The sequence below is a fragment of the Hevea brasiliensis genome, chromosome 15, assembly GCF_030052815.1.
Source record: "Hevea brasiliensis isolate MT/VB/25A 57/8 chromosome 15, ASM3005281v1, whole genome shotgun sequence".
NCBI classification, from domain to species: domain Eukaryota; kingdom Viridiplantae; phylum Streptophyta; class Magnoliopsida; order Malpighiales; family Euphorbiaceae; genus Hevea; species Hevea brasiliensis.
Window position 1 is genome coordinate 50,268,940 of NC_079507.1, and position 144,179 is coordinate 50,413,118.

At 34.0% G+C, this 144,179-nt stretch overlaps 5 protein-coding genes, 1 long non-coding RNA gene and 1 pseudogene across 17 annotated transcripts; 3 read left to right on the forward strand and 4 right to left on the reverse strand.

The window, feature by feature from the left end:
* Window positions 1-1,887: 1,887 nt before the first annotated feature.
* LOC110657446 (protein LOL1) lies at window positions 1,888-5,030 on the forward strand. Of its 8 annotated transcripts, none has more exons than XM_058136210.1 (6): window positions 1,888-1,905; window positions 2,406-2,564; window positions 3,012-3,125; window positions 3,496-3,609; window positions 3,796-3,905; window positions 4,689-5,030. In XM_058136210.1, the coding sequence occupies exons 2-6, from the start codon at window positions 2,504-2,506 to the stop codon at window positions 4,725-4,727; spliced, it is 438 nt and encodes a 145-aa protein (XP_057992193.1). In that variant the 5' UTR covers window positions 1,888-1,905; window positions 2,406-2,503; the 3' UTR covers window positions 4,728-5,030. The 8 variants fall into 8 exon arrangements, with proteins under 8 accessions (XP_057992193.1, XP_021670359.1, XP_021670351.1 ...); XM_021814667.2 differs by lacking the exon at window positions 1,888-1,905 and adding an exon at window positions 1,942-2,094; XM_021814659.2 differs by lacking the exon at window positions 1,888-1,905 and adding an exon at window positions 1,943-2,094 and having other exon boundaries at window positions 2,388-2,564.
* Window positions 5,031-35,992: 30,962 nt separating this feature from the next.
* On the reverse strand, window positions 35,993-41,070 carry LOC110657479 (ferredoxin C 2, chloroplastic). Its single transcript, XM_021814701.2, has 6 exons — window positions 40,729-41,070; window positions 40,183-40,246; window positions 37,806-37,894; window positions 36,746-36,814; window positions 36,422-36,466; window positions 35,993-36,245 (listed from the first exon to the last, which is right to left on the reverse strand). Exons 1-6 carry the CDS (start codon window positions 41,059-41,061, stop codon window positions 36,201-36,203), a joined length of 645 nt encoding a protein of 214 aa, XP_021670393.1. The 5' UTR covers window positions 41,062-41,070; the 3' UTR covers window positions 35,993-36,200.
* Window positions 41,071-42,401: 1,331 nt separating this feature from the next.
* On the forward strand, window positions 42,402-48,081 carry LOC110657497 (late embryogenesis abundant protein 6). 5 transcript variants are annotated; one of them, XR_009144138.1, is made up of 5 exons: window positions 42,403-42,660; window positions 42,770-42,853; window positions 43,806-45,886; window positions 45,983-46,052; window positions 46,161-46,472. XR_009144138.1 is itself a non-coding variant. In XM_058136211.1 (4 exons), the coding sequence occupies exons 3-4, from the start codon at window positions 47,378-47,380 to the stop codon at window positions 47,730-47,732; spliced, it is 255 nt and encodes an 84-aa protein (XP_057992194.1). In that variant the 5' UTR covers window positions 42,402-42,660; window positions 42,742-42,853; window positions 47,208-47,377; the 3' UTR covers window positions 47,733-48,081. The 5 variants fall into 5 exon arrangements, 1 of the variants encoding a protein (XP_057992194.1); XR_009144137.1 differs by having other exon boundaries at window positions 42,404-42,660; window positions 42,742-42,853; XM_058136211.1 differs by lacking the exons at window positions 43,806-45,886; window positions 45,983-46,052; window positions 46,161-46,472 and adding exons at window positions 47,208-47,460; window positions 47,561-48,081 and having other exon boundaries at window positions 42,402-42,660; window positions 42,742-42,853.
* Window positions 48,082-48,107: 26 nt separating this feature from the next.
* Window positions 48,108-59,673, reverse strand: LOC110657491 (uncharacterized). Its single transcript, XM_021814720.2, has 2 exons — window positions 59,214-59,673; window positions 48,108-48,589 (listed from the first exon to the last, which is right to left on the reverse strand). The coding sequence occupies exons 1-2, from the start codon at window positions 59,463-59,465 to the stop codon at window positions 48,353-48,355; spliced, it is 489 nt and encodes a 162-aa protein (XP_021670412.1). The 5' UTR covers window positions 59,466-59,673; the 3' UTR covers window positions 48,108-48,352.
* Window positions 55,230-59,207, reverse strand: LOC131173800 (uncharacterized). Its single transcript, XR_009144139.1, has 2 exons — window positions 55,947-59,207; window positions 55,230-55,641 (listed from the first exon to the last, which is right to left on the reverse strand). It is a non-coding gene; the product is annotated as an uncharacterized LOC131173800 (long non-coding RNA).
* Window positions 59,674-60,562: 889 nt separating the features above from the next.
* Window positions 60,563-73,637, forward strand: LOC110657517 (AP-2 complex subunit mu). The gene is made up of 13 exons (XM_021814760.2): window positions 60,563-60,938; window positions 63,904-64,081; window positions 64,479-64,569; window positions 65,179-65,273; window positions 65,466-65,555; window positions 65,633-65,681; window positions 65,775-65,913; window positions 66,915-67,031; window positions 68,574-68,664; window positions 68,743-68,885; window positions 72,065-72,179; window positions 73,007-73,051; window positions 73,131-73,637. Exons 1-13 carry the CDS (start codon window positions 60,856-60,858, stop codon window positions 73,209-73,211), a joined length of 1,317 nt encoding a protein of 438 aa, XP_021670452.2. The 5' UTR covers window positions 60,563-60,855; the 3' UTR covers window positions 73,212-73,637.
* A 294-nt stretch (window positions 73,638-73,931) lies between these two features.
* LOC110657922 (homoserine kinase-like) lies at window positions 73,932-101,220 on the reverse strand (annotated as a pseudogene).
* Between the last annotated feature and the right edge of the window lie 42,959 nt (window positions 101,221-144,179).

The window sequence follows — 144,179 nt, forward strand, 5'->3', positions numbered from 1 at the left end:
GAATTTATAAAAAAAGTGAGCTTAGATAATAAAATTTTCTTCAAATTACAATAATAACTTTTAAAATTGAAATTTCAAATATTAAACTTTTTTATCTTTTAATTGCTTATTTGCCCTACTAACTTTTAATCACTTACCACACACTATAATTGCTGAGCACAACAATTAAATTAAACAAATCTTTATATCATATTTAGTTTTTTTTATTAATAAATTTGTAATAAACACAAATGTAATTTAAAATTAATATTTATTTTACATTTAGACTTAATATATAATTTGGATTCTAAATTTTAATTAAAAATTTATTAGACACATATATAAATCCCTGTATTTTTATTTATGTAAGAATTACACCATTTTCAAAATATTAAAAATAAATTTTTTCAAATGGGCTTCTTGATTAAATCAAAAAAATCAAGAAATTTAGTTTCAAAATTAAGAAATTAAACTTATTAATTTTTTATTCAAATCAATAAATCAAAAAAATTATTCATAAATTTTAATTTTTAAGTTAAATTGAGCTTAAATTAAAATTTTTGGGCTAATTTAGACAAAATATTAAAAATAAATTAAATTGAACATCTAAAATAGGTACAAGGGCTAAATTAAATATTTTACCATATTTAAATTAAATGCGTCAAATTTTTTTTAGAAATTTAATAATTGGAAAATGATACAATTTTTATATAAGAAGAATTAAGAGTTTAATAAGTTGAAATAAAAATGTAAAGGTCAAATACATTTTTCAAATAAAATTTATGATCTAAATTATATATTAAACTATTTAAATTTTATATATGAAATTTTGACATAGTATTTTATAAATTAGTAGTCAAATATAATTAACGAACAAGTTTGAATGTGGTAAGATAATTTTGACATACTTTACCATTTACCATTCCAATAACTTATATCCTTTTCCTAAAATGTATTTTTCTAAATATTTTCTTTGAAATAAATCATATTTAAAAAATAATTCTTTTAATTTTAAAAAAATTATTTTAGTTTATTTTGAATAAATTATTTTTAATAAAAGTATTCAAATGAATTATTAAATAATTATGTTTAATTTATATTTCTTTTAAAATAATCTTTTTAAATTAAAAAGAATTAAATTCTTTGATTTCAAGTTTATCCCCTATTCGAAAATTATAATTTTGTAAAAATTTAATTTAATTAATTTTTTAATTTTATATTTAAAATGAAAAAAAATTAATTTTTCAATTTTAAAAATAATCAATTTTAAAAGAAATAAAATTTATGCATTATTATAAGAGAATTCTTTTAAATTTTTTTATAAATAATTTATTTTAAATTAGAAATTAGTTAGAAATTAATTAAAAAATAAAATAAATTAAATTTTTATAAAATTTTAAGTTCCAAACTGAGCTAAATATGAGAATTAAAAAAAAAAGATATTAATTACATTAAATTAAATTTTTATAAATTTATAATATTTAAACAGGCTGAAATTATACTTTTATAATTGCATAAGCTCAAAATTATAAAACTAAATCATAATTTTTATAATTTATTTAATTTAATTGAAAATTGAAATCTAAAACTTTATAATTTCAAACTAAGCTAATCTAAACGCAAATTATAATTTGTCAAAATAAAAGTACCGCTTATTATCAGTGAAGCACTAACCAAATTTTACAGACGGCCCTGATTGGTCTAAGCTGTGATGTGGCATAATCTGAACAGTCCACGTTCCTGTAAGAATGGAGCTCTGTGGGCTGGATGCAACGGTCACGTGCGTGCAATAGTTTGCTCCAGAAGTATAGAGAGAGAGAGAGAGAGAGAGAGAGAGACAGAGACAGAGAGTTTTGGGCGGGTTGATATTGATTTTGATATGGCAGCAGCAAATGGAAGTTAACCACCACATCTGTATATCAATCCGTAAGGAATCAGAAATGAAAGAAAAAATGAAAGATTTACTTTTATGTTTTGTACTGATAAGGAAAATTGTAAAAATCTTTTCTTTTCTCTTTTATTTTATTTTTTTTTTTAATATTTTGTCCATTGCCGACTTATATCCTCTCTCTCTCTCTCTCTCTCTCTCTCAACTTCATCTGCAAGCTGTTGAAGGTATGTGCTTGACCCACTCCGGAAATGTTCAGTTGGGTGTCATTGCTTGTCTTCAACTCTACAAGCTTTTCTGTTCCCAAATAGAGAAAAATGCAACTTAAAGTTACCTTCTTGAATGATTTTTCCAAATGTAAATTTAATTTTCTCAATTGGGTGGTTATTTAATTTGTTTGTTTTGGAAGAAATCTGTCACAGCCCTTTCTAGTTTTTGTAAAATTGTATTGTAATAGCATGGTTCAGATTTGCAGATTTTTTATGGAAGCCCCCTATTAACAAACTATTTTCTTGAGTAGTTTACTGCTCTCTTACAGGCATGGAGAGAACAGGAGAAAGGGTTGTACTCTCTATTTTTGAGACTGTAAGCTTGTAGGATATTCAGAAAGAAAAGTTGCCTTTGAAAGACATTACAATGCCAGTTCCTCTTGCTCCTTATCCAACGCCTCCAGCACCTTACACTCAACCTGCCAATGGTATTTTAATCAGTTCTCCACTGGTTAATTTTAGCCTCAAACTATGAGAATTATTTCTTTTCAATTTTGTTTTAGATTATTGCATAAGGAGCCGCACTTGTTTGCTGAAAGTACAAAATGAGATAGATTTGCTAAAAAAGCTAAAACAAGTAGAGGTTCTTAGTATTTCCAGATTTGCGTAATGAGGAAATTCTGCAAATAACAATGAAGGGTAGTGTTGCTTGCTGTAGTAATTTCTGATGTCGTTTCTCAATTTTAGCGAGTAATGAGATTCTAAGTTCAGTATCCAATCTACTGTATTTTCTAAATTATTTGTCTTGTCATCAAAGATTTATATCAACTGGGAAGTTTCTGAAACCATAACTATGCCATTAGCCCAAATTTCATTTTGTGTTCTTCTACTAGTTTATGCAAATTTATTCCATAAACTTATCACTTGGTTATCAGGTGCACAGAGCCAGCTTGTTTGTTCTGGATGTCGAAATCTTTTACTCTACCCAGTTGGAGCAACCTCTGTGTGCTGCGCCGTATGCAATGCAGTCACAGCTGTGCCACCTCCAGGTATAAATATTTCTCTACTTTCTTATGCTGGAAAATATCATTAATCACCTCATTAATCACAAGTTCAATTTGATTCTGAGCTTTGGGCTCAGAAACTCCTAAACAATGTCTTATCAAAACCTCTTTTCCTTTTCTTCTCGAGTAGACACATCTATAATTGAGAGACCAACATGAAAGGGGGCTCTTACCTTAGCATATGATGCAGAATCTTTCCTTTCCTGTTGATGCTTTTACCATTGTGGTAGGACGATATTAGTGGAATTGTTCAAGAATTAAGAGCTTCCTGAAAATTTAAAACAAAAATATAGCATCAACTGTCTGAAGACATCAATGCCAAAGCATAATCACTTGAGTGTTTAAATTTCAACAGGTACAGAAATGGCACAGTTGGTTTGTGGAGGCTGCCACACCTTACTCATGTACATTCGTGGAGCAACTAGTGTACAATGTTCTTGTTGTCACACCATCAATCTAGCGTTGGAAGGTACTTTTCCAAAAAATAAATAAATAAAATAGAAGATATGTAAGATGTTGAATTTATGATGGCATTAAGACAATTATAAGAACAATCGAGTTTCAACCATTGTAGTATATATCTATTACCTGCAAAATTTGGATAAATTGCATTACTGCCTGTTGGAAATAAGGTTCAATATGTATATTATGACAGCGAATCAAGTGGCACACGTCAATTGTGGGAACTGCAGAATGCTATTGATGTACCAATACGGGGCACGATCAGTGAAATGTGCTGTTTGCAATTTTGTGACATCAGTTGGGGCAAGTATATTATCACTTTAGCTTATGTTAATGATCTAGTGAATTTCTGTCTAGTTAGACCACACTGTCTCTCAAAGTGTAGATTTTTAGATAATAATAATAATGGGGGGTAAGCCTTAATTAGAAGTTCAAAGTTGTTGAAGATCTGGTTGTGGATAATGATCATAGATGTTTAGGCTCATAAAACCCCTGAACCACAGATGGATTAGAAGGCAACTGAAATATGGATTAGCAAGCTTGAAAACATGTAACATTTCACCCCTATTCTCCTCCATTTGTTTAACCCTATACACTCTTATCTTGTCCTGCTGTGGCAAAAATGTCTCCAAATTTCTTTGAAATCCCTATAAAGCTTTTGAAATTTAATGTATTGATATTCATAAAGCAATTATTTGAAGTGCATTTGTGAGTAGATGACTTCAGCTCCTCAATTCTGTTTTTCTCTTCTTATTTTTCAGGGGTAGGGCAAGATAGATCATGTCATATAAAACTTTTTTTCCCCTGTTTTGCATCCTTTTAAGCCTTTCAAGTTTCTGTATTGATTTTTGTTCATAATAAGTTATTGACTATAACATGAACAATACCTAGAGTTTAAATTGATAGTGTTCTCGAAATTTCCTGGCAACATATTAGTAAAAAGGATTGCAGAAATCTGCATATTTCTCTCTAATTTTCTTGGCTATCTTTTGCCATAAGATAAACATATATAACAACCGCTAGAGTCATTAGAACCATCCTTTCTGTGTTTCCATTGACGTAATGTGGTGTAACCCAATGACGCAGGCATCAACAAGCACTACTGAACAGAAGTTCAACATCTGATGTTAATTATTACAAGCCTAAGTTGGTGATTACCGATTCCACAACTTCAGTTTTGCATATTATTGCAGTATTTCCACCGACTGTATCTGTAGGCGAAGCAGAGGAAATTACCTACCTTAGTTCACATGTATAGAGTTAAATTTTCCCCCCTTTGCGTGATCCTTTTATCATCATGAATAAGAAGTTTTGCCATATTAAATGTATGTGAAGCATTATTCTGTGAAGAGACTTGCAGGTTGTGCTTGTGAGTGCATTATGGAAATTGTTTTTGGATAATGATGCTGATAATTCATTTTCTTTTTACTTTGGCATGTGTGTGAGGTAAGCATCAAGATTGAAGTACACGGGAAAAAGTTATTGAAGATGCTTTCTTGCTTTTTCTTAGAATTGACTTAAAATACAAACAGGGAACAACTGCTTGAAAGTCATTTGTACTAGATGAATTTGATGGATGAGTATAGCAATTAACATAGGGGACCAAGGAGATATTTTAGCAAGGAAACATGAATATGAGTATTCTGAAAAGCTCAATTTTGATTTGTGAATTTATAGCCGACAGGATTAGCATAGAGGTTTTTGGAACTGAGTGTGGAAAATAAAAATGGCTTAAAGCTCAATTTTGAGAAGTTCAATTTAATTTATTTTTAATTTTTTTTATCTAATTTAATCTATAAATTTTAATTTAAGATTAATTTAATCTAAAAATTAAAAACAAATCAAGAAATTGACTTTTTTGATTTCTATGCTTAAATAGTAAAAAATTAAGAAATTAAACTTGTTAAGTAAATAAATCAAGAAATTAAGTCCTTAAATTTTAATTTTTGAATTAAATTAAGCTTAAAAAAAAAATTCTGAGTTAATTTATAAAAAAAATTAAAATTTAATTAAATTAAACTTTTTTAATAAATATGAAGGCAAAATGGAATATTTTGCAAAATAAAAATTGCAAGGTTAGGTTAGGCTTTCATTCTCAAATCCCAGGTGAGGTGGAATATGACTCATTTTGTAATGAGAAATTTTTGGATAATCTTAATTTATCTTGTCATTTATAAACTAAATAATCAAATCATTTTATATTATCATAATTTAAAAATAAATTTAATAAATTATATATTTATTCCTGATTTCATCATTTAACATTATTCACAAATAAATCACATATTTATTCACGACGATGCTAATATAGAAGCATTTTATTGATTAATCTATGAATGATGTGATAAACTCAAACCATCTGAAAATTTTTTAAATAAAATTTTCTCTTTTATGATATCTATGAAAACTATAGGGACTTTCTAAATCACCCAATCAAAATTACTTGTAATGAAATTTAATTAATATATATTTTTTGATTTGGGGTATCTTTAATAATACTGACGCTTCTAGTAACTATTAATTGTTATAATAATTGTTAGCATTTTATTAATTGTTATTTGTTAGATATTATTTATTATTGATTAATTATTTATTAAGTTCTTATTCGGCAATAACTTTCAAAGTATGTTTAGAATTTTCACCATAGTCAAAACATTCCATCTCTTATTTATACTGTTCAGTGACTATACAATTAATATCTAATAGCTAACAATTAATAAAACAACTGACAACTGCTAAAACAGTTAACAATTACTAGAAGATATATATGCATATCCGATTTAACACAAAGTAAAACTCATAAAAATAAAGATTCATATAGTCCTAGCTAGCAGTCTAGTTGGATTCGAAACCGTTAATTTTAATTTAAGTGTGAGAGTTAATTGGATTGGATTAAATCAAAAGATTCACCTCAATCTTGGTTTCATTTTGATTCTAATTTAGTCCAATTTTGATCAAATGTAATTGTTTAAGTTTTTTAAATGAAAAGAATTGATTTTAACTTAAATCGAACTAATTGAGTTTAAAAATAGTTTTAGTCAATTTAATGTTGACTTTATTTTGATTTTAATTTTAGTCCAATTTTAATTTTAAATCGGACCATAACTGAATTTATATCCATACACTAAACATTAATCTTAATTTAAAAAGAAAAAAAAAATCATCATTATATTATTTGTGTGATTTCTTATATTTGTAAATCCGTATTAATTATATATTTTTAAAATATGAAAATTGATGAAATAGAAACCTATTTAATTCTAAGAATTTTTTTTCATTTGTTTATTCAAATAGAATTCCCGCATTTCTTTTTTTTTTTTTTAAGTTACTAAACACTTTTTTTTTTTTTGCCTTTTTCATAATATGAACATTGACAATTTTAATTTAGAGAACAATTTTAGAGAGTAAAGCTTCTTGTAATATTATTGTCATGTCTAGGATGAGCATCATTTGATTTAAATTAAAAAATTAAACTGAATTTAAACAATTTTATTTTTTTAATTTAATTATTCAATTAATTCGGTTGACTTCAATTTGAATTTCTGGAAATTTTTTTAATACCATGCTTTAATTTTTATAGTTAAAAATAAAATTTATCTAACCTATTAAAATTATTTACAAAGATAAATAAAAAAATTCTTGTTAAAAAAGTTTAGAGAGCAAGCTATCCAACTCAGGACGAGGACATACCATCAATCTATTTGAGAAATTAATGGTGAAGTTTATAAATTGTTCACTGGCAGAAATAATCGATAAGACTCGAACTCTTAATTTAATGAAAGTATTAAATGAGTTTAACGAATTGATTAATTCTCATTGACACATAAAAATTAAATTTAATTTTGATTTTATTTGATTTAATAATTAATTTAATTTAAATTATTTATTTAAAAAATTAATTATTTAATTTAATCTACTAAATTTGGAAATGAATACACAAAACTAAGGCAATGTTGACCCAATGTTATGTCATTTTCATAGCCATTAATAAGAATATGAAATCAAGAAGGAATATTCTTGTATGCTAATTTGAAATTATGTTATCCTATCCTTGCCACCAGAGGGTAACAACTTATGTTTTCTGTCTAACAAAAACACCAATGGACCCCAACTCTGCCAGAGAAGAATTCCTATGAAAGAAAATTTTTAAATTTGAAGGTTGGATATTAATTTTAAAATAATTTAATTAATAAATTATTTTTAATTGCATGTTACATGGCAATTATCATGCTTAAGCTAGGTGGTGTAATTTTACAAATATTAATACATTGTGAGATTACAAGAATTTCAATTCAAAGCATAATAAAAATAAAATTATACAGTCTTGAAAAAGACGTGCATCATGATAGATGCCCTTGATCATTGAAACATTAATAGCTTAGCCATACAGAAATTGTTTCCAAAATTATGAGATTATAAATGTGGATTTTTAATTTAAGTTCCTATTCGCTAAATATTAATTTGTAACAACCAGAAAAAAAAAGAAGAAGAAGAAGATGGGACTTTGGCGTGTGAGAGTGGATTTCCACCGTCACTGCTAGCTTTTTATAAAAAAAAAAAGTTTCAAAAAATCAGGAGGAGGACCCCCCCCCCCCAAATTTCTCTTCTCTCCTCTCCTCCCCTCTCTTCTTCTTCTTTCCTTCTCCGGTGACTGGCCGGCGACCTCCGAAGCGGCTCTCCACCCGGCCGGCGACCCTCCAGCGACAGCCAGAACCACCAGAAACGGCGGCAAGAGAGGGAGAAGAGAGAGAAAATGCGCGCACAGTAGGCAGTGGCTTTCCGGCGCGATTCCGGCTTCATCCGACGTCCTATCGAGGCGATTCAGGTGGCGTTGGAAAGCTTGTTCCGAGAGCTTTCTTTTGATACCAATTTTGTAGCAAATGGAGGTCGGATGAGTGAGGTATGGAGGAGAGAAGTTTCGGATTTTTCAAGCTTTTTCGTTAGATCTAGGGCGATCCGATCGTTGGATCGACGATCCGAGACCACCTATGGACTGAGTAAGAGGAGAGGAACATGGTGGTATGATCAGATCCGGCAAATGTTGCCGGCGACCGGCAGCCAGCTACCGTGCACAGTGGTTCCGGCGGTGGCTCCGGTGGGCTATGGAGATGATTCAACTTCCAGAGGCTTCCTCATAAATTTTTGAAATTTTTGAGACACAAATAAATTTTGGGTAAGACTATTTTCATTATTTCTCTGTCTGTGGAGCATAAATACAGTGTTTCTTAAACAGGAAAAATCGGAAAAAAATTCTAAGAAAAATATATTATAAAAGTAAAATTATTTGGAGATATTTTATGGTATTTGTTGAATTTTTGAGTGATTGTAGAATATTTTTAAAAAATATAGATGGATTTTAGTTAGATTTTTAGCATATGGGCATATAAGATTATTTGAAATTAAGATATTTAAATTTTATATGATTGGTTGAAGCTTGAGGATGGAGGTTTAAATATGTGAATATTGAATTGGGTTGAACTAAGAATATGTTAGTTATTGGAAACTTATGAAATTGAGTAAAATTCTTGAATAAAATATTCATGGGTGATTAGAAAATTACAATTCATTTTGCAATAGCCTTATAATATTATTAAGGACTGCGGGACAAAATTTTAAAATTTTTAGAGCATGTTTGAGTATTGCTTGGTTTGGAGGGCCTAAGAGGGGCCATATAATGATGATGAGATATGAGTTGAATTTAGAAGTGTTTTTTGAGCCTTTTTGCAGGTTGGGTAGGTCCCAGGTATAGGGGAAACTCTGCCGGATTTCCGGCATGAATTAGGCTGTCTGTTGCCTCTTTAGAGTTTTATCTTAACTTAGTACTAATAAATTTATAATTTAATTATTAGGTGATCGAGATCAGCCATTTTTCTGCATCCAGCAGCCACAATAGTCATCGGTGTACAGTGAGTAAAATATTAATTTTAATTATAATTTCGATATTATTATATGTTCAAGCATGCCTATGCATCACTTATATGCATATATCTACGTAGTTAAACTCTAGGCACGATTTATGTTGCATTCATAACTGTTAAAGTGCCATGGATGTTGTTGTGGTAATTTGGAGTAGTGTGCGTGCGTTGGCGTGCGTGTGATGTGGTGTTGGCTATGGATAGGACGGGTAGACACGGCTTGAGATCTTCGCTGGGACCCGGTCCTTCGGGGTAGACACGGTTTGAGTTCGTCGCTGGGACTCCGATTTGGTTATTAAGTGGAAGTCCGAGCTGAGTTCTTCGTTGGCACAGGTTGGATTTAAGAGAGCTGTATAGGGGATCAGCTCCAATATATTTATGATTTGACATTACTGGGTGCGTGAGTACTCCAAATTACCTTTTTGCTGTTATGATGTGAAAATATTGCTGATGTTGCATTTCACTCTACAGGGTGCATTAGCTTTAGATAGTTATAGAGATTATGGTTAAAATTGATATTTTACTCTCTGAGTCGAACGCTCACTCCTGTTCACCATATTTTTCCAGGCTACAGGAGGAGACATTTTTCAGAATAACCTGTCCCTTTCCTCTCAGGTTATGAAAAGATTTCTTAATTGTATTATTATTCTCCAAATTTGTAATTTAGGACTCCGCATGTACTAGGAGTAGTATTAATCCTGTCAGGGACTGCGTGAATTTAAGTTTTCATACTAATAAATGAAAATTTTTTTATGAGTTTTAAATGGTTGTAAATGAGGTTACAGGGTTGAGCTGGGCTCCCCTAATTTTAGTTTCTGATAATTATTATGTTAAGTTGGCCCAAAATATAATTATAACAGTTTAATTTAAATTATTTTATATGCATATTGGCCCTAAATTGTGGGCCTAATCATGGATTTGAGAACACTAAGGCTTACTACGGGCCTCGGGGGCTTTATGTTGGCCCAGGTCCTAGTGCCGGTCCGGCCCATAGGTTGGGTTGTGACAAATGTGGTATCAGAGCTTAGGCTCTAGATTCATGGGAAAGAATATACTTGGGAGTGTAAAAGGAGTCTTGTTAGGATGCTACATGCGGAGTATAGGATTCTGTTTTGTCCTTTCTGTAATTCTTTATTTCTAGATTCTACGTTATACCTCGGGAAATATAAAAGTGCCTCAGTTAGTGTCTTGATTTTCGTGGAGTACATAGAAATGTGAAATAGAGTTAGCAGACATGTTGAGGTCTATCATGAGGATACGTACTCCAAGAAATGCTATGTTTCTGTTTGTATGGGTTTAAATGGTGTGCCCATTTCGTGCAAGGCACGAGTACATAAAGGTGAGTCTTGAAAGTACAGTTGCCCTAGATAAGGATGAGGATACCACTGCTGGCAGTCATCAGTGGATGACCTATTCAGAATAAGTTTGTGATAATAGAAGATTCAAGAGAGATAAGAAATTAGGAGACTTAGTTTGTCAGGACGTATCATAGTAACTATATAATATTCTCGATGTCTGCTCTGTAAGCTGCAGATTACAGTACCGATATGAGATTATTGTGTAGAACTGTGTGCATCCCCGTGGTGCTCCATAATGAGGGTGTTTGAGATGGCTTCTGTTTTGGTACAGTTATGCCAGAACAGAGTTTTATATCTGCAGAGGAGTTGGGAACTCCTGGTTAGGGGTCTAGAGTAAGAATATTGAAAGGTCACAGTTGGGTGATAACTAGAGTCAGTGACTCAGTTACCCTAGCATGAGCTAGAGTTACATCAAGAGTTGCCATCAGACCAGAGGTTTCAGATTAGTTGCAAAGTAAAGGTGACACTTATAGAGTGAGAATAGTATAACTTGTGTGTATTAGTAAGGTGTAAAGTAAAACCCTACTGCCTAGAGAAAGTCGAAACTATGAATTGATAATTTATAGAGCTATGATATGATAAAAGAGTCATTAACTTGACATAGTTCTGGCAAGGTGGTAAATATAGTACCTTTGTTGCAGCAAGTTAGGGTATAGTCCTATCTTTTCAGAAGGGATCGAAGGTTATTATTGATAATGATGACTTATGGAATAGTGTCCTAGATGGGACTGTAGAGTGTGGTAGAGAGTAGTTGGCTTGGGTATCCTGGAGAGGATACAAGTTCTATTGTAGGAATCATATATAATCAAATCATGAGGGATGTAAATCCTTTGACTTGGATGACAGGTTTGGGTGCCCGGAATCTTAAGTTTTGGCGAATTGAGTAAACATAGAAAAAAAAAAGTAAAAAAAAAATAAATAAAAAATAAACAAAATAAAATAATAATAATAATAATGATAATAATAATAACAAATAAATAAAATTGCTGCAGAATCAGTTCTCGAGGTAGTAAGGGTATTAAGTAAGCTAAAAGATAAGAATAGAGATCATACAATAAAAGTATGACTGTAATTTGCTGAGTTCCTTTCTAACTTCATATTATTCAAAACAATAGTATAATCTAATTATAATAGTATTAAGAGTAATAAATTAGCGAAGATAAATCACAGAAGGCCAATGGATAGAGAAAGTGCAGAATGAAAGTTTGGACAATTGATTGCAGATGCAATATAATTTAAATGCTAGTGGAAGTACTAGCTAGAGTGGTCAAAGGACCAAATCTGAGTAGCACAGATATGTGATAACGCGGTAGAGACTTTGAAAGATATAGTTAGCAAGTACAGCTGTCGTGTTAGGAAGAAGAATGGAACCAGGGATAGAAGAGCCAAGTTCTATTTTGGGTAAGACAAAAGAAATAAATAAAAGGACAACATGAAGGGCGCATAATAAAAGGAACAAAGTTAAGATATAGGGTAGGCTAAGTGTTATTCTTGGCAAGGAGAATGACAATGATGGAAAACCCAAAATGGGACCACATTAGTGAGAACAGTGATGGAGGTATGGAATACAATAATAATAAGTATGTCACACCCTACCCCTCTGTAAGGCATAACATGATCCCGTAGTATACCTAATGAATTACCAACTCCGTCTACTGATAATCCATTAAATACACTACAAGGGATTTTAAAAACTTTTCTTACTTCTTTTACAGTGGTGAGCACTATTTACAGGTGTGAAAGACTTTGGTGAACTGAAGTGAAACAACTAACTCATTTGATTTATTTGGAATATCTGCAAAAATTTTGGCAAGGTGCCATTTGTATTTTGGACAAAACAGTTCTTCAGAAAACCTGTAAAAAGCACTTCAATATATTTTCAAATCTCAACTCCAACATTTTTATCAACACAACACATTTCTCAAGTCAAATCCACAGTGATTTTCAAAGACTAAGATACAAAGATATAACACAATTTTTACAAGCCAAATAACTCATAATTATTTTACAACTTTATCAGACAACTTAAATTTACAATCGCCAAAACCAAGAACAAAATATACATACAAAGGAATATACATTACAAGACAAAATGCCACATGTGGTATACTCACTATACCCAAAAATCTCTCTCATGGCGATACTAGCAATCTAGCTCACGCCTGTCTGTCTCTCTACCGCGACAAAGAATAAAGCTATCACGAGACAATGTCTCAGTGGTGCACAACATTTACCAAATACAAATTTTAAATCACAATTCATAAATCATATCAATAGTGGATACTTAAAACCATAGTTAAATTCAAGACAATAAATGTCAACAAGAATTTAAACTCCATTTGTTAATATCACAATAATTTTCAATAAGTCAGATCATGGTTGAATTCAATAGATGATATGTCAATAAGAGTTTAAATCAATTTCACAATCTCACAATACATAATAACACAATTCGATCAAATAATCAAGAATACAAAGGTTGCCAATCTATAACACAATTTAGGCCATGACACAATTTTTTCCATATATGCCGTGTTGTACACCACGACAAGACATGCTCACCCCAATAATCGAAATCAATGAGGAGGAAGCTAGCTATATAATGAGAACTCATCCATACTCACCTCGGTGGGAAGTCAAAGAGGGAGGAACATAATCATACTCACCCCAGACTAATAAGTCAAAGAGGGAGGAATAATCACACTCACCCCATTAATGGAGGAGGAACATATTATCAGTGTCATGCTAATTGTGAGTCAAAACAATTCCAAACATTTTATTCAAATGATCCGTAAGAATCCAATAAATTTCCAAAGTTATAATTTCATTCACAAAATGGCAACACAATTCGTAATTCACTTCAATTTCCACAAAACCATTTACGTGCTTTTCAATCAATAAGTATCCATCAAATACCATTCAAACAATTTTTCACAGTTTCAAACCATTCACAATGTTTTTCAATCAATAAGTGTCCACCAAACACATTTCCACAATTTAAAACAATGATATGCAAATAGTCAATATTTATTTCCATTGAAAATAATTCAAAAGAAAGCAGTTGTTGTGCACAAACCTCTGATGATCGTCCCTCGATATGGACTCAGTGTTTCCTTCCCTTTTCCTGAGTCTTTGGTAACTGAGAAACACAATTTAAAGTGTTTCAGTACTAATTTAAACTGTCTCTATCGATGGTGTTTGGTAAATAATGCACTGGACTCAATTATTCACTTAATCACCTAATATACCGACCCTCGCTATGCTTTTAGGTAAATTAGGTTTTGGTGTAGTTAATATGTCACATTTGATAGGGTTTTAGGTTTGGTATGTTTTACCAAAGTCATTTCCTTGCTTAGTGCATTTTAATGCAAATTGTGGATTCAGGACACCGGTTTGACCTAACCTGACGATCTAGTTCCTCGGTTTTCGGTCTCATCGAAACTACAAATTTGTAGATCTAGGTCTTATTGCACGCGGTGCAAAATTTCAGGTCAATCTGAGTTAAGTAGACCAAGTTATGGTCATTACACTATTGCTGGTCAAGTGGTACCATTTTAGGTCAATTTTAGGTCAAATTGGTCAATTCTGGTTCGGCCAGTTTTTGGACCCGAACTTGTGCAAGTTGTTTGACTTGCTTATGGTCATTTCTGGGCTTTGGTGTCTTCATAAGACTTGTAGGTATGGGTCTTAACTATTCTTGGTCAAAATTTCAGGTCAATTGGACCTGGTTTGAGTGAGTTATGGCCTAAACACTCACTGCTGCCCAATTGGTCATTTTTCAGGTCCTAATTGCACCTAATCCGAATTGGTCATTTTTTTAGGTCACCTTGCAAGCAGAATTTTGGCTTCTCAATGGAAGTTGGCACATTTTGTGCCTAGTTTCACCTCAAATTGGTCTCATACCAATTGAGGTTACACATTCAAGGTTATAGGCTAAAATATACACTGCCCTCAATATGCATTTCACACCCCAACTTCAAACACATACTCACCTTGCAAGGTTTACTTCCATACCCTACCAAACTGTTTTGGCACATTACCAAAAGCATTTTCTACATTACATTAGCATTATTTTGGGCAGATTCCAATCACCATCAACACACCAAATATCATTCACAATTACAATTTCTAAATACCATTACAACCACACCTAAACATTACAAACTTTACATACACTTTACAACATTCATTCACATACATATCATCAATCCTTCTAGGTCAATATTCTGCCCACTCTTCCTTCAATATACACCATCACTCAAGTGTCCACAAGCTGCCACAAACCATTCTTCAACATCCCATTGCCGTACCAATATACAATTTCCCATCCAAGTGCATAAATCACTATATAAACATGAAGTAAATCACTAGGTTACTAAATCACCATGATCAACATTATTTCTTATCAATTATGTGCATATTAAATCATCAAAAACGTGACCCCATGGCTGTCCAAAATGGAAACAATAATAACCCTTCAAACTCAAAATTTTCCTCCACCAAACTAACACCCATAACATAAACATAAACTTTAACAAAGAACTTCTCAAAAATACAAACTTACCTTTAATTGTAAATTGCTAAACCTTCACCAAACTTCTCAAAATTGGTATCAATATCTTCCTTGTGGTGTTTAGACCATTTTTCATGAAAGAACCTAAGTGAATGGAGTTGAAATGGAGAGAGGAAATCAAGCTCAAAGAAAACGTTCATGGAGATTTCAAGGATTCTTCAATTCGGCCATTTGAGAGGATTTGAGGGAGATGGAATTTCAGATGGCATTTTTGAGTTACACCTGCCCCATTACATGTTTAATTTATTCATTAGTGGACCACTCACCCATTTAACAATATAATAAGCCAAATTCCCATTTATTCCACATTTAACCCATTATTTCCACTATTTATTTTAGGTACCACCAATTTAATTTTTCATTTTATTTTCTAAGTGTAATACTATTTATTTTTAATGGACATTTAGGTTAAAAGATACTTCGGGATGTCAAATGACCATAATGCCCCTGTTCGGGTTGCATTCCCGATTTTTCGGTAAAACCGTATTTTGTCTGTTTTTCGATTTCTCACTTTTCTTTGTACTAATTATTTAATTTTTCTTTAATCTTTCTAATGAGATTTATACTTCAATAAGGTTCTATTTATGTCCTAAAAATGTTTTCCAAGGTTCCCCGCAGTCCAGGGCTAGTCAACGGTCCACGCCGTGACTTCCGTCTTGATCACCCATCGCTAGGTTTTTCTACGCTTAACTTGGTTACATTTCTTTGCTATGATTTTTTCCTTTGTTTTTCTTGTATTTCCTTTTCTTGTATTTCATTATTTTATGTCTCCTCACCCATTTTGAAGTACGGTTCTTGGCATCCTAGCTGTCCGGACAACACTAGTCACCGGAGCAGCAGAACGCACTACCGAACTTAGGGGTGTTACAATTCTCCCCCCCTTAAATAAATTTCGTCCACGAAATTTTACCCAGTAGTCATCTTACAATAGTCATACGTTTATTTTCTCCTTTCTATATGGTCGTAAGACTTTTAACAATCTAATACAATGTTTAATTTGCTTGGATAACCCCAATCTCCTCTTACTATTATGTTGTCTAATATTTCAGCTCACGTTCCTTCTTGAATGACCCTTGAGGTCATATTAGAATCATTCATCAGGCATTGGTCCTCTGACCATTCTAGTCCATAGTCTTCCTCACATTCGGAATATTTCTTTGTTACATATGAATCAACTGTTCAAGTCTCTACTTCCATAACTCTTTTTATCTGTCAATGTTCTATAACTTACTTCCTTTTGTACTGAACTATAACCTTTCGATATTTTAACTTTTGAGTTTTAGATCCCTAAGTAGGATTTTCAAACTTATTTCTAACAATTAAATTACATCACCGCATAACTATGCCAAAACAGATGCCGTTGGCAACTATTCTCATCTAGGTGTACTATCGGTTAGTACGTAGCTCTACACAATAATCTCAAGTTAGTACTGTAATCTGCAGCTTACAGTATAAACATCAAGAACATTGCATAGTTACTACGATACATCCCAATAGATCAAACTTTGTTATCTTTTATTCTTTTTGAATTCACTGATATTCGAATCTTATTCTGATTACAATATCCATTAGCAATTTCTAACAGTAACCTCCTTGCCCTTATCAAGAGCAATTCCATTCGCATCTTACTTTTACGTACTCTTGACTTACATTTAGTAGGCTCACTAATTATCTTTATAATTTATGGTGTGTTAGAAAATACTTTTCACAGATAAACTCTTCCAAAACTAATTTCACTTATTATCACAATCCTTATCTTAAGGGCTAATCACTAATGCGTCAAAATTTATTCCTCCAGAACGAATAACAACAGAACATATAGTTCTAACACTAATGTAAAAATATGAAAATTCCAGTCAAACAATACATATATATATCTCGGTTGCTAATTGAGAAAGTACCAGAATGATGTCAAAAGTCTCATCTCTTTTCTGTCAGATAGCGTATACTCGTTGAAGCATCACCTGCTTTGGCCGATTCACAAGTAGTCCGACTTCTAGGTGTACTACCCCTACCTCTACCTTTGCCTCTACTAACCGATGGTGAACTCTTTGGGGTAGAAACTTGGGTTGATCCCTTTGGTGTAGTAAATGATCCGTAACGACTGGATTTACACAATCCTTAGCAAAATGACCAGTCTCTCTACAATTAAAGCATGCTCCTACGGCTCTATAAAATACCCCACTATGTGTTTTACCACAATTTTCACAAAGTCGATCCGACAGCGCATTTGGTTTCTGTTGAGTTGGTGATCGGATCGAGGTGGTTTCGTCCAAAAGATCTATCTCTACCTGACTTCTTACTATCTCTGTCAGATCCCCAAAGTTTTTCCTCTTTCCAAGAGGGACCACTAGAACTCTGCTCACGACTTTCCTCTTTTTCGCCTTCTCGATTTCTTTTCTCAAGAGCCGCTTGATTCAATTCTTTCTAATTCTAGTGCTTGAGAAATAAGTTTAGTTAAGTTGTTATGTTTGCTTCGTACCAGTTGTATTCTGATACTATTCTTCTAGCCGTTTTCAAACCTCTTACATCTCTCCTCTGGTAGAAAGTAGACTTCTTGCATAATGGCTTAGGCGGGAGAATTCCTTTCATACTCACCACCGACCGCCCTGTTTGGACTTAGGAATTCTTGCGACTTCCGGTCTACATAAGCATCGGGACATATTTTTGCTGAATTCCCGAGGAAGTCATTCCATGTTAGCACCGCAGTTCTATCGATCGTGGGGATGGTTTTCCACTACCATAAGCATCCTCGTAGCAAAGATACCGAGTACTCAAATCTAAGCTCCTCTGTGCAATGCAGCTTTTTGAATACCCTATCCATCCTCTCTAACCATTGTTCGCCTCTAGAGGATCTATCGTCCCTTGAACTCAGTAGCCCCATACTTCATCAATTTGTCATATTGTCTAGCGTAAGATCGTGGTTGTACCACCGGTGTCCGTATTGGGACTTGAGTAGGCACATTACCATCCATTTGTTGGAACATTGCAGCCGCTCACGAGCTGAATCGAGCAGAGAATCGCGCAGATCGCAGGGGTGGTGCTCTTGAACCACCGACATTATGTAGGCATGGGGCATCCCTTGCACCTCACCTCAATAGATTGATCGATCGAACGATCACCCTCTTCCATAGTCAATGCGAGGATTTTAGATCTCCTAAACCAATAACACAAGGAGATTTCCTCCGTTAGTGCATATTTATAATGTAATGTACTGTATGTATCAAACAATGATATTGAGCGGTTATCTTGTGAAGAAAGAATATTCAAATGACAGTGAAAAGAATTTAAAAACTTTGCTCGATACCACTAAAACATGTCACACCCTACCCTCTGTAAGGCATAACATGATCCCAGTAGTATACCTAATGAATTACCAACTCCGTCACTGATAATCCATTAAATACACTACAAGGGATTTTAAAACTTTTCTTACTTCTTTTACAGCAGGTGAGCACTATTTACAGTGTGAAAGACTTTGGTGAATCAAGTGAAACAACTAACTCATTTGATTTATTTGGAATATCTGCAAAAATTTTGGCAAGGTGCCATTTGTATTTTGGACAAAACAGCTTCTTGAAAACCTGTAAAACGCACTTCAATATATTTTCAAATCTCAACTCCAACATTTTTATCAACACAACACATTTCTCAAGTCAAATCCACAGTGATTTTCAAAGACTAAGATACAAAGATATAACACAATTTTTACAAGCCAAATAACTCATAATTATTTTACAACTTTACTGTACAACTTAAATTTACAACTGCTCAAAACCAAGAACAAAATATACATACAGTGAATATACATTACAGTACAAAATGCCACATGTGATATACTCACTATACCCAAAAATCTCTCACTGGCGATACTAGCAGCCTAGCTTTCTTTTCTGCTGTCTCTCTACTGCGACAAGAATAAAGCTATCGCTGAGACAATGTCTCAGTGGTGCACAACATTTACCAAATACAAATTTTAAATCACAATTCATAAATCATATCAATAGTGGATACTTAAAACCATAGTTAAATTCAAGACAATAAATGTCAACAAGAATTTAAACTCCATTTGTTAATATCACAATAATTTTCAATAAGTCAGATCATGGTTGAATTCAATAGACATTATATGTCAATAAGAGTTTAAATCAATTTCACCATCTCACAATACAAAATAACACAAATCGATCAAATAACTGAAGAATACAGTGTGGCCAAACTCTAACACAATTTAGGCCATGACACAATTTTTTCCATATATGCCGTGGTTGTACACCACGACAAGACATGCTCACCCCAATAATCGAAATCAATGAGGAGGAAGCTAGCTATATAATGAGAACTCATCCATACTCACCTCGGTGGGAAGTCAAAGAGGGAGGAACATAATCATACTCACCCTGCACTAATAAGTCAAAGAGGAGGAATAATCACACTCACCCCATTAATGGAGGAGGAACATATTATCAGTGTCATGCCAATTGTGAGTCAAAACAATTCCAAACATTTTATTCAAATGATCCGTAAGAATCCAATAAATTTCCAAAGTTATAATTTCATTCACAAAATGGCAACACAATTCGTAATTCACTTCAATTTCCACAAAAACCATTTACAGTGCTTTTCAATCAATAAGTATCCATCAAATACCATTCAAACAATTTTTCACAGTTTCAAACCATTCACAATGTTTTTCAATCAATAAGTGTCCACCAAACACATTTCCACAATTTAAAACAATGATATGCAAATAGTCAATATTTATTTCCATTGAAAATAATTCAAAAGAAACAGTTGTTGTGCACAAACCTCTGATGACTGTCCCCCTGATCTGGACTCAGTGTTTCCTTCCCTTTTCCTGAGTCTTTGGTAACTGAGAAACACAATTTAAAGTGTTTCAGTACTAATTTAAACTGTCTCTATCGATGGTGTTTGGTAAATAATGCACTGGACTCAATTATTCACTTAATCACCTAATATACCGACCCTCGTTGCGTTTTAGGTAAATTAGGTTTTGGTGTCGTTAATATGTCACATTTGATAGGGTTTTAGGTTTGGTATGTTTTACCAAAGTCATTTCCTTGCTTAGTGCATTTTAATGCAAATTGCTGGATTCCGGGACACTGGTTTGACCTAACCGGACGATCTAGTTCCCTCGGTTTTCGGGTCTCGGTCGAAACTACAAATTTGTAGATCTAGGTCTTATTGCACGCGGTGCAAAATTTCAGGTCAATCTGAGTTAAGTAGACCAAGTTATGGTCATTACACTATTGCTGGTCAAGTGGTACCATTTTAGGTCAATTTTAGGTCAAATTGGTCAATTCTGGTTCGGCCAGTTTTTGGACCCGAACTTGTGCAAGTTGTTTGACTTGCTTATGGTCATTTCTGGGCTTTGGTGTCTTCATAAGACTTGTAGGTATGGGTCTTAACTATTCTTGGTCAAAATTTCAGGTCAATTGGACCTGGTTTGAGTGAGTTATGGCCTAAACACTCACTGCTGCCCAATTGGTCATTTTTCAGGTCCTAATTGCACCTAATCCGAATTGGTCATTTTTTTAGGTCACCTTGCAAGCAGAATTTTGGCTTCTCAATGGAAGTTGGCACATTTTGTGCCTAGTTTCACCTCAAATTGGTCTCATACCAATTGAGGTTACACATTCAAGGTTATAGGCTAAAATATACACTGCCCTCAATATGCATTTCACACCCCAACTTCAAACACATACTCACCTTGCAAGGTTTACTTCCATACCCTACCAAACTGTTTTGGCACATTACCAAAAGCATTTTCTACATTACATTAGCATTATTTTGGGCAGATTCCAATCACCATCAACACACCAAATATCATTCACAATTACAATTTCTAAATACCATTACAACCACACCTAAACATTACAAACTTTACATACACTTTACAACATTCATTCACATACATATCATCAATCCTTCTAGGTCAATATTCTGCCCACTCTTCCTTCAATATACACCATCACTCAAGTGTCCACAAGCTGCCACAAACCATTCTTCAACATCCCATTGCCTTACCAATATACAATTTAACATCCAAGTGCATAAATCACTATATAAACATGAAGTAAATCACTAGGTTACTAAATCACCATGATCAACATTATTTCTTATCAATTATGTGCATATTAAATCATCAAAAACGTGACCCCATGGCTGTCCAAAATGGAAACAATAATAACCCTTCAAACTCAAAATTTTCCTCCACCAAACTAACACCCATAACATAAACATAAACTTTAACAAAGAACTTCTCAAAAATGCAAACTTACCTTTAATTGTAAATTGCTAAACCTTCACCAAACTTCTCAAAATTGGTATCAATATCTTCCTTGTGGTGTTTAGACCATTTTTCATGAAAGAACCTAAGTGAATGGAGTTGAAATGGAGAGAGGAAATCAAGCTCAAAGAAAACGCTCATGGAGATTTCAAGGATTCTTCAATTCGCCATTTGAGAGGATTTGAGGGAGATGGAATTTCAGATGGCATTTTTGAGTTACACCTGCCCCATTACATGTTTAATTTATTCATTAGTGGACCACTCACCCATTTAACAATATAATAAGCCAAATTCCCATTTATTCCACATTTAACCCATTATTTCCACTATTTATTTTAGGTACCACCAATTTAATTTTTCATTTTATTTTCTAAGTGTAATACTATTTATTTTTAATGGACATTTAGGTCAAAAGATACTTCGATGTCAAATGACCATAATGCCCTGCTCGTTGCATTCCCGATTTTTCTAGAAACCGTATTTTGTCTGCTTTTCGATTTCTCACTTTTCTTTGTACTAATTATTTAATTTTTCTTTAATCTTTCTAATGAGATTTATACTTCAATAAGGTTCTATTTATGTCCTAAAAATGTTTTCCAAGGTTCCCGCAAATTCGTATTAGTCAACGGTCCACGCCGTGACTTCCTGCAAGGCCACCCATCGCTAGGTTTTTCGCCGCTTAACTTGGTTACATTTCTTTGCTATGATTTTTCCTTTGTTTTTCTTGTATTTCCTTTTCTTGTATTTCATTATTTTATGTCTCTCACCCATTTTGAAGTACGGTTCTTGGCATCCTAGCTGTCCTGACAACACTAGTCACCTGAGCAAACAGAACGCACTACCGAACTTAGGGTGTTACAATTCTCCCTTAAATAAATTTCGTCCACGAAATTTTACCCAAAGAGTCATCTTACAATAGTCATACGCTTATTTTCTCCTTTCTATATGGTCGTAAGACTTTTAACAATCTAATACAATGTTTAATTTGCTTGGATAACCCCAATCTCCTCTTACTATTATGTTGTCTAATATTTCACTCACGTTCCTTCTTGAATGACCCTTGAGGTCATATTAGAATCATTCATCGTGCATTGGTCCTCCGACCATTCTAGTCCATAGTCTTCCTCACATTCGAATATTTCTTTGTTACATATGAATCAACTGCTCAAGTCTCTACTTCCATAACTCTTTTATCTCACAATGTTCTATAACTTACTTCCTTTTAATCGAACTATAACCTTCGATATTTTAACTTTTGAGTTTTAGATCCCTAAGTAGGATTTTCAAACTTATTTCTAATAATTAAATTCATTCCCGCATAACTATGCTAAAACAGATGCCGTTGGCAACTATTCTCATCTAGGTGTACTATTTGCTAGTACGTAGCTCTACACAATAATCTCAAGTTAGTAATCAGAATCAGCACTTACAAAGATAAACATCAAGAACATTGCATAGTTACTACGATACATCCCAATAGATCAAACTTTGTTATCTTTTATTCTTTTTGAATTCACTGATATTCGAATCTTATTCTGATTACAATATCCATTAGCAATTTCTAACAGTAACCTCCTTGCCCTTATCAAGAGCAATTCCATTATCGCATCTTACTTTTACGCCCTCTTGCCTTACATTAAGTAGGCTCACTAATTAGCTTTATAATTTATGGTGTGTTAGAAAATACTTTTCACGATAAACTCTTTCAAAACTAATTTCACTTATTATCACAATCCTTATCTTAAGGGCTAATCACTAATGCGTTAAAATTTATTCCTCTGAAAACGAATAACAACAGAACATATAGTTCTAACACTACTGTAAAAATATGAAAATTCCATGTCAAACAATACATATATATATCTCAGTTGCTAATTGAGAAAGTACCAGCAATGATGTCAAAAGTCTCAGTCTCTTTTCTGTCGTATAGCGTATACTCGTTGAAGCATCACCTGCTTTGGCTGATTCACGTAGTCCGACTTCTAGGTGTACTACCCCTACCTCTACCTTTGCCTCTACTAACGATGGTGAACTCTTTGGGGTAGAAACTTGGGTTGATCCCTTTGGTGTAGTAAATGATCCGTAACGACTGGATTTACACAATCCTTAGCAAAATGACCAGCTCTCCACAATTAAAGCATGCTCCTACGGCTCTATAACATACCCCACTATGTGGTTTACCACAATTTTCACAAAGTCGATCCGACAACAGATTTCTGGTTTCGTTGAGTTGGCTGATCGGATCGAGGTGGTTTCTGTCCAAAAGATCTATCTCTACCTGACTTCTTACTATCTCCGTCAGATCCCCAAAGTTTTTCCTCTTCCAAGAGGGACCACTAGAACTGCTCACGACTTTCCTCTTTTTCTCGCTTTCTCCGATTTCTTTTCTCAAGAGCCGCTTGATTCAATTCTTTCTAATTCTAGTGCTTGAGAAATAAGTTCAGAGAAGTTGTTATGTTTGAATCCACCACTTGTAACTGATACTAGGCTTCAAGCGGTTTCAAACCTCTTACATCTCTCCTCGCTGGTAGAAAGTAGACTTATCGCATAATGGCTTAGGCGGAGAATTCCCTTTCATACTCACCACCGATCCGCCTGCTTTGCACTTAGGAATTCTTGCAGCTTCCGGTCTACATAAGCATCGTGGACATATTTTTGCCTCGAATTCTCGAGGAAGTCATTCCATGTTAGCACTGCAGTTCTATCGATCGTGGGGATGGTTTTCCACTACCATAAGCATCCCCTCGTAGCAAAGATACGAGTACTCAAATCTAAGCTCCTCTGCAATGCAGTTTTTGAATACCCTATCCATCCTCTCTAACCATTGTTCTCGCCTCTAGAGGATCTACTGTCCCCTTGAACTCAGAGCCCCATACTTCATCAATTTGTCATATTGTCTAGCGTAAGATCGTGGTTGTACCACCAGTGTCTGTATTGGGACTTGAGTAGGCACATTACCATCCATTTGTTGGAACATTGCGTCTGTCACGAGCGAATCGAGCAGAACTGCAGATGCAGCGGCAGGGTGCTCTTGAACCACCGACATTATGTAGGCATGGGGCATCCTTGCACCTCACCTCAATAGATTGATCGACTGAACGATCACCCTCTTCCATAGTCAATGCGAGGATTTTAGATCTCCTAAACCAATAACACAAGGAGATTTCCTCCCGTTAGTGCATATTTATAATGTAATGTACTGTATGTATCAAACAATGATATTGAGCAGTTGTACTGTGAAGAAAGAATATTCAAATGACAGGTGAAAACAGAATTTAAAAACTTTGCTCTGATACCACTAAAACATGTCACACCCTACCCCTCTGTAAGGCATAACATGATCCCAGTAGTATACCTAATGAATTACCAACTCCGCTTCATCGATAATCCATTAAATACACTACAAGGGATTTTAAAACTTTTCTTACTTCTTTTACAAAGGTGAGCACTATTTACAGTGTGTGAAAGACTTTGGTGAATCAAGTGAAACAACTAACTCATTTGATTTATTTGGAATATCTCAAAAATTTTGGCAAGGTGCCATTTGTATTTTGGACAAAACAGCTTCTTGAAAACTCAGAAAAGCACTTCAATATATTTTCAAATCTCAACTCCAACATTTTTATCAACACAACACATTTCTCAAGTCAAATCCACAGTGATTTTCAAAGACTAAGATACAAAGATATAACACAATTTTTACAAGCCAAATAACTCATAATTATTTTACAACTTTATCAGATAACTTAAATTTACAAATCGCTCAAAACCAAGAACAAAATATACATACAGTGAATATACATTACAAGACAAAATGCCACATGTGATATACTCACTATACCCAAAAATCTCTCATGGCGATACTAGCAAACTAGCTCGCCTGTCTGTCTCTCTACTGCGAAAGAATAAAGCTATCACGAGACAATGTCTCAGCAGTGCACAACATTTACCAAATACAAATTTTAAATCACAATTCATAAATCATATCAATAGTGGATACTTAAAACCATAGTTAAATTCAAGACAATAAATGTCAACAAGAATTTAAACTCCATTTGTTAATATCACAATAATTTTCAATAAGTCGATCATGGTTGAATTCAATAGACAAGATATGTCAATAAGAGTTTAAATCAATTTCACAATCTCACAATACATAATAACACAATTCGATCAAATAATCAAGAATACAAGTATTGCCAATCTATAACACAATTTAGGCCATGACACAATTTTTCCATATATGCCGTGTTGTACACCACGACAAGACATGCTCACCCCAATAATCGAAATCAATGAGGGAGGACGCTAGCTATATAATGAGAACTCATCCATACTCACCTCGGATCGAAGTCAAAGAGGGAGGAACATAATCATACTCACCCTGCACTAATAAGTCAAAGAGGGAGGAATAATCACACTCACCCCATTAATGGAGGAGGAACATATTATCAGTGTCATGCTAATTGTGAGTCAAAACAATTCCAAACATTTTATTCAAATGATCCGTAAGAATCCAATAAATTTCCAAAGTTATAATTTCATTCACAAAATGGCAACACAATTCGTAATTCACTTCAATTTCCACAAAACCATTTACGTTGCTTTTCAATCAATAAGTATCCATCAAATACCATTCAAACAATTTTTCACGCTTTCAAACCATTCACAATGTTTTTCAATCAATAAGTGTCCACCAAACACATTTCCACAATTTAAAACAATGATATGCAAATAGTCAATATTTATTTCCATTGAAAATAATTCAAAAGAAACAGCTTGTTGTGCACAAACCTCGATGACTCGCCCTCGATCCGACTCTGTTTCCTTCCTTTTCTCGAGTCTTTGGTAATCGAGAAACACAATTTAAAGTGTTTCAAGACTAATTTAAACCGTCTCTATCGATGGTGTTTGGTAAATAATGCACTGGACTCAATTATTCACTTAATCACCTAATATACCGACCCTCGCTATGCTTTAGGTAAATTAGGTTTTGGTGTCGTTAATATGTCACATTTGATAGGGTTTTAGGTTTGGTATGTTTTACCAAAGTCATTTCCTTGCTTAGTGCATTTTAATGCAAATTGTCGGATTCGGACATCGGTTTGACCTAACCTGACGATCTAGTTCCTCGGTTTTCGGTCTCGGTCGAAACTACAAATTTGTAGATCTAGGTCTTATTGCACGCGGTGCAAAATTTCAGGTCAATCTGAGTTAAGTAGACCAAGTTATGGTCATTACACTATTGCTGGTCAAGTGGTACCATTTTAGGTCAATTTTAGGTCAAATTGGTCAATTCTGGTTCGGCCAGTTTTTGGACCCGAACTTGTGCAAGTTGTTTGACTTGCTTATGGTCATTTCTGGGCTTTGGTGTCTTCATAAGACTTGTAGGTATGGGTCTTAACTATTCTTGGTCAAAATTTCAGGTCAATTGGACCTGGTTTGAGTGAGTTATGGCCTAAACACTCACTGCTGCCCAATTGGTCATTTTTCAGGTCCTAATTGCACCTAATCCGAATTGGTCATTTTTTTAGGTCACCTTGCAAGCAGAATTTTGGCATGGTTTCTCAATGGAAGTTGGCACATTTTGTGCCTAGTTTCACCTCAAATTGGTCTCATACCAATTGAGGTTACACATTCAAGGTTATAGGCTAAAATATACACTGCCCTCAATATGCATTTCACACCCCAACTTCAAACACATACTCACCTTGCAAGGTTTACTTCCATACCCTACCAAACTGTTTTGGCACATTACCAAAAGCATTTTCTACATTACATTAGCATTATTTTGGGCAGATTCCAATCACCATCAACACACCAAATATCATTCACAATTACAATTTCTAAATACCATTACAACCACACCTAAACATTACAAACTTTACATACACTTTACAACATTCATTCACATACATATCATCAATCCTTCTAGGTCAATATTCTGCCCACTCTTCCTTCAATATACACCATCACTCAAGTGTCCACAAGCTGCCACAAACCATTCTTCAACATCCCATTGCCGTACAAATATACAATTTCCCATCCAAGTGCATAAATCACTATATAAACATGAAGTAAATCACTAGGTTACTAAATCACCATGATCAACATTATTTCTCATCAATTATGTGCATATTAAATCATCAAAAACGTGACCCCATGGCTGTCCAAAATGGAAACAATAATAACCCTTCAAACTCAAAATTTTCCTCCACCAAACTAACACCCATAACATAAACATAAACTTTAACAAAGAACTTCTCAAAAATGCAAACTTACCTTTAATTGTAAATTGCTAAACCTTCACCAAACTTCTCAAAATTGGTATCAATATCTTCCTTGTGGTGTTTAGACCATTTTTCATGAAAGAACCTAAGTGAATGGAGTTGAAATGGAGAGAGGAAATCAAGCTCAAAGACAACGTTCATGGAGATTTCAATGATTCTTCAATTCTGCCATTTGAGAGGATTTGAGGGAGATGGAATTTCAGATGGCATTTTTGAGTTACACCTGCCCCATTACATGTTTAATTTATTCATTAGTGGACCACTCACCCATTTAACAATATAATAAGCCAAATTCCCATTTATTCCACATTTAACCCATTATTTCCACTATTTATTTTAGGTACCACCAATTTAATTTTTCATTTTATTTTCTAAGTGTAATACTATTTATTTTTAATGGACATTTAGGTCAAAAGATACTTCGGGATGTCAAATGACCATAATGCCCCTGTTCGGGTTGCATTCCCGATTTTTCGGTAAAACCGTATTTTGTCTGTTTTTCGATTTCTCACTTTTCTTTGTACTAATTATTTAATTTTTCTTTAATCTTTCTAATGAGATTTATACTTCAATAAGGTTCTATTTATGTCCTAAAAATGTTTTCCAAGGTTCCCGCATCAGTATTAGTCAACGGTCCACGCCGTGACTTCCTGCAAGCCACCCATCGCTAGGTTTTTCTACGCTTAACTTGGTTACATTTCTTTGCTATGATTTTTTCCTTTGTTTTTCTTGTATTTCTTTTTCTTGTATTTCATTATTTTATGTCTCCTCACCCATTTTGAAGTACGGTTCTTGGCATCCTAGCTGTCCGGACAACACTAGTCACCGGAGCAGCAGAACGCACTACCGAACTTAGGGGTGTTACAAAGTAAATGCTAGAAGGTGTGCGATGGTATTGCGGACTGTCTAATTAGGTAGAGAAAGAGAAGTTAGTAAGTAGTAAGTTGAATAAAAGTTAATCTAAGGGATCAAATAGGTATGATGAGTGGAAATAATTATAGATAATGACACATAGGCTTTAGGTTAGAACTTTGAGATAGTGAGAAGGTAGTTAGAGGTTCATTATGAAGTCAGACAAACATTTTTAGTGTAATCAACAGAATCATTTTATAGTGAAGCAATAACGACAGTACAACAGTAGGGGTAGAATGAAAAGTGACAAGTCTGGGTGGTTATAAATCACTAGAAAGTTCAAGGATCAAATTAATGACCATAGATAAGGGTGGAATTAGTGCTGAAAGAATCTATTAGTGAGAGAAATCTTTCAGGATTCAACAAGGGTTAAGGGCACAATATAAACGATGATAGATATGAATCATAGGTCGAGTATAAGTAAAGTTAATAAATTATAAAATATTATGTCAGGAACGATAAGGGTACGGTAAAGAGTTCATGCAGATGATACCTTATAGGTAGAGCACAATTGTGCTAGGAGCTAATGAAAGTTGGAGAGAAAAACCAAGAAACATAGGTCAAACATTATTATATGGACAATCGAGCGTAGTTGAATATAAGAGAATATTTTTCTTTCTTTTCAAGTTTAACTCGTGTTTTTGATTCTAAAGTGTTATATAAGGAACAGAGACTGAGGTAAGGAGACCTAGTTATTTGAGATTTTGATAGGCACCAATTCATATACAATTTTCTGATATGAGAATGACAATAAGTGCATACCTAGTGTTAAGTATGAAAGGACGATCAGAGTAATGACAGGTGTTAAATTGAGTTAGCTACTAAGGCTTGCGACTATTTTAAACTATGAGCTAGATGAAGTACTATTTATGGATGAGTTTCAATAGATGAAATTGTTGCTGATGGGTAATTTGAGGTTGAAGTTTAGAAAGCTATGGGCAGTATATGTGATTATATTAAGGAGAATGAACACGTGAAGTATCTTGTTTGGAATTAAGGCATGACACATATTTCCTACAGCCGTGTTAGTTCAGATGAAACTTATAGTTTATGGGGCTCCTATCCATCCAGGATGAGCAATTTCCTGCTAAGGCTGGTAGGGAATGATAATGTTCTGATAGTTAAGTTGGGAAATGGGATACAAAAAGAATTTTCTATGGTTAATTATAAGTGTTACAAAAGGTGAAGAATGTGCTGGTAGGAGTAAATCGTAAGGTTAGAATTCCCGAAGTAATAGAACTAGTAATCAAGATAAAACTAAGAAATAAAATGAAAGTTAAAGTTGATGATGGGATGGACATTCTTGAAGGAAAAGGTGTAAGGGTAAAATAGGATTAAGATTTAGGAATAAGTGCAGCATGTTGAAAAGATATCAACAATAGCAGAAATAGGAAAAGGTAGTGGATAAGATACAAAGGATAGGAAGGAAATCTTAGTAGAGCTAGTTATAATGATGAGGATAAGGAGGAATAGGTATGCTAGGAACACACTAAGAGATGTTTAAAACAAGTTATTATGAGATGATAGATTAAACGAGTAGTAGAGCCTCAATCTGAGTGCCAATGTGTCAGAAGTAGGCCACATACTAAGAAGTTATAGGAAGAAGTCTAGATATTTCCATTCCAGAGAAGGAATGAGAATTGATAAAGTCACATTAGATTGAGTTGTCAGGGAATATAAACACTTTTGTTACCTAGAAGGAGAGACCCAGTTTACTTTCCAATGTTGATAAATGATACACTTGGCCCTTAGAGGAGACTCTACCTGACTAGTTACATAAGATGGATAGAGGTTGGTCTAAGTACCTTAGTAATGACACAAAAGAGATTAAAAATTTGAAGTATCATGGGAGTGAGAAGATTTATAGGTATTGACCACTGAGGTCATAAGAAGAGTGAAGATCTCGAACAAGATGCCTAGATTAGGTGCTACAGGAAAGCTACTCATAGTATACCATGGAACAAGGAACATAAGTTATGTCATTGGAGAAAACAGAGATTATTGAAACAAAGGGATGAGGACTGAAATCACCAAGAGACATGTTGGGGCGTAATAAAAGTGAGGTAAGCACCAAAGTTGATTAAAGTTATGAGACATTAAGTCAAGAACAGTGAGGTATAGCGAATACTTGAAATGTCAGAAAAATGGTCAATGAATAGTTACAAGATAAAAGCCCTCTAGAAAGAGATGATGACAAATAGGACACTATAATAGAATCAGAGAGCAGTAAAATGTCATATATAATATACGAAGAGTTTGAAGAATAAATGTTTTACCAATCTCTGCATAGCTGGAGGAGTAATGATTGCACTTGTTCTAATAATCTTCTTTTCCTTATTTCTTTGTTTATTCGAAAATTCGAAGACAAATTTTTCTTAAGGGGGGAAGAATGTAACAACCAGAAAAAAAAAAAGAAGAAGAAGGTGGGACTTTGGCGTGTGACAGTGGATTTCCACTGTCATTGCCAGCTTTTTATAAACCCCCCCCCCCCCCCAATTTCTCTACTCTCCTCTCCTCCCCTCTCTTCTTCTTCTTTTCTTCTCCAGTGACCGGCCGGCGACCTCCCAAGCGGCTCCCCACCCGGCCGGCAACCCTCCAGCGACGGCCAAAACCACCAGAAACGGCGGCAAGAGAGGGAGAAAAGAGAGAAAACGTGCGCACAGTGGGCAATGGCTTTCCGGAGCGATTCCGGCTTCATCCGACGTTCGATCGAGGCGATTCAGGTGGCGTTGGAAAAGCTTGTTCCGAGAGCTTTCTTTTGATACCAATTTTGTAGCAAATGGAGGTCGGATGAGTGAGATATGGAGGAGAGAAGTTTCGAGTTTTTCAAGTTTTTTCGTCAGATCTAGGACGATCCGACCGTTGAATCGACAATCCGAGACCACCTATGGACTGAGGAAGAGGAGAGGAACATGGTGATATGATCAGATCTAGCAAATGTCGCCGACGACCGGCAGCCGGCCACCGTGCGCGGTGGTTCCGGCAGTGGCTCCGATGGGTTATGGAGATTATTCAACTTTCAGAGGTTTCCTCATAAATTTTTGGAATTTTTGAGATACAGATAAACTTCGGGTAAGACTATTTTCATTATTTCTCTATCTGTGGAGCATAAATACAGTGTTTCTTAAACAGGAAAAATCAGAAAAAAATTCTAAGAAAAATATATGATGAAAGTAAAATTATTTGGAGATATTTTATGGTGTTTGTTGAATTTTTGAGTGATTGTAGAATATTTTTAAAAAATATAGATGGATTTTAGTTAGATTTTTAGCATATGGACATATAAGATTATTTGAAATTAAGATATTTAAATTTTATATGATTGGTTGAAGCTTGAGGATGGAGGTTTAAATATGTAAATATTGAATTGGGTTGAATTAAGAATATGTTAGCTATTGGAAACTTATGGAATTGAGTAAAATTCTTAAATAAAATATTCATGGGTTATTAGAAAATTACAATTCTTTTTGCAATAGCCTTATAATATTATTAAGGACTGCGGGACAAAATTTTAGAATTTTTATAGCATGTTTGAGTATTGCTTGGTTTGGAGGGCCCAGGAGGGGCCATATAATGATGATGAGATATGAGTTGAATTCAGAAGTGTTATTTGAGCTTTTTTGCAGGTTGGGTAGGTCCTAGGTATAGGAGAAACTCTACCGGATTTCCGGCATGAATTAGCTGTCTGTTGCCTCTTTAGAGTTTTATCTTAACTTAGTATGAATAAATTTATAATTTAATTATTAGGTGATCGAGATCAGCCATTTTTTTGCATCCAGCAGCCACAATAGTCATCGGTGTACAATGAGTAAAATATTAATTTTAATTGTAATTTCGATATTATTATATGTTCAAGCATGCCCATGCATCACTTATATACATATATCTATGTAGTTAAACTCTAGGCACGATTTATGTTGCATTCATAACTGTTAAAGTGCCATGGATGTTGTTGTGGTAATTTGGAGCAGTGTGCGTGCATTGGCGTGCGTGTGATGTGGTGTTGGCTATGGATAGGACGAGTAGACACGGCTTGAGATCTTCGCTGGGACCCGGTCCTTCGGGGTAAACACGGCTTGAGTTCTTCGCTGGGACCCCGATTTGGTTATTAAGTGGAAGTCCGAGCTGAGTTCTTCGCTGGCATAGGTTGGATTTAAGAGAGCTGTATAGGGGATCAGCTCTCATATATTTATGATTTGACATTACTGGGTGCGTAAGTACTCCAAATTACCTTTTTGCTGTTATGATGTGAAAATATTGCTGATATTGCATTTCACTCTATAGGGTGCATTAGCTTTAGATAGTTATAGAGATTATGGTTAAAATTGATATTTTACTCTCTGAGTCGAACGCTCACTCCTGTTCACCATCTTTTTCCAAGCTACAGGAGGAGACATTTTTCAGAATAACCTGTCCATTTCCTCTCAGGTTATGAAAAGATTTCTTAATTGTATTATTATTCTCCAAATTTGTAATTTAGGACTCCGCATGTACTAGTAGTAGTATTAATCCTGTCAGGGACTGCATGAATTTAAGTTTTCGTATTAATAAATGAAAATTTTTTTATGAGTTTTAAATGGTTGTAAATGAGGTAACATGGTTGAGCTAGGCTCCCCTAATTTTAATTTCTGATAATTACTGTGTTAAGTTGGTCCAAAATATAATTATAACAGTTTAATTTAAATTATTTTATATGCATATTGACCCTAAATTGTGGGCCTAATCATGGGTTTGAGAACAGTAAGGCTTACTACGGGACTCGGGGGCTTTATGCTGGCCCAAGTCCTAGTGCCGGTCCGGCCCATAGGTTGGGTTGTGACATAATTATTCTAATAGTTATTAAATATTTTAATGTTTATCGATTGTTTTGTTAGCTATTAGTTGTTGGACATTAGTTGTTTATATAGTAATTTAAAACAGAAGTATTTTGGTAAAATAGTTATTAGATTAGTTGTTAAATATAAAAATAGTAGTATTATCTTATTGATTCTAATCAAAGTAATCATTCAACTTTTAAAAGCAGGAGTAATTTTTCATAAATCACTTGCTCAATCTCTATACACTAGTATAAATATTAGGCTACTAAATAATATAAATAAGAAATGCAATATTTTGATGCAGAACAGATTCCAAGTTACTTGCACTATAATATAGGATAATCTATAATTTAATATTAAAATATGATAAAAAAATAATTTAGTCCCACTATTTTTAATAAGTAATAAATAAGTCCATGGAATATGTTGGTGTTAATAAAATAGTCCTTTTGTTAAAAATTCACTATTAGTTAATTGAAAACTGTAATAATTTAGTCTATCACATAAATTTAAATTAACTTCTTCAGTTATGGTTGATTAATGGTGAATTTTAACACGACTATTTTATTAACAAAAATATATCTCAAGAACCAACTTATCTCATAAAAAAATAAAGAAATCAAACTATAATTTTTATCATACTTTAATGACTAAATTATAAAATACCTATAATATAAAATTTTAACTACTAGCATGTTAATTATTTTTCAAAATTATGAGATTTCAAATTCAAGGCTTCTATCAAAATCATTTGAATTATGATACAAATGGAATTCTACAACCTTATAATTACATCATGTTCCAACTAGGGCATGGGTAGAAATCTATGACATAAAGTTGAAAATGAATGAAAATATGCAATACAAAAATTTCTACATCATGAGTTGTTTTCTCAATTAATAACTCTTTGGACATAAAAAATAAAATCAAGCTGTTTCCGCTTTCCATTGAAATCTTTATTAGAAGAAGAGGACCATGTAGAAGGTAATGCTCAACTTTTACAACACATTGATAGAGATGGCAATGCTGACTTTGTGTTGTCTCTCTTTTAGTCCACATGAACAGTGCTGATATTTTTAATGGCTTAATAAATAAATTTAGCTTCAATTATTTGGAAAAAACAAAGTTTAGTATACTTTTGATTTTTTATTTTGATTCATTCCACCACTTACTTTTTATTTTTCACTTGTTACTCTCTTCAATTTTTTATTTTTTATTATTTAATAGATAACTATATTTTTTTATTTAATAACGAATTAAATTTGACAATTATTTGATTATTTATTGTTCACTTAAGAAAACTGTGCTTATTGGTTATAAAAGTAAAAAAATTTGAACCCAGGTAAAGTTCACTTGGAAATACAGTCCACTTCCGGTTATCCAACCGCTTATTAATGCCTGAATAATCATAACTCCATCTTTTACCTTCCATGATAATACATTATTTAATCTGTCTTACTAGTATAAATAATTTAATGAGATCAAAACAATTTTACACGTTATTTATCACAAAGGAAAGCGTAACCAAACTTATCTAAATATCTGAAAAGGCCTGGAAAGTTTGGAAAGTGAAACAAATAAGAATAACAAAAATACGATCATGGACATACCAGTTTCTGTTCGTTATTGACTGGGTTTCCTGCAACAGTTGCCCTCAAGTAACCTTTTTGTTTTCATAAGAACAGATTTTGCCAATCAGCAATGAAAGAGATAAATTGCAGAAGAGAATGTATCATCTTCTCACGCTACAAGTATGGAAGCAAAAATAAGTAGGGATACAACTACAAGATGAAATGCAAGAAGCAGAAACATTAGAAAGAGATTCATAGAAAGTTTGGTATTGGCTAGCATTGGTACAGTGATAGCTTATGTTCTCATTTGGGAAATGGACATATTACAGATTATTTTAGAATTGCACTGCTTTGTGAAATATATAAAGCTTGGAAATTCTGAGTCATATCCTTAATTTACTTCGAAGATACACAGAAAGGAAATTCACAACCATGGGATGCTTCATTCACTGGGTCACTTTTACACAGAAAGATGATAATCAGGTTTTTATTATGAAAGTTATCTAGATAAAAATTTCGACACCAAACACCTAATGCCTGTATTTTGAAAAATAACATATTTAGATACTCTGATCTTCTTGTTGTTGGAATGTTGAAGACAGAAATGCCCACAAGTAATGAACATCATTAATGCACACATAGAATGCACAATGGAAGGATACTGCATATCTTATAGCAACACTTGATTTTCAGATAAACCATTTATAATATACAGCCCATTCTGAGTGATAATCATTACACATAAAAGAAGGGTCAAAACTCAAAATGAAGAGTAAAGGGATGGAAAAAACAATCCGGATGCTAGACTAGCTGGATCCTAACTTTTTGGTTCCATTACTTGTGACAAATTGCCTATTCATCACCCATGGCCAACTCCAGTGCGTAGTCATCCCTTTCCTGTTAGATGAAGCACTCCGAGGTAAGATAAAACAATAACCAAACATTTGCTAGTCTCCTTTTTCCTTCTAGATCTATCTCCTTCATATATACGTATATAATGAAAGAAAAATATCCTTCTAACTTCATCTATTTATATTAAACTTAATAGCATAATTATAGAACTCAGCACTTACAATTGGTCCACGGGCAAAATATCTTCCAAACTGAAGCCAATACACCTGTGACGCACCAGAATTTAATCATGACCCATCATTCATGCAAGCAAATGTAAATTCCAGTATCTAATAAGTTTATAGTACTGCAACTCCTTTTTTAAGGAAAAAAAAACTCTCATGTGAGGGGATCATTTAGAAACACATGAAGATACATTCAAATGCTCATAATTTATTTTAAAATGATAAAATCACAATTCAATTTATACAAATATTGTATATCTATTTAAAATATCTAATGCACATAATAATCTCTCAGCATAAGGTTGAAACTTTTGAATTTACCTCATCCTCATCTTGTGTTTCTACTTCAAGATCAGAAGATGGGAAACCTACGCAAAGAAGCGCATAACCCTGCATCACAAATTTTCTAAGTATGGATTCCCAGGTATTCTAAAATAAGAGGATGAAAGTATCATCATTGAATTGCACATGTAACATCAAGTTAGAACTTTCACATAGTTCCAGCTAAGGGCTTGACTGGAAAATTATTGTCAAGAGAATAAGATAACTGTTGGATTAAATTTTTTTTCAGAAAAAAAAGAGCTAGAAATTTTAAAAAAGAGTTACTTCAAAGAGCAATTTTTTTTTTTCAAAAATAATAATGTAAAGATTAGGTTAGAATCTTTTATGGCTTTAGAAAAACTAAATCTTGGCCATATCCACCCACTTTCAAAATCTTATATCTTAAGCAAAAGGAATAGATATATTTCCATAATTTTAGAGATCCTGTATTATGAAATTAAATCTACATGGTATTTAGTGTATGTGATTGAGGAACACCAAGAATACGATGCCATCCATTTCATTTTGAATATGCTTACTTCAGGTTTAGCAGCAATGATAATGATGAAGGATATCAAGTGGCCAGTTAAACTAAAATCATATGCAAAATAAAGATAATCAGAAGCATCCTAAAAGAAAGTTGCCTTAAATTAGACACTACCTAATAAAGATATTTTTTTTTCCAAAATATGAGAACATATAGAATCAATTACCTTCTCCCTCCTTTTTTTACTGCTGAAATACAGGTGAACAGAAAGCCTAGAAAAAGAACTTTTAATTCCTGTGTTATATTGTGTGCTATCAGAAAATAGCATCATGTTCTATTGAGAGATGTCTACAGATCAACAAAATTCAAACTTGCCATTCTTTCTTTCCCAAACCATCATATCCATCAAACAGAACCTTAGGTCATTGCCTTGATAAATAAATGAGTATTCCATTTTTAGCCACGATTCACACAATTTACACAAAGTTCAGCATCAATAATAAAGAACTTTCAAATATCAGCCTCTTATGTATCTGACCAGTAAAATTCTAAAATAGGAGGTAAGCCTCATGCCTTTGATTTCAGTTCTGCAGATATCCCTAGTGCTTCTGGCTGTCTAATATGTCCAGATTTTACACGTACAGCACAGCTAGTGCAACAACCTGCAAGCACAGAGCTTTTCATCAAGGACAATTTTGAACAGTAAGGACAAGAACATTTTTTTTAGAAGTTAAACAGGGATGACTTTTCTTTCTAACATTCACAAAGAATTATTTCTCAGAAAGCCTATCATTAAAAAAAAAAAGTAATCTGTTCATAAAAATATAAGAAGTGGCAATATTGATATTCAAATGAAGGAAAGTTGCACTTGCACCTCATTGCGTGCACAAAGCATGTTCCAGTTTTAATTCATGCTAACACTACATGAACCTTATTTGTTATCAATGCATTCAAAATGATGCAATATGCAGAAAGAATTAAAAAAAAATACTAATAAAATGAGTAAAGAACAAAAAGTTAATTATTTCACCGGAGAAGATGACTGCTAGCACAGGAACATGAGATGGGAGTGTTTCCTCATCCGCCAACTCACTTGTCCTAGTAGTTCTGACTCAAAGTCTATGGCAGGGCTAGGTGGCACAATCCACACATCTGATTCTTATTCAAGCATGCATTTTTTAATCATTCTGTAGGCATCTCATCTCACCAAAAACTATTAGATTTATACTGAATACACTTATGTACCAAATGACAGAAGTCATAAAGAAACATGAGTGGGTGTGATCTCGCTGCTCTATGAGAAGGGCTTACTTTCCAAGTAGAAGACCTATAGCATGTGCCTCAGAGCCTATTGACCTCAGGAGTTTACTTCTCAAAGGTGAAGCACTCAGGTACCAAAATTGTCCAAGGAACACAAGTCCTTAGGAATTTGGATGCCTAAAGTGCTATGCCCTTAAAATAGACTTTGGCAGAGTTCATATTTGGGAAAATAGAAGCTCCATAAGAGTCTTCACTAAGTGGCTATAATGATGGATAGCATAAGTATCTAACCAAGAACATCACTTGCCTTTTAGCTAACCTGAAAGGGAGGAAAGCTGAATCTCAGACCTTGTCCCTTGCACCGCATTCTTATTTCATCCCTGTTAAGAACACCTCTCTCTCTATTAACAGGTAAAAGTCCATTTCAAAAGTCACATCACGATCTGGCATTTCCTTAAAGGAGACAACTTAATCCTCCAACCCTATTTTCTCAATTCATCACTTCAATCATTGATGAGAACATGAAACTTTAATACTTAACATGAAACTTTAATACTTGCTATATCTTTTCAAGGTAACAGTGCACATGATATGGCAAAATTATGCATAAATCTAAATTTTTTACGTTGAATTTTATCACTTATGAGTGTGTTCCTTGAAAAATAAACAATAAAGGTGGTGACAATTTATACCTTCCAATCACCTAAATTAATCTTCAATGCTGAGTTAAAGCTGAGATGGAAATATTTAGTCTACCTGTGTGCTTGAGGGTAGAAAAAAAACCTAACTCAAATAGACATGGCAAGTGAACCAACCATTAATAATGGGCTTCATAAAGGATTTTCCCAAAAACCACTTTTTATCAACTTGTTTAATTAGTTTTTATGGGACAACTCTTGTTAATTAGTCCATTACTATAATGGATATTAACTGGAGTCAAATTTTTGGATGTGTTTCTCAGTGATGATACATACCATGTCAGTATTTGTTTTTGACACTTCAGCACATATATACAGTAGCAGATGTACTACTACAAATGGGGGGGGGGGGGGGGGGAGGGGTCAATTGATCCCTCTTTTCTTTAAAAAAATTACTCATTTATATATGTGTGTGTGTCTAAATTGACCTCATAAATTTAATTATTGAACTCTTTTTTTTAATGACAACTGCATTTCTACAAATGGGAGGTCAATTGACACCAGAATCGATTTTTATATTCTGACTCCAAAAAAAAAAAACAATTTCTGAATCCGCCACTGCATATATAGACTAAATCTTTTGACCAGAACTTCCTTTAAGTGTCGAAAAGTAACTCATGATGCAACTGAAAGGGTATGAATTGTCAGAATTTTATTGTTCAAGTATCATATACTGAAAAAGTGTTAAAAAAAAAAAATGCTCATCATATTCCAAAAGTAAGTTAACGTTAATATCTCTAATTATGCTGACAAAATTATAAGTTGGAACTAAGGGATATTCATGGCCTTCTCACCATAATATTAATCCCAAAACGTTATTATGAATCCAGAATTCATTAAAGCTTTACTGATTGAACTGAGAATACCAACACTATTCAACAGGATGCAACAACCAAAAAAATTTGTGTGACAAAGAACATGATCAAGGTCAAGCATGTAGTGACACAGAATATTATCAAGGTCATCAAACTGAGTGAATTAGAGAACAATACCATGCCTGCAAGCAAATGGAAGTGAAATGTTCTGTGATTCAGCAGTATGCAATATATATTGATCCTGCATTTGCATATACCAGAAAAATAAGTCTATAAAACTAATTATAATCATTAGCAAAAACAGAATAAATTAATATAAAACTAACTCCACACACCCTAAACCAGAATGAAAAATTGTATCCACCCTTTAACTCAGCTTGATGCAATCTACGACCAACATCATGGTCATAAAGACGTTATCATTTTGAGGAACCCAAAATAAAAAATTCCCTATTCTTTTGAACCTGATAATATAGCATTTCAGTCCAAAATTTCAACGTTGGTTTCCTTTTTCGTTTTTGTATTAACACAGATTTGACTCTACAGAGAGATATGTTTGGTAGAGAATATTTAAACATAATGGAATGCAGTTACACAGATTTCTCATTTATTGCTCTACCACATTTTCAATCCATGATACTCAATTGCTATTCTTTATGATCTAAACTAGAGTTATCCTACATTTTCCCGAGAAACAAACAGATATAACAAAAACAGAATTACCTCAGGAACGAGAAATTCGTGAACGAGTCCTCGTTGCCTGTCACGAACAGTGACTTTATGGATGGGAATTGATGGAGAATGATAACCGTCTCGGCCGGTAACTCCCACCGGTGTTTGGAGCTCCGATGTCGTTTTGAGGCGGCATTTTGCGGAAGTAGAATTATAACTAGTACGATTAGTAGATAAAAATTGCCGGAGACTCGCCGATTTGGAGTGGAGAGTGGAGCAGAAGGAGCAAGAAATAAGGTCCATGGTTGGATGTTTAATTTCTTTCTCTTCGTTCAATTCGTTTGCTTTACGTTCAATGGATAAGGAAGGAGAGTGAGCGAACATACCCTCAAATTTATAATTAATATTTTTCTAAAGCCAAATCCTCAATTTGGCGGCTAATTTGGGTGTAAGTTTTTTTTTTTAATATAAATAAATACTTGAATTTTAATTTATAATCTTTAATTTTTAATTTAAATAATAAGAGCTATTTATAATTTAGTAATAATTTGAAAAAATTAAAAGATTTGAAAAACAATTAAAAAAATCTAAAAATCAATACTTTGGTAATTATTTTATTAAAATTTATTAATAATATTTTTATATAGATTTAATTATTTTTAGTAAGAATTAAAATAAAAATTATGAATATTTAAAATTGTTTTCATGTTTAAGAATATCTTCAAAAATATTTTCTTTAATCTCTTTTATAAAAATAATGAAAAAAAGTAAATATGAAAAATTAATAAATAGAATAATTAACGGTAAAAGTGTGAAAATTTTTTATAAAGTGACTTAATCATTGTTTTGAAAATGGATCAGATTGACCGATTAAACTGATTTAATCGGAAATCAAAATCTAATTCAATTCAATTTATTTACAAATCATGCTTTTAATCAAATCAATATAAATCGAAGCGACTTGGTCGGGTAACGGATGAACCGAACGAGTTTGGTCTGATTTTTCAGCACTTCAATTAAAAAAAGTATAAACTATGGGCGCTGAATTGTTTTCCGTGACCAAAGACTATCCTTCTATGCCGCCAATGTGCATTATTTAGCTTATATTTATATAAAATAATCAACTTAATTACTATATAATTATTTCTTTCATTAATTTAATTTATATTTAATTAATTTAAAATAATTAATGACTACTACAAGCTTAATTAAAATCAAAATTATTTTTAAAAAGTATTCACATATTAAGATTTAGCTAAATTTTATTTTAATAAATATTTATAAAATATATAAGACTATTAATTATAATAAAATATTATTATTATTATAATTATTATTATTATAATTACTATTATTATTATTATAATATTTATTTAATAGTACACCATTTAAATTTTGATTCAATATCAGTTGAACCTTAAACCTTTCACCCTTTGCCTTCAATGATTCAATTAGGCTTGAGCAGTTTTCAGTGTGAATCGAAAAACTGAACTAAGTTATCTCGGTTCAATTGATTCAGTTTTTTAGTTATATCAGTGCGGTTCAGTTTGAAACTTTTAGTATGTTCGGTTTTTAGTTCAGTTCAATTTTTTATCGGTTAAAATCGATAAAACCTATTAAACCGAATAGTAAAATGGCTTAAGTAATTTTTCAGGCCAAGATGCATAAGTCTCAAAGTCCTTATCCATTATCCAGTCCAATTATCTGTTTAAGCCCAGCCTAGAGAATAAAAATTAACCTTCCGTCTTCAATAGAGAACCCTAATTTGTTAAATCCCTAAAACATTCACTCTCCAATTGTTCTTGTGCTGTTGACTGTGAGTCTACGACTGCCATTGTGCCTCGCCTCCCTTCTTAGTTCTCTCCTCTCTTTTCTTTTCTTATTCCTCCCTAGTCTTTGCCTTGTGTTGCCGTCCTTATCAGTTGCCTTCGTCATGAGTTGCTGTTGTCCCTTAGAAGTCCATTCGATGCTAGCGCCACCCTGGTAAGCCTCCCTTTCTTCTCTAGTCTCCTCTATCTTGAGTGTCTTCTCTCTTGTTTGAACTTTAAATGTTGAGATTTGCAGTTGCTGAAGTGGGTATTGTTTTGAAAAGTTTATGGAGTGTGGATTAAAGATTTTTGGCCTCACCGAATCACCTTCACTTGCCTTCCAAAATTACCTATCTTGCCACCATTTAGTAAGTAGCCATGGCCTGTTGGATTTCTTGATATTTTAGTTTTAACTTTTGCCTTTTTGATGAATTTAAATGACTACGAAAGTGTTGCATGTGTGCTGGATTTTTGAGTTTGTGTGAAATGCTTTATGCGTTTAAATATATGTAAAACTTATAATACTATAAGTTTAATTGGTTAACTATTTATTTCTTAGTAACTATTTCTTTCTCCAAAATCATATGAAATTGGATATTCACATTCTCTTAAAATTCTATTTGTCTTTTTTTTTTATTCAATTTTTCTAGTTATAATATTGTCTTGTCTTATCTTAACATTCTGGTTGATTTTGAATTTTTGGCTTATGTAGTGCATAAATTTTGAATTTCAATGGAATCGTTTGTATACTAATACTATAAATGTCGGTGTTTTCTATTGTGTGTCATCTTGCCTAGATGTTGCTACAGTATATAAGATTAGGAAAATTGAAATTTATAAGGTGTTTCCATCTATCTAAAGGGTTTAATATGATATTGTATGCTAATTACCAAATTATTTATCATACAACATATGAAATAGATGGTAATTTTACTATCTAGTTTATTAAATTCATGGTATGCATCAGTTGAAAGAGCAATGGTGTTTTAGAAATAAGCATTAGTTATAGTTATCTTGTCAAAAAGTTAGCAACATTATATATACTAAAGCTGAATTCTTTGTCATTGTTCATGGGAACAGTGCCAATGCCAATGTTAAACTTATTCAATATTTACATAAAAAAGACAATATTAATCATCATAAAATTCACACATATATAATGCATTATGCAATCATTTTTACTTATATATAACAAAACTCAATTTGAGTTACTATTCTAATAATAATATTTTAAAAATTTGTTAGGTGTTTTATTTTACATATGAATTTACCATCCAGTGACTAGATTTTAATTTAATTCCTTCTTTACTTTGTTAACAGCTCCAAATGGATTCTTTTAGTGGGCAAGAAGATCCAAAAACTAAAAGTACTACTGATTCTAATCAAAGTGAAGCTGAGGCTGCAGATACATCTAATTCAAAATCAAAATAAAAAAGAAGTTGTGAAGCGAAAGCCAATTAGACCAAGGTCTCTAGTTTAGGATCACTTCACCAAGTTCACAAATACTAAGGGCGAAATTAAAGGCAAGTGTAATTATTGTAGCAAAGAATTTTGTTGTGATCCAAAGAAAAATGGAACAACTGCACTTAGGAATCACATGAATGCATGCAAAAAGCATCCACATGCCATTGAGACTAAGCAAACACAATTAGCTTTGCAACCAAATTCATTTGATGAAGTTTTAGGGGATGTAAGCACACTTTCTACTTAGAAATATGATGAAGATGCAATTAGGGAAGCTCTTGTTCAAATGATTATAATTGATGAATTTTCTTTTAGATTTGTTGATGATGAGGGATTTAGAAGATTCATGAGACCATATGTCCTAGGTTTAGGATTCCCTCTTGTTGGACTATTTCATGGGATTGTTATCAAATGTTTATTGAGGAGAGGACAAGATTGAAGTCTTTTTCAAGAGAAATTGTCAAAGAGTGAGTCTTACTATAGATACATGGACATCATTATAGAGAATAAATTATATGTGTGTCACTGCTCACTTTATTGACAAGGATTGGAAGTTGCATAAGAGAATTATTAATTTTTGTCCTATTTTTAGTCATAAAGGTGATGCCATTGTTAGGTCAATTCAAACTTGCTTGCTAGAATGGGATTTAGATAAGATATTCACTATTACATAGACAATGCAAGTTCAAATGATGAAGCAATCTCTTATTTGAAAAAGAAGCTTGCCAATTGGGGTGTTAGTGTTGCTAATTCTACTTACCTTCATATGAGGTGTATGGCACATATCATTAATTTGGTTGTCATGGATGGATTAAAAGTTGTTTGTGAGTCAGTGATGAAGGTTAGGGATGCAGTAAGATACATTAGGAGTTCTCCAGCTAGGTTGAAAAAGTTTAAGCAGTGTGTTGAATATGAAAAAATTGAAGGCAAGGCTTTTTTGTATTTAGATGTGCCTACTAGGTGGAATTCAACTTACTTAATGTTGAATACAACACAAAAATATGGAAGGGCATTTGAGAGGTATGAGTCACAAGAACCTATGTTCAAGCTTAACATTAGAGAGAATGGGATGCCTAATTTTTATGATTGGTCTCAAGTTAAGGAAATAACTGATATGTTGTCTCATTTTTATGAGTTAACTTTACGTATTTCGAGTTCTCGTTATGTCACATCCAACATGTTCTTTAGTGAGATGAGTGACCTAACTTTTATATTAAACTAATGGATGGGTAGTAATGATATTGAGATGAAATCTATGGGGGAAAGAATGAGGGTCAAATTTGACAAGTACTGGAGAGGTGTAGATAAAATGAATAAACTTATTTATTTTGCCATTATTCTTGACCCTCATGATAAACTTGAGTATATGGAGTATTTATTTTGCCAAATGTACGGTAAGGAAAATGGTGTAGAGTTGTTCCAGAAGGTGAAAACATTAATGAATGAATTGTTTAATGAGTACAAGAGAATGTACCAATCTGATGTCAAACACTCAAGTGATAATAGTTCATAGATCTCAATTGGTGGTACAGGCTCTTCTGTAAGTCTTAAGCTAATTTTTATTTTGAAATATCACTATAAGAAGCAAAAGTTGGAGGTTCTTGGTGGTGCAGATTCAAAAACAGAGTTAGAAGTGTATCTAAGTGAGGCTATCCAAGAGGACAAAGAAGATTTTGATATCCTTAAATGGTGGAAGATTAATTCTGAGAGATTTCCTATCCTAGGAAAAATGGCAAGAGACATATTGGATGTTTTAGTTTCAACAGTTGCTTCAGAGCGTGCTCTCAGTACTGGTGGGAGAGTGCTTGATGCCTTTAGGAGTTCTTTGATTCCGAAAATTGTGGAGGGCTTGATATGTGCATAAGATTAGCTTCGTTCATTAAATAGACCAATAAGTTTTGAGGAAGATTTAGAAGAACTTGAAAAGCTTGAAAAGGGTATGAAATTAATTTATTAAATATTTCAATTTTATTGTTTCATATTTTCTTTTGGATATAGAGTTTCCTTGTTGGCTAAAACACTTCAATTTTCAGTGTTGCTACTTATTGGAATTACACATGGTTTAGGAGGATCAAGTTCTACCCCTACTCCTAACTATTAAATGTAAGTTTAATTGTTGAATATTTAGTATTACTTTATGCTAGTTTTAGTTTGTGCTTTTTAAATTTTTTCTTAGATGATGACTAGGTCATTTTTATCTACTTTGTGCAGGTTTCAAATAGGCATGGAATTGTTAGACTGCTCTTGACCTCTTATGATTTTGTGTTTTGCATGGATTTTAATCCATTATAAACTTTTATTTTGCATTGCATTTTAATCTATTATGGCCTGCTCTTGACCTCTATGTAATGTGTGGTGTTTTAATGTGTGAATCTTAAATATAGAAATGTCAAATGTGTTATGTGTGTGGACTTTTATCACTTTATAAAGTGATGTTTGCTGTTTTTATGGACTTTTATGTATTTTGGATTATAATTTCATGGTACATTTTATTTAGAATGGATTGACAATTTTACGGACTTATGGATTTATATGTTATGTACTTTTGAATGGATTTTTATATATTATTGATATTTATAAATAGGTTTTTTGTGTAAATAGGTTTAGGATTGCTATTAATAAATTATTGTTTATTAAATGTAAATAGGTTCTTTTGTAAAATTCTAATATTTTCAATTTAATGCAATGAAATCGAACCGAACCGATATTTTTCAGTTTGGTTCTATTCGGTTATCCTTAGGTGATTGGTTCGGTTCGGTTTACTTTTTTAAGTGATTCGGTTTTTCAGTTTTTAGTGTTCGGTTTAGTTCGAAACCAAACTGACCTAATGCTCTCCCCTAGATTCAATGACCTGTCCGAGTTTGAAAACATTGAATTTAATATAAATGATTATAAATAAAGTGTCTAATTTTCTAAAAATAATTTTAAAATTTTCAATAATAAAAAAGGACATTGTAATTAAATTTGAAAATGAAAAGAAAAGTTAACTTGTGAAAAAAATTGAAATATTAATATTGTAAAAAAATTAGCAGAAAATAAATATGTAAGCTCAAAATTAAGGAAGAAGAATAATTTTTTAACCAAGACTGTTGAACAATAAAAATTAATTATAAAAACTTTTTCTCATTTAAGTTGAGTTTTAAAAATAACTAAAAATTAATTACAAAATATAATATTTTCATATATTATAAAAATTAATTTTAGAAATAATTAAAACAGTAAATTTAGAATTGGAAATAAGAAATGGTTACTTGTCAGCATAAAACAGGTATAGCAGCTGCATGCATGGCACGTGGAAATCAACCGCGGCTGCTTCTGCAACTTCTTTTTGGTTGCATTTATCGGTGTATATATACACACACGCAGCCACCTTCTCCTGGCAATTACAAAGCAAATCATATTGCATCCAAAGATATTGTCACTGAAGCATGCAAACAGCAAATGCAAAAATCAGCAATATGGCCAGTGCTGCTAGAGAGCACATGACCATCTGCAAAGCTAAAGTTGAAGAAAAAGGCAACTCATATTTTAATTCCTTCTCTTTATCTTCATTCTTTTTTATTTTCTTTACTGGTGTCAAGAATGAATTGAATGAAATTGCTGCAAAACTTGAAGGTAGAGAAAGCAGCCGCGAGGACACAGGAAGAGAAAGAGATGGCCAAGGAGCGCAGAAAGGCTAAAGAAGCTCAAGCCAAGATGGAGTTGCATCAGGCTAAAGCCAGACACGCTGCTGAGAAATCAAGTGCCAAGCGAACACATCATCACTGTTTCCTGAGCGAGTGAGGTTGAAAACAACAGTATGCTCCAGGCATCGAATTAGCAATTCAATTGTGGAGTATTTGTTTCATAGGGCAAGTATTTGAGTGGTTTTCCATATAGCACTCAATAGTCTCCCATATTCATAATCACTTGAATACAAGATGTACAAATAAACAATATGTCACAGCAGGAAATGAGAAAATATGCAGATCGGCCAGGAAAACTATACGAAAGATGATAGTAGTAACACGGGGGAGCTTGGTTCTTAGTACTTCTCACTGAACTTTGTATTTTTCAGTATACACTTTACAGAGACTAATTAACATTTTGGTTTTGTAAATTCTATTTGATAACCAATACATTGTTCCCAGAATCTGTAAATTCTAACTGCAACTGATATTCGGATTAAACAGTATAAATCAAAACCTTCCAGTAAAACCAATATTGTAAAAAGCCTTTGTAATACACATACTAATACAATGTGGGAGCAGGGTTTCCACAATTCATGCCATAATTTACGAACCACAAATCTGATAAAAAGGAATTAGCTTTGTATGAGCTAACAATGTATTAGTGCTACAGGATTAATAGTGAAACCCAACCCAACCCACAAAACTTAATTTTGATGTCAATTGTCAAGATACTCATACCCACTGCAATCTACCTTGATATTCTACACACTGTTGGATTTTCCCATCGTGGGAAATTACCTGGTTCTTGATTTTAGCAGGTGGGGCACTGTACTTAACTTCGAACCTCGGCAGTGGTTTCTGGTGGTCCTCAACACTGGATGACATCTCTGGTAAAACCTCTTCAAGGAATTCATCTGCCACATCTCCATCTTCATCTATCTTGAGGCGCTTTGCATGCCATTTCAGACCCTAGAACAAAGATCATACAAATTTTAACATACTTGAAAAAGGGATCCAACAATAAAGGGCAAATGACACATATGGCCAATCTTGGTTGCTCAAGCTTAAATATTCCTTTCAGAAAAGGCAAGAACTCCATAGCCAACTAGAATGTAATTCTTCGAATGGTATATAAAGTTAAGAAGTGTAATACACACAAATATTGCATCCCAGAAGCACATGGATAAACTTGAATTCCTGTTGTCCAAAAGTTGTTTACCCAAATACGATTTTCTAAAATTCTAGTGATACAGCAATTCTCCAAAAACGCAAGGCATGTATGCATGCACTATGCAGTGATGCATGCATAAATTTTAGTTAGAGGGGCACAATTAAAAGTAATATATCACCTCTAAGAAAAACGTTTATACGTAGATAAGATCATTTTTGAAAAATACAAAAAATTACTCAATTACATTACAGTGATCCTGATTTATTCTTCATCTTATAAAATAGTTACACAATAAATTTATTGCCAATACTTGTAAATACTCCCATTCAATGTAAATATAACGGCAAAATAAACAACACAGTTGAATCGAGAGTTGAGACCATAATATTGATAAATTTATTACTAGCTCAAACTTTCAAGTATCAAATATCAATTACTATTTTTAATTATCCAATTTTTGATATTAGATAAAAAAAAATAGAAATTAGATTAACTTTCATTAAAATTATATACTCAGAATCTCTAAATTTTGTATAAATTCTTTAGCTTAAATTATTATAAAAAAAACCCATCAAATTTATTAACATATAAGACTTGTTAAATAAGAGAGAGAGAGAGAGAAAGAGAGAAAGAGGGAGAAAGAACACCCTTGTTGAAAGATAGGTGTTGTGATAGGGAGAGTTAATAAATAGGAGTGAGAACTATTCGGTTTAAACTAAATAAATTGAATTGAACTGCCTTAATTCGATAATTCGATTCGATTTTTAAAATAATTTGGTTCGGATTGATTTTTCATTTTAAAAATTTCGATTATTTCGATTCGGTTCAGTTCGATTTTAGAGAGAAAAAATCAATTGAACCGAACCGAACAGAACTGCTTTATCGATTTTTAAATTAATTTATTTTTATAGAAAATTTATGAATTATATGTAATTATATATATATAAATTGTTTAATTTCATTGATTAATGATTATTAGATTCAAATCAAGGTCAAAATCATATCAAATAACTTAAAAATTAAATCTAAATTAAAAAATCCATCAAAACTAAAAAACTGATCTGTTCGAACCGAACCGAACCGAAATAAAGCGGTTCGGTTTGATTTAATTTTTCATTGATTTCAATTCGGTTTGGTTTCTAAAATATAATAATTTGATTAATTTGGTTTTGATGATATGATTCGATTCGGTTCGGTTTTAACTAAATGCTCAGCCTTATTAATAAATGTAAAATAAAGAGGGTTATTTTTGTCAAATAATTACATAAATATATAGTGGTTTTGAAATAACTCTAATTTTAGAGCTAATACAAGCTGATGTAGTTTGATATCCTATAAGCTATCAGCTAATATTTTAAAGATTCACAAACACCTAAGTTAAACTGTTTGAATGTCTATTAGTTATAAGCTATATCAAACAGTTGAATCAAACACTCCCTTAATGAAAGTTGTTTGAGCTTTCAATTCCATTTTCCTACATATTTCCTTTCTTCCATTTTCTTTCATAACAATAGGGCACTAAAATTAATCATTTCTTGTTAATTCACCGAACAAATTAGGGGATATTGCAGTTGTAAAATACGAAAATTCTAAAGGGGTGAAAGAAAGTGGTTGAAATTGTTGGGTTAGTAGGCTACTACTCAGATTTTCCCATTTTTTAAAGGTTTTGAGTAAAAATGACCAACATATCCCTGATTTCTAAAAATTCCAGGGGGCCGATGACCCCCTTGGCCAAAGTGTAAATAAGTCCCTGTATGCTTGTGCTCAACACACTAACATAACTTGATTAATAATAATGAATGAAAAAAATAATAATGCTTAGCTACTACAATGACAACCCCCATGCACCACATAAGGAAATTTGGATAAAGTAGAAGCGCCTTTTATCCAACAAAGGATATGGAGCATAGACATTTTGATTTTCATGGAGAGTTGCAACTACAGTTTGAATCAGCAAATTAAATAGATAATAGCAAGGGTCTGAGGAGACCAGCTATTACTGAAACATGAAAAGTCTAGAAGCAAACTTAGTTTACCGAGAAAGAGTTGTGTATGGTGGTGCACAACTTGTAACTAGAGAGTTTTTGTGAGAAACAAATGATTTACGCCAGAAGAGTCGCTTGGCATTGGGCTATGGTTTGGTAGTGGCTGCGTGATGGTTTGATGAGAAGAAAGTGGTAGCTTATAAGCTTAGGGATGACAACGGCAAAACTCTGTTTTGTGAGAAAGATGTCGCAAGAAAGAGGTTTGTGAGAGAGACCATCAGGCAAGGGCTTAGAAACGAGAAAAAAGTGATGGCAGTGGATTTGCAATGACAGCAGCTTGCTTTTTTTCAAACAGCGAGAAAGAACAGTAGCGAGGGACGCGAAAGAAGCAAAAAACTCAGATTAGGTTCTCTGGCTAATTGTTCACATCACAGGCAAACAAATCAAAGTGGCTTTGATATCAAATTGGTGTAGAACCACAAAGAAAACTAAAGAGGAAAAGAAACAAATCTCAAATTTTTTATTAATTCTCAAAATCCAATTGTCAATAATAAAAACTATACCAAAACACCTAAAGGACATAGGTATTTATAGTAATGTTAACTGGTCCTACTAGAAGTATGACTACAAATTCCAAAATAAAAAAAATACTAGATCAAACTAAGAATATAAAACCAACACTAGCTAAGAAATTCTAAACAGTAAAATTCCTAAATATCTAAAATGACACCTCCAAATTAAATTTCCTATATAATATAAATCTGAACTTCCTAATGGTATTAGAAAATCTAAATTAAAGATCTTAATTTCACAATAAACAATTAAATCAAAATAATTCCTAAATCTAGTCTTCCTTGACTGCATCACCTCTCTCTAACTAGACACACCAAATAAACACAACTATAGCATACCATAAAATCCTTTCACGGAATTAGTGACTGCTTAATTCACCGTATCTTTTTGGCACGCCAATATTTGCAAAATGCAACAAAAAGCCTATCCAAATGTGCAAAAAGCTAATTTAAAGAAAGAGGGGGAGGCAGGGAGCAAGAGATATAGAGAGAAAGAAAGAGGTCACCTACAACAAATTGTTGGTATTAATCCAGTTGAGTATTGCTAACCAAACGAAAACCTTGAGTTTGAAAAAATATTTACATTCAATTTGTTGTATTTTACAATATTTAGATGCCACATGCAGAAATTACAAGTCTCTTCTAATGATTTGGAGAAGCTGCTCAAGAATAGGTCATCTACAACTAAAAGATTTGGATTAAGCAGCAGGTGCATTACCAATAGGAATCTAAGGAGTTTTGACTTGGTGGGATAAAAAATTGCTCGTTAGGGAAAGTACATATCTCCAACCTTTCTAAGTATGCCTAAATGCCAATTGTGCATTCACTAGTGCACGCATGACATTTATTTTTGCTTTCTTAACCAAATTCCTCTTTCTTGCTATAAATATCCTCAATGCAATTCATTTGGAACTCTTAGTTAATCCTTGTTACTTTCATTCCATACAATTTTGACTCTCCTCAATGATGGAGGTGCCTGCTTCTTTCTAGCTTGCCATTTGACATTGAAGATTGCCCATTCCTCCTCTAATACCCTCTCAACTTCTTCCTTCTACATCACTCATGAGCAAAATTGTCTCCTGTTGAAGAACCTCCATCTATAATATATAGCTTGACAGTTGACACTACTTATTGAAACCATGGAGAACAAACATCAAAGTGTAACCATGTTTCTCATCACCTTAAAAAGTTTGCTATCTTTCTTCATGCATTATACCAAATCAAGCCTGCTAGGATTGGAGGTTTTCCAATACCTTAGGGTTACCCAACAGCCAAGCGACATTGTAGAAAGAGATGATTCTCCTTGATTTCAATTAATCTGTACATTGGTATATATATACAATTGATTCCTATAACTGTGTTCTACTAATTAGGAAGAAATCCTAAATAGGAATACAGAATACAGAATATACAGAGAAATAATATAGTGATTGACTTTCCATAACACTCACACTCAAGTTGGAGCATAGATGTTAATAATGCCCAACTTGTTACAAATGTAGTTAATCCTAGCTCCATTCAGAGCTTTTTTGAAAATATCTCCTAACTGCTCTCCAGCTTTGATGTGTCTTGTTAAGATGATCTATTGTTGAATATTTTCACGAACAAAGTGACAATCAATCTTAATATGTTTGGTCCGCTTATGAAACACCGAATTAGAAGCAATATGGAGAGCAGCTTGATTATCACACCACAATTTTGCAGGCAGGGAGGTCTTAAAACCTGTCTCATCTAGTAATTGAAGTGTCTACATTAATTCACATACTGATTGTGCCATGGCTCTGTATTCCGATTCAGCACTAGATCGAGAAAATACACTCTGCTTCTTGCTTTTCCAAGACACCAAATTTCCTCCAACAAAAACGCAATATCCAGTAGTTGACCTCCTGTCAACCTTAGATCCAGCCCAGTCGGTATCTGAAAAACATTCAAAATTGAAATGCCCATGATTACCATATAATAAACCTCTTCCTGGAGCGCCCTTCAGATAATACAAGATTTGTCCTAAGGCTTCCCAATGTGCAACAGTTGGGTAAGACATAAACTAACTTACCACACTAACGGCATAAGCAATTTCAGGATGAGTGACTGTAAGGTAGTTCAATTTTCCTACCAATCTCCTGTATCTCTCTCGATCTTCAAACAACTCACTATCCCTTGCTAACAGTTATAAATTTGGAGTCATTGGTATACTGCAAGGCTTAGCACCTAATTTTCCTATCTCTGTCAATAGATCGATGACATATTTTCTTTGAGAAAAGAAAATACCCTTCTTACTTTTCATAATTTCAATACCCAAGAAATACTTTAACAATCTCAAGTCTTTGGTCTAAAACTGAGTTTGGAGGAAGGTTTTAAGAGATGAAATACCTGCAGAGTCACTCCCAGTGATGACAATGTCATCCACATAGACTACCAGGAGAATTACACCAGCCTCAGATTGCCTATAAAATACTGAGTGATCACACTTACTCTTTCACATACCAAATTCCTGTACTGCTTCACTGAATCTCCCAAACCAGGCCCTAGGACATTGTTTCAAGCCATAAAGAGACTTTCGAAGCCTACAAATTTTACCCAACTCTCCCTAAGCAACAAACTCAGGTGGTTGCTCTGTATACACCTCCTGAAGATCACCATGAAGGAAAGCATTCTTGATATCCAATTGGTGCAGGGACCAATCAAATATAGCTGCTAAAGAAATAAACAAGCGAATAGAAGTAAGTTTAGCTACAGGAGAAAAAGTGTCAGAGTAATCAACCCCATATGTCTGAACATATCCTTTTGTCACAAGGCATGCTTTTAACCTAGCCACAAAACCATCAGGATTTACCTTTACTGTAAATACCCATTTGCAACCAATAGCTTTCTTACCAGTGGGCAAAGGCAACAGTTCTCATGTACTATTAGCATCTAAAGCCTCCATTTCCTCTTTCATAGCAGCACACCAGCCAGGATGAGACAGTGCCTCACCAATCGTATTAGGGATAGGAACAGAGTCTAAATAAGTAACAAAACACCGAGAACAAGACAATTGATTATAAGAAACAAAAGAAAAGATAGGGTAAGTGCATGAACGCTTACCTTTATGAAGAGCAATAGGTAAGTCTAGGTCAGAATCATGATCAGTATGAGGTACAGGATCTCTCAACGAAGTAGCTGGTGGACGATCTGAGTCAGGAATCTCCAATCTCCTGGAGTAAACATGAACAACGGGAGGTCGAGTAGGTCTATAGACAGAAGAAACAGGCTGTGGGAGAGGACTAGACATTGGTTGGACAGTATACATTAAGAGATCATCCTCCTTCCCCTGACTCTCATACACAGATGATTGAGGAAAGAATGGAGTGAAATAAAAAAAATGTGACATTTGCAGAAACAAGATAACGATTAAGAGTAGGAGAGAAATAGCGGTACCCTTTTTGGAGCCGGGAGTACCTAAGGAAGACACATTTGAAAGACTTCGAATCCAATTTAGTAACTTGTGGACGAACATCACGCACAAAACAGGTACAACAAAAAATACGGGATTCAACAGGGAACAAAGATTTTGTAAGAAACAAAGCAGTATAAAGAATATCCCCATTAAGGACAGAAGACGGCATACGATTGATAAAAAAACATGCCGTAGAAACTGCATCCACCCAAAAGTGTTTAGGAACTTTCATATGAAAAAGAAGAGCACGAGTTACCTCAAGAAGATATCGATTTTTTCTTTCGGCCACGCCATTTTGGGATGGGATATCAACACAAAAAGACTGATGTATAATGCCATTTTGTGTCATATAACACTGAAAAATATTCTTTGGCATTGTCACTTTTTAATATGCGTACAGAAATATTAAATTGAGTTTTGATTTCATTATAAAAGGCACAAAAGATAGAAAACAACTCAGAATGATTCTTCATTAAATATAACCAGGTAATACGAGAGTAATCATCAACAAAAGTAACAAAATAACGAAATCCAGTTTTAGAATTAACAGAACAAGGACTCCAAACATCAGAATGAACTAACTCAAAAGGGGATGAAACCCGTTTATTGACTCTAGACACAGAAAGCAAACGATGATATTTTGCAAACTGACACGACTCACATTCTAGTACTGATAAAGACTGAAATTGAGGACACAACTTCTTCATGGTAGACAAAGAAGAATGACCCAATCTACAATGAGCTTCAAGAGACGTTAAGGTACTGAAGCAAACAAGCGACTGCGGTACATGATTTTCCAGAATGTAGAGACCACCTGACTCACGTCCTCTACCAATAATTTGCTTCGTCGTAAGATCCTGAAATAAACATTGGTCAGGAAAAAAGAAAACAGAACAATTTAAGGCACGAGTAAGTTTACTAACAGAAAGTAGATTAAAAGAGAATTTTGGTAGACACAAAACAGATGACAAAGAAATTAACGGGTCGTTCGCAGCCTAACCCATGACACAAGAAGTAGAACCATCAGCTAAAGTAACCGTAGAGGAAGTGAGATTAGACTGAAAAGCAAATAGAAAACTAGAATTACCAGTCATGTGATCTGTCGCATCAGAATCAATAACCCATTTGGATGAGGAAGACACAAGGCATGTAGTGGATTTACCTGACTCAGCGATCGCAGTGACAGGGAAACTGGTGGAATTTAGAGATGCCTGATACTGGAAAAATTGTGCAAAATCCTCTGCAAATACCAAAACAGTTTTCTCAGATGAAGATACTGTAGAATCCTCTGCTGCCATATTTGCCATCTGTGATCGCTGATTTTTTTCTCTGAAGTTGCGGACAATTATATTTTGTATGGCCAGACTCATGGCAATAATAACAAACGGCTCATCTTGAGTCCTAATTAGAACTAGCCTCCCCATTACGCTGATTATCTCTGTTGCTTATAATTCCTCCTCTACTTCCTCTTCTATTACCCTGTTGTCCATTTAGATTACGGCTAATAAGAACACTACTGGCAGGCTGTGAAGATATAGTACTCTTTGTACAAAGGACCTGTGTAAACGTTTCATGCAAAGAGAAAATCTCAGAACTGAAGAGAATCTGAGATTTAGCAGTCTTATACTCTGTAGGAAGGCCTGCAAGAAAACTCATAACAGCCAGTTGCTCCCGTTGGGCCTGCTGAACTTTCACATCAGAACTAAAAGGCAACAATATATTAAGTTCCTCATATACCCGTTTAAAATCCATAAAATAAGCCGTGAGAGACTTATCCTCTTCTCAACACGGTAGAATGCCTTACAAACATCATAAAATACGGGAGATATTCCATTTACCAGAATACAGAAAATCTAAGTAATTCATCAATTCCTTAACAAATTCACAATGATTAATTAAACTAATTACCTCACTATGAATCGAGTTCCGAAACTGCAAAAACAACCGAGCATCCTCTCTTAGCCAAGTTTGCCGTGTATCATCAGTAGGTGGGTCTTTAGTAAGGTGATCATCCTTATCAATGCTACGCAAATAGACCCTAACAGTCTTACTCCACTCCAGGTAATTCGAACCATTAAGTTTGTGTTCCATGATCTTAGTCATCACCGGAATCACATCAGAAATAACATTCTTATTGTCTGCCATTTGTTGAGACAAAAAAAACTAACCGAAACTGGATCAGGCAAACAGCACACAGTGGTGGAATAAGGAGGTTGAGACGACGCTAGCAATGCTGATCGGAGTCGAAACGGTTGGCGAACGCGCCTCCACAAGCCGGCGAATGAAGAAACGGCGAGAACCTGAGTTGCGCGTGTGAGCCTCACGCGCTTGGATTCCGGCGACCGGATCAGAGGGGACCGCCGGTCGGCGGCAAAGGTCTCTTCTGAGTTGGATGGTAAGAACAAATAGTCATCCTAGATAGATGACCTGCTCTGATATCATGTAGAAAGAGATAATTCTCCTTGATTTCAATTAATCTGTACATGGGTATATATATACAATTGATTCCTATAATTGTGTTCTACTAATTAGGAAGAAATTCTAAATAAAAAATCCTAAATAGGAATATAGAATACAACATATACAGAGAAATAATATAGTGATTGACTTTCCATAACAGACATGTTATCAGTTGTCTCCTATAATTAATTCAAAGTCAAGAGCAACAAGCTATATAACACTATTAGATAAATTAATGTTTCCCCTCATCTCTCAACTTATACCAACAAAATACACAGAATCACATGCCCTTGAAGCATCGGTGCTTCTCAAATAACCGATACTCATCATGCCTGGTGCCTATTTGGACAAGGGCCATCATACCCCAAAAGCAGAAAACTAAGGACTATAAGTAACAAGCTAATAGCAGCAGTCCAATGCAATTGATAATGGAGTTATTGACTTTTCAGTCTTCTCTCATACCAAATGTGAACTCATAACAAGATAACTTCTCTTCCTCAAATATTTATAAATGGTAAATGCAACTTTGGATTGCTGTGCTGTCTGTGCAAAAAAAAGTTAATTGACTAAGGAAGCTCGCACATCAATGAACAAAATCTTCTCATACTCTGCTCTGTGCATGCTTATGCAGCATTTTCTCAAACAGAATGAATCTTATTCAGTAAAGAATTGGTGTTGCTTTGCAAGTAACTGCTCCAGTTTCAAATTTGTTCTATTAATCCACATCCTCTATGAGTCCAACAACTGATCATTGTGCAATTTATTGTTTTGTTTTACCTGTTGCATTTTTAATAATGAAAACCAATTGATTGTTTGCCCCAAATTCTTCCTTATATTTTACTGGGTGACACACAAAACTTTCATCTTGCAAATATAAAGATTCATTTAAATGATTTGGTGGTGTTAATAAAAGATATAGCATAATAACATCAAACAAACAAAACGGCTACCTGTTTCTGGTGAAATTATATGGAAAAGTGAATGCCCGCTTTCCTAAGGATAATTTATCAAAATCACCAGCAAAAGTAATCACTTAAACACTGTCATTAAAGTACAACTCCATTCAGTGTGCTAATTAGATGATAAAAAATTTAAGCATCATTGCATAAAAGCACCAACCAGACAGTCCAGACCAGAAACCAGTATAACATAGACCAATCCACTACCAATAAAGACTGATAACTTCAGCACATTAATACTACCAAAATGAAGTAAAAAGCCATTAAGTGTTGTAAGATGATTCAAAATTTATGCATCATTGTACACAAAGCAACAACCAGACCAGAAACCAGTATTATAAAGACCAATCCACTACAATCCGAAAAAAACAATGTAGCATCATACACTGCAGGTCACTCAGACACATCAAAGCCAATTTGTACAGTCATATTCGTAGTGACTAGCATGACATATGAACATAGCAGCACGTAACAAAGAAACTGTTAATTGGGAAGCAAAGTATGACCTACTTAGAAGCTAATTGGTCATATGATTATGACCCAAATGTCCAAAGATTATTTAATAAATTAGCAACTATTTCTCTCTTTTGCATTTGCTTTAGCACTCTAACGCTATTAATTCTTACTTCTTATTAATACTATTACCATCATTAGATCATAAACACGGAATTCATTCATTTCTTTCCGTTATTAATTTCTCAAGTCTCAACAACTATTCAATAAGGAAGGAAAAAATACAACTCGCTACTGAATATAGCCTTACTCTTTTCAAATGGAAGTAATGGAGATTCATAAATTGCCCTTAATAACGATTCAAACAGAGAAAAATAATCAATTAATAAAATTGCAATCTCACTCCGAATTAGTTCTGTTCTTAACATTCCTACATTTCTTTTCAGAGTCACTTACAAAGAATTGAAAGGCACCCAAAGAATTCGCAATAAGAACCATAAACAGAACAATCAAAAAGTAAACTTTAGACTTTACAGAGAAGAATGGAAGAGACAGACCTGGACGCCTCCATCGCCAGAGCTGGAAAGGACTAGAACTGGGCTGGGCGGGCGACGATCGACGGCTACCTTAACGGGGACGCTGAAGCCTTTACGGGGAAGCCCAGTTTCTTGATAATTGGAAGAAAAACGGGGTTGGTGGTGTTGGTTGTTGCGATGATCATCATCTTCTTCTTGTTGGTCTTTCACTTCGTGGGCACTCTCGTCTTTAACAAACCCAAGAAATCCCGCGATCCTCCTAAAGAATCGCATCGCATTCCCAAGCAGAAATGCTGAACCTGAGCGGAAAATCAAGAATTGAGAGATTATTGCTTGTGGGTTGCTTGGAGAAAATAGATTTATAGAATTATCGGAGGGAAAATGAGAGGAGAGAGGCTTTCTGTGATGGTCTCCGTTTGCTTTGCACAACTGCTATCATCTTTTCACTGAAAAGGAAGTTTTTTTTTTTAATTATTTTTATTTTAATTTTTTTTACAAAATTATTATATTTAATTATATATAAAATAAAATATATGCCTGTTGTCCCAACTTCATAAAAAAATATTTATCAATCCTCTTATTTTTAATTTATTAATAAAAATAATTTATACATTTAAATTTATTATAATTTATCATTAATTATAATTTAAATGATTAAAATAACTTCAATTATATTTTCAATTTGACAATTGCGTTATCAAGAAAATTATTTCTTCATCTAAATTTATTATAATTTATCATTAATTATAACTTAGATGACTAAAACAACTTTAACATATTTTCAATTTAAAATAATTATATTGTTTTATTAATAAATTATTTCTCTAATCAAAATTATTATAATCTATCATTAATTATAAATTAAATTACCAAAATAGCATTACCTTGGGTTTTAATAGGGAATCTAAAATTTGATATTTGAATTTGACAAAATTATAAATTTTTTCAATTGATTAGAATTATAAATTTATATTATACTCATAAAGTATATATTATTTGTGTGTTTAAAATGTTTTATAAATGATATTATTTAAAATCTACTTTAAATGAATTTTAGATATATTTAATATAAGTTAAATTTTATAAAAAATGAGTTTAATAATTATTAAATTAAATATTTATATTAAAATTTATATAAAATTAATTAAAAAATATATAATAAATATATTTATTAGAGTCATTTTTAATTTGATGGTAGTTCACCTCCCATGAATTGAGTTAAATTTAAAGGCATCAATGAATTGCAGACTTGAGAGCTCTTATAATTTTGTGGGTAAAAAAAGAAAATTAAATAATTAATTTTATTAAAATAAATGGAGAGTATAATAATTTTAAATAAAAATTTAAACCCAATTGTTGTGCAACGCTTAAGGCACGTGCCAGACATCCTCGCGTGCAAAGGGAAAGACCGAAAAGTGCCATTGCTGAATGCTGACTACAACTCTGCAACTCTCAACGAAGAAATTACTGTTTCTTGCATATCAGATCCTCTCATCCAGCGCCCACCTTCTCCAATCCTAATCTGGTGGTTTATTTGTAAATAATCAATTCGACCGGCTCCATTAAGCTCAGAATCTCCAGATCTGTGCTTGCGCATCATCATCCTTGTGGTTCCTTGTGTGTTGCTCGTTGATTATTCTGGACTCGATCCACTGGATCAGCGATGCCGGTGGCTGCATCTGCCATTTACTTCTTAAATCTTCGGGGTGATGTGCTCATCAATCGTCTCTATCGTGACGATGTCGGGTAATATATACATCTACTTGTGTGTTGGGTGCTTTCTTTTGAATTTACAAGAACCATGTTAGCGAAATGTACCAAATTTTATGAGCTATGGCTTTCTGATGATTTTACAGTTAATGCGTAGTTTTATTACGTTAAGAGATGAGGTTTGTGTTAAGGTTGTGTGTTTTGTGCATAACCGTATCTGGGTCTGGTGTAATCAGTGGCATTATGGATTTAGAGAAGGCTTCGAGCAAACGGGTATGCTTTTAAAGTTGGTTGGATTTGAACTTAGCTGTGAATCGACATAACCTTTAAAACATCATTGGGAGGTTCAGTTTTTAACTGAGCTTTGTGAAGGAGCGGAATGCTATATCATTGAATTCAAAAATTTTTTAGCTAGTGTCACGTGCATCATGCAAGATATTTATTTTTATCTATTTGATTTCAATGATAAACAGCATATTAAAACTCTTTTAATATATTTTTGGATCTACATTTGACATTTAAGATTTTAGAATTAATCAGATTAATTTTAAGAACCCTAGATTAGATTAAGAACAAGTGCAATAACCTCTTGATGTATTACAGTGTGTTTGACACCTTTGAAATGCGTCTTATTAGGACATCAGATGTTGTCCCTCTAGCTTGTCCACGCCAAGATCACCTATGGCAGCCCTTGAACAGTTTCTAAAACTTTTTTTATGAACTAGAAAATCAAGTTTTGCCTTTTGAGAGATTACAGATGTAAACAGGATACTAAAAATAATTTCTAATATTTTTAATTCAAGAGATTGTTTTTTAATCTCTTTAAATTGATGAGAGATGAAGAAGAAGAGGGGAGAGGGCAGCCAAGGGTGGTGGCACAAAGAGAGAATGGCAACTTGTGTATTTTGTTCTTTCATCCTTACACTTATATAGCTAGGTTACCACTTAAAACCCTTGCCACATGTCTCCTTTTGATTAGCTCTAGGTTTAATTGACCCAATCACATTGTGCCAAGTGTCAAACCTATATTTAATCTTGATTTTAATCATCTTACATGATTAAAAGACATTTGACAAGCTTATGTACAGTGCCATGTGTCAACATCTCACTCATGGTGCCACATGTCACCCTGTGAAATGACCAAAATGCCCATGTATCTTAATTTTGAGTTCTCAACCCAAAATAATTATTTCTCTTCTTCTAATCAATTTATATCTAATTTAAATTAATTAATTAATTTCTTATTAATTAAATTCATATTTAAACACTTTAAATATAAATTTAACTTATCCTATACATCCAATAACCTAGATTTGGTTTCAAGCCATGCAAGGGACTTTGCAATCTAATTGCAAATCAAACCTATTTAATTAATCAATTAAACTCTTTAATTAATTAATTAAATCATATTTAAGTTGGTGATTACTTGTGTATGTGTGTGACTTACTAAACCCATCACTAATTGGCAATGAGACATGATATCAACTCTTAATATCATCAGAACTCTTTCATATCATAAATGATTTCTCTAAATCATTTTATGCACCTCATAAACCATGGTTAACACCTAGCATAACATGCCATGGCCACCCAATTAGTAATAAGGTTTGCCTTAAATGAACCTATAATCATATGTTACCATGCACTAGAATCTCTCTGTTACAAAATCCCAATTCGAGCTGGAGTCATGGTTTATGTCAAACCCCATTTGCTATGAATATTATGTTTTCTTTTAATTCCAGTTCTTGATTAAAAAGATTTTTCTCATCAGAAACTCTTTTCTGATTAAATCTATCTGTCCTGGCCAGGAACTTGAAACATCAAGAACAATTAAATGAACATAGTATTTTTTCCTTATTTACTTAGAGGAACAGATTCCATCTTGATCAACACCTACCTCCATATATAACTAGTAGGAGCCAACACATGCCCATATACCCATACACAGTACAAGTATGAAAGCAGTATCAAACTCAAACCACCTATATACAAGATAACTGTGCTATATCAGGTCTAAAGACTATATGCACTGATATGATTTATGACAATGCATTGACAAGAGTAAACTCCATGTACTTGTCATAAACGTCACTGGTTCGACCTACTTGTCATGTATAAGTGCCTATAATGTTTGTTATATGGCATGAGACTCACCATTCCATCTTGTTTACATCTCATATAAATAATTTGGGAACAAACATGATTACAATCTTTCTGGATAAGTCATGTTCTTATTGTGTAGTATCCTTGATTGTAAACCTATTTATGATACTTTATGCTAAAAATACTGTCACTTATATTCTTAACAACTTAAGAATAATATTTCTAACAAAATATCAATGGACCTTTTCTATTACACATAAATATATTATGTAAACAGAAAAGTGGAAATGCCTTTTATTAATAAAATATATACAAGATACATACTAAATGATATGCTCTAGGACATACTACTAATACTTTGCTTTGAAGAGGTGGTCAAACTGAATTTTTTTGTCCCATAATGATTTAATGAAGTACTCATTTTTTTCTCAGTAGGTTTTCTCTAGTATTCATAAACAGGTATGAGTCTGTTTAATACCTGTTAGGCATAAACCATTGAAATATTTACCTTTTATTGAAAGGAGGAGGAGTTGAAAGTCTGAAGCGAAACCTGAGGGTTAATGATCTCAAGATTGGTTCCCCCTCTCTTCTGATAATCAGAAAGGTGCTCAAAAACCTCCTCTTTAAAGGATAGATGAGACACTGATTAGGTTTTGCCTCTGCCAAATTCTTGAATGATATGTTCTCTCTTTCAAAAGGACTTAAGTGTGGAATCCCTACTCTCTTGTTTGGAGGCATTTGCTCCCTTTTTTTGCCTGATTCATTGTATACTCTAATATTTCTCTACTGATGCATTTTCAATTGTTCCTCTTATTTCCTATTGAATTGATTTTTTCTGCTGCATTATATATGATGGCTTTATCTTTTGATGGGGACTGACACATGCAATTTCTTTTAGTGGGAATATGGTGGATGCATTCCGAATGCATATAATGCAAACGAAAGAACTTGGCACATGTCCAGTACGGCAAATTGGAGGTTGCTCCTTCTTTTACATGAGAATCAGCAATGTCTACGTTGTGATTGTTGTCAGCAGCAATGCTAATGTGGCTTGTGCATTCAAGTTTGTTGTCGAGGTGGTTAGCTTATCCTCGCTGATTTGGTTTTCTCTTCAGATTTGGCTTCATAATTCATATGAGTGATGATGATTGGTCTAGTTGCTGTTTATTTAAGAGAGCAGAATTTTTTTTCTGCATTGAATAATTTGATGAATTTAAAAAAAAAAATTGTTTAGTAGAAAAATACAAGAATAGTACTCTTAGTTTAATAGTTTTATTGAAAAATTGCTTTGTAAGAAGATTGTTGAATTCATCAGTCATTCTGGTTCTTAATTATTGCAAATGGCAAAAATGATTGGATTCTGGTATCAAACACTGCTCCTAGGTTCAGATAGTATTTCTATGTGACATGTTGGTTCAAGGAGAAACAAGTTACTTGTTTTTATTTTTGTAACACTCTTTCTGTTGCAAGCAGGCTGTTGCATTGTTCAAATCATACTTTGGTGGGGCTTTTGATGAAGATGCCATCAGAAATAATTTTGTCCTGATTTATGAGCTGCTGGATGGTATGTTATTTGAAATAGATATCTTCCTTTGGTTCTTTCTTGTGAATTTTTTATGGAATCTACTTAGCTACGTGCATTATGAATTGTGCTGCCATTTTCATGCAAGAAATTGTTACAGAAACCCTTAGATTAGGTTTACTGTTCTTGAGAACAAGAAAGAAAGAGTTAAGAGAGAAAGAATAGACAATAAGAAGGAGAGAATAGAAGTAGGAGAGAAGATAGGAATTCTTATTAGATTCTTCAGATGATCTAAATACACGAGTTTCCTATCATTTTATACAAGTCTCAGCTGCTGTAACTGCTATTGGTGGTTATAACTGCTCTTATAACAACTCTCTAACCAATCTTTAACCAACTATAACCTTCTTAACAGAATTATTTTCTAATTTCCCTCCAATTATCTGCAATCTCGACCCGTTATCTTGACAACTCAGCAATCTTCTCCTTATCACAGACTTCTGCCAGCTCATCAATCCATCTTGTCCACCATATTTCTTTTGTTCCTCCTCCTATATGTAACAGAAATGAAAGTCAAATCACTAATTTTTGTTTCAATAATGAATCATAACATAATCTGATCAATGATTTATTTCTTCCTTAAAATTCCAGAAATTATGGACTTTGGTTACCCACAGAACCTGTCTCCTGAGATTTTAAAGCTTTACATCACTCAGGAAGGAGTGCGCTCACCATTTTCATCCAAGGTTAGATGTTTATTTCAAGAAATGTTATCCAGTAGAACAATGGCTGTTTTCTTGGACATCTATGTTCTGTTTTTCTTTGAATATATAAATATATCACGACTGTAAAAGTTGATGAATGCTTTTAAGTCATGCTATGATAAACAGTCTGATCATTTGTTTCTTTGTTCTTTACCATTGTGAAAAATAAAATAGCCTACAGATAAACCTGTTCCTAATGCAACATTACAAGTCACTGGTGCTGTTGGTTGGCGGAGAGAGGGCCTTGTTTATAAAAAGAATGAGGTGATGCAATTTGTCCATGCTTCTCACTTGACTAGCATTTGGCCATTCTGCTAGATTTTCATCTTCATTCCTTACAGGTTTTTCTTGATATTGTGGAAAGTGTAAATCTTCTTATGTCTTCAAAAGGTGGGAAATGGTACTTTGGTTCTTTTTTTAGAATCTTATTTATTTATTAGTAATCACTGATTCAGTAGGTCGTAAATAATTTGGTTATTATAGGTAGTGTTCTACGTTGTGATGTAACGGGGAAGATTCTCATGAAGTGCTTCCTTTCTGGAATGCCTGATTTGAAGTTGGGTTTAAATGATAAAATTGGCCTTGAGAAAGAGTCACAAATGAAATCCCGTCCTGCTAAAAGGTAGTTTTATTGATACACAGCTATCATCCTTAACAGGTTGTCTCCACTTTGCTGTTATTCTTGTATTTATATGTAGCTGCTATTTTCGGATCCGTGCATTAATCTATAAATTCACTTTTTGGCTTCCTTTTTTCAGCTTGTAGGACAAATTGCATAAGATAATAGATTTTTTTCCGTGCTTGTTAATCCACCTTTCTGTTTTCATTGTTCTAGAATATCATCCTTTGAATGAACAAAGAATTTAAATTTTAAACTTTTCCTTTTGAAATTGGCTTTATGTTGACATTACCTTTCTTTTCCTTTGTCATTATCAGAACATACGGAGTATTACATCTGGTCATTTGCTACTGCAATAGTATCCTATAATCTTTTTTCTTGTTTCGTTTTGTTATTTTTCACTATTAGTTTTTATTGTAAGTATTGTTAAAAAAAAAAAAAAAAAAACCCCTTTTTATTGATTATTTTGTCCAGCTTTCGTTGTTGTTAAAGTCTATTGAAATCTGAACTCCGAACAAGGTCCCAAATGGCATTAGCTAATGTGTTCTTCTATTTTCATGTCAATAAGAAATGCTTATTGCTGCCTTTTCTGATTTTGAAAATTTCACATTGAATCTTATTTCAGATGACATTTCAAAAAACTCACTATTTTAAACTCTGACCTTCTTGTCAACAATTTCCCCCCTTTCTCTCCTTTCTTTTTGTTAGTCTTCTTTCTTTCTTTCTTTCTTTTTTATTTTTTAATCTGTCTTTAACTTTTACAATTGATCAGTTTGTTCAATTTATTTCAGATTGAATTTTGCTCTGGTTTAGTATATTTTAGTTAACAGAAATAGCCTCTCTGCGAAGCAGGGGTAAGGCTGCACACATTTGAGTGTGAGATATTTCGTGCACTGGTTCACCCTTAGTGTATCAATCAATTCTATAATTTGGTTGTTAGTGGTTTTGCATTGTGAAATGTGGTTTTTATGTTTGCTATGATAACATGATCTTGTTTTATGCAGTGGCAAAACGATTGAACTTGATGATGTTACTTTCCACCAATGTGTAAATTTGACAAGGTTCAACTCAGAAAAGACTGTTAGTTTTGTCCCACCAGATGGTGAATTTGAATTGATGAAGTAAGATTACAAATCCTCATGATTCAGTATATACTTTAAACTTAAGTTATTTAATATGTGTTTTGTATTGTGCATCAGCAATTATTAAACACAATTTTTTCTTTTATAAGTTTGCCCTTTTGTTGGTCTGCCCTTCATTAATTATAATTATTGGATTCTGCATAAGCAATCCATTTTCCATTTTAATTTTGCTGGCTAGCCATGTTACCTAAAAAATAGATCGCAAGTGATATGCTTGTTTCCATTCACTTGAGAGCATGTGATGTTTGTTTCCAGTTGAAAGTTAATCACTAAGGGTCTGCCTTTGCTGTTTGAGTTGCTGTTGAGATAAGCTTTATTTTAGATATGTTTATTGGAGACCATTAAAATCTGAGAATGTGTTTATTGAGAATATGTGATGCTTGTTTCCGGTTGAAAGTTTACATTCACTTGAAAATATTTGATGTTTGTTTCTAGTTGAGAATATGTGATGTATTTGATTTAATTTTAATTTTGAAATGTTTATTTTATTTTAATTTTATTTGATGTATTTGCTTTAAGTTAAGTAGAACGAAGACAAAATACATGCATTGCAAGTTTAGTGAAGGCCGAACTGGTGATAGGGAAGGAGTTAGTTTGGATGGAGTGATACTGCTCCAAAGTAATCACTTTAAATATTTCGGCTCAATTCTTCAAGTAGATGGGGGATGTGAGGAGGACGTTAGTCATAGGATTAAAGTCGGATGGTTGAAGTAGAGACGTGCCACGGGAGTTTTATGTGATTGCAAGATTTCCAATAAATTGAAAGGAAAATTTTACCGTACAGACGTACGACCAGCCATGTTATATGGTAGTGAGTGTTGGGCACAGAAGGAGAATATTAAGGTGGATGAGTAGCCATACTAGACTAGATAAAGTCTATAATGAGAGTATTAGAGAAAAGGTAGGAGTGGTGCCAATTGAGGATAAGTTGAAAGAAGGGAGATTGAGGTGGTTTTGTCATGTGAAGCGTAGACATACGGAGGCTCCAGTTAGACAAGTAGAGTACATTGGGTTAGAAGATAGAAAGAAAAAAAGGAGTAGACCTAATATGACTTGGAGGAGAGTAGTACAACATGGCCTATAAATTTTATATATTTTTGAGGATTTAACCTAAAATCGTTTAGAGTGGAGAAAGAGAATCCATATAGCCAATCCCAAATTTTTGGGATAAAGGCTTAGTTGAGTTGAGTTGAGTTGAGTTGAGTTTAGCTGTAAACTTCAAAACAGCAAAATAACTAGTGCAAATTGCTTTTTCCAACATCATCTAAAAGGGTGCTTTTCGAAAAAAATATTTTCAATTTCAATCCCAAACAAGCTCTAAATTCCCATTAACACTTGTATATTTTAGAATGCTTCTTCTATCTGGTGGTTTCTCTTAATTGAAAAGTCTAACTGGTTTATTATGAGATTATTAATTGTCTTATTTACTTCTCCAAATATATTGTTGATTCTTATTGTTAAGTGATGTTAGTAACTTTTTCAAAAAATCTTTTGACTTATTTGTCTGCTGATTCATTGTAGGTATCGTATCACCGAGGGAGTTAATCTTCCATTTCGGGTATTGCCAACAATCAAAGAACTTGGTCGAACACGCATGGAAGTGAATGTTAAGGTTTGTAGTTTTACATTTACATGCTTGCTGTAGCGATATTTGCTGGTCTACATTTATCTTATGTAGAATAGTCTTCAGGTCAAGAGTGTCTTTGGTGTGAAAATGTTTGCACTTGGAGTTGTTATCAAAATTCCTGTACCCAAACAAACTGCTAAGGCAAGCTTCCAGGTGACGTCAGGTCGAGCGAAGTACAATGCTGCAATTGATTGTTTGGTTTGGAAGTGAGTATTTTTAACTTGTTGAATTTTGAAATTCAGGTTCCGTGGGCTACACCAATCCATTTTTTCTATATTTGGATTGCAATAATGTCTATGTGCATTTTAATATCATGTCCAAACTTCCTCTTCAAATGTGGATTTGCCTGTCACTACTGACTTGCGCCAAAACATGGTTAGCTTAAGGCTCCAAAAATCTGTAGCAAGCCTGAAACAATTGTAAACCTGTCTAGCCACAACAAATACACGCACGACCGCATGCACATATATAATCTTGCATATTCTTTTTCTTGTTCTTTTATTTTTTTTTTTTTTTTTTTTTTTGGGGCGTGGTGGGTGGGTTGGGTTTTGCGGAGGCTTATTTAGCTCTTATCATATATTCATAAACCATGCATCATACTTCAAATGCACATACCATTATCCCTACGACTCAAACAACTTTTTTAGAGCCTACCATTGAAATGTCCAAGCTAGCTATGCTCTTACCTTGCTTAGCTCTAAAGATGAGCGAGATGGGTGACCACTTCAATGTAGCAAGCATCATACAAAATAACACGCATGCACGACATATGTACTGTGGCTTGCATCTGTCACACCATCCAATTACCACCATATCATTGACCAAGTATGTAACAAACAATTCAACTCAGGTGGACGGTCATGAAGCACCAAACATCCAATAGAAAAGAGAGGATAAACTCAATCACAACCTGATGTAGAACAAATAAAGAACAAGGAGAAATCGAGGACCAATCCTTGAAAAAAGAACTAATTCTCAAAATATTATTGATCTCATAAAATTGTCATAGCAAGTCTAATCTAATAACAATAAAAAACCCTAGGTCTTATTTATTGAATTAGGAATCCAAATCACATTAGAGTTTTAGAACCCTAGTTTCATCCTAATTGGGAATACTAAATTAAACCAAAATAAACCTAGGAAACAATAATAGCTGTATTATTAAAATTCTAAACCTAATAAAACTCTTAAATTTCCTAATTTTACAATGAAAATAGTTCCTAAATTGTATCAAGATCTTCGTCTTCCCATTCTGCATTACAACCTTAACTCAGTCTCAACTTAAGCCAAACATATGTCAACAGGGTGGGAGGTCACCAAGTTAAGTCTAAAGCCTTACAACTCGAGAACTCACACTTGCCGAACTTGGAACATCTTATGCGCTTATAGCCTAACCAAGGGCAAGGTTATTACATTGTCAAAATTGAAAATGAGCTTAGTTAATGATATGACATTTTGCTTCAAGAATGATTGGGTGTATATGGGTAATGTGTTTATTTATTATTTAATTTGATTAGTTTGTTTCATAAATTCTTTTCATGCTACTCCAAATACAGAAAAACAATTACCTGACAAAGCCTGCAACCTGCTACATCTGTATCTAGCAGCTAACTCAAGTATCCAGAAGGTTGAACCCAAACAATCAACCCTTGTTTACAAGAATATCCCTACTTAGTTAAATAATCTACCCAAAAATTTTTCTCTATTATGTAGACTTGTTATCTTGCATGTCTAACTTCTGCTAAGGAGTCCCTGCATTATGCAATTGAATTCATTAGTTGATGGAAGATAAATCAGTGTTGACAATGAGAATATTGGACTTATTTGAATCAGCATTTATAGTCAACCTTCTACAACCTCTCTTCCATGCCAAAGCCAAATTGCGAAACCCTTACTTAGCCAAATTGTCAAACCCTTGCTCAGACCGAGCACAGCTATGTCTTGTTGCAAACCCAATGATAACTGAATATCCAACAATCCAATTTCATACTCTTAAGAGTTCCCCAGCTCTAGTGATGCCTGGAGTTCAATTATGCTGACAATAATTTCAAGTGGTGGGGGCTGCTATTAACTATTGAGGTTAGGGATGGCAATGGTTCCCGAACCTGATGTGACCCACCTTGAACCTGATTAATTTTTCCTGACCTGCCCTGAACCCGATCAATTTTTCTTGACCCGTCCCGCCTCAATATTATGTGGGGCGGGGATGGGGAGACCTTCTCCCTGATAGACTTAGGAATCTCAGTTTAATATCAATAAACTCAACACAAGCAACAGGAATCAGAAAATAGAAGAAACTCTGCAATTTTCATTAATGGATCTGCTTAACCAAGTAACTAATTACAAGAGTTTCAATTACAGCAACCTTATAAAAAAAAAAAAAAAAAAAAAAGACTCTCAAGAGAACTTTCCCGCAGAGTAACTTACTCTGCCCCAAGCCTAAACAGTTGGAAATTGCACTTTCTTTCCCATGACCTTTGCACTAGACACTTCACCTATTTATACTTTTTCCTGATGCTGTCTTCTCACGAGAAACCATCCCTTCACCTTCACCTACCCCGCCCTCCTCCCCGGCAGGGAAGTTCCTGCCCTGACTCTAAACTCCTGTGGTAAGGGGGTTGGGGTGGGGGGTGGCCATGGGGCGGGCGCTGGGGAGAGCGATTCCCACCCTGCCTCGTTGCCATTTCTTATTGATGTCCGATGGTCTTTTATTTTTTTGCTACGGTCTGCTGTCTGCCTGAGGCCCAAGTGATGACTGAAATATGAGGAATCTGAGATCATTGATGTGCAGAACATTTTGGCCACGGGGCGGGCGTTGGGGAGAGCGATTCCCACCCTGCCTCGTTGCCATTTCTTATTGATGTCAGATGGTCTTTTATTTTTTTGCTATGGTCTGCTGTCTGCCCGAGGCCCAAGTGATGACTGAATATGAGGAATCTGAGATCATTGATGTGCAGAACATTTTATCAGTGCACCTTTAAAGGAAAAACAAAAAAAAGCCCAAGCAAAAGCTGGACCAAATAATTCTTTCTAGAACAGAAAGTGATATTCTTTCTGGTTAGATTTAGTTAACTTTGCCCAGTTAAAAATTGTTATTTATTCGCTGATGAATGGCATATAGCTTTTCTGGTAATGCAGTTTGTTCAAATTGGTAAAGTTGTGCAAAAATATCATTTAACTTGGGTATCCTTGAGCATTTGCATCTTTTATGTTATCCCTGGCATTGATACTGATGAGCTCTTTCACTATTATATTTATTAACTTGTAGTTATTAGTTTCATTCTATTATTATTATTATTATTATTATTATTATTATTATTATTATTATTATTATTATTATTATTATTATACTATTGCGTAATGGCATATATTTGCTATCATTCAGGATAAGAAAATTTCCTGGACAAACTGAGCCCACCTTGAGTGCAGAAATTGAGTTGATTTCTACAATGGCAGAGAAGAAATCGTGGACAAGGCCACCAATTCAAATGGAGTTCCAGGTGCCTAATCTATTATATATTGCTATTGTGCCTAAAATTTGAAGTTAAATTCCACTTCCATGAATTGCATCCGATGCATTATTAATTGTTTTGTCAATACCATCGCCATGTTTGATAACCAGATGTTACAGCAATAGTAGAGCAAATTCTTAGTACTTCTTAATTCAGTAGTGGTTGCTGGTAAACAAAAGGCCTAGTTGCATAAAAAATCTTGAACTTGGTTTTTTTCAATTCTATTAGGAAGTTCTAATTTTAGCAATTTGGTGTTTCAATTTTGAATTTTTCAATTGTATCGTAGAATTATTTTTGAGTTAAATTTCTTCCATTTCTGACAAAAGTAGTGGGAGGTACCCCTAAGTGCATCACAACTGCAACTTTTATTTGAGATTGATGGGGACAGGATGGAATCTTAAAAAGAGTTAATTTGACCAAACGATTGCTCCGTTGCGCATGACCAACACCAATGAACTCTTGACAATGATATGGTTTTAGTGATATGATCAATTGACGTGGATAATAAAATTAACTCTTAATAATTTAACTGGAATAACTTTAAGTGAAAAAAATTGAAAAATTAAAATGCCTAATTGCTATAATTAAAATTTCATGATAGAATTGGAAAATTGCCTAAATTAAATATTTTTATTTTTTATTTTGATTTTTTTTTTGCAATTAGTCCTAAACAAGATAAGAAAAAAAAAAGGGTTGTCTTGACATAAATGTGCGTGTGCGCGCAAATTTAACTGCTCAACTTCTTTATTCAATTGTATGCAATTTTTATTATTCATCTTTTGGATGATCACAGTCTGAGTCTTTCTTTTTTGCAGGTTCCCATGTTTACAGCATCTGGTTTACGTGTTCGATTTCTTAAGGTGAATATTCTCAACTTACAAGTTTGTACTGCAATTTTGCTCCAAAAGTTCTGCATTGACAATGGGATATTTCCTTCAGGTATGGGAAAAGAGTGGGTACAACACAGTTGAGTGGGTCCGTTATATTACTAAAGCAGGCTCGTATGAGATTAGGTGCTAGAAACATGTAAACTCTACTGTGAGACTTTCATGAGAGGAAAGGAGGTTGATGGACTACTTTGCTAGCTGTTATAGCCAAGTTGGAAGAAACCACTGCATACAAAAATACCTTGTCGACAACAAAAATATGCAGCTGGATTTCTTGTGTTGATTCTTTTTATTGATGGGAGTGTTGTGCTGTTGTCAATGCCATTGGTTGAAGTGAATATTGTTTGTGCTGTAAAGGCTAGTCCCTTGTTAGAACAGGATGACTTTTTTTTTTTAATTTTAATATTTTTAATCCTTTTTGATATATAATATTATTGCTATTTTAATCTTAATTTTAATTACTCTGTATCTGTTTGATGCATTTTGCTACAGATTATTTTATTGTTGTAATGATGAAATGATTAATCCAGTGTACTTGAACAAGAGTTCTTTTTCTAAAGGAGTTGATTGCGTTCTTGCCACGTTACAATTACAATGCCATGTTATATTTATGTTATGGAGAAGATCTAGTTGGTAGTTTCTTCCAAATTTTAAAATTAATTGTTACATGAGCATATAACAATGATAGCACTACATGATTCCCAGAATAAGACAGGTACTGTGCAGGCTCATCTTCATCGCTATCTGCAATGAGAAAAGACTCAAGTGTCATATGTAAACTATGAAAAACACAGTTTTTCAAGCTGCTATTTTGAAGACTGCAAACACAATAAACCTATATTGGAACTCAAACTGAACCGAGAATGGAAGGACCCATATGGAAACTCAAACTGAACAGAGAATGGAAGGCTTAGCAAGTGATACAGAAATTTGGGCAAACCCAATAGCAAGTCTCAATGCCCTCGTTGAATCATTCTTGTATTTCTGCACCTTGTCATGCGAGTGTTGAAGGAGAGGGAACTGGAAGGATTATAAACAGATTAATGAGACAGGGACTTGGCATTTCAGATTGGCAGAGACCCTTGTAGTTCTGATGTTTATAATTCTACAAAGATTTGCACTTTTATTAATGCCTGAGGAAATGAAAACTTGTCACCTGGTGCATTCTCTACTTCCAGGAGCAATCTTCGATTATCTAGTTGGATCACTCCCAACAAGTCTAGCACCAACTCTAACCTCTTCACCATGGCTACAGCCTTCAAATTCGCTGCCTTCCAAAAGGTTTCCACCATTCTCTCCCCAATCTCCTTTCTATCTCTTCATCATCAATCACCGCCACTGCAGTAGGCCCTGCTCCGCTAATGGTGCACCCAAATGCCCCGGCCCCTATCGCCGCCTTCTTCAACCCTTCCATCCCAGGAATCAATGGCGCTCTTTTGGGCTCCACGATCTTATCAGATGACAGTGCCTTCCCCTGCCCCACCAAATCCCCTTGCAGCACAGAAGCCGCTAATGCCCCAGCTTGGCTGCAGTTCCAAACGTGGTGGGGCATCCTGATTTCTTACGGCAATGCAGCTCGCATTTTCTTCGTGGACGCCTCGATATCAGGATTTGCAAGGACAAAAAAGAGCTCCTTTTCTTCTGGGAACTTTAAGCTCATCAACTGTAATGGATCATAACTTCTAATCAATACAAATCCTCCCATGATTGCTGGCGCTATATTATCTGCACGATAACCTGAAACTTTGACTTCAGATTCCAGTCCAGCAAGAAAAAGATCCTTAACTTCTAATTTCGCCCAAAAATCTCGTTAACAGCCACAGCAGCTGCCGCAGCACTTGCAGCGCTCGATCCGAGGCCGCTACCCAAGGGAACGCCTTTTTCAAGTGTTAGCGATAGACCCACAGACCGTATGTTGAGCATTTTCACGGTAGCAATAGCGGCGATACCGGCGCAATTCCAGAGAGAGTTCCTGGAGAGCTTTTTGCTGGCCTGGTTTCCGGAAATGTCAGAGATGGAGATATCACCGGGAGGTACAGAGGGGTCGACGCGGACGGAGACAAAGTCTCCAAGGCCGTCGACGGCGCAACCCAAGAAGTCGAAGCCCGGGCCGAGGTTGGCAATGGAGGCCGGGGCAAAGGATCTCACGGAGATGTAGACGGGTTGGGATCAGTGGTGGTGATGCTGGGGAAAGAGAAGTTGCAGCGGAGTGTGCTTCATCAAAATTAGCTGGTCATTTTGCCGCCTATGCATTCTTTATTATTTTATTTTTTAAATTAATTTATTATATATTTTGATAATTTTTATTTTTATAATTATATTATAAAATTTTATTATAATAGAATTTTTAATTAATTATGATTTTATTTATAGTGTTGATAAATAAATAATTTATTATTTTTATTTTTTAAATTAATTAACATAGTCATATATTAATAAAATAAGAAAAAAAATTATGACACGATGATTTTTAAATGTCATTATTAAAATCTTTAGACTTTAATTGTGAGAAATGTTTTTAAAGTTAACTTTTTAAATTTTATGAATAATTTTTCATTGAACACTTATATATATATATATATATATATTTTTTTTTTTTCAAAAAATAATTCACTATTTTTCTAAATTTAACTAAAAAATCATATAACAAATTATTATTTTTTAGAGATATATAATCAGTATGATAAACATAATTTTATAATTTTTAAAATTGTAACCTTAAAAATTTTAAAATTCTTAAAAGACATAGTAAAAAGAATTTCAGATAATTAATTTTTTTTATAAAATAAGTATTTAGTAATTAAAATTTGAAAATATTTAAATAAAAAGTTAATATTTAATATTTTAATATAATTTTTATATAAAAATATATAAAAAAAAACTTTGCTGCATGTCAATTTTTTAATCTTCCTTGTTAACATTGGTGACACATTATGGTGAAATCATTTTGGAGGCGCAGCTTTAATATATATATATATATATATATATATATATATATATATATATATATATATATATATATATATTTTAAGTTAAGTTTATTTGATTTTTGAGTTATAATTTTAAAAATTTTTGATATCCGATTATCGGTTATTTTTAGTTTGGTATCAAATTTTCGTTAATTAATATATTAATTATAATTTTATTAATAATATATTATTTATAATTATTATTTATATAATTTTATAATGATATTTAACTTGTAGTTATTTTTTTATTAATATTAAATGACATTTATTATTTTTTAACAAATAAAAAGGATTATAAATATATTTGATTAATATTTATTTAATTAATTAATAATTTATATGTTTTTTAGTTAATTCAGTTATAATCGATAACCGATAGAATATTTTTAGTTTTCAATTGATTTTAAGTTTTTTTTTTAATTTTAATTTAATTCAATTAATATTTTTAGAGTCAATTAATAATTTGATTAGTTAAAAATTTAGTTCGATTTAATTCAATTAATCGAATGCTCAACTTCAAAAGAAGGTGTTCAAACCTAGCAATCCGAACTAAGTAGGGGTGAGCATTCGATTTAAACCGAATCGAACCAAATTAAATTATGAAAATCGAATTACATATTTTAGAAATTGAACCGAATCGAAATAGATGAAAAACCGAATTCAACCAAACCCCTCTATTTCATTTCGGTTCAATTGAACTTGATCGGTTTTATTTTTTATTAATTTTTTAATTTAGACTTAATTTTTAAGTTATTTGGTTTGATTTTAACCTTGATTTGAACATAATAACCATTAATCAATGAAATTAAACAATATATATATATATATATATATATTTATAATTACATATAATTCATAAATTTTTCATAAAAATAAATCAATTAAAAAATCAATAAAACTATTCGGTTCAGTTCGGTTTAATCGATTTTTTTTCTCTTCAAAACCGAATCAAACTGAAATAATTAAAATTTTTATAATATAAAATCGAACCGAACCGAACTGAATTATCTTAAAAACCGAACTGAATTACCGAATTAAGGCGGTTCAGTTCGGTTTATTCTGTTTGAACCAAATAAAGTTCGCCTCTAGAGCTAATCTTTGGATGTGTTCCAAGGGGGCAAGATGTCAAGAGATTATTTTAGGATAAATTATTATTTTTTTAATTATTTCAAAATTAATATATGCACTCTATTTTTAATAAATTAATAGTATAATTTCTGTATTTTAATTATGTTAAATTTTTAAAAAATGAATTATTTCTAATTATAGATGGTGAGAATTTTAGGTTGACAAAATAAAAAATGAGAAAAAAAAACCATTAATTATTGAAAATTCAGATACATATTCATTAACTTTGATATAATCTAAAATTGAAAAATTAATTTAGTCTTTATTTTAAGATTCAACATGATCCTCTTCCAACTGGTTTGCACCAGTAATTTATTAAATAAATATTATATAATTAATATTTTGATATATTGTTATTAATGTATAAATGTAAATAAAATTTATAGATTTATATTCGTAAAGATAGATTTGAGGTTCTTCTAATATTGGAATTTTGTTCTTTCCATTATTTTGTTTTGTTTTTCTTTCAGGTTTTAGTTTTCTTTTTTAAATGAATTATTTGACAATTCAAAATACAACGTAGATTATTGCTTTGTTTTGATTTGAGAATTTGAAGCTACAGGTATAGGTAATAATCTTTTATCAATAGAGTCTATAGTGTAGCTTATCTTCATTGATGTTTAGTGATTTAATCTTTTTTTTCAGCCACAAAAATAACAAATTTTCAAAAAAGTAGTTGTTGTCCTTTGTAGTAACCCAAGAAGGGGGGGCGAGGGGGGGGGGGGGGTGGTGGGTTGGTGAATTAGGTTCTAATACAAAATTTTAAAGGCTAAGAGGGAGTTTTGAGAATAAACACAAAGAAAAAGAGAAAAAGAGAAAAAGAAGAATAAACATAAGAAATTTATAGAGGTTCAGCTATTTCAAACCTACGTCCTCTCTTCTCAAGGCCATCTTCGAGAATTCACTCCACTATAACAATCTTCTATGGGTGAATATCAAACCCCTTACAATCTTGAGTGCAAGCTCTAGCACTCTTATAAACCCTTACAACCTTTAGTGCAAACCCAAACACTCTCATATACTTTTTTTACTCAAGAATAATTTAATACTCTACAATCATTCTTTAATAAAGAGAAATAATAAATCACTCAACAAACTTACTATCTCAGAACAACAAAAAAATTACAACTAAAAAAAAATTCCAATAGATTAAATGCTTTGACTCAAGTTCTAGAGAAGGAAAGTGTGAAAGAAGGTTCTAATACAATAAATTCACAAATAAATGGTTGTTGTAACTTTTTTCAAATAAAAAACACTTATATTTATAATTTTGGCATAAATATGACTGTTGGGGGTGCATTAAATGTAAAACTAACCCTTTAACCACTTAAAAACCCATTCTAATGGCTTTTAGAAACCTAGTTTCAGTTGTCGAAGTCTCCTATTTTAGCTGCCAAAGTTTATTATGTCAAAATATTATTTTTAAAAAATAGACTTTGGCTACCTAAGTCCCCTATTTCAATTGCCAAAGTCCATTCTGTCTAGTTTTCCTGAAAACTTAAAAAATACATAACTTTTGACCCCGAAATCAGATTTTTGATCCATTTAAAGCTTTGGAAAGCTAATTTAATGTATTTTTCAACCAAAACACTTCCCAAAATTAATTTTATATTTTTGAAAAAAAAAATTATTTAATTCCCCATTGATCATGAACGAGGTGAAAATTAAGTTAAATAAAATTTTCTTAGTAATACCTAGACTTGAGTCAATATAATTAATAAAATAGGATTAACAAGGCATAAAAATAAATAAAAATTACATTGTGGGATCCCACAAAGGTATGCTTCCCTATCTTGCTCTTTTTTTAACCTTGATTTGAAGTAATTTGACAATTTTGAATTTAAGGCCTACAAACTCATCACAAACACTTCTAATATAATTAGTAACATACTAATTATTTATTATCATTAAAACACAGGTTAAGACACCTAGGTCCAATAATCTCCCCCATTTTAATAATGACAAACAATTAGTGGATGGGGAAAAAATTAAGCATAAGTATAGTGTGTGAGTTTTAAAAAAAATAATTCTCTCCCTTAATGTACCCCCCCTTTTAAAAATAATTGATGTCTCAATTAACAAATTCAAGGGAGCATACAAAGGCAATTTTTTTTTTTTTACTCAATAAATGCAATGTTAAGATGTAATGAGTTCTAGATACATGATATATAATGAGTTTTACTCAATAAATGCAATGTCAAAATGTAATGAGTTCTAGATAAATGATATGTAATGAGTTTTAGATGAATGATGGTGCTAGAAACAATTTCCAATTTTCAATAAATACAATTGTCATTCATAATATATCTCCCCTTTTTGGCATCATCAAAAGGAAGGAAAACACAATCATCAAAGTACAATTATTTTATATTCAGTCATAGAGAATCAATTTTCATTTATTCACAAATACAAATGCATTTATCTAAATATCAAATTTATTGGTAAGCATACCATAAACCTAAATGCAATGTGCTACTCAAGTATTTAAGAATACGTTTAACAGCATGCAAATGTGACTCTTTAGGACATGATTGAAAACGTGCACATAAATACACGGAAAACATATTATCTGGTCTACTAGTCATGATGTGACACCCCTTACCCGTCTACAGTATAGCCGAGTAAGATATGTCACACAGTGAACCGGACCACCCTATTTTATTTCAATCATTTTTATCCTTCCTAATTTATTTCTTTCATAGTTATGAAGTATAATTCGTAAAATATCATTCATTGAAGTCATTTATTCAAATCATAATTTTATTTGAGGTTTCACAAATTTTATAGAAAATTCGGCAGAGTGCCGGCTAAAAATGGATAAAACAGTTCTTCGGAACCAATGAAAAACACTTCCAAAATTTTCAATCAATCCCAAACTCCATTTCATCAACAAAATCTCAATATTTCTTAAATATACTCCCATTTCCCATCATTTCATTTCATAGGATATTCATGTACAAGTCATAAATAAATATTCACTTTTTCATTCATAAACATAATTTTCACTATTTACATTGATAACAAAATACATTACATGAGTCTCAATTTCATATGAGAAAATAAAAGATAATTACAAAATACCCAATGTCCTACCAATGCACTGATGTAGGTGAGGTGACACGGATACTATGCAGATCTGCAGAAGGTCTCACCCAGTCTGTGGTCAACTGGGCTCTCGGTCGGTCTCTCCAGAATCTACGTGTGGCAAAAAGCAACGCGCTAAGCAATAATGCTTAGTGGTGCCAATAATAAAATAAAAAGAAATAACATAAAGTAAATATGCAGTGCACGTTTTGATGTCTTATGCTGACAATTTTTCGATTATTTTTGGTAATCTTATTTATTATGTACCTGTTCTATTCATTATTTCATTAAATTTGTTCACTTTCATTTTTGGTTGTCCAAGTAACCTATACTGGATGACTGGACTGGATAAATGGGTAAACTAGCACTGCGTATCAAGTACCTCGGGTCGTCACACCATCGGTCACATATGTATCTCCCGGTGTGAAACAGAACAGCTAATAAGCTGTAACAACATTAGGCACAAGGCCAAGTCTCAACACAATGTCATAATGGCTAAAGGCCATAAAATCATAGAATGGCATAATGCCATGTGCAATACTGCTAACTAAACCTTATTTGCATGCCAACCTATTCAAACCAATCTTGCTAGGTGTACTAGGGCATGTTACACTTTTAAATTGTACAATTCTTGAAATTTAAGTTTAGGTGTTACTACTCATTTCATTAGTCAACTAAAATGTTGACTTTTGCATAGACAATAGGTACATTAGTTCTAATACTCCCAACATACCACATTTTGCATTCTAAAATTGTTGGTATTGGTTGCCAATACCATTTCTAAGCTTAGTGTTAGTTATTCAAAATTTTCAGATTTCAAGCCTCATATTTACTATTCCATTGGTCATTTGTACAGGGGGAATTTGGCAAAATTGTCTTCATGAGAGTTGTTTCTTATTTTGTCTAGTTACATTTCCTTTTTTGAATCACTCCAATTGGAGTTTTGTAGCTCAAGTTATGGCCTAAACACCATAACTGGCTGGATTAGATAGAATCCAAAATTCTGGGCAAAACTAATTTTGCTAGATTTGGTAACCTAAGTTTGGTCGGCAATTTGACTAGGTTATGGTCAGAATTTGAATTTGTGTTCTTCCTGAAAGTTGTAGGTATATGTCTTAGATTTCTGCTGGTAAAATTTCAGCTCAATTGGACCTTTCTACACTGAGTTATGACCAAATGAATAAACACTGTTCATTTAGTCATTTTGCCCAGGCAGAATGCAAGTCACCCGGATTAGGGCAATTTTTAAGCTAACTTGGTTTGGTTTTCTGGGTAGGGTTTCTTCACCAAAGTTATGCCATTATGTGTCTAGTTTCATGCCCAACTAGCCTTGCACCAATTGAACCTCTACAACTCCATTTATAGCTACCCAAACAGGCTAGACTCACTTCTGGACCTGCAGGTCACCCAAGGCAGCTCACCCAAACTCAAATCCCAAGCTACAACTCACTTCAATTCCTCATCATACATAGCCAAATGGTCACTAATTGACCATTTAAACTTTTATTCACCAACACATGAACAAAGTTCAAGTTTTGTGCCCCAAACCCTGACTCCAACATTTCTCAAATCATGTAAACATATGCCAATCAATTTGTTCATCATAATTACTCATCAATATCACTAATAAACATAACTAATTCCATCAAAACCATTAATTTTCCTCTTATTCCTATGGCTGCCGAAAATTTAACTTCTCCCATACTTCATATTTTCTTCAATTTTCATGTCATACTAGCTTGTTTCAACATGCATATAACACTTAAAGAAGAGAAATGAGGTAATTATGGCACTAACCTTGACTTGGCTCTTTCTTCTTCCTGCAAACTTCAAGTTTTCTTCAATCTTTCACTTTTAATGTTACCATAAGCAAATATGAAGTTTTTGTTTTGGGGACTAACTAATTTATGGAGATTTTGCAAGGATTTAAAGCTTGGGAATGAAAAGAAAAATGGAGGAAAGGATGAAGAGTGGTTCGGCCAAAGAGAAAGTGGAAGAGAATCTGATTGTTTTCTTTCATTTTCTGCCCCATTTATTCATTTTAAATGGGTTATAGCCATGTGTCACCATGTGATTGGGTGGAGGCACACTAATGACATCATTTGATGTCATAAATTCCCATTTAATTCATTTTTTATTTCTTTTCTTTTCTACTCATTTTCAATTCAATTTTTAGTAATATTTATTCACATTTTATGTCATAATAATTATCTACTTAACTGGACAAGTCGGCCAAAAAATCATCTCTGAAGACGAAATGACCAAAATGCCCTCCATTTGGCTTATTAAGCCAAAATTATCTGTACCGATTGAAAAATTTTTCTAAGCATTTTCTTGGCATTCTAATGCCATAGGAACCTCAATGACCCTTCTCTGGAGTCCTAAAAATTATTTTATGAATTTTTCCTTGGGTTTAGGGCTCCTAGTTGCTAGAATTGCAACTTTCCACTGGGTTACCCATCACTAGGGCATCGGCTCATTTAACTTGGTTGTATTTTATTTCTAAAATTTTTTCTAAATTTTTCTTATTAATATTTGAGTTAATTATGGCTCCTCACTTTAGTTTAAATGTTTTTGTAGACATTCTAGCTGTCCGGACCGATATCGATCACTGGAACAGTTGAATGTACGGAATTGCTACAGTGAGGATGTTACAACTCTTTCCCTCTAATTTAAATTTTGTCCTTGAAATTTACCTGATGCAAACAGTTGAGGGAACTGTTGCCTCATCGTTTCTTCACTTTCCCAAGTTTCCTCCTCTGTGTTGTGGTGCCTCCAAAGCACTTTCACCAGTGGAATCTGCTTATTCCTCAACTCTTTCACTTCCCGAGCCAGGATCAGTATGGGTTCTTCTTCATATGTCAAATCCGATTATACTTCAATTTCTTCTATGGAGATGACATGTGAAGGATCTGAGCGGTATCTTCTTAGCATAGATACGTGGAACACATTGTGGATCTTGTCCAGCTTTGGTGGTAAAGCTAGCCTGTAGACCACTGGAACCACACGTTCAATGACTTTATATAGGCCAATGAACCTAGGGCTTAACTTACCTTTTCTTCCAAACCTCAGTACCTTCTTCCACGGTGACACCTTGAGGAACACTTTATGACCAACCGCATATTCTATTTCTTTTCTCTTCAGGTCGGCATAGGATTTTTGTCTGTCTGAGGCAACCTTCAGATTGGCTTTGATTAGCTTTACCTTCTCCTCAGTCTGTTTCACCAGGTCTAGCCCTACTAGTTTATCTTCACCCAATTCAGTCCAGCACACTGGAGTTCTACATTTCCTCCCATACAGTGCTTCACGCAGGGCCATTTGGATACTAGCTTGGTAGCTATTGTTGTGTGCAAATTCTGCCAGTAGGAGGTATCTATCCCAACTTCCCTCAAACTCAATGATATAACTCCTCAGCATATCCTCAAGGATTTGCCATATATTTCATGTTATTATTATCATTTCAGTTCAATATTTGTATTACTTCAATTGGTTTCAATTGTTTACCTGGATTACTCTTTCTGATTGCCCATTCATTTGAGGATGGAAAGATGTGCTGAAGTGGAGCTGTGTACCCAAGGATTCATGCAATTTCTTTCAAAATCTCGATGTAAACCTTAGGTCTCGATCAAATATAATGAAAGTGGAATTTCATGCAGTCTAACTATCTCACTGATATACAATTCTGCTAACTTCTCCAATGAGTAGTCAGTCCTTACTTGTAGAAAGTGTGCTGACTTCGTCAATCTATCTACTATCACCCATACTGCATCATGCTTCTTCTGGGTGAGGGGTAGACCACTTACAAAATCCATGGTGACCCGATCCCATTTCCATTCAGGTATGCCTATAGGCTATAGCAAACCCGATGGAACTTGATGTTCTGCCTTGACTTGTTGACATGTCAAGCATTTAGTCACATAGTCAGTTATGTCCTTCTTCATACCAGGCCACCAATAATGAAGCTTCAGATCATGATACATTTTTGTACTTCCTGGGTGCATAGCATAAACACTAGTGTGTGCCTCTTTCAGAATATTGGCTTTCAATTCTCTATTATTTGGTATATATACTCTTCCTTTGTAGTACAGACACCCATCTGCTTTCACCTCATAGTTAGTTACTTTCCCTTCTGAGACTTTACTCACAGTAGTCATTAACTTTTCATCTGCTTTCTGCCCATCTAAAATCTGCTGTAACAGGTTTGGCCACACTTGCAACTCAGCCAAAATAACTCCATCTCGAGCCAAAGATAGGTGGGCATTTAATGATCTCAGAGCGGTGATGGATTTTCTGCTCAAAGCATCAGCAACTACATTTGCCTTGCAAGGATGCTAATCAATCACACAATCATAATCCTTCAGGAACTCAATCCATCACCTCTGTCTGAGGTTGAGCTCCTTCTGGGTTGGCAAGTATTTCAGACTTTTGTGGTCTGTGTAAATGTAGCACTTTTCACCTTACAAGTAGTGCCTCCATATCTTCAGTACGAAGATAATTGCTGCAAGTTCTAGATCAAGGGTAGGGTAATTCTGTTCATGTGGCCTTAGCTACTTAGAAGCATAGGTGACCTGTGACACCCCTTACCCGAGTACAGTATACCCGAGTAAGTAATGCCACACGGTGTACCGGCACACTCTAATATTCCTCAATTAATTTATATCATGCTTTTGCATATAATTTATGAAATACAATTTATTTAAACCATTTATCAAAAGTATCATTCATTTAAGGTTCCAAAAATTTTAAAGAAAATCAGGCGGAGTACCGGCTAAAAATGGAGAAAACCGTTCTTCGGAACCTGTTAAAAACACTTCCAATATTTTTATTCCATCATCTCAAACTCCAATATCCAAAATCTCAACAATATTTCTCAATAGCAAATTCTCAATAATCTTTTCATTTCACAAACATCCATTTCTCATATACAAGCGATAAATACATGCTCAAATTTTGCATTCATAGACATAACTTTCATTATTTACATGGACATCAAAATATATTACATGAGTTTAAATACATATGAAAAAGTAAAAATCTGCTACAAAATATCAAAATGACAAAATGACACCTAGTGCCCTACCAATGCACTGCAGGTAGTGAGGTGACACGGACACTGCAGAATCTGCAGGATGGACTCACCCGATCGTGGTCTCACGGGCTCACGATCAGGATCTCCAGTACCTATGCGTGGCAAAAGCAACGCGCTAAGCAATAATGCTTAGTGGTGCAATAATAAAATAACAAGAAATAACAGATATAAATATGTATTGCATGTACATATTTTGTTTGTCATGTATTTGTATATTCATTCATTTATTTCTTCTACATTGCTCATTTTCATTCATTTGGTTGCCCAAGTAACCTACACTAGACGACTGGACTGGATAACGGGTAAACTGGCACTGGGTATCTAGTACCTCGGGCCGTCACACCATCGGTCGCATATGCATCACCCGGTGTGCAACAGAATAGCTACCAAGCTGTAAATAATCTCAGGCACAAGGCCAAGTCTCAATGCAAAGTAAGAATGGCTAAAAGCCATGAAATCACAGAATGGCATTTTTGCCATGTGCAGTACTCCTTTAATAGTTTGGTAAGCCAAGTCAATTTTTCATGCCTCAAAACCCTAATGTCCAATGCAATTTACCCATAAACCTCACTTAGCACCCTAGTTCAACATCTATGTAGATATATAGCTTAAACATAACCTCCAATTCATGCTAAGTCCATTAAAAACATCGAAAACCATCCCTCTATTAGGGCTGCCGAATTCTTTGGTGGAGATACACATTGAATTTGTTTCATTATTTCACAATTTCTAATTCATTATAAGCCTAAATCATGGAATTAATGTATTTTAACTACATATATGCACTAACCATGTTTGGATAGAATTTCCAAAGCCCTAAACTCCAATTTATTTCTCCTTCTTGGCTGCCAAGAGCTTCTCCAAGTGATATGGTCAAGGTTTAATGAAAGGGGTTAGGGTTTAGTGGTGGAAACAAAGGAGAAATGGAGCTTTTGATGGCACATCAATGGAGGGAGAAGAAGAAGAATTTTCGGCTGGTGAAAGGGGAGAGGGATGGCTGCTGCATTTTGTGTTATTTTGGTCTTTATTTGCCTTTTTATTTGTTAGTCAATGGATGGTTAAATTTTGATTGGTCAAACTTTTCTTAATGACATCACCATGATGTCATAATTAAGCTTTTTCTTCATTTTCTTTCCTTTCCTCCACTACTCATTTTCAATTTGATTTCTAGTAATGTTTATTCATATTTTATGTCATATTAATTATTTACTCAACTGGACAAGTCGGCCAAAAATCACCTCGGAAGGCGAAATGACCAAAATGCCCTCCGTTTGGCTTAACGGGTCAAAATCGTCTGTACCGATTGAAAAATTTTTCTAGGTATTTTCTTGGCATTCTAATGCCATGGGAACCTCAATTACCCTTCTCTGGAGTCCCAAAAAATATTTTATAATTTTTCCCCTGGGTCTAGGGTTCCTCGTTGCGAGAACCGCAACTTCCCTCCGGTTACCCATCGCTTGGGCACCGGCTCGTTTTACTTGGTTGTATTTTATTTCTAAAATTTTTACTATATTTTTCTTATTAATATTTGAGTTAATTTTGGTCCCTCACTTTAGTTTAAATATTTTTCCGGACGTTCTAGCTGTCCGGACCGACACCGGTCACCGGAACAGTAGAATGTACGGAGTTGCTACCGGGAGGGTGTTACAACTCTTCCCCTTTTATTTAAATTTCGTCCTCGAAATTTATTCGGTGTAAATAGTCGAGGAGCTATTACCTCCTTATTTCTTCACCTTTCCGTGTTATCATACTTCACTTTCTCCTAGTCTCAATCCTATCCTCAAACAGTTATGTACTCATCCTTTTTCATCTTAAATATAGTCTCCTTCTTATTTCCATTCGCTATCTCATTGTCTCTTCACTCTCTTATTCCATACCTTAACCTAAAATAAACAGGAAATACAGATCTGCGTTAGTGTCACCTCGACTCTTACAAATGCAATGCATGGTATGGACTCAATCTAGGCCCAGAAATGCCTAAACCGTGCTCTGATACCACTAAATGTGACACCCCTTACCCGAGTACAGTATACCCGAGTAAGTAATGCCACATGGTGTACCGGCACACTCTAATATTCCTCAATTAATTTATATCATGCTTTTGCATATAATTTATGAAATACAATTTATTTAAACCATTTATCAAAAGTATCATTCATTTAAGGTTCCGAAAATTTTAAAGAAAATCCGGCGGAGTACCGGCTAAAAATGGAGAAAAACGTTCTTCGGAACCTGTTAAAAACACTTCCAATATTTTTATTCCATCATCTCAAACTCCAATATCCAAAATCTCAACAATATTTCTCAATAGCAAATTCTCAATAATCTTTTCATTTCACAAACATCCATTTCTCATATACAAGCGATAAATACATGCTCAAATTTTGCATTCATAGACATAACTTTCATTATTTACATGGACATCAAAATATATTACATGAGTTCAAATACATATGAAAAAGTAAAAATCTGCTACAAAATATCAAAATGACAAAATGACACCTAGTGCCCTACCAATGCACTGCAGGTAGTGAGGTGACACGGACACTGCACAGAACTGCAGGATGGACTCACCCGATCGTGGTCTACTGGGCTCACGATCAGGATCTCCAGTACCTACGCGTGGCAAAAGCAACGCGCTAAGCAATAATGCTTAGTGGTGCAATAATAAAATAACAAGAAATAACATATATAAATATGTATTGCATGTACATGTTTTGTTTGTCATGTATTTGTATATTCATTCATTTATTTCTTCTACATTGCTCATTTTCATTCATTTGGTTGCCCAAGTAACCTACACTAGACGACTGGACTGGATAACGGGTAAACTGGCACTGGGTATCTAGTACCTCGGGCCGTCACACCATCGGTCGCATATGCATCACCCGGTGTGCAATAGAATAGCTACCAAGCTGTAAATAATCTCAGGCACAAGGCCAAGTCTCAATGCAAAGTAAGAATGGCTAAAAGCCATGAAATCACAGAATGGCATTTTTTCCATGTGCAGTACTGCTAACTGAACCCTATTGGCATGCCAAACTATCCAAACCAATCTTGTTAGGTATACTAGGGCATTTGAAACTTTTAAATTCTTCAATTTGTGAATTTCAAATTTTTGGTGTCACTATTCATCATTGGTCAACAAAAATGTTGACTTTTAGAATAAAAATGTGTACATTGACTTTGGCACTCCCAACATACCACATTTGGTGTTTAAAACTTGTTGGCCTTAAGTGTTAATACCATTCCAAAGTGTAACTCAACACAAGCAGAATTTTCAGTTTTGGTGAGTCAACTTCACTGTTCTATTGGACACTGTTACTGTAGGAATTTGAAGAAATGTAAAACATGAAAGTTGTTCCTTATTTTGTCTAGTTGAATTTCCTTTTTTGAATCACTCCATTTGGAGTTTTTTAGCTCTAGATATGGTCCAAAGACCCAAGCTGGCCGAATGTGCATTCTGCAGAAAATTACCATATCTATAGTGCATGAACAGTAACTAGAGTCACTTGGTTGGATGGGTTCTGGCCATAATTTGGGGTAGGTTCCTTCATGAAAGTTGTTTTTCTATGTCTTAACTTGTTGCTGTAAAAATTTCAGGTCAATTGACCAAATCTACAGTGAGTTATGGCCAAATGAACAGTTACTGTTCATTTGGCCAATTCTGCAGAATCAGTTTCAGGGTTCCGGATTGGGGCCAAGTTTTGGTCCTCTTGCTTTGGTCCTTTGGGCATGGTTTCTTCAGAAAAAATGTGCCATTATAAACCTAGTTTCATGTCCAATTGGCCAAACACCAATTGGACTAACACAGCCAACGTTATGGCTGTATAATTGGACTGAAATTTCAGTCCATTTGTCTTGTCATAGGGCAGCTCCCACCTTGACTTTGCCACTCCATTTTTAAGTTCAAATTGTGGTCAACATACCTCAAATGGTCACTTATTGACCATTAGAGTGTCCTTTAATAGTTTGGTAAGCCAAGTCAATTTTTCATGCCTCAAAACCCTAATGTCCAATGCAATTTACCCATAAACCTCACTTAGCACCCTAGTTCAACATCTATGTAGATATATAGCTTAAACATAACCTCCAATTCATGCTAAGTCCATTAAAAACATCGAAAACCATCCCTCTATTAGGGCTGCCGAATTCTTTGGTGGAGATACACATTGAATTTGTTTCATTATTTCACAATTTCTAATTCATTACAAGCCTAAATCATGGAATTAATGTATTTTAACTACATATATGCACTAACCTTGTTTGGGCAGAATTTCCAAAGCCCTAAACTCCAATTTATTTCTCCTTCTTGGCTGCCAAGAGCTTCTCCAAGTGATATGGTCAAGGTTTAATGAAAGGGGTTAGGGTTTAGTGGTGGAAACAAAGGAGAAATGGAGCTTTTGATGGCACATCAATGGAGGGAGAAGAAGAAGAATTTTCGGCTGGTGAAAGGGGAGAGGGATGGCTGCTGCATTTTGTGTTATTTTGGTCTTTATTTGCCTTTTTATTTGTTAGTCAATGGATGGTTAAATTTTGATTGGTCAAACTTTTCTTAATGACATCACAATGATGTTATAATTAAGCTTTTTCTTCATTTTCTTTCCTTTCCTCCACTACTCATTTTCAATTTGATTTCTAGTAATGTTTATTCATATTTTATGTCATATTAATTATTTACTCAACTGGACAAGTCGGCCAAAAATCACCTCGGAAGGCGAAATGACCAAAATGCCCTCCGTTTGGCTTAACGGGTCAAAATCGTCTGTACCGATTGAAAAATTTTTCTAGGTATTTTCTTGGCATTCTAATGCCATGGGAACCTCAATTACCCTTCTCTGGAGTCCCAAAAATTATTTTATAATTTTTCCCCCGGGTCTAGGGCTCCTCGTTGTGAGAACCGCAACTTCCCTCCGATTACCCATCGCTTGGGCACCGGCTCGTTTTACTTGGTTGTATTTTATTTCTAAAATTTTTACTATATTTTTCTTATTAATATTTGAGTTAATTTTGGTCCCTCACTTTAGTTTAAATATTTTTCCGACGTTTCTAGCCGTCCGATCGACACCGTCACCGAATAAAGAGAATGTACGGAGTTGCTACCGGGAGGGTGTTACATGACCACCTTCCCCTCTTGCATCAATACACACCCTAACCCATTATGCGAGGCATCACTGTAGACCACCAAGTCCTTTCCCGACATCGACAGTTAACACCGGTGCCTCACAACATAGCCTTCAACTTCTCAAACTGGTGCGACACTTGTCATTCCAACAATCTGACATTCTTGTGTAACAACTTGGTTATTGGAGCAGCTATTAAGGAAAATCCCTTCACAAATCTTCTGTAATACCCAGCTAGCCCCAAGAAACTTCTGACCTCAGTTGTATTTCTGGGAGGCTTCCATTCCATCACTACTTCTATTTTCTTGGGATCCACCCTAATCCCATCAGCTGATACTATGTGCCCAAGGAATCAATCTCATTCAACTAGAAGTCACACTTAGACAACTTAGCATGCAGCTTCTTTTCTCTTAGGGTTTACAGAACAATCCTCAAATGCTCATCATGTTCTTCCCTGGTCTTGGAATACACAAAAATACCATCAATAAAGACCACTATGAACTGATCAAGGTATGGATGAAAGATACAGTTCATAAGGTCCATGAATGCCACTGGTGCATTTATTAGGCCAAAGGGCATCACCAGAAACTCATAATGCCCATACCGGGTCCTGAATGCAGTCTTTAGCACATCTGCATCCTTCACCCTCAACTGATGATACCCTGATCTGAGATCAATTTTGAAAAATACTCCTACTCCCTTCAATTGATCAAACAGATCGTCAATTCTAGGCAACGGATATTTGTTCTTCACAGTCATTTTATTCAACTGCCAATAATCGATACATAACCTCAAAGTCCCATCCTTATTCTTTACAAACAGCACTAGAGCTCCCCATGGTGACACACTGGGGTGTATGAACCCTTTATCTAGTAACTCCTATAGCTGGATTTTCAGTTCCTTTAATTTTGTGGGTGCCATCCTATAAGGAGCAATAGAGATTGGTGTTGTACCCGGCAGTATCTCAATAGCAAATTCGACTTTCCTTTCTGGTGGCAAGTCAGGCAATTCTTTAGGGAACACATCTGGGAAGTCTCTTACTATGGGTATGTCACATAGATCTGGCTTAGCTTGCCTACTATCCACCACATATGCTAGGTAGCCTTCACAGCCTTTTCTCATCAGTTTTCTTGCAATTGTAGCTGAGATGACATTGGATAAGAAATCTGTCCTTTTCCCCACAACTGTAATCTCATTAGCCTCAGGAGTTTTCAATGAGATCCTCTTCAACTTACAATCAACCATTGCCTGATGACGTGACAACCAGTCCATTCCTAAAATCACGTCAAACTCATGGAAAGGCAACTCAATCAGGTCTACCAAGAATTCATACCTTTGAGTCCTTATCGGGCAACCCTTGTACCCTTTGTTCACCACTACACTGTGGCCCAATGGATTAGTGACCAGAATGTCTTGGTCACTCTCCCCTATTAATATCTCCCTTTCTACGGGTAGGTTGATGCAGATGTATGAATGAGTGGATCCTGGATCCACCAATGCATGCACAGATGTATTATAGAGGGAAAGAGTACCATTGATGATGTCTGGGGCATCTTGCTCCTCCTGAGCTCTTATGGCATAGGCTCTGGCTGGTGCTCTGCCCTTAGGCCTCTTTGCTGGCTCAGATACAGGCTTCTGTGATGGTCCCACTACCTCAGATTTGCCAGATTTCCTACCCCTTTGTGGTGCAGGAGCAGGTCTGTCTGCTTGTGTTGGATCAGCTGTAGCAGTTTTGTGTGGACAATTCCTTAACTGATGCTCTGTTGACCTACACCTTAAGTAGGCACCAGTTACTCTCCAACACTCCCCCTTATGCCACTTCAGGCAATGTGGACATGCAAAAGATGCTGGGGCTGGTCCCCTGAACCCCGTCCCTGGAGAGCTGCCCATTGATGGTGTGGACTGACCTTTCCTAGGGGTGAACTGTGGCCTGGGCCCCTGAGACTGACCCTGACCTTGAGGTTGACCTGAACTCTATGCAGGTGGACCTTTGAACTTCTTCCCAGGTGCAGGAGATGAACTAGACTGACCTAGGCCCCTCTTCTGCTGTCTCTCTCTTCTGGTCTGCTCACTTATTCTAACTTTTTCAACTTTTATTGCAGCTTCCACTAACTTGGTGAAGTCTGTGATTCCTAAGGTAGTGATCATGATTTTTATATTTTCATTTAATCCCTCTTCAAATCTCTTACACCTTTCGGCCTCATTAGGGACTATCTCCCTTCGGTAGCGGCTCAGCCTGACAAATTCCTTTTCATACTCTGCCACTATGAGCTGTCTTTGCCTCAAATTAATGAACTCTTTTCTTCTCTCTTCCAGGTATACACTACCCACATATTTCTTTTTGAATTTTGAGAGGAAGAAGTCCCAAGTTATTACTTCTGGCTGTACTTCACTGGACACCGTATCCCACCATTCATATGCATCATCTTGCAATAGAGATAAAACAGCTTTTAGGTTTTGCTCTGGAGTGCAGTGGAGTTGTTTTAAAACCCTTCCTGTTCTGTTCAACCAAATTTCGGCAGCAACAGAATCATCTTCTCTCTTGCTAAAGAAATCCACTGCTCCAAATTTTTTCAGTCTTTCCAGGTGTGATTTTTGCTGTGGAGGTGGTGGTGGTGGTGGCGTTACCCCAGCCATTTGTCTGAAGAATTCGACTATTTGCTGGAACATGGCCTGTGGAGGCTGAGCAGGCTCTACTGGAGCTGGTGGAGTAGGTTCTCCCCTACCCCCAGTCTCAGCTACTGCAGGTGGAGCATGACACTCCACTTCTTCCTCAACTGCCCTTTGAGTGTGGGGTCCACATCCTATTCAAAATAACAAAGACAAACAGATCTGCATTAGTGTCACCTCGACTCTTACAAATACAATGCATGGTATGAACTCGATCTAGGCTCAGAAATGCCTAAACTGTGCTCTGATACCGCTAAATGTGACACTCCTTACCCGTCTACAGTATAGCCGAATAAAATATATCACACAGTGTACTGGAACACCCTATTTTATTTCAATTATTTTTATCCTTCCTAATTTATTTCTTTCATAGTTATGAATTATAATTCGTGAAATATCATTCATTGAAGTCATTTATTAAAATCATAATTCTATTTGAGGTTTTGCAAATTTTATAGAAAATCCGGCAGAGTGCCTGCTAAAAATGGATAAAACAGTTCTTGGGAACCTATGAAAAACACTTCCAAAATTTTCAATCAATCCTAAACTCCATTTCATCAATAAAATCTCAATATTTCTCAAATATACTCCCATTTCTCATCATTTCATTTCATAGGATATTCATGCACAAGTCATAAATAAATATTCACTTTTTCATTCATAAACATAATTTTCACTATTTACATTGATAACAAAATACATTACATGAGTCTCAATTTCATATGAGAAAATAAAAGTTAACTACAAAATACCCAAAATGAAACCTAGTGTCCTACCAATGCTCCGATGTCGGTGAGGTGACACGGATACTATGCAGATCTGCAGAAGGTCTCACCCAGTCTGTGGTCTGCTGGGCTCTCGGTCGGTCTCTCCAGAACCTATGCGTGGCAAAAAGCAATGCGCTAAGCAATAATGTTTAGTGGTGCCAATAATAAAATAAAAAGAAATAACATAAAGTAAATATGTTGTGCATATTTTGATGTCTTATGCAAACAATTTTTCGATCATTATTGGTAATCTTATTTATTATGTACCTGTTCTATTCATTATTTCATTAAATTTGTTCACTTTTATTTTTGGTTGCCCAAGTAACCTATACTGGATGACTGGACTGGATAAACGGGTAAACTGGCACTGGGTATCAAGTACCTCAGGCTGTCACACCATCGGTAACATATGTATCTCCAGGTGTGCAACAGAACATCTAATAAGCTGTAATAACATTAGGCACAAGGCCAAGTCTCAACACAATGTCAGAATGGCTAAAGGCCATAAAATCACAAAATGGCATAATGTCATGTACAGTACTGCTAACTGAACCCTATTGGCATACCAACCTATCTAAACCAATTTTGCTAGGTGTACTAGGGCATGTTACACTTTTAAATTGTACAATTCTTGAAATTTAAGTTTAGGTGTTACTATTCATTTCATTAGTCAACTAAAATGTTGACTTTTGCATAGACAATAGGTACATTGATTCTAATACTCCCAACATACCACATTTTACATTCTAAAATTGTTGGTATTGGTTGCCAATACCATTTCTAAGCTTAGTGCTAGTTATTCAAAATTTTCAGATTTCAAGCCTCATATGTACTGTTCCATTGGTCATTTGTACAGTAGGAATTGGGTAAAATTGTCTTCATGAAAGTTGTTCCTTATTTTGTCTAGTTACATTTTCTTTTTTGAATCACTCCATTTGGAGTTTTGTAACTCAAGTTATGGCCTAAACACCATAATTGGCCGGATTGGATAGAATCCAAAATTCTGGGCAAAATTGGTTCTGCCAGATTTGGTAACCTAAGTTTGGTTGGCAATTTGACTAGGTTATGGTTAGAATTTGGATTTGTGTTCCTCCTAAAAGTTGTAGGTATATGTCTCAGCTTTCTGTTGGTAAAATTTCAGCTCAATTGGACTTTTCTACACTGAGTTATGACCAAATGAATAAACACTATTTATTTGGTCATTTTGCCCAGGCAGAATGCAAGTCACCCGGATTAGGACAATTTTTAAGCCAACTTGGTTTGGTTTTCTGGGCAGGGTTTCTTCACCAAAGTTGTGCCATTATGTGTCTAGTTTCATGTCCAACTAGCCTTGCACCAATTGAACCTCTACAACTCCATTTATAGCTGCCCAAACAGGCTGGACTCACTTCCAAACCTGCAGGTCACCCAAGGCAGCTCACCCAAACTCAAATCCCAAGCTACAACTCACTTTAATTCCTCATCATACACTGCCAAATGGTCACTAATTGACCATTTAAACTTTTATTCACCAGCACATTAACAAAGTCCAAGTTTTGTGCCCCAAACCCTAACTCCAACATTTCTCAAATCATGTAAACATATGCCAATCAATTTGTTCATCACAATTAGTCATCAATATCACTAATAAACATAACTAATTCCATCAAAACCATTAATTTTCCTCTTATTCCTATGGCTGTCGAAAATTTAACTTCTCCCATACTTCATATTTTCTTCAATTTTCATGTCATACTAGCTTGTTTCAACATGCATATGACACTTAAAGAAGAGAAATGAGGTAATTATGGCACTAACCTTGACTTGGCTCTTTCTTCTTCTTGCAAACTTCAAGTTTTCTTCAATCTTTCACTTTTAATCTTCTTACCATAAGCAAATATGAAGTTTTTGTTTTGGGGACTAACTAATTTATGGAGATTTTGCAAGGATTTAAAGCTTGGGAAGGAAAAGAAAAATGGAGGAAAGGACGAAGAGTGGTTCGGCCAAAGAGAAAGTAGAAGAGAATCTGATTGTTTTCTTTCATTTTGTGCCCCATTTATTCATTTTAAATGGGTTATAGCCATGTGTCACCATGTGATTGGGTGGAGACACACTAATGACATCATGTGATGTCATAAATTCCTATTTAATTTATTTTTTTTCTTTTCTTTTCTACTCATTTTCAATTCAATTTTTAGTAATATTTATTTACATTTTATGTCATAATAATTATTTACTTAACTGGACAAGTCGGCCAAAAAATCATCTCTGAAGACGAAATGACCAAAATGCCCTCTGTTTGGCTTATTGAGCCAAAATTATCTGTACCGATTGAAAAATTTTCCTAAGCATTTTCTTGACATTTTAATGCTATAGGAACCTCAATGACCCTTCTCTGGAGTCCCAAAAATTAATTTATGAATTTTCCCCCGGGTCTAGGGCTCCTAGTTGTGAGAACCACAACTTCCTAGTGGGTTACCGATCACTAGGGTACCGGCTCATTTAACTCAGTTGTATTTTATTTCTAAATTTTTTTCTAAATTTTTATTATTAATATTTGAGTTAATTATGGCTCCTCACTTTAGTTTAAATGTTTTTCCAGACATTCTATGTAACACCCCTATTTGTATAGCCTGGTATATTTCACTGTTCCGGTGACCGGAGTCGGTTCGGACAATTAAGGAGATTGGAACCACACTTAAGACAACTAGATAAGTCATAAACACAAATAATTAGTAATTGTCAATTAGTTAAGTATAAATAAGAAAAACAGAACATAAGAAGTTAAACGAGCCGAGAGTAACAGCGATGGGTGACCTTCTCGGGAACGACTGCGAAGTCAATTTAAAGTCAAATTTCGAACCGTAAAAGGTGATGTTACGGTCCTTAGGACCATTACGAACACAGTGGAAAAGAGAAAATCGCGAAAAAGAACTGTTAAGCCAGTCAAATAATTTGGTCAGGGAGCCGGAAGAAATATTAAATTATTTGCAAACCGAGTTGAGCCGGCGAGGGGCAATTGGTCAATTGACCCCGAGAGCTGACTCCTGACCTAACTGTCAAATAAAATCGGAGAAAAGAAAATTTTAGAGTCAGGAATTAAATTAAAGAACTAATAGAAAAATTAAAAAAAAAGGAGAAAAAGAAAAAGGTGTAGAGAGATGACATCATGCATGACATCATGCATGACATCATGCATGATGCCATAAGTATTTTAATTAAAATTTTATTTAATTGGAATTTATGGTCTTCCATAAGATAAAAAGGAAAAGAAAAGAAAAATAAAACAAAGTGTTCTTTCTCATGGTTGCCGCCTCCCCTCTCTCTCTCCCTTTCCATTAAAATACCTCCATTGAAGCTTGAGTCCAAGCTTTGAAATTCCTACTAAACCCCAAATTCTCCCATAAAAACTTGATTTAATCACTTGAGAAGAAGATTGGTCATCAAAGAAAGAAGAAAAGAAGAAAGAAAATTGGAGAAAAGGGGAGTTAGAAGTTGCTACACAAAGGTTAGTGATTTAAGTTACAAATGAGTTTATTACTTGTGTTTATAATTTAATTAACTTAGAAATATGCTTAAAATGAAATGAAAATTTGTTGAGGGACCATGAATGATTTTCGGCCAGCATGTATATGGGGGTATTATTGCATGATTTGATTAACTTAGAGGGTGATCTGAACTTTAAGTAGTTAAATGGTTGTGATTAAAGGGTTGAATTAGCTAAATGCAAGGAAATTGTGAATTAGGATTTTGGACATTAGGGTTTAGAAACAAAAAATGTGAGAAACTTGTAAATGATGTCTTGGACCTAATTTGAAGTGAGAAATGGTCAATGGTGACCAAATGAAGTGTGTTGGAATGGTTGGAGTTAAGGCCAAATTCGGATTGAGTATGGTCATGCTGCTGGCAGCATGACCAAGTTACCTTTGAAGGACAAAATATGAAATTTTACAAGTCCAATTGGTATGAGACCAATTGGGAATGAAAATAGACACTAAATGACACAATTTTCATTCAGGAAGCATGCCCAAAAAGTGACCAAAACCTAGTGACCAAATTGACCAAACTTGGAAAATCTCAGTCTGTCCCTGTACAAACTGACTAAATGAACAGTGTTTGTTCATTTAGTCATAACTTGAGCTACGCAAGTCAAAATGACCTAAAATTTTACCAGTGGTTAGATGAGATATAGACCTAAAACTTTCATGAAGAACACAAACCCAAATTATTCCATTAACCAAGTCATTTGGCCACCCAAAATTGGTGACCTAAAACTGCCAGAACCAAAAATTGCCCAAAATTCTGGGTTGAGTCCAATCCGGCAGCTATGGTTCAAATGGCTATAACTTGAGCTACAAAACTCCAATTGGAGTGATTCAAAAAGGAGAATAAACTTAAGACAATAGGGAACATTTCCTATGAAGGAAGTTTTGCCAAATTCTAACAGTAAAGTGACCAATGGAATAGTGCAACTTAAAACACAAAAACTAAAAAATTACAAATTTGCCTAAAAGACTTAGAATTTGAGAAAATGACAAAAACCAAAAAGTTTGGTAACCAAAATGTGGTATGTGGGTGAAATTGGAGTTCCCATACCTATTAAGCCTTAGAAAGTCAACAAATTGACTTGAATAGTACCATGAATAGTAACTCCAAAATGAAAATTTCCAAGAATGTTAGTTTAAGCATATTTGGGCTAGAATTAAGTATTTATGAATTAATTATTGGATTTACTGTGAAATAAGGTACTGAAACACTATAAATTTTGTGTTTTAGCTGAAAAAGACCCCGAAGGCCTTGAGGTGATTAAGTCCTGATTTGTGCACAATAACTTTAAATTATTATTTTTCCACTGAAAAATTGATTTGTATGCATTGTGTTAATTATGGGTTTTGAGAACTATGGTGTTGCCACTTGTTAATGGAAATTTGATTTTGAAAATTGATTGTGTTTGTGCACAAAAATTTTAAATTATAGTTTTCATAATGGAATTTGATTTGTTATACATTGTGAATGTGTTTGTACATTATGAATTTCGAGAATGTTGTGTTGCCTATTCTACAATGGAAATTTGGAAGGAAAATTAATTATTGATTTGTATGAAATATTTGAATAATATGGTTTTGAATTTAGTTATGGCTTTGAAAATCTTATTTGAAAAATAGTGTGTTGCCTACCTTGTAAATGAAAAGTTTAGAGTGAAATATGATTTTTGAATTTTATAAAATATTTGAATAACTTGATTTAAATTGTTTTTAATTCACACTTAGCATGACAATACTAATATGTTCCTCCTCTACTTGTGGGGTGAGTACGATATTTGATCATTTTCCTCCCTCTCTGGCTTCCCAGTCTAAGGGGTGAGTGTGGATGAGTACTCATTAGCTAGTTAGCCATCTCCCTCATTGATTTCGATTAGTGAGGGTGTTTGCCTTGTCATGATGTACACACGGCGTATTCAAAAATTTTGTGTCATGGCCTAAGTTGTGTTATTGTTTGGCAACACTATGTTTATTAAATTTTTTGATCAAGTTGTGCTGTATTAAGCTTTGAAAATTATGTTTTGTTATAAATGTGATTTGAAAAATAAAAAAAATTGTGAAATGCGATTATGAGATTTTTGAATGACGATTTGTTCATAAATGTTTTATATTATGCATTTTATGCTTTATTGTGCACCACTGAGTATTTATATACTCAGCGATAGCTTTAACTTGCTGTCGCAGATAGAGAAAATGACATAGCAGCAGAGTGAGCTGCTACAGTTATAGAGGAGCACAATTGAAGAATTTTTGTACGGGTATTTGTTTATACCCTAGTAGTTTAGTTTGATGTAAATATGATAGTATGCATATGTATCTCTGTAATTTGAGCAGTTGTACAGATAAAATTGTAATAATATTATTTTTGAGATTTTGCATTTGTAAATTAACTTATGATTGTAAATTAATGATTTAAAATGTAATGTGCATTAGTTATGAAATGTTTTGAGATATTAATTCTTGATTTGAATTTTGGATTTTAAATTGAAGTGTTGCTATTGCTGTTGATTTGAAGTTTGGTGGTTGCAAATGGAGTTGTGATTGAGAAATATATTGGGAGTGTTTCTATTTTCAGGTTTTGAAGAACTGTTTTCTCAAAATACAGATGGCACTCTACCGAAATTTTTGTAAAAATTGCAGAGATTTTAAATATCCAAAAATTTAATTTATGTTTGGACTCTAAATGAAGGTTTTTAAAATTTGAAAAAAATTTTACCCACCAATTCCAAAATGAACGAAAATTGTTTTAAGATCCCTTGTAGTATATTTAATGGGTTACCGGTAGGTGAAGTACGGTAATTCATTAGGTGTACTCGGGAACATGTTACATCTTATGAGGAGTAGGGTGTGACATTCTAGCTGTTCAGACTGACACCGGTCACTGGAATAGTAGAATGTACGGAATTGCTACAATGAGGATGTTACACATGAGGTATAAAAGACTACCAATCATACCTCTATAGAGCTTTTCATCGATCAGTTTTCCTTTTCATTCTTGTGAAGCTGGGTGTTTGTGCTCATTGGAATTCTACTTGGCTTGCTATTCTCCTTCCCAAACCTCTTGATCAATTCTTTGGTGTACTTGGTTTGGTTAATAAAGATGCCATCCTTAGTTTGCTTGATTTGAAGCCCAAGGAGGAACTTAAGTTTTCCTATCATGCTCATCTCAAACTCACTCTTTATAGTATTGGCAAACTCTTCACACAAAAACTCATTAGTAGCACCAAATATAATATTATCAACATATATTTGCACTACAAGGATGTCATTTTTATGGTTTTTAATAAAAAGTGTTGTATCAACTTTTCCTTTTGAAAAACCATTTTGCAAAAGGAAGTTACTAAGCATTTCATACCAAACTCTTAAAGCTTGTTTTAAACCATAAAAGACTTTAGTTAATTTAAAAATATGATTTGGAAACTTATTATTTTCAAAACCGAGAGGCTCAACATACACCTCATCAATAAAACTACTTAGAAAAGCACTTTTAACATCCATTTGAAAAATTTTAAAATTCACATATGATGCATATGCAAGCAAAATTCTAGTGGCTTCTAATCTAGCTATGGGAGCAAAGTTTTCATCATAGTTAATGCCTTCCTCTTAGTTATAGCTTTTAGTTATTAACCTAGCCTTATTCCTAATTATGTTTTCATCTTCATCTAACTTGTTTTTAAACATCCACTTAGTGCCTATGGATGGTTGGTTCTTAGGCCTAGGAGCTAAGGTCTAAACCTTATTCCTTTCAAATTAGTTGAGTTCTTCTTGCATGGAAAATACCCAACCTTCATCGTTAATAGCCTCATCTATGGTTTTAGGCTCTATTTGTGATATGAATGCAAGATTATTACAAATATTTCTAAAAGAGGATCTAGTTGTTACCCCTTTTGATGTATCGCCAATGATTTGGTCCATGGGATGATCCTTCTTGAAGGTCCATCTTTGGGTAGGTTATGTTAAACTCCTTAATATAAAACTAATTGACCTTATTGCTCTTGAATCTCAACTTCATCATTGCCCAAATCCTTCAAGGGATCTTCCTTGAGTTGATCTTGATTTCCACTAGATTGAGGATCTCTAAGGGTTAACTCATCAAGGTTACCTACAATATCATCAGCATAAGAAATATCCTTTTTAAGACTAAAGGGGTTAGCTTCATCAAATACAACATGCATTGTCTCCTCAACAATTAAGATTCTCTTATTGAAGACTTTATATGCTTTACTAGACGTAGAGTACCCCAAGAAGATACCTTCATCAGTTTTGGAGCAAAATTTATCTAAATTATTCTTGATATTCAAAATGAAGCACTAACAACCAAAAACTCTAAAATAACATACTTTAGGTTTCTTGCCATTCCATAGCTCATAAGGGGTTTTCTTCAAAATAGGTCTAATTAAAACTCTATTTGAAACATAATAAGCCGTATTGATGGCTTTCACTTAAAAATAAGTAGGTAAATTATATTCATTTGACCTAGTCCTCCCCATGTCTAAAGGAGTTCTATTTTTTCTTTCAACAACACCATTTTGTTAGGGAGTCCTAGGAGAAGAAAAATTGTGAGTGATCCTTAGTGAGTTACAAAAATTTTCAAATCTCTCATTTTCAAATTCTCTACCATGATCACTCCTAATAGAAGAAATTTGAAAATCTTTTTCATTTTGAACCTTTTTCAAGAATCTTTCAAAAACATCAAAACATGCATCCTTATGAGTAAGGAATGCAACCTAAGTATACCTAGAGTACTCATCAATAATCACAAAGGCATAATATGCACCACCTAAGCTAGCTACTCTAGTAGGACCAAACAAATCCATATGCAACAATTGAAGATGTCTAGAAATAGATACCTTATGAATAGATTTAAAAGAACTCTTGACTTGCTTACCCATTTAGCATGCATCACACAACTTGTCCTTTTGAAACTTGATCTTTGGAAGCCTATTAACTAGCTCATCCTTGTTTAAGTTTGCAAGAAGATCCACACTAGCATGTGCAAGTCTTCTATTCCAAGTCCAAGAGTCATCACTAATAGATACAAAACACTTGACATCTTTGTTAAACAAGGTATGCAAATCAATAACATAAATATTTTCAACTCTTTCACCAACAAAAAACATTTTATTATCACACATCCTAGAAACAAAGTAAGATTTTGACTCAAATATAACTCTATAACCCTTATCACATAATTGACTAACACTTAGTAAGTTATGCTTCAAATCATTAATTAAAAGAACTTTGTGAAGGACAGGAGAGTTTTCCTTACCAATCTTACCTATCCGTACAATTTCACCTTTTCCATTGTCACCAAAGGTCACTTGCCCACCTCTATTCTAGAGAAAGGAAAAGGTTGGCATTTTCGGTCACGTGGCTTAAATATCGACTTTCTAAGTGTTAGTAGTATGCCCTAGAGCATATCATTTAGTATGTATCTTGTACATATTTTTATTAATAAAAGGCATTTCCACTTTTCCATTTGCATAATATATTTATGTGTAATAGAAAAGGTCCATTGATATTTTGTTAGAAATATTATTCTTAAGTTGTTAAGAATATGAGTGACAATATTTCTAGCACAAAGTATCATAAATAGGTTCACAATCGAGGATACTTCATAATAAGGACATGATTTATCCAGAAAGATTGTATTCATGTTTGTTCCCAAGTTATTTATATGAGATATAAATAAGATAGAATGGTGAGTTTCATGCCATATAACAAACGTGATAGGCACTTATAAATGATAAGTAGGCCGAACCAGTGACACTTATGACAAGCACATGGAGTTTACTCTTGTCAATGTTTTGTCATAAATCATATAAGTGCATATAATCTTTAGACCTGAGATAGCACAGTTATTTTGTATATAGGTGGTTTGAGTTTGATATCGCTTTCATACTTGTACTATGTATGGGTATATGGGCATGTGTTGGCTCCTACTAGTTATAGATGGAGGTAGGTGTTGATCAAGATGAAATCTGTTCCTCTAAGTAAATAGAGATAAAATCCTATGTTCATTTAATTGTTCTTGATGTTTCAAGTTCCTGGCCAAGACAGATAGATTTATACAGAAAAGAGTTTTTGATGAGAAAATCTTTTTAATCAAGAACTGGAATTAAAAGAGAACATAATATTCATAGCAAATGGAGTTTGACATAAACCATGACTCCAGCTTGAGTTGGGATTTTGTAACAGAGAGATTCTAGTGCATGGTAACATATGATTATAGGTTCATTTAAGGTAAACCTTATTACTAATTGGGTGGCCATGGCATGTTAAGCTAGGTGTTAACCATGGTCTATGAGGTGTATAAAATGATTTAGAGAAATCATTTATGGTAAGAAAGAGTTCTGATGATATTAAGAGTTGATATCATGTCTCATTGCCAATTAGTGATGAGCCTAGTAAGTCACACACATACACAAGTTATCACCTATTTAAATATGATTTAATTAATTAATTAAAGAGTTTAATTGATTAATTAAATAGGTTTGGTTTGCAATTAAATTGCAAAGTCCCTAGCATGACTTGAAACCAAATCTAGATTATTGAATGTGTAGTATAAATTAAATTTATATTTAAAGTGTTTAAATATGAATTTAATTAATGAGAAATTAATTAATAGAGATGTCTTGTTTACATCTCTAATCTCTTAAAAGGCAGAACTTGAATTTCTAATTAATAGAAAAGGCTTTAGAAGCTGTTCAAGGGCTGCCATAGGTGTTCTTGGTGTGGACAAGCTAGAGGGACAACATCTGGTGTCCTGAAGACGAATCTCAAAGGCGCAGACACGCTGCAGTGCATCAAGAGGTTAGTGTAATCGTTCTTGATTTAATCTAGGGTTCTAAAATTAATCTGATTAATTTTAAAATCTTAAATGGAAAATACAGATCCAAAAACATATTAAAAGAGTTTTAATATGTTGTTTATCATTGAAATTAAATAGATAAAAATAAATCTTGCATGATGCATGTGACCCTAGGTGAAAATTTTTGAATTCAATGGTATAAACTTGTATTTTTCACGCTTCCGTTCCTTCAATTGGTATCAGAGCCACTATATTTGCCATTTAGATTGTTGATTATATGATTTAATTGTGTGATTTGATCATGAGATGATTGATCCATTGCTGGTTGCAATGGATGTATGGCGGCACACATGGTGAAGCCACCATTGGTGGCGGCAACAATGGTTCTTCAAGGTGGCGCAAGGTTTGCTTTTTAATTTACAATTGTTGTATGATCTAAAAGTTCATCCTATGTCTAATTAAATTGTTTAATTAGAATTTTAATCACATAATTAAATTATTATTCAAATCAGAATTTTAAAAATTGTTTGAATGTGATTCAAATCTGAATTTTAAAAGTTGTTTGAATGTGATTCAAATCTAAATTTTTAAAGTTGTTTGAATCATATTAAATATGATTTTTTAAAATTGATTGAATAAAATTCAGATCTGATTTTTTAAAAAATGTTTGAATGTGATTCAAATTTGATTTTTTAAAAAATGTTTGAATGTGATTCAAATCTGAATTTTTAAAGTTGTTTGAATGTGATTCAAATCTGAAATTTTAAATTTATTTGAATGAGATTCAAATCTAAATTTTTAAATTTATTTGAATCATATTCAAATATGGATTTTTAAGTTGAATATGAGATATTCAATTTAATTTAAGTATGTATGTTTTATTTAATTGTTAAATAGTGATAAGCATGATGGATGATCATGAACTATAAAAGACCAATGTGATTGGATTTATTTCTTTTATGTTTCTTTGGGATTGTAAATAAATAAATTTATTTTGGGCATATATTATTAAGTTTATAATAATTTTTGGGTTGTAATTTCGTTTATTTAAGTTCTTGTAAATTCGCCTTGGTATGCCAAGGATTACCATGTAATATTGGATTGCAAGAAGTTCAAGGAGGTCAAGAGTATTGGTGAGACCAGTGGGAGGAATTCAAGATCAAGTGTTGATTATGTACTCCTTCAGCAACTCTTGTAAAATGAATGAATGAATGAAATGCACCTAGGAATGCCCTGATTCAATTCTTGGTGGCTCAGAATTGAATCTCTTAGAAAGTCCATGATCATACCATATTTATTGCTTATCCATGAATGCATGAGATGTATGGGAATATATGCTATTATATGATATATGCATGCTAATTGGATAATGTGCAAAGTGAGACCTTAATAGTAATTAGAATGACCATAAAATCTTCCAAACAAATGATTAAGTTGGAAATGCTATAATTAAAGTAATTATAACATAGGCCTTCCAATGGGACAATTATTTTAAGAAATTTTAAATAGTTGCATAAGGTGCAATTAATTTAAGAGATTTTCTTAAGAATAATTGTTAAGCATGAGATGTTGTAAATATGTAAATGGTTTAGTGGCCAATATTGGATGTACCTGAGGATATTAAAATTATTTGCATAATTACTGGCTCAATGGGATCAACTTAACTGATGCAAGATAAGTCAATAATGGATGTACCTGAGATTTTGAGCATTAGGGGCTAGGTAAAGGATTGAACCTCACATGAGATGTGATGGGCAAGGAGTTGCTCACTTATAGTTAGTTGTAATTCCAATAATGGATGTACCTGAGGATGATCAATAGAATTATAAGAATTCAATCACCCACTAGAAATCCATCCAACTAGGATTTCCGTTTTCTACTTTGGAAGAGTAGGATTCGCTTAGTTAGTGGGAGGACCAATTTAATTAAAAGACCATAATCATTTTGGTTAATTACATGATACATTTACTAATTAATCTGGTTATTTTCTGCAGTTAATTTTCTAATAAAAATGAGCACAAAACAACCACCACCATCCAATATCCTTGCAAGCATACTTGATCACAATAGGTTGACAGGACCTAATCTGTCTGATTGGCTAAGAAATTTGAAACTTGTCCTGAACCTTGAACATATAGGATATGTTCTAGATTCAAATGTTCCTGGACCCTTACCTCCAGAGGCCACACAAGAGGAACATGAAACTTTGGACAAGTGGAAGGAGCATGATATGAGAGCTAAGTGTTACATGCTTGCTTCCATGAGTAATGAGTTACAGAAGCAGCATGAAAACATGCTGAGTGTGAGTGAGATCCTCCTTCACCTACAAGAGTTGTATGGTGAGCACAGCAGGAATGATAGGTATGAGATATCTAGACAGCTATTCCGTATGAGGATGTATGAGGGACAAAATGTTTGGGATCATGTCCATAAGATGATTCGGCTGATTGAGCAGTTGGAACATCTTGACTTCAACATGGATTTCCAACTACAGACGGATTTGATCCTTCAGTCCCTTCCTGAGTCTTTTGGGAATTTTGTGACAAATTTCCATATGACTAAACAGGAATGCACCTTAGCTGGTTTACTCAACATGCTGGTTATTGCCCAAAAGAATATGCCAGGCAATAAAGGAAAAGAGGTAGCTTTGGTTGCATCTTCTTCTGCTGGAAAGTCCAACAAGAAGAAGGGTAATAAGAAAAAGAAACCTCAGATTCCTGGTCCTTTCAAGAAAATAGCTAAACAGAAAAGGAAGACTAAAACTGATGGAGGCAAAGGAAAGTGTTTCCACTGCCAAAAGGATGGGCACTGGAAAAGGAATTGCCCAGAGTATCTTGCTTCTCTGAAGGACAAGAAGGATACACCTTCAGAAGTTATGTCCATATCTTGTTATTTAGATTATGATGATACTCATAGTTCATCTACAGCTTGGGTTTTAGATACTGGTGCCAGTTCTCACATTTCTAATGATATGCAGGAACTAGCAAATAGTAGCAGCTTGCGTTCTCAAGATATTAGAGTACGGATTGGCAATGGCTCAACTGTTGAAGCTTTAGCCATAGGATCTAAATCTTTTTACATGTTTGGACATGTTTTGTGTTTAGATAATATTTTATATGTACCTGATGCTTTTAAGAACATCATTTCTATATCTAGTTTGACTAGAAATGGCTATGAATTTCAGTTCACAGATGATGTTTGCAATATTTATTTTGGAAATAAATATGTTGCTTCGGGTTATATGAATGATGGTCTTTATTATTTGGATAATAATGACAAACACAAATTGAATGCAAGTGATCTAAAAGAATGCAATGCTATGGTGAAAACCAACTCAAGTTCAAAATATATTTGGCACTTAAGGTTATGTCATGTTGTAGAAGATAGGATTGCAAAACTGGAGAAAATGGGGATTCTATCCTCATTGGGCTCTGAGCCTACTCTAACTTGTGAATCTTGCCTTCAGGGCAAAATGACTAGATCACCCTTTGTTGGACAAGGGCTAAGAGCTGAAAATATTTTAGAGCTAATACATAGTGATGTATGTGGTCCATTTAAAGAAATGGCTAGAGGGGGTTTTCATTATTTTATTACCTTTACTGATGATAAATCAAGGTTTGGGTATTTGTATTTAATGAAATACAAACATGAATCTTTTGAAAAGTTCAAAGAATTTAAATCTGAAGTAGAAAATCAAACAGGAAAGAGTATTAAAGCTCTTCGATCAGATCGTGGAGGTGAATATTTGAGTACTGAATTTGATGAATACTTGAGAGAGCATGGCATTGTTTCTCAGCTGACTCCAAGAACGCTACAACTGAATGGTGTATCTGAAAGGAGAAATCATACCCTATTGGATATGGTACGTAGTATGATGAGCTATACTGATATGCTAATCTTCTTTTGGGGATTTGCATTAGAATCAACTTTATATATTCTGAATAGGATTCCATCAAAATCAGTTTCTTCCACACCTTATGAGATATGGCATGGAAGAAAACCAAGTCTTAAGCATGTTAAGATTTGGGGTTGTCCAGCTTATATCAAAAAGCTGAACACTGATAAATTGGAGACCAGATCAGAAAAAGGTCGATTTGTTGGATAACCAAAAGATAGTTTTGGATATTATTTTTATTTGCCTACTTCACAAAAGGTTGTGATAAGTAGAGATGCCACATTTCTTGAACAACAGTTTGTTCAAGAAGGAGGCAAAGGAAGGCAAATAGAGTTAGAATTGGAGAATTCTGACCAACCAACAGATCAGATGGATATAGATCCATCTAGTCAACCTATACCCGTTGATGAAACATCTACAGCTATTCCTTGTAGAACAACCAGGGTATCTCACCCACCAGTGAGATATGGTTTTCTTCATGAAGAAGAACAAGAGTTGCCTACTCATGAAGAAGTAAATCATGGAGATGATCCACTTACGTATGAAGAAGCTATATCAGATATAGACTCTTCAAAATGGATTGATGCTATGAAATCCGAGATTGATTCCATGTATAAGAATTAAGTTTGGGATCTTGTTGACCCACCTAAAGGTATTGTACCTATAGGGAACAAATGGGTTTTCAAGAAGAAAATTGGTTCTAATGGAAAGGTAGAGACCTATAAGGCAAGGCTAGTAGTGAAAGGGTTTCGCCAAAGGCAAGGAATCGACTATAAGGAGACTTTTTCGCCTGTTGCCATGCTTAAATCAATTAGGATTTTATTAGCAATAGCTGCATACTATGATTATGAGATTTGGCAGATGGATGTCAAAACAGCTTTTCTCAATGGATACATTGAAGAAAACATTTTCATGGAACAACCTAGATGTTTTGAATGCCAAGATGGTTCCAAGGTATGCAAGCTAAAGCGATCCATTTATGGGTTCAAACAAGCTTCGAGGAGTTGGAGCATCCGTTTTGATGAAGCCATTAAATCCTTTGGTTTTATCAAAAATGAGGATGAGCCATGTGTATATAAGAAGGTTAGTGACAGTGCTATCACTTTCCTTGTCTTATATGTGGATGACATACTGTTGATGGGTAATGACACAGGTATGTTGACGACTATAAAGGTATGGTTGTCAAATACATTCTCCATGAAAGACTTAGGGGAGGCAACCTATATTCTTGGGATTCGCATCTATAGAGATAGAGCAAAAAGAATAATTGGTTTATCCCAAAGTCTATACTTGAAAAAGGTGTTAAAGAGGTTTAACATGCTTGATTCCAAGAGAGGATTGTTACCAGTGAGACATGGTATCCACCTTTCTAAAGAGATGTCTCCAAAGACACCTGAAGAAAGATATAAGATGGTCAGGATTCCATATGCTTCGGCTATTGGAAGTTTAATGTATGCAATGTTGTGTACTAGGCCGGATATCGCATATGCTGTTAGTTTGACTAGCAGGTGTCAATCCAATCCAGGTTTGGAACTCGATAGTCACAAGAATATCCTTAAGTACTTGAGAAGAACTAAGGATTTATTCTTGATTTATGGAGGTGGAGACTTACAATTGGATGGTTATACTGATTCTGATTTCCAATCAGATATCGATGATAGAAAGTCTACCTCTGGATATGTGTTCATTTGTAATGGAGGTGCATCGGTTGGAAGAGTTCCAACAGAGCACGATCGCAGATTCCACTACAGAGGTCGAGTATATTGTCGCATCGATGTCGCAAAAGAAGCTGTTTGGATAAAGAAGTTCGTTACAGAACTTACAGTAGTTCCTTCCATTGAGTCAGCAGTTCCACTACACTGTGACAATAATGGAGCAGTCATACAGGCTAAGGAACCAAGGTCTCACCAGAAATCCAAACACATAGAAAGGCGCTACCACATTATGAGAGAAATAGTTGTTCGAGGCGATGTAGCCATGCAGAAAATAGCATCAGCTGAAAATCCAGCTGATCCATTCACTAAGCCTATGTCACAGACTCAATTAGACCGACATCTTGAGAAGATAGGTCTAAGGTATTGTAATGAATGGCTCTAGTGCTAGTGGGAGATTGTTAGTAGTATGCCCTAGAGCATATCATTTAGTATGTATCTTGTACATATTTTTATTAATAAAAGGCATTTCCACTTTTCCGTTTACATAATATATTTATGTGTAATAGAAAAGGTCCATTGATATTTTGTTAGAAATATTATTCTTAAGTTGTTAAGAATATGAGTGACAATATTTCTAGCACAAAGTATCATAAATAGGTTCACAATCGAGGATACTTCATAATAAGGATATGACTTATCCAGAAAGATTGTATTCATGTTTGTTCCCAAGTTATTTATATGAGATATAAATAAGATGGAATGGTGAGTCTCATGCCATATAACAAACATGATAGGCACTTATAAATGATAAGTAGGCCGAACCAGTGACACTTATGACAAGCACATGGAGTTTACTCTTGTCAATGTTTTGTCATAAATCATATCAGTGCATATAATCTTTAGACCTGAGATAGCACAGTTATTTTGTATATAGGTAGTTTGAGTTTGATACTGCTTTCATACTTGTACTATGTATGGGTATATGGGCATGTGTTGGCTCCTACTAGTTATATATGGAGATAGGTGTTGATCAAGATGGAATCTGTTCCTCTAAGTAAATAGAGATAAAATCCTATGTTCATTTAATTGTTCTTGATGTTTCAAGTTCCTGGCCAGGACAGATAGATTTATACAGAAAAGAGTTTCTGATGAGAAAATCTTTTTAATCAAGAACTGGAATTAAAAGAGAATATAATATTCATAGCAAATGGAGTTTGACATAAATCTTGACTCCAGCTTGAGTTGGAATTTTGTAACAGAGAGATTCTAGTGCATGGTAACATATGATTATAGGTTCATTTAAGGTAAACCTTATTACTAATTGGGTGGCCATGGCATGCTATGCTAGATGTTAACCATGGTCTATGAGGTGCATAAAATGATTTAGAGAAATCATTTATGGTAAGAAAGAGTTCTGATGATATTAAGAATTGATATCATGTCTCATTGCCAATTAGTGATGAGCCTAGTAAGTCACACACATACACAAGTTATCACCTATTTAAATATGATTTAATTAATTAATTAAAGAGTTTAATTGATTAATTAAATAGGTTTGGTTTGCAATTAAATTGCAAAGTCCCTAGCATGACTTGAAACCAAATCTAGATTATTGGATGTGTAGTATAAATTAAATTTATATTTAAAGTGTTTAAATATGAATTTAATTAATGAGAAATTAATTAATAGAGATTAATTAATTAATTTATATTTGATATAAATTAATTAGAAGAAGAAAAATAATTATTTTGGGTTAAGAACTAAAAATTAAGACACAGGGGCATTTTGGTCATTTCAAAGTGTGACACGTGGCACCATGAAATGGTGACACATGGGATTACACATAAGCTTGCCAAATGTTTTTAATCATGTAAGATGATTAAAATCAAGATTAAATATAGGTTTGACACTTGGCACAATGTGATTGGGTCACTTAAACCTAGAGCTAATAAAAGGGTGACATGTGGCAAGGGTTTAATGTGTTAACCTAGCTATTTAAGTGTGGTTATGAAAAGAAAAAATAACCAGCAGCCACTCCTCTCCTTTGTCACACCACTTTGAGGCTTTTTATCTATTCTTCTTCATCTCTCATCAATTCAAAGAGATTAGCCATCAATCTCTTAAATTAAGAACACTAGAAATTGTTTATAGTATCATGTTTACATCTCTAATCTCTTAAAAGGCAGAACTTGAATTTCTAATTAATAGAAAAGGCTTTAGAAGCTGTTCAAGGGCTGCCATAGGTGTTCTTGGTGTGGACAAGTTAGAGGGACAACATTTGGTGTCCTGAAGACGAATCTCAAAGCGCGCACACGCTGCGAGGCATCAAGAGGTTAGTGTAATCATTCTTGATTTAATCTAGGGTTCTAAAATTAATCTGATTAATTTTAAAATCTTAAATGGCAAATACAGATCCAAAAACATATTAAAAGAGTTTTAATATGTTGTTTATCATTGAAATCAAATAGATAAAAATAAATCTTGCATGATGCATGTGACCTTAGGTGAAAATTTTTGAATTCAATGGTATAAACTTGTATTTTTCACGCTTCCGTTCCTTCACTAAGTACCACTTGCTCTCGAGCTTTGAGGATTTTAGGTACACCTACACAAAAACAATTCAAACAACTTTAGGTACCCAAATGTACTTAGGTCCTTAGAGGTTAGTAGTTCCATCATCATTAAAATCAAATAATCTACCATATTTAAGATGAACTTTCCTAATAGCACACCTATAGTTGGTGTGACCAAACTTGCCACAATAGTACCAATAGTCATTGAACCTTCTTGTTTTTGGTCTATATGTATATGAATATGCATATGGTCTCATGTAACTATTCTTTTTATGCTCATCATGAGAATGAGAGAATGAGTTATTATGAGTGTGATAATTATGTGGCTTAGTGGCATGTGATTTATGGAAATTTGGTCTATAAGCAAATTTCCTAGGTGTGATCATTTTATTAACATTTTGTCTAGAGAGATGATGTCCATGAGTGCTCTTTTTATATGCGTTGCCACTAGGAGCCTTTGACTCTTGTCTAAAAACCTTAGAATAAGACTTTTGGGGACTAGGTTTATTAAAACTAGTTGCTTTTACAAATATAGTCTTAGAAGGAGTTGCTTGAGCAAATTTGCTATAGCCAAGGCCATACATGATGTTAGGGAACCTATGGGGGTCCCAAATGGCATTAAGTTTGTCCTTTCCTATCGCAAACTTAGAAAGAGACGTCCTTAGTTCAAGAATTTCATTTTTTAACTTCTCATTTTCTAGTGAGAGCTCATCTAAGGATTTTTGCAAATTATCATTTAATGGTGAAGGATGTGTTCTCACTCTTCTTCTTTAAACTAACAAGCTCACTTTTCAAAAGTTTATTTTTCTTATGAATTAATTATAGTTCATCATTCATAACTTTAAGAATACTAATTAGTTCATCATAAGAAAATTCAACAACATTATCATTTGAAGTTACCTCATTGGAGCTTTTCTCCATTGCCATGAAGCATATGTTGGCAACTTCATCATCAGTCTCTTCACCTTCACATCTTGTGGATATTGAACATTCTGTGCTTCTTGTTCTTCTTGATTCTTTTTCATCATCTTTTAAAGCAATTAAGCACATGTCAATCATGAAGTGTTCTTTAAAGCCTTGTTCATAAGTGTTATCCACTTCTGGCACGTGCTCCATTTGTTGATGAGAGGAATAGTTTTTTGTGTTTTCAACTTCATCAACTTGACAATAATGGTTAGAATTGTAAATACAATAAAGAGAATCCCATATATCTTTAGCATTAGAGAATTTAAAGATTTTAGTATAATAAATATCATTTAAAGAAATTCTCAACATATGCATAGCTCTTATGTTCAAAGAAAACATGTAACACCCGTCACCCATCTATAGTGTAGCAGAGCAAGGCGTGTTACATTTGGTGCCGAAGCACCCTATCCTGTCTTATCATTTACAATATTAATTTAATATCCGTTTAATTTTTTTATCTCACTTGTAGAAATTTTTTTTTATCCCATTTCATTTTTATGGAGACTCAGACAGGGTCCCCTCTGTTCTATTAGTGCATGGTGGGTTTCATGTTACCTGTTAAAACAATTTATATCCATTTCATCATATCACTTCTCATGCTCATATCAATTTCAAGAAAATAAATTACATTTCATTCATATAAAGTTTACATATACAATAATTTATAATTTATATACAATCCAAAATTATTTACATCATTTACTTATGTATAGTGATCCAAAATGCAAAATTTAAATACACATGAGCCCTACCCAAAATGAACTCATGAGGTGACACCGACCCTATAGTAGATCTGATCCTCTCTATCTGTACTCTCCTACTACTGTTGCGACTGTTGGTGCTCTCCAGTACCTACGCGTGGTAAAAACCAACGCGCTAAGCATAACGTTTAGTGGTGCATAAATAAGGAAAAATAACTAAACAATTTAAAATAATTAATTCACATATAACCTTATAAATAAATATCAATTTTCCTGTATTTAAAATCTTTTACATGTTTTCTAGAACTTTGGAAGTAAATAAAGTAATAGGGATCTTTTCTGTGCAAATACTTTATATTTAGTCTTATAAATTTCATATTAATGATTTTCTCATGTACTTATTTATATTTAAGGCTTATTGTTTTTATCTGTACCCAAGTAACTTATGACATACTATAAAGACTGGATACATGGGAGTACACTAGTCAGACATCCGTATGTCTACCCAGTATACAACGGTCATATCAGGCATAAGGCCAGCAGGCACGCATAAGCCAGTAATAATGAAAATTGGCACTATGGCCATCGGGCAGGCATAAAGCCAGTAGAACAATTATCTTAGACATATGTTGTCTATCAATAATTATCTCTGTGGACAGTACTACAATATGTAGTCCCCAATTGGTATACCAATTAATCCAAGCTATATAAATGAGTCTAGGTGTACTTTGAGCAAAATAATATTATTTCATACCTATAGTTTCATTAATTCATGTCATTTTTATGCTTAACAAAGTATTCTATTTTATTTCATATCATATGCTAAGTTATTTTATGAACCTTTCTCAAGGTCCAAAAATTGGCAATTTCTAGAGTCTGTCTTTGTCTAATTAATTGGTCATGTTATAGCCATTTTTAGGCCTAAGGTTCTTCATAGAAGTTGTTACCCTATGTCTTATAGTCACTCAGAAATTTTTATTTTATTTTTTCAAGTTTTGTAGAATTAATGATGGCCAAATCACAAGCCTGGACTCATGTACCATGTTCTACCAAAATTCATGTTCAGGTCAGAAAGTTTGACTCTAATTTTAGGGTTCTTATGTTCATAATTTGAGGACCAAGTCTAAAACAAAGTTGGAGCCCTGTTTCTTAGGGTTCCAGATCAGTATAGCTTATCCTAATTAGAGTTTCCTAGTGGGAGATATGGCTAAATGAGTGTTCTAGGGTCAAATGATCACTTAGGTAATTTCCATAATTCATATGCTAATTTAACCTAATAAATTGGCCTAGTTCCCTTGGTGTCTGGATTTTGGTCAAAAACCAATTTTGTAAATATATGTCTTATAGAAATTTTGCCACTGGTTTCATTGAATTTGGGTTTTTGTAGACCAAGTTATGGCCATCTTGCCAAAACTGGTCGGGTGAGCTTTAGTCCAGGAAATTCTGGGCAGAATGGTGCAAGTCAGTTTGGTATCCTAACTTGAGTCAATAATTTCATTTGATTAGAGACATTTCTAGGCTTGGTGTTCTAAATGAAAGTTGTAGTCCTATGTCTAATCTTTCCAATGGTATAAAATTCAGGTCATTTGGACCTGTCTAGAGGGAGTTATGGCTACTGTTCATTTGGTCATTTTTTTGGGTTCAGTGTTTGGATGTCCAGATTGGGATAGTATATTGACCAAGATTTTGACAGAATTTGGGTAGGATTTCTTCATGAAAAATGAGGTATTTTGAGTCTAGTTTTACTTCCAATTGGACTCATACTAATTGGAGTCACACAACTTCAGTTATAACTAAAAAAAAGACACTGGACTCATAGGTCTGAATTTCCTGCATAAGAGAAACACTCCCAATATTCATTCCTCCTTACTCTCAACTATAATTTATCATTCATAACACTTCAAATGATCAACAAACAGTCTCAACAGGATCAATCTCAAGCCATAACACCAAGGTACCAAAATTTATTCAAACCCTAACTCAAAATTTCTCAAATCATGCAAACTTTATACCAATCATCCTATATACCTTGTCATCCATCTATTTTAAGTTAGAAATTGGATTTTGTTTCAATTAATTCCATTATCCATCACTACGCTAAGCTGGCCAAAATTTGTCCATGTAATATACTTAACAATTCTTTTAATTTCTTTCAATTTTTTACTTCCTTATGCATGCTTAACATAGATTAAGAAGAAAGAAAGAGTTACATAGCACTAACCTTTTATATCTCAATTTAAGCTCCCCAAAACTTTAATCTTGCTTCTTTTTGTTGTTACCAATAGCTTTTCCAAGACTAGAAATGAAGTTTTTGTGAATATAACTATGGGTTTTAGGGTAAAAAAAAGAGGAAATCAAGCTTTGTGAAACCAAAAATGGTGGAAGGCTCTCTCTCTCTATCTCTCAAGGTTTCTGCCAACATGAAAAATGGGGAGAAGATGACTGATTTTTAACTTAATTTTTCCTTTTTATTTTTTTTAAGAAGGTTTGTTTAAATGTGATTGGTGGATAGTTTTTAAATGACATCATTATGATGTCATAATTAGGCATTTGATTCATTTTCTTTCTCTTTCTTTTCTATTCATTTTCAATTAAATTTTTAGCAATATTTATTCATATTTTATATCATATAAATTTTTTACTTAATTGGATAAGTTGGCCAAAAATCGTCTCTAAAGGCGAAATGACCAAAATACCCTCCGTTTGGCTTAAGGAGCCAAAACTATCTGTACTGATCTTAAAAATTCTCCTAACCTTTTCTTGGCATTATAATGCTACCTAGGGGGCCGTAACTCTTCTTTGGCATCCCAAAAATTATTTCATGGGATTTCCCTCAGGTTTAGGATTAGTAGCTGTCTTCACCGCAACTTCTCGTTAGGGTCACCCATCACCGGGGCATTGGCTCATTTAACTCATTTGCAATTCACTTCTTTTATTTTTCCTTAATTTTACTTAATCTTTATTCAGTCAATTTATGCCTCCTCACTCTAGTTGGAGTGTAGTTCCAGTCATCCTGACTGTCCGGACAGACATTAGTCATCAGAACAGTAGAATGTACGGACTACCTAAAGTAAGGGCGTTACAAAACATATACTTATCATGCTTATTCCATTCACCCTTCATCTCTAGCACATGCTTACCATTTACTACTTTGATAGGAATGAAGGGACCATTTTCAATTATATCCTATAAATCCACTCCTTCCGATTTGAGGAAGTAATACATCCTATTCTTCCAATAGAGAAAATCATTTCCATAAAGAAAAGGGGGTTTTGCTATCTATTAACTTTCTTGAACTTGTGAGTTGAGGGTTGCCATGATCTTTGCTCTAAGATGGTTAAATTTTAAGAAAATGGAGACTTAGCTCTGATACCACTTATTGTCCTTTGTAGCAACCCAAGAAGGGGGGGGGGGGGGGGGAAGGGGGAGGGTGAATTGGGTTATAATTAAAAAATTTGAAGGCTAAGAGGGAATTTTGAGAATAAGCACAAGTAAGAGAGAAAAAAAGAATGAACACAAGAAATATATAGAGATTCGGCTATCCTAAGTCTACGTCCTCTCTTCTCAAGGCCTTCCTTGAGAATTCACTCCACAATAACAACCTTCTTTGAATAAAAATCAAACCCCTTACAATCTTGAGTGTAATCTCTAGCACTCTTATAAACCCTTATAACCTTTAGTGCAAACCCAAACAGTAGTGTTGCATAATTTTTTTTTTTAAATCATTCAAAATGAAAAAGACTAGTTACTACCTACTTCTATCTTCTCTAAACATAATATTTTAATTGTTTATATTTATATTTTTTTCCTCTTATAAAAAAATTATATTATACTTATTATATGATATTTAAAAAATTATATTATTCTTACCATATGATTCTTATTAATGAATTTACAAAATTTTTATTAAAAAAATTATATGAATGAGGGATATAGATGTTAGCTCAAAGTGGGAAGTTGTGAGCAGATAAAAGAAGAAGAACAACCTGTCATCACATTTAAGAACATGGCATGTGGGGAGTCGGGGATCTAGTGAAAGAAAAATAGCACCAAGGGGGCAAACTTAGCAATTTAAAATAAAAATTAAACCCTAATGTTTCATGCAACATGTAAATTCTTTACGCTATTGCAAAAACACATATTTTAGGTTACAACACTTATAACTCAATTGCTAAAAAGCCTATTTGCTATTGAGAAACTTAAACCTTAAAATTATTAAGATAAAATTTAAAATTTTACTCTTATAGGCGCAAAATCACATTCAACACTTAATCCAGGAAGCTAAGATCCCAAGAGTCGATCCTGCAGTCTGTTCACACAAAAGCACCAATTTTTAACCAAAAATCCTTTGTGCTTCCTCTCCTTGTCTTGACCAAGTTGCACAAAGATGAAGTTTAAGGTTTTTATTAGTTTTAAGCTTATGAAAGTATAGAGAAATAATTTCTCTATCTTTAATTCAAAAGCGATAACTTCAAACTCCTCTTGAATTAAACACAAGGAAGAAGATGGAAGAGATTGGTTTGAGAGAAAATGAAAGATGGAAAGAAAACAATTCTCTTAAAAAATTGTCTACTAATCTCTAACAATTAGAGATATTAATTTCCTAAAGTCAATTAGTGGTTGACCACTAATGATTACTAACTTTGCAAGTATCTACATCTAATTCACCAATTAGATGTATTTTCTAACTTTGATTTGGTCAGTTGTCAAGTTTAAGTAAATTAGGGAATTAAAAGAGTAATTAAATAGTATTATGGAAAACACTAATTAACCACCAATTAATTTTCTCTCTCATGACTTCTTAAGTCATTTTAACCAAATTAAAATCTCTTACCTCATAAATTAATTAATCAAGTTTATATTTAAATACTTTAAATATTAACTTGAATACTTCTAATGATGAATTTAGTTTCAATTATGCTAAAGACTATGCAATCTAATTGCAAACTAAAAAGATTAATTTAATTAATTAATCAAATCATTTAATTGATTAATCAAATTTACTCTTATTGTGTGTGACTTTCTAGGTTCATTATTAATTGGCAATGAGAATAATATTAACTCTTTAATAATGTTGGAACTATTCCATACTTAGAGTGAAATTCCCTTATCCTTCTTAGTTCTCATAAATCATGGTTGACACCTAGCATAGTGTACCATGACTACCCAACTAGTGATGAATTAATTTATACTTAACTCATGAACCTTGATTATAAATACCATGCACTAAAATCTCTCCGTTACATAATCCTAATTCTTGCTAGGGTCATGGTTTATGTCAAACCCCAATTGCTTAGAATCATATGTCCTCATCTTAATTCCAATTCTTGATTAACAAGACTTTTTAATTAGAAATACTTTTTTAATAAGTCAATCTGTCTTAGCTAGGAACTTTATTTATCAATAATAATTAAGAAAGACATAGGATTTTATCCCTATTTACTTAGGGCAATGGATTCCATTTTGACTAAACACTTATCTCTATATATAACTAGTCAGAGCCAACACACGTCTGTATACTCATACCTAGTACAAGTATGTAAATGGTATCAAATTCAAATCACCTATATACAAGATAACTGTGTTATCTCAAGTCAAGAGATTATATGTACTATTATGATCTAGATGGTAATGTATTAACAAGAGTAAACTCCATGTACACATCATCTTAATGTCACTAGTTCAGCCTACTTATCTTATAAGTGCCCACCATATTTGTTATATGGCATAAGACTTACCATTTCATCTAATTAATATCTTATACTAATCCATAGAAATAAGTATAGGTGACAGCCTATACGAATAAATCATAACCAATGAGGTATCCTTGACTGTGAACTAAAATTTATAACACTTATACTAGATTATTCCATCACTCATATTCTTAACATCTTAAGAATGGAACATCTGACAAGTTATTAGAGGATCTTTTTAATTAAATTTAAATAATTTAAATTAAAAAAAGATATATGCCATCAAAAAGGAATAAATACTTACAAGATACAAATTACTAGTTATGCTCTAGGGCATACTATTAACATTGAGATACTTTCAAGGGAGCTTATAAAGTGAAGATGGCTAGAATGCAACCAACCAATTAATCAATCAACTCATCTAAGACTCAAGCCATTCAATTATTCTTTATTTATCTATTAATTTTAATTTCAAGCTCTATTTACATTATTATTATTATTATTATTATTATTATTATTATTATTATTATTATTATTATTATTATTATTATTATTAACCATTATATTTACTTTTCAGTAATCAATTTTAGTTCAGTTCTAGTGATACACTTGTAACATATTAATATTTTAAGGCACTATTACACTACATTTCATAGCATTTAGGTAGTTAATTTCATGCATTTTACTTAGTTTCATTAGTTTTTGTTAATTTGGGTAATCTCCACTTAATTTCATATTTTATGTATTTTTTAAGGTGTTTTAAAGGAAGTCCAAGGCATGGGAGTTGTTTAGACAAGTTTAAAAAGTAGGAAAAGCAAGAAAAGCTAATGCACAACATTACACGGGTCATGTAAGCATGGAGCCTAACCCATGTAACCTTCTAGCCAAGGAGAACTAAAGAAAACATGAAGAAGCCACAGTAAATGGGTCGTGTAACTCACCCCGTGTACCTCACATGCCCCCGTGCAAGTCTTTGAAAACCAAAACATGGAAAGCTAAAGAGAGGTGACTGTACATAGGTAGTGTACTATGACTCGTGTAAACTTCAATGCCCTCGTGTAACTTGTTGCCTCCACTTGAACAAAGACCAATTTTATCTAGAAACTTACACGGCTCAGGGCTATGTAGTACCACACGGGCCGTGTACTTTGTGGCAAGCAGACTTTTGTTATGACTCTGATTCCTTTCCACTCGCTCTGAACAGACTTCTAAGGCTCTTGGAACTTTAAAACATGACTTTGAGGCATTCGATATAAATACCAAAAGATCGAAACAAGAAGAGGGGACCTTTTCCAAAAAATCTTTTAAGTTAGAATTAGCTTTAGTTACCAACCCTAGTTTTTCCAAGCTGTTTGAAGAGAATTTGCATCAGCATCAAGGAGAAGGGCTCTCAGCTGAAGTTTTAAAAGTTCAAGGCTGCAGAATCTTTGTTCTGGGTTCTTTTGTTTTATTTCTTCAAATCAATTTATGTTCTTTTATTTCAATTATAGTATGATTGTTAAACTCACCATGAGTGAGTAGTTTGTTTAATTCTAGAATTAGGAGAGTAGCACTCTTACTTTCTGTTATGGATATATACTGAGTTTATTTAATGAATTTGAGTTTTGTTCTTTGATTCAATTTTCTGTGTTCTTAATGCATACTATGTGTTAGTATCCACTTACTCATGATATAAGATATTAGTTAAAGAACTAAAAGGTAAAGATTAGTATTGGAAATCATAATTTTCAACCTAGAAAATTTGACCTAGAGATAGGCTGATATCCTTTGTGGAGTCTCATAATTAATCAAAGAGCTTAAAGGATTTTAATTAAGATTGATCACCATGAAAGTAGAGTTTAGATTAATTGAAATATACCTTAGGTGCCTTGAGAGAGGACTTAAGATATCTTACGATTAATTTCTATCAAAGTAACAATTCTCAATCTATTAAATAAGTGAAGTTAGATTCATAATAAGGTTAAGGTGTGAAATCTTAATTCTGGAACTATTTAGTTAATTGATTTCTAATTTATAGCTTTATCTTCTTTTAATTCTCAGCATCTATAGTGGTAGTTTAGAATTAATCTCTCAACATATTTGATAGTTTAAACAGTCAAAATTACTGTCTAGCTTAGTACTTACGATTATAAATTCCTTGTGAGAATAATACTCTACTCACTACTACATTTCTTATTCGCGATCTATGCACTTGCGGAGTTGTAAACCAGCAAACAAGTTTTTGGTGCCATTGTCGAGGAATTTTTTTTAGTAATATTAAGTAATGGGCAATTTAGCTAATTTAGGCAATTATTTTTGTTAGTTTATTTATTTAATTTAGTTATCACTCTTGTTTTATTTTCAGGTTCTCTGTTCAGTTTATGACCAGAACCAAGCCTGAAGAAGAATTACTTAAATTGGATCCTGAAATAGACAAGACTCTAAGAGCTATCAAAAGAGGAAGGAAACATCAAGAACTAGAACCTTTAGTTTTTGAAACTCCAGTCATGGCCAATAACAACAATAGGCTAAGACCCTGCACATGGTATATGGGAATGAGACCTCAGGAACTTTCAAGGTCAATGGGCAAAGGCTAAAGGTATACTTCTCTGGAGAGCCAATAGAAAAAGGAGCTATAGACTCCTTTAGCAACCCACCTGCACAAACATAAGTTAAGAGGAATAATCAAGCTAAAGATTATAAACAAGTGCTCCTTGGGAGGTAACCCAAGACTATAAATTTTTTTTTGTTAATTTTATCTTTGTTCATTTTATCTTCATTTCTTTTAAGTTTTAAAGGAACCCCAAACCCTAAATTTGGACATGAAGGTAAAAACAAGGAGCAAAAAGCAAGGAAAGGATGGAACCAACAAGTTAAAATCACACAAAAGAGAAAATTACAAAATTGGGGACGTAGTTCTATTCCTAACCTCTATTATACATCTCTTTCATACGTTTAGAAACGTGTTAGCATCGAAACATGTAAAGATAGGAAAAGAAAGCACTTAAAATACCAAAAAAAAAATTTAGACCAGAAAGTTACATGGGGTACCCTGTGTAAAACCACACAGCCTATGTAACCTACTAGACCCATGATGAATACACTCTAAAAAGTTACATGGGATGACTCGTGCAATGACACACAACCCGTGTAACTAAGATGGGAGAAAAAGAAATGGGAATTTGAAGAACAGAGACTTACACGGGGTGCCTCATGCACTTGTACACGGACCCATGTAAGTAGAATAAGCTTAAACGAGAAAGAGAAAAGGGAGGTAGAAAGTTACATGGGTTTTACCCCATGTAGTGATACACGGCCTGTGTAACATACCAAACTTTGAAAAAAATAAACAGAAGGTTACACAGGGTGACCCGTGTAGTGACATATGGCCCTATGTATTTCTTCGCAGATCTAATACTAAAATGGTGCAAAAAAAAATTATGAAAAGACGTGCCCATCCCTTTAAATACCTCTTAAATGTTACAAACCCATTATCATTTTATAAATGATGGAGAAGCTCCACCATTACCAAGTTATCAAGGGCCAATTACTGGAGCTAAAGCTAGAGAGCTGCAAGACTTAGTCATGAAAGCCATGCATGTGAATGCATTCGGCCAAGAAGAGAACAAGGGTTTGCCATGCATTTTGGAGCAGTCTAAGTGGCTAGTTTTTTGCCAAGTTGGTGAGGGAGAAGTGCCAAAATAAGCCTACCTGGATGCCGCATAGAAACTACATTGAAAGGGTGTTATTCGGCCACATAGGATGAGAGACACTTGAGAGCATTTCCATTGGTGCATTCAAATTCAAGAAAACCTCTCATTTTGCCATTTGTCCAAAGGGAGAGCCTAGACTTTGTCTTTTATTCCATTTGGTCGAATGGTCCCCACATGTGGTCCTTACTTCCTTGCTGCTAGCTTTATGGTCCTAAGCTCCAATTCTGCCACTTTGCAAAGAATAATTAAAAAATGTAAATGTTAGTTAGAATATCCTGCCAGGTGTATTTGTCATTTTCTATTTTAGGGTTTTTGCACATGTATATAAAGAAGGCTAGGGGTCATCTTTCTCGAATTTTTAGCTATTCTGGTTTCTGCCAAATTTTCCTCCAGTAGAGAGAGCTTTATTTTCTTCCTTGTTTCTTAGAAAGAACTTGGACTTAGGCAAGCTTGTCACTTGTCTATTTTATCTATGATAATCATGGTGCCTTACGGCATGTTCTTATTGCATCTGATTCCTTAACTATTTTCCTTTGAATTTACTGTTTGGTGCCTTACTACAATGTTAGCATTGCATCTTCCTTTGTTCAAAGAAGCCCTTGTAAATGTATTTATCTTGGGTGTTAAATATTGAAGTTTCATCTTGGAGCAATTCGGCCAAGTTGCCTATCATTTTTGGTATCAGAGCATTGGACATCTCACAAGGTAGGTATCTTCATCTTTACCTTTGCAACTGGTAGGTTCCTTCTTTATTTTTCAGGTTTCAAGGCAATCAGCCAAGAAACTGATTATTAGGGATTTAAGTATTCTACCTCTAGCCTATTTTCTTTGAGTTTCCAAACACAATATTTGCTTCTTAGGGGTTTTCTTTGATTCTAGTTAGGATTCTTTTTTTTGCTAAGTCATTTAGTAATGATTATTTTAATTTCTGTCTCTTATTCCTTATTGTGTCAAGTTAAGTCTACTCTACTCAAACATAACCTAATCTTTCATCTAGCTTTGATTTCCCTTGCATGATATCAAGTTATTTGAAGTATATGCCATATTGAGAATAATATGAATGCTTGAGATTACTGATGAATTAAGAGCTTAATATTGCTTGAGTTTTGGCTTGCTTGGCTTGTGGACCTGAGTATCCTCAAATCTATGTTAGTTGTTCCATTTGTGAATTGAGCTACTACATAAAAAAAAAGAAGAAAAAAACTGAAAAGAAAAGTGAAATTGGGTGTGATTGCTACTGCCTTATTGAATTGAAAGTGCTAAATTGTGTTGGAATTGCAATACTTGCCAAATTGAGCTAATGTGAACAAATATTGGAACATACTTAGGCTGCCTAAAAAATTCTGATGCCCAAAAAATTCTAAAATATTACCACAAATCAGTCCTCATATAGATTACCTTAACCCTAAAATTTTAGCTCTAAATTCATTAATTTGATAGGTGAACCAAAGGGGGGGTACCAGATTGAGACATTTTTATTTGAACAACTTAACCTGCCCAGAAATTTACCCAATTTTATCCTTTTTCTAGTCAGACAAAAGTGCACTTGTCCACCAATTTCTAGGTCAAATTTCATTGCTTTGCTAGGTGAACCAAAATTGAGGCATATTGTGCTCTTATTTGTGATTTATATGTAATCAGTGTTATATGACTGTGAAAATTTGATTCTTGAGCTTGATATTATCATATTAGATAGTCTCTAAATTAATTTTCAAAGTACATTTCATTTGTATTTCAATTGCCTCAGCTTTGGAGTCATCATTTTATTGGTTCTATAGTCTCATTAATGAATATTTGCATAATCATTTCTTCCTTGTCATTCTTGATTATCATTGATATCTTTACAAGTGATTAGTGAGTCTCTCATCAATCACCCTTGTTTTCAAAAGAAACATAGTAAAGAAAGTTGAGAGGTAAAAGGCAAGAGGGTGAGAACATTAGAGAGAAAAGCCATTGAATTGAGCTAAACACTCGAGAGGGTGAGCCATTTTTATACTAACATCTTTCTTTACAGCATAAAATCATGTCTAATGATCAAGAAGTAAGTGGTAGTAATGTTGGAAAGGGTGCAAGTATTGGAAGAAGAAATGAGGATGATCGTTTGTTGTTGGAAGCATTAAGACAACAAATGAACAGAAATAATTTTGCGATGACTAATTTGATGGATAGGATAGAAAGGCTGGAATTAAGGGATAGAGAAGAAGTTAGAAATAGGGGAGATGGTGATATATGTGGAGTTGGAGCACAAAGAGGGAGGGTTGGTAACCATGCTAGCCGAAATGAAGGAGCTAGAATTGAAGACTTTGGGGGTGAAGAACAAAATGATTATTGGGATGAAGATTTTGAGGATGAATATGAAGATGGGAATTTCAATCAAGGATGTAGAGGGGATTGGCCACTTAGGGGTAGAGGAGTTAGAGGAAGAGGAGGTGGTAGACAACATAAGTTTGGGTACTATGGAGCTGTAGATGGGAATGAAGAGAGGGTTGATGTGGGTGGCATTAAAATGAAAATTCCTTTCTTTCATGGAAAAGAGAATCCGTATGTTTATATGGAATGGGAAAGACAAATAGAGCTTATTTTTTAGTGTCACAATTATTCTAAAGAGCAGAAGGTGAAGCTTGCAATAGTTGAATTCAAAGAATATGCTATAGTGTGGTGGGATTAATTAATAGTTAGAAGGAGGACTCTTGGCCTTAAACTTATTGCTACTTGGGAGGCCATGAAAGAAGCAATGAGAGAGAGGTTTGTTCCACAACATTATTTTAGAGAACTACATCAAAGGCTGCAAAGGTTGACACAAGGGAGTAAAAGTGTAGAAGAACATTATAAAGCCATGGAGATTGCCTTGGCTAGAACACAATTGAAAGAGCCTATAGAAGCCACAATGGCAAGGTTCTTAGCTGGTTTATATATGGAGATAGCTCATGTGGTGGAATTGCATTCATATAGCTCATGTGGTGGAATTGCATTCATATACTTGTTATCAAATTGGAAAAATAATTGAAAATGAAGAAATCCGTGAAGTATGGAAATACAACATTTTTAGCTATTACCAAAACACCTTAGAGGCCGAATGTTGGAAAGTTAGAGAAGAATAAGAAGGAATTTCCTAAGGCTAAGAAATAAGAATGGAAGGGAAAGATAAAGCAAAAGTGAAGGATAAAGGGGATGCATCTACTAGAGCTAGAGAAGTGAAATGTTTTAAGTGTTTAGGCCATAGGCATTACTCTAATCAATGTCCAAATAAGAGAGTGATGGTTATGAGAGAGAATGGTGAAGTAGAGAGTGAAGATGAAGAGGAAAGGGGTAGTCCATTGATGTTGGTCGAAGTTGAGGAAGATGAACAAATGAGTGAGGGTGAGCAAGTTCCCATGGAGGAATGTGATTATGCATTGGTGACGATGCGAACTTTGAGTACACAAATGAATATGGAAGAAGGTGATGCTATTCAAAGAGAAAATATTTTCCATACTAGATGCTTGGTAAAGGATAAATTATGTGGCATGATCATTGATGGGGGCAGTTGCTGTAATGTGGCTAGCACACTTTTAGTGGAAAAATTGAATCTACCTATGGTGAAGCATCCAAAGCCATATGGGTTGCAATGGTTGAATAATTGCAACAAAGTGAAGGTTACAAAATAGGTTGTAGTACCATTCACAATAGGCAAATATCATGATGAAGTGTTGTGTGATGGGGTACTAATGATGGCTACTCATTTCTTACTTGATCGACCATGGCAGTATGATAGGAGTGTAATTCATGATGGGAGAAAGAACAAATACACTTGTTTGAAGGATGGCCAAACATATACCTTGACTCCATTGACCCCAAGTCAAGTGCATGAAGACCAATTGAGGTTAATCAGAGCGTATGAGGGGAAAAATGAGAATATGGATGAAAAAAAGAGTGAGGCTAAATCTGAGTTGAGAGGAAAGAATGCAGAAAAAGAGAAAAAAGAAAAGAGAAGAGAAGAGAGAAAAAGAGAGGGTAAAAGAAAAAGGAGAGCATTCTGGTTCAAAAGGAAAAAAAGGGAAAAAAGATGAGTTTATTTATGGGAGGGAAAGAATTGAGGTGTGCTTTTCAAGACAAGAGACCTTTATGCATTCTTATGTATAAAGAGTTATTTCTTGTTGATTCTGACATTGATTCTAGCCTCCCTACCTCTACCATTTCTCTTTTGCAGGAATATAAAGATGTCTTTCTAGAAGACATACCTCCTAGACTTCCACCATTTAGAGGCATTGAACACCAAATTGATTTCATACCTGGTGCTCAAATTCCCAATAGACCAGTATATAGGAGTAATCCAGAGGAGACCAAAGAGCTTCCAATATAAGTTAAGGAGTTGTTGGCTAAGGGGTATGTTAGGGAGAGCATGAGCCCTTGTGCCGTGCCCGTGCTATTGGCGCCTAAAAAGGATGGGACATTTAAAATGTGTGTGGATTGCCGTGCTATCAATAAGATAACGGTAAATTATCGATATCCCATACTTAAACTCAATGATATGCTTGATGAGTTACATGGTGCTTACATTTTTTCCAAAATTGATCTTAAAAGTGGGTATCATCAGATTAGAATGAAAATTGGGGATGAGTGGAAAATGGCATTTAAAACTAAATATGGTCTATATGAGAGGCTCGTGATGCCTTTTGGGCTTACAAATTTCTCTAGTACATTCATGAGATTGATGAACCATGTGCTGAGATCATTCATTGGAAAATTTGTAGTTGTTTATTTTAATGACATACTCATTTATAGCAAGAGCATGCATGAGCATATACAACATTTGAGACTTGTTTTTGATGTTTTGAGAAGTGAGAAGTTGTATGCAAATTTTAAGAAATGTTGTTTTTGCATGGAGAAGCAAGTTTTCCTTGGATTTATTATTAGTAGCAGGGGAATTGAGGTGGATAAAAAGAATGTGAGGGCTATTAGGGAATGGCCGAGACCTTCAAATGCTTCTGAAGTTAGGAGTTTTCATGGACTTGCTAGTTTTTATTGTAGGTTTATGTCTAATTTCACTAGCATTGCTGCACCATTAAATGATTTGGTGAAAAAGAATGTGTCTTTTGTTTGGAATGATGAGCATGAGCATGCATTTAACATGTTAAAAGAAAAGTTGTGTAATGCACCTTTGCTTGTATTGCCTGATTTTAATAAAGTGTTTGAAATAGAATGTGATGCTTATGAGAAAGGAATTGGTGCTGTTTTGATGCAGGATAGGAATCCCATTGCTTATTTCAGTGAGAAACTTAATGGGGTAGAGTAAGAGCTTTGGAGACATAGCAGCATTACCTATGGCCGAAAGAATTCATCATCCATACTAACCATCAATCTTTAAGGCATCTTAAGGGCCAAGGGAAGCTGAACAAGAAGCATGCTAGGTGGGTAGAATTCATAGAGTCCTTCCCATATGTGGTGCAATATAAGCAAGGTGAAGAGAATGTGGTGGCAGATGCTCTAAGTAGAAGGAATAATCTTCTTAATACACTTGACTCTAAATTACTTGGTTTTGAGTATGTTAAGGAGTTATATGAGCGTGATGCTAATTTTGCACAAGTATATGTAGCATGTAAGAATATTGCATTTCAAAAGTACTTTAGGCATGATGGTTATCTATTTAGAGAAAACAAGTTATGTGTGCTTAAAAGTTCTTTGCATGATTTGCTAGTGCATGAGAGCCATTATGGGGGATTGATAAGGCATTTCGGTGTTGCCAAGACCTTAGACATTCTTAAGGAATATTTATTTTGTCCCGACATGAAAATGAATGTTAAGAAATTTTATGCAAAATGTGAGACTTTCAAAAGAGAAAAGTCTAAGGTGATGTCTCATGGGCCGTATACACCTCTACCCATGCTTAAGCACCCTTGGGTTGATTTGTCTATGGACTTTGTTTTGGGGTTGCCTAGGTCACAAAGGGGCCATGATTCCATTTTTGTTGTTGTTGATAGGTTTTTAAAAATGGCTCATTTTATACCATGTAGGAAAACTGATGATGCTCCTTATGTAGCAAACCTATTCTTTAGGGAGGTTGTGAGATTGCGTGGTATCCTTAGAACTATTATAAGTGATATGAATGTAAAGTTTATGAGTCATTTTTGGAGGGTGCTTTGGGGTAAGTTAGGAATAAAGTTACTATTTTCTACCACTTTCCATTTATAAACAGATGGTCAAACTGAAGTAGTTAATAGGACTTTGTCTACTCTTTGAGGGCTTTTATAAAGAAGAATTTGAAATCTTAGGAGGAATGCATACCTTACATTGAGTTTGCATACAATAGGATAGTGCATTCATCTAGTGGATATTCTCCTTTTGAGCTTGTATATGGTTTCATTCCACTTACTCATTAAGATTTATCACCATTACCTACTGAGCATATTGCATCTCTTGATGGAAAAAGCAAGGCTAAATTGGTGAAAAGAATGCATGAACAAGCCAGATTGCACATTAAGAAGAAAAATGAGTTTTATGCATCACATGCTAACAAAGGCCGAAAGGTAATGATTTTTGAACCAGGTGACTTGGTTTGGGTGCATTTGAGAAAAGACAGATTTCCTGCTCAAAGGAAATCAAAATTGCATCCAAGAGGAGATGGATCATTTAGAGTCTTGGAGAGCATTAATAACAATGCCTACAAGATAGAGCTACCAAGTGAGTATGGTATGAGTAATACTTATTTTCAAGGTAAGAATTCAAGGTCAAATTCAAGGTCAAATTCTTGGTGTAGGTACGAATTCAAGATTAAATTCTTTTCAAGAGGGAGGGGATGATGGAGAAGCTTCAACATTGCCAAGTTTTCAAGGGCCAATTACTAGAGCCAAAGCTAGAGAGCTACAAAACTTAGTCATGAAAGCCATGCACATACATGCATTCAGCCAAGAAGAGAACAAAGGTTTGCCATGCGTTTGAAGGAGTTTAAGTGGCTAGTTATTTGCCAAGTTGGTGAGGGAGAAGTACCAAAAGAAGCCTACCTAGAAGCCATATGGAAACTACATTGAAAGGGTGTTATTCGGCCATATAGGATAAGAGACACTTGGGAGCATTTTTATTGGTGCATTCAAATTCAAGAAAACTTCTCATTCTACCATTTGTCCAAAGGGAGTGCTTGGACTTTGTCTTTTATTCCACTTGGCCAAATAGTCCTCACATATGGTCCTCACTTCCTTACCTCTAGCCTTGTGGTCCCAAGCTCCAATTCTGCCACTTTACAAAGAATAATTAAAAGATGTAAATGTTAGTTAGAATATTCTGCCAAGTGTATTTGTCCTTTTCTATTTTAGGGTTTTTGCACATGTATATAAGGAAGTTTAGGGGTCATCTTTCTCAAATTTTCAGCTATTCTGGTTTTTGCCAAATTTTCTTCCATTAGAGAGAGTTTTATTTTCTTTCTGAAGAAGCAAAAGCATGAAAAACACAAGTTTATATCATTGAATTCAAAAATTTTTCACCTAGGGTCACATACATCATGCAAGATTCATTTTTATCAATTTGATTTCAGTAATAAACAGCATATTAAAACTCTTTTAATATGTTTTTGGATTTAGATTTGCCATTTAAGATTTTAGAATTAATCAGATTAATTCATTAGAACCCTAGATTAGATCAAGAACAAGTACACTAACCTTTTGATGCAGTGCAAAGTGTTTGACACCTTTGGGATGCGCCTTAGGACACCAGATGTTGTCCCTCTAGCTTATCCACACCAAGATCACCTATGACAGCCCTTGAACAGCTTCTAAGCTCTTTTCTATGAATTAGAAAATCAAGTTTTGCCTTTTGAGAGATTACAGATGTAAACAGGATACTAGAAATAATTTCTAGTATTTTTAATTCAAGAGATTGTTTGCTAATCTCTTTGAATTGATGAGAGATGAAGAAGAAGAGAAGGGAAAGTAGCCAAGGGTGGTGGCACAAAGAGATGAACGGCAGCTTATATTTTTGTTCTTTCATCTTTACACTTATATAGCTAGGTTACCACTTAAAACACTTGCCACATGTCACCTTTTGATTAGTTCTAGGTTTAATTGACCCAATCACATTGTGCCAAGTGTCAAACCTATATTTAATCTTGACTTTGATCATCTTACATGATTAAAAGACATATGGCAAGCTTATGTGTAGTGCCATGTATCACCATCTCATGGTGCCACATGTCACCCTGTGAAATGACCAAAATACTCCTGTGTTTTAATTTTCAGTTTTCAACCCAAAATAATTATTTCTCTTCTTCTAATCAATTTATATCAAATATAAATTAATTAATTAATCTTTATTAATTAATTTCTCATTAATTAAATTCATATTTAAACACTTTAAATATAAATTTAACTTATACTATACATCCAATAACCTAGATTTGGTTTCAGGCCATGCTAGGGATGTTGCAATCTAATTGCAAACCAAACCTATTTAATCAATCAATTAAACTCTTTAATTAATTAATTAAATCATATTTAATTTGGTGATTACTTGTGTATGTGTGTGACTTACTAGGCTCATCACTAATTGGCAATGAGATATGATATCAACTCTTAATATCATCAGAACTCTTTCTTACCATAAATGATTTCTCTAAATCATTTTATGCACCTCATAGATTATGGTTAACACCTAGCATAGTATGCTATGGCCACCCAATTAGTAATAAGGTTTACCTTAAATAAACCTATAATTATATATTACCATACACTAGAATCACTCTGTTACAAAATCCCAATTTTAGCTGGAGTTATGATTTATGTTAAACCCTATTTGCTATGAATATTATGTTCCCTTTTAATTCCAGTTCTTGATTAAAAAGATTTTCTCATCAGAAACCCTTTTCTGATTAAATCTTTCTGTCCTGGCCAGGAACTTGAAACATCAAGAACAATTAAATGAACATAGGATTTTATCCCTATTTACTTAGCGAAACAGATTCCATCTTGATCAACACCTACCTCCATATATAACTAGTAGGAGCCAACACATGCCCACATACCTATACACAGTACAAGTATGAAAGCAATATCAAACTCAAACCACCTATATACAAGATAATTGTGCTATCTCAGGTTTAAAGATTATATGCACTGATATGATTTATGATAATACATTGATAAGAGTAAACTCCATGTGCTTGTTATAAATATCACTGGTTCGACTTACTTATCATGTATAAGTGCCTATCATGTTTGTTATATGGCATGAGACTCACCATTCCATCTTATTTACATCTCATATAAATAACTTGGGAACAAACATGATTACAATCTTTCTAGATAAGTCATGTCCTTATTGTGAAGTATCCTCGATTGTAAACCTATTTATGATACTTTGTGCTAGAAATACTGTTACTCATATTCTTAACAACTTAAGAATAGAATTTCTAACAAAATATCAATGGACCTTTTCTATTACACATAAATATATTATGTAAACGAAAAAGTGAAAATGCATTTTATTAATAAAATATGTACAAGATACATACTAAATGATATGCTCTAGGGCATACTACTAACACTTTCTTGTTTCATAAAAAGAAATTGGACTTAGGCAAGCTTGTCACTTGTCTAACTTATCTATGATAATCATGGTGCCTTAAGGCATGTTCTTATTGCATCTAATTCTTTGACTATTTTCCTTTGAATATATTGTTTAGTGCCTTGCTACAATGTTAACATTGCTTTCAAAGAAGGCCTTGTAGATGTATTGATCTTGGGTGTCAAATATTGAAGTTGCATCTTAGAGCAAGTCGGCCAAGGTGCTTGTCAATAAAATCCTTTCTTCTCTAAGAACCCCTCATAAACCCTCTTCTCCTCTTGATTTTCTCTCATAAACCTTAACCGTTTCTTGATTTTCTCTCAATGTCACCAACCAAAAGATCCACAGGAAGAATAGGTTCTTCATTAAGGGGGGAGGAACGATTCATAATCACCACCTTAGAAGCCAAGAACCAGGTAAGTAAGCCCCAGCAATAACCCTAACCCTAGCCACAACCCCAACCCAACTTTGCATTAGCTTGGCCCTTTAAGAATGCTAAACACAGAGATATCTACACTAGACTAAGTAACAAGAAGGTCATATCCACCAAATATATGGATACAGAGTTGCTATAATAACTAGGACTCAAGAAAGAGGTGGATAAGCTTCTAAACAACATTGGGTGGACTAAATTCACCCAATTGTGATACCCAACATATAAGGACACAACTCTAAAATTCTTGGGTAGTTTTAAGGCCACCCTTTAGGCCATAAACAGAGGCGACAGGGGCAATATTGAATTCAGGCTATTGGGTGATGAATATGGATGAATTCAATGCTGTATTTGGATTCGATAGCGAGGGACTCCAGGAGATCCATCAAAATAGGCTAGTATATGATAGCATTGAATTCTAGAGGATGATAGTGCCAAACACAGAGATATACAACTCAAGCAGGTCAAAATCATGAGGATTGACCAGCCTTACACCATAATGGGCCACGGTGATAACCTTAGCATGGTCAGTGCCAATGAGTTATTCTTTCTATGGTGCATGATAAATGAGAGGAGATGCAGAACTGGATACTTCCTGTGCTAGCACCTCAGAAGGATGTCTCACCAAGTCTCTAGGCACACAGCGCTCACTTTGTATTTTAGATTTGTATTAGCGCATGTCAGGCTGTACCCCATCTAAAGCACCACTAGGATGGACCAGACCATCTGCATATCCATGGGATTATGCAGAAGAGTTAGGGACACATGCTTATCACTTGATGCAGAGGGGAATATCATCCCCAAGAGGGCACCGGCAGGAGCAGAACAAGGGGAGTCCTCCAGAGCACAGGAGCAGAGACAGCAGAAGGAGTTGGACCCTCTCCTTTAAGGATCACTAGACAGAGTCTCTCCATACACACCACCACCTGCAGATACTATGCTAGCATATCTATAGAAGATGGAGATGATTATCAATAACAAGATGAGTTTAACAGCCCTCACCCATTTACAGTGTAGTCGAGTAAGGTGTGCTACATTCAGTGCCGGAGCACCCTATCTTATCTTGTCTTATACCGTATTAATTTAAATTCCATTTATTTATATTATTCCATGTGTGGGAAATTTTTTTTATTATATTTTATTTTTTTGGAGACCCAGACAGAGTCTCCTTTGTTTTATTAGTGCATGGCAAGTTCCACCATTCACCTGTTAAAAAAAATTTCATATTATATATTATACTATCCATCTCATTCTTTCTATATGCCATGTCATATCATCTCATTATTCATAAAATTTTCAAGAAAGTAAATTTCATTTCATTCATATAAAATTTACATATAATAATGTACAATTTATATACAATCCAAAAATTTAATTACATATCTCAAAATGATTTACAACATTTACTTATGTACAATGATCAAAATATAACATCTAATATATACATGAGCCCTACCAAAATAACTGATGAGGTGACACCAACACTCTAGCAAATCTGATCAATCCTCTATCGGTGCTCTACTGCTACTGCTGCTGCTAGTGGTGGTCTCTTGTACCTAAGCGAGGAAACAATCCATCGTGCTAAGCATTTCTGCTTAGTGGTGCAATAATTGAAATAAAAATAACTAATAATTGAAATAATTATTCCATATAAAAATTTCCTAAATTTCTGAATTAATTACATATTTGCAGAACCTTGGGAGCAAATAATTTATCGAAATCTTTTTATTCATATATTTCATATTCAGTCTTATTAAATCCATAATAGTGATATCTTCATGTACATATTTAAAGTGCATTACTCATATATGTGCCTAAGTAACCTATAACAGACTATAAAGACTAAATACATGGGAGTATACTAGTTAGACATCCGTATGTCTATTAAGTATACAATAGTCATGTCAGGTACTAGGCCAGCCAGCAGGCATAAAGCCAGTAATAACAATAGGCACTGTGGCCAACGGCGGGCATAAAAATGCCTCACTAGCTGTAGAACATATCTCTTGGACCTATCAAGGCGAAATCCTAGCATATGCTTGATGAAGAAATGATTAAGGCATTCTTTGATATAACCTCACTAAGCCTTAGTCATCCCTAATTAAAATGAATATCCCTTGTAGCCAACTTGAAGCCTATGTTTATCCCTTAGAATTTATTGCTTACCCATGTTATTTACCTAGCCCCTATCTTAAACACCTACCATACCCTTTTGAGGAAGCAAAATGCATAAAGAAAATGAAGAGAGGATGTGGAACTCAAGAAAGAATGCAAGTGTGCAATTGAAATCAAAGAAAAATTTGCCTTTCCAACTCAGCAAAAGCAATGAGTTTGGGGGAGAGAACAAAAAGGAAAAAGAAAAGAAGTCCCAAGATAAGTATCATGGAAGCATGCTTGGCACTATAAAAAGCTAAAAGCCCCTCCTCTCCATGCAAAATATGTAGAGATGAGCTTAGTATACTTGGACTTTATGCATACATGCTATCCTCATATTTGCATTCCCTAAAAACCTTTCATTGGCAACCAAGTTATTATCCCTCTAGCCCCACTACAACCCTTTTAAAGACCTTTTGATCTTTTGAAAAGTGCATGCTACATTAGTAGAGATAGAAAAATTGAGATATGCCTAAGGATTTGGAATTGAAATACTTCATCACAATTACTCATGAAAGAGGCAAATTTGGGAGAGTTAGTATTTCTCAAATCTATCCCGATAAAACAAGTTGTTTGTGGCTTATTAATGGTCTTGTATAGAGGAATAATTAGTCAAAACACCATGAAATGAGGTGAAGTTCCAAATAGGCAGCTATTAGAAACCTTATGCCTTGAAAGAGGGAAATTGGTATGAAGGTTGGAGGAGTTCAATTCTATGCTTATTAAATTGATGGTTGGATTCCTAAGTATCCCTTAAAATGTGTTTTAAAATAGAGTTTTATTTTGCTTGAAGATAAGCAAAGTTTGAGTTTGAGGGCATTTAATACACTTGAATTGCATAGATATTTTTAAGCACATTTGCATACTATTTCATAGCATTTAGGCAAGTATTTTCATGCATAATAGTTGATTTCATGAGTTTTTGTAATTTCTATTGTCAAGCCCTTAATTCCATATTTTCTGCATCATTTCAGGTGTTTGGGTGAAGCCCTAAAGTAGGGGAGTGCAAAGGAAAGCTTGGAGAGGTAAAAAGACAGAGAATTGCTGCTGATACAAAGTACACGGATCGTGTAAACCAAACCCCAGACCCGTGTAACTCTCTGCCAGAAGAAAGCCAAGAAAATCGATGAGAAACACAAGTACACGGGTTGTGTAAGTAGACTCGTGCAATCAGCGGGGACCCATGTAAGTCTCTGCCGAGCGCAAGCTTGAAGAACCTTATGGGAACAGCAGTACACGGCCCGTGTAACCAGGCCCGTGTAGTTGGCGCAGACCCGTGTAACTTTCTATGCCAAAACAAGATTTCGCAATACAACTCCAGCAAGTTACACGGCCCTACATTATGAGACCCGTGCAGTGACACACGGGCCATGTACTATGCTACAGCCAATTTTGTAACTAGAATTCCTCTCCTATTTTCTGATTCAAATGAGAGTCCAAAAGCCTTTTGGACTCAAAATGACCTAACCCTAGAGCAACCAATATAAAAGAAAAACATCAGGGAGAGAGGTGGGTGACTATCGTCGGGACTGCTGCTGAAAGTTGCTGTTGTCGGGCTCTACATCGGTACCAAAGGAAGTTTTTCAGCTGAAGCTCCGTAAGATCAAAGCTGCAAACTATCTTCGGTTCCTTCGTTTCATCTCCCTAGACAGATTTCTATTGCTTTATTTCTTTTACAAGATTTTCTTTTTACTGTTTTTACCTTTTTTTTTCATGATGTTTGCTGAACTCACCATGAGTAGTTTCATTATTCTGGATTTGGAAGAGTAATGCTTGTAATTATTATTATTATTATGGATGAACACTAAATTTTATTTACTGAATTTGAGATTCATTTTTTGATTTAATTTCTTGTGATCATAATGCATGCTATGTGACGGTACCCACTTAGACATTATTGTAGATGTTGATTGAAGGACTGAAAGGTGAAGATTAACATTAGAAAATCAAGATATTGAACCTAGGAATTCTGACCTAGACATAGGCTGATACCTTTGTGGAACCTAAAAATTGGTCAAAGGTTTTAAAGGATTTTAATTAATTTGATCACCATGAAAGTAGGGTTTAAGTTAATTAAAATACACTCTAGATGCCTTGAGAAAGGATTTAGGATAACTTAGGGCTAATTTCCATCAAGGAAAATGATCCTTAATTCAGTAGATAAACGAGATAGTATCCCTAGTAAGATTCAAGTGTGAAATCTTAACTTCAGAATTGTTCCAAAAATAGATTACTTCATTTTAAGTTTATTATTCTAGTGTTTAAAGTTAACAAATTTCATTCCCTAAATATTCGATAGCCTAGACAGTCAAAATTTCTATGTAGATTGGTACTTGCTAAACAAAGGTCCTCATGGGAATGATACTCTACTTATCACTTTATCACTTGTTAGCGATCCGTGCACTTGTGAGGTTGTAAAACTAGCAAACAAGTTTTTGGCGCCGTCGCCGGGATTCTTTGGCTTTAGTAATACCAAGCGATAGGGAATTTAGCTGATTTAGGCAATTATATTTATTATATAATTTTATTTTACTAGTTATATTTTTCTTCTTTTCTCTCAGGTGCTCATTCTGGTATATGACCATAACAAGGCTAGAAGAAGAAATTTTGGACTGTGATCCGGAGATAGACAGAACTCTAAAAGCCATTAGGAGAGAAAGGAAACATTAAGAGCACAGTCAAGGAGATCCTGAATTTCCAACCATGGGCGATAATAATGACAGACCAAGACTCTTGAGAGATTACAGAGCTCCATCTGTCCAAGGATTTCAGCCCAGTGTCACTAGACCCATAATGGAAGCCAACAACTTTGAATTAAAACTAGGATCGCTCCAAATGATTCAACAAACCCAGTTTGCAGGTTCACTAACAGAAGACCCACACTATCACCTCCAGTGCTTTCTTGCCCTACGTGATACATTCAAGATGAATGGAGTGTCTAATCAAGCAATAAGACTCATAACATTCCCATTCTCCCTTCAGGACAGAGGAAGGAAGTGCTTACTTTCTCAACCAGCTGGAACGTTTACTACTTGGGAGAATCTCTCTCAAGCTTTTCTAGCAAGGTATTTTCCACCTACAAAGACTGCGAAACTGAGGCTTGAGCTCAACACATTTAGATAAAAGGAAGGAGAATCACTCTATGACGCATGGCAAAGATACAAAGACCTGCAGAGGGAATGTCCACACCATGGCATAAAAGATTGGCTATTAGTGCAAAATTTCTATAATGGTTTACTACCCTCTACAAGGAGCACAGTTGATTCAGCTGCAGAAGGTGATCTAATGGAGAAAACAGTGCCACAAGCACTTGAACTTCTAGAAAAGGTTGCATACCATAATTATGAGTGGTCAAACGAAAGAGGAAATGCAAGGAAAACTACAGGAGTACTGGAAGTAGATGCCCTAAGCATGATAAATGCTCAACTTGATCAACTCACAAGGAAACTCAAAAAGATGCAAGCCAACGCAGTTGGTACAAACAGTCAATATGAGGACAGCTATGGAGGAGGATACATGGGTTCAGAATACAGCAATTTCAATGAACCCTCCACAGAACAGATGAACTATGTGAATAATAGAGGAAACTTCAACCAAAGGCAGCCAAACAATCCATATTTAAATACCTACAACCCTAGATGGAGGAACCACCTAAATTTCTCATGGTCCAATCAGCAGAACTAGCTAATAAATAAGCAACAAGGGTATAAACCACCAGCACCCCCTGGATTTCAGAACAGAGGTCAAAACTTTGCACAGCCATCACTACCACTCCAACCTCAACAACCTGAACTGAAAATGACTATGGAAACCATAATGGAAGGATTCCTAGTAGCTCAACAACAACAAACTGAATTGATTAAACAGCTAACTTCCAGAGTGGACTAACTTGCTACTCACAATAAGATGCTAGAGAATTAGATTGCTCAGCAAGCAAGTTCTTCAATTAAGGCTGCTAGCAAACTGCCTAGCCAACTAGAAATGAATCCAATGGAGCATTGTAAGGCAGTTACACTAAGGAGTGGAAGAACTCTAGTACAACTAAAGGTAGAATCGACAGCGGAGTCCATAGAAAAATCTAAAGACAAAGCAGAGAAAAAGGAGGAAGAAGCTAAGAAAGATCAGGAAGAGGAAGTGAGAAAAACAAAAAAATTACCAGAGCCATACCAGTCTCCCCTACCTTTTCCTCAGAGATTTCAGAAAGCCAAATTAGACAAGCAGTTTGGAAAGTTTTTGGAAGTTTTACAGAAACTTTACATCAACATCCCCTTCACTGAAGTGCTTTCTCAGATGCCATCTTATGCCAAATTTCTTAAGGAAATTCTGTCAAAGAAAAGGAAGCTAGAAGACTATGGAACAGTAGCTCTAATAGAGGAATGCAGTGCCATTCTGCAAAACAAACTGCCTCCAAAGTTGAAGGATCCAAGAAGCTTCTCCATACCTTGTCTCATTAGTAATAAGAAAATAGATAAGGCCCTCTGCGATCTTGGGGAAAGCATTAGTTTAATGCCTTTATCAATATGCAAAAAGCTAGAGATCGGAGAACTGAAGCCCACGACAATCTCGTTGCAATTGGCTGATAGATCTATTAAAAATCCTATGGGCATACTTGAGAACATTCCTATCAAAGTGGGCAAATTCTTCATTCCAGTGGACTTTGTTGTCCTTGAGATGGAAGAAGATGTACAAATTCCTATCATCCTAGGAAGACCATTCTTGGCAACTGCTGGAGCCATCATAGATGTCAAAAATGGTCGACTAACTCTTAAGGTAGGAGAAGAAAAAATGGAGTTCAACTTGTTTGACACAATGAAACATAAATTTGAACCTGATGAATGCTTCAAGGTTAACACAATTGACGAACAAGTTGAAAAAGAATTTCATATGACACATCCTAAAGATCCTCTTGAAGCATGTATTGTGCACAGCCACACAGTGGATGATGAAAATACAAAAACAGCAGCTTGTGCACAACAATTAGCAGCTCATCCACCCCTACCCTTAGCTAAGACTTTCGAGATGGAGTAGTCACTGGTTAGCGAATGTGCATAGACTATAGGAAATTGAACGGTGCTACCAGAAAACACCATTTCCCTCTCCCCTTCATTGACCAAATGTTAGAAAGATTAGTGAAACACTCTTATTTCTATTACCTAGATGGGTATTCGGGATTCTTTCAAATTTCTATTCACCCAGAAGACCAAGAAAAAACAACATTCACTTGTCCCTATAGAACATTTGTATATAGGAGAATTGTCACACCTTACCCCTCTGTAAGGCATAACATGATCCCGTAGAATACCTAATGAACTACCGAATTTCACCTACTGATAACTCATTAAGTACCCTACAAGGGAATTTAAAACAATTTTTTTTTCTTATTTTTGATAAGTGGTGAGCATTTTTTAATAGGTATTTAAAACATTTAATTGAAGTTAAAAACTAGTTAAAACTTTTGGCCAATTTTATTTTTCCGCAAAATTTATAAAAATTTTGACAGAGTTCTGTCTGTATTTTGAGAAACCAGTTCTTCAAATACCTATAAAAAGCACTTCTAAAAATTTTTCTCAACAACTACTTCAATTTCACAATCAAACTCAATCCATTTCAACAACTCCACAATCATTTCAATCAATTTCTCAAGTCCAAAATTTAATAATCCTCAAAATACTAGCAATACATTTCATTCAGATTAAATAAAATAGTTCCACTCATATTTCATTAGAGACAAAACAATTTATATTCATTATACTAGAAATTTACATTAAGAAAATCCAAACTAAAATTTATTACAACTTTATACAAACTTTGTACAAGCTGCTCAAGACTGATTTTATATGTCCATACAATTACGTGCAATACATATATCAAAATGAATATTTACAGTCAGGGTATAAATTATACCTGATAACTTCTAGCAGGTAGCTCCCCTGTCCTCAGCAGCTCATTCTGCTGCTCCTCTAGTCTCTATATCTGCGACAACATACAAAGCTATTGCTGAGTGGTGAACTCAGTAGTGCACAAACTAATAATTTAAAACTTAATACAAATTATGCTTAACAATTCATAACAAATAGAATTTTAAAATTTCTAAATTCTTCAAAAACCATGACCTTAAAAAATCAACATTTTCATTCATGCAAATTATTCATTTGAATAACATTTTGATCAAATAGTAACTATTTAGTTACATTTCTTTTAAATTCCGAAACAATATAAAAATTTTTGAATCACTAACAAATTATTTATTTCAATCACAATTTATCAAATCATGCATAATTTAAAGGGCGTTGCCAACAATACACACAGTCGAACCCATGACCCAAAATTGAAATAGATGCCGTGTTGTACACCACGACATTTCACATTCTCCCAATAACCGAGGCTAAAAGGGAGAAACAAAGACTAGCTAGTATATATGAGTACTCATTCACATCATTCCCCAACTGGCAAGCCAGAGAGGAAGAAACTCGCCCCATCAAGTGGAGGAGTTATCTCACTAGACAAGCTAATGAGAATTCACAACATATTTTGTCATGTCAACTGTGGTTTCAAATCATATTCAAAACAATTTCTATTTACAAAGTATTTACAAATCAACATATTTAATCATCATAAATTCATGCTCAAGGTTGGCAACACATCAACTTAAAATTTACAATCCTCAAAACAATGCAATAAATCCTTAAATGCATAAGAAAATTTATATTCAAATTATACAATTTCATTCAATAAGTTAAAATTCTCAACACAAAAAAATCATAAATCATACAATAAATTTATTTCAAATCAATTTGGAATTGAAAAATAACAAAAGAGTTAGTTGCGCACAAACCTCAAGCGAGTCGCCTCTTAGCCTTGACTTGGTTCCTCGGGTTCTTTCCCGGTATTCTTTCCAACTGAAACACACAATTTTACAGTGTTTCAGTACTAGAACTTAAATTAAATCCAACCTAAATTTAGCTTCACTTTTACCTAGCTCTAACGCGCTTAACTCGACGTTCTTGAAATTTTGTGTTTCGGGTTACTATTCACTACGCTATTCAAGTCAAATTGTTGACTTTCTAAGGATTAATAGGTATGGGAACTCCAACTTCACCCACATACCACATTTTGGTCACTAAATTTGTTGGTTTTGGTCATTTTCTCAAAACTTAGGTCTTTTAGGCAAAATTGTCAAATTTTCAATTTTGGTGTCTAAGGTTGCACTGTTCCATTGGTCACCTGACTGTTAAAATTTGGCAAAACATCCTTCATAGAAAATGTTCCCTATTATCTTAAGTTTATTCTCATTTTTGAATCACTCCAATTGGAGTTTTGTAGCTCAAGTTATAGCCAAAATACAGTTACTATTCATGCTGTAGAATTTATTTCTGGCAGATTTATTAATCCAATTTCATTCAGCAATTTGATCAAGTTAAGTCCATAATCTGGTCTAATTTTCTTCATATGAAATGTTCTACTATGTCTTAGGTTTCCATTGGTTAAAGAATCACCTAAATCAGAGTTTTCTAGAAAGAGTTATAGCCATTGAAACTTTACTGTTCATGTGGTAAATCTGCAGTTTTGCAGATTCAGTGAGTCGACTTTGCTCTCTAATTTGATTGGGTTAATGGCATAATTTGGGTTGGTTTCTTCACTAAAGTTTTAGGTCTATATCTCATCTAACCACTGGTAAAATTTCAGGTCATTTTGACCTGGCTAGCTCGAGTTATGACCTAAACACATTTATTGTTCATGTGTACTGTTCATACTGCAAATTTTCAAGTTTGGTCAGTTTGTTCACTAGGTTTTGGTCACTTTTTGGGCATGCTTCCTGAATAAAAATTGTGTCATTTAGTGCCTATTTTCAGTCCCAATTGATCCCATACCAATTGGACTTGTAAAATTTTATTTTTGGTCCCTCAAAGTTAATTTTTGGTTATGCTTCATACCCAATCCGAATTTGGCTTTGATTTAAACATTTCTAACACACTTAATTAGGTCACAAATGACCATTTCTTCTCTTAAACTATGTCAAAGACATCATTTAGCACTTCTTCACATTTTTGGTCTCTAAACCCTAATATTCAAAACCCTAATTCATGTCAATTGTTGCATTTAGCTAATTAAACACTTATAACCATGCTCCCTTAACTCAATTAAGCTTCCTAACATGTTTAGCTCAAACAAATTTATACTTTGTCCAACCAAACCCTAGCTGTCCAAAATTCTATATAATCCCTCAACAAATTTTCTTTCCATTTTAAGTTTATTTACAAGCTCAATAAGTTAGAAATGTAAGAATCAAACTCAAATTATCAAATTTAATTACTAACCTTTTATGTAGAATTTCTTTTTCTTCAAAACTTCTTCCTTTATTTTTCTTTTTGTTGTCAAGCTCCTTCCCAAGTGACTAGAACAAGTTTTGGTGAAGCAACTATGGGAGAAGTTGAGGTTTAGTGAGGGTTTCAAAGCTTGAAGACAACTTTAATGGAGGAATTTCCATGGAGATGAGAGGGAGAGGCAAAGTGACATTTTGAAGAAGACCTTTATCTCTTTTTTTTTTTTTTTCTTTCTTTTCTTTTTGTTTTTATGTCTTTAGGAAGACCAAAAATCTAATTAAGTAAATATATTAATTATTATTTTTATGGCATCATGCATGAG

Excerpts from the sequence above, each read along its gene's own strand:
- LOC110657497 (XM_058136211.1), top strand. The coding sequence starts at position 47,378 with ATGCAAACAGCAAATGCAAAAATCAGCAATATGGCCAGTGCTGCTAGA. Across the intron at positions 47,461-47,560 it reads TGCAAAGCTAAAGTTGAAGA|GAAGGTAGAGAAAGCAGCCG; the intron begins AAAAGGCAACTC and ends GCTGCAAAACTT.
- LOC110657491 (XM_021814720.2), bottom strand. The coding sequence starts at position 59,465 with ATGCGATTCTTTAGGAGGATCGCGGGATTTCTTGGGTTTGTTAAAGAC. Across the intron at positions 48,590-59,213 it reads CTGGCGATGGAGGCGTCCAG|GGTCTGAAATGGCATGCAAA; the intron begins GTCTGTCTCTTC and ends TCTTTGTTCTAG.
- LOC110657446 (XM_058136210.1), top strand. The coding sequence starts at position 2,504 with ATGCCAGTTCCTCTTGCTCCTTATCCAACGCCTCCAGCACCTTACACT. Across the intron at positions 3,126-3,495 it reads CACAGCTGTGCCACCTCCAG|GTACAGAAATGGCACAGTTG; the intron begins GTATAAATATTT and ends AAATTTCAACAG. Across the intron at positions 3,906-4,688 it reads ATTTTGTGACATCAGTTGGG|GCATCAACAAGCACTACTGA; the intron begins GCAAGTATATTA and ends CCAATGACGCAG.
- LOC110657479 (XM_021814701.2), bottom strand. The coding sequence starts at position 41,061 with ATGTTCGCTCACTCTCCTTCCTTATCCATTGAACGTAAAGCAAACGAA. Across the intron at positions 40,247-40,728 it reads ACGAATTTCTCGTTCCTGAG|GATCAATATATATTGCATAC; the intron begins GTAATTCTGTTT and ends ATGCAAATGCAG. Across the intron at positions 36,467-36,745 it reads AAACACAAGATGAGGATGAG|GTGTATTGGCTTCAGTTTGG; the intron begins GTAAATTCAAAA and ends GGTGCGTCACAG.
- LOC110657517 (XM_021814760.2), top strand. The coding sequence starts at position 60,856 with ATGCCGGTGGCTGCATCTGCCATTTACTTCTTAAATCTTCGGGGTGAT. Across the intron at positions 67,032-68,573 it reads GGTGAATTTGAATTGATGAA|GTATCGTATCACCGAGGGAG; the intron begins GTAAGATTACAA and ends GATTCATTGTAG. Across the intron at positions 68,886-72,064 it reads ATTGATTGTTTGGTTTGGAA|GATAAGAAAATTTCCTGGAC; the intron begins GTGAGTATTTTT and ends GCTATCATTCAG.